Source organism: Mesocricetus auratus, unplaced genomic scaffold (genome assembly GCF_017639785.1).
Source record: "Mesocricetus auratus isolate SY011 unplaced genomic scaffold, BCM_Maur_2.0 Super-Scaffold_6723, whole genome shotgun sequence".
Taxonomy (NCBI): domain Eukaryota; kingdom Metazoa; phylum Chordata; class Mammalia; order Rodentia; family Cricetidae; genus Mesocricetus; species Mesocricetus auratus.
The window spans coordinates 188,180-332,358 of NW_024429183.1; the positions used below are offsets into that span (position 1 = coordinate 188,180).

Here is a 144,179-nt window from a genome sequence, read left to right on the forward strand (position 1 = left end):
TCTTCAACACATTTTTCTAAACAAATCCTTGCTCTGGTGAGTAAGTTTATTGGTACCAAATGAATCCATCTAACAATCAATCTCTGTCTTTTTGTCTCGCACAGTCACACAAATACACATTTTAATTGCAATGTTATCCATGCATTAAAATGCACGTGCATTCTTAGCCAATAATTAAAATGTACACCCATGTACCATGAAGGTGAAAAGATAGAAACTTGCTCCCACTCCAGTATCACTCCTGAGCAGTAGTCCTAACCCACCCCAACTCTCCATTACAGGTTACTGCAGCATCACCCACCCCAGCAGTGGTCCTAACCCACTCCACCTCTCCATTAGAAGTCACTAGTGTTCCAACTTCTGTGATAATAATTTCTGACTTTTGTTTATACTTTTATTATCGATACTATTTTCCTTATTTTTTTGTTTTTGTTTCTCTGTATAGTCCTGGCTGTCCTAAGACTCTGTAGACCATGCTAGCCTTGAACTCAGAGATCTGCTCGTCTCTGCCTTTCAAGGACTAAGGGTGTGCACCTCTACCACCTAGCTATTTTTTTAATTTGTCCATAAGATGCAGCCAGATTGCAAGTGACTTTTATTCATCCCATTTCATTTCTGTACTAAATTAAACTTTCTTCTTCATCTTCTTTGTCTTCCTCTTGTTTTTTGTTTCTAGTTTTGGTCAGTCTTATCAGTCAATATGCTGAGAAGATTCCAGTGTGTGGTCTAGTGTGTGCGGAAGACTGAGACTTCTGAGTCATTGGGTGAGCCTGTCTTGAACATTACCTCAGCGTTTAGACAGCTCCCAAAGTCGTCATGCCAGTTTAAATCTCATACCATACACATGCTGGTTCTTGCCAGTCTGCTGCTTTGCCAGTTCTTGGGATGCTGAGACCTTAAATTATTCTGTTAATCATCATGGTAGCTAGTTTTAGTTCATGTGACAAACTCTTGAGAGAAACTATCCCTTTTCTTCTCCCTTTCCTTCTTCCTCCTTGGAGATGATATCTTGCTGTGTACCCCTGGCTGTCCTATAGCTACATATATAGACTAGGATGGCTTTGAAGTCACAAAGGTCTGCATGCCCCTGCTTTGTTGCACCCTTCTCTCATGGGGGTCTCCTGACCAGCTTGTGACTAGGAGCTTCTAGCAAAATACCTCTAGTCCCCTCCTTCCAGTAAGGCCGGCATGCAAGTTCCTGTTTTCTATCTATCCTTATTGTCCAACTGCTAATTCCTGTTATTGACCCACCCTTTGCCGGAGGGCCCTGGGAACATAGGCTTCTGACCTTGATAGTTTTCCACCATGCCTGACCAGTATTGTGCCTACACCTTTAATCCCAGCACTCAGGAGGCAGAGGCAGGCAGTTCTCTGTGAGTCTACAGAGCGAGTTTCAGGATAGCCACTAAAACAATACAGAGAAACTTTGTCTCAAAAAACAAAACAAAACAAAAAAGGCTCCACTCTTATAAAAATAAACGCCATTCTCCTTGTAAGAATGAGCCCGTCTTTGTGTTCATTTCAATCCTTAGCCCTTTGCTCCTTAACCGCCAACAGATCACTACACTGCTTCTTAAGTGCTACATCAAAGGCTTGTGCCACTATGTCAACTCTCTTTTGTCAGTTTTTAACATTAGGTGTCTTTTTTTCTCAGAAATTCTAAACATTCTGAATATTAGTTACCTGTCAGTTCTATACTTGAAAAACACCCACTCCATACTTAGCATATATTTTCATTGCTTTTATTTTTTAGTGAAACTCAATTGCAATGTAGTTGAATTTTTGTGCATTTTCCTTTATGAGATTTTGGGGACTTTAATGTACAAGAAACCATTCCTTTCACAAAAGCGATGAAGGGGGTGACCTCTATTATCATATAAAAAGCAATCATTCTGACCTTCCTATTTTTACTTGTAACTGACTAGATTTCATTTCTGTGATTGAGGTGAAATTACAGAGGCTCAGTTTCACTTGACTCCCTCTGGGCATCCAGTAACTCCCACGATCTGACTGAGAAGCTTCTCTTTCCCGCCAACCTTCATGTGTTATACAATAAGATCCATATATAGAAGCAAATATTGATGAGATCTCTGCCCTAAGCCACTCACTATCAACTGTTGGCTCTGCTGATACCTTACTATCATTACACCAGAGCTTTGGGAAGTACCCATCCTAAAATTCTCTCAGACTGGCTTACCTAACCATAGCCTTTACATTTTGCATACAAGTGTTAAACTTAGAGTTTGTCTTTTTGCACAAATTTTAGGAACCAATCTTTGTGGTCCACAAGTGCATCCATTAGATTTGTTCTTGAGATTTCACTGAACACGTGTTTTGAGGTTGCTTGGAGCCCATAAACTAGTTTTTGAGAAAATTTATTTTTGCATTATTGAGTCTTTTGATCCATGAATAGTGGCAATTCATTTTAGTTTCTTTATGGTCCTTAATTAAGTTTTTCAGTTTTCATATGCCTTTAGTAGAAATTATGTGTAGATAATTAACTTTGATGCCGTTGTAGGACACATTTTTAAAGTTTTATTTTCTAGCTCTTTCCTGATTTTCAGAAACACAAGTGAATTTCATCCATTGATTGTCTGTTGTTATCTTGCTAAATTCTCCTAACTCTTACATTTTATCTGGATATCAATTTATCTACAAACAAAGCCACAAGAATTCCAGAAAGCAACCTTCCACAGGATGCCTTTCTTATTGTGTTGGTCTGCCTGGGATTACAAGTATGACTTGAAGTGGGAGAACTCATGCTGCACACTTGATCTTTTAGTGAATCCCAGGAGAAATCTGCAATGATTGCCAGCTGCTCGGAAGCTTTTGGGAGGTTAGAAACAATCTTCCTTGCATTCAACAATTGTTTGAGAGTTTTCCATTGTAAATGGTAGCAAAAATTGATGAATCCCATCTTCTGAATCTTTCCAAAGTTTCAACTATGCCACAACTTATATCCTTTGTCAATAGATTTTTCTAATTGATTTGTCCGTGTCTGAGTTGCATTTTTCATCCCAATCCTCAGAAATGACAGAGTATCCTATTTACATAGTACTTGATTTGATTTGCTTGTGGTTTTTCCTTCCTGTATTATCCTTGTCTAGTTTCTATAAGAAAGTTATGCAGACTGTGTGGCATAAGCCTTATTATTCTTATTCCTGTTATCTGGGATAGTTGGTGCAAGATAGATTCTTGTAACCATTGGCCTGTGCCTGTGCTTCCTTTCTGGGTCAGGTCTAAGTTCTTTTTACTCTTCAGTTACATCCCCCACTTAGCAGGTCACATGTGATCTCTGTAAAGTATGTTCAGGCTTTGGAGGTGACTGCCTCCTTCTGCTATGCCCAGGAGAGTAACCTTTTCTGTATGGTCAGTGGAAGTGAGCCAGGGTCTTCTTTGCAAAAGTTATTGTTGCTGGTCGTGTTCAGAATTCAGAGTGGACTTGGGGTTAACTGTGCAGTTTGCTACACCATTGACTTCTGGGACTGGTTTTGGGTTTTATCTGTGTATCTTCTTTGGTAGTTTAATGAGGTTTAGTTGAAGAGGTTACATCAGGCATGTCTACCCTAAAATTCTTTAGGTTTTTTGTTCAATATTTTATTACTTATATTTTCATTCAGATAGGAAAATCCAAAGAATTTTGGAAGCAACATCTATCCATATACTTAACATCTAGATTCTTTCAAAGTGTTAATACTAAATTTGAATTTTAATTACTCATTCCAATATATTTCAGTTTAGTTCAAGTAAACTGTTATGAATATCCTTATGGCCTATAAGCACTGTGTGTGTTTTAAAATAGTATATGATAAGAATAGCCAGAGAAATAAAAACAGGAATGTGTGTGTGTTTGTGTGTGTGTGTTTATAGTTTGCTATAGTTAGTTGAATAGTTTTTTTTCAAATCATTCCATTTTGTAGACAAAATTGTTCATATGAAGTAAGAAGAAAGTGAACTGAGTGTTAACTAGCATGTATTGAATTCTATAAAATAGTATTTATTGTTAGAATTCAAAGGACCACCTTTTATAGACTCTACATACTCCATTGTGTATGTCTATATGATGTGTGAGTGTGGTGGTGCTACCACACACCTGTGGAAATAAAAGGGCAAATTTTGAGAGTCACTTCTCTCTTTCTAGCATCTTGTTTCTGCTGCACCAAGTAGCCGAGGCTTGTTGGCTGGCAAACTTCTGGGCAATTCTTCAATCTCAGGTTCCCATCTAGTCACTGCAGCACTTGGATTCCAGAAGTCCCTAGAACAGCAGGATGTCTGTGTGAGTTCCAGCATTGAGCGCAGATTGCCAGACTTGTACAGCAAGTGCTCTTACCTGCTGGGTCATCTTGCTGACCCTGTGCCAGGGATCAAGCCCAGGCCCACACACAACCTACGGAGAATCTGTACAACTGAGCAGAGCACCTGGTAGATAGGTGTTAAAAAAATAACATAACCTGTAATCTCATTCTGGATGACAGAAAGTACAAGACCCCAGTCTGTCTTTCACGGCATCATTTTCAGTGTTTTTATGACCCAGGAGGAAGTCATGATAGCTGAAACAGTAATTCCAAGTGCATCTGCTTCTTGGGGAGCACGATTTCAAAGTCTTTAAAGGAGTGCTTACATCCCAGTCTCAATAAGCACGTGTTTCATGCTTATTGTTAGTCGTGTCCTTCCACTGTACTTCTCCCTTGTAATATAGCATCTGAGACATCCCACTGGAACCTCAGAGCAGTCTGACTCTTACATGATTCCCTGCATATGATTATTTTTTAAAATTGTATTTCTCTGGCACACATTACAAAGAAGTTTTCCTGCAGATTCAAACCAAAAGCTTGAACAGAGCCAAAGTTCATTTCAACTTCAATCTCTAGCCTCCTGGGCTTGCCAGGGGTTGGCAGTCCAAAGGGAAAGTACTGCCTGAGTGTATTACAGCCGCCGATGTGTCCCCTGCTCAGGTGCAGAAACCCAAGTTTAATCAGGAGAGATGACTAGGAGAACAGACCTAGAGAGGAATTGTGGAAGGCAGCAGGGTTCAGGGGACCTAAGTTTTGGCAAGATGTACGAAGGAATAAACGTCTTTTGAATAAAATAGTTTGAGAAAGAACAAGGTTGTTCGTGAGTCCAAATGCTTGCCAGAGCTTGTAGATGCTTTTCAGCTAGAAATGTTTTCAAGACATGACTGTTCCTACTGGAGAAGCTTAAGACCTGAAGGTCAGCTCTATTTGGCTATTATGAAACTTCACAATACATAAAAACACTAAAGCAAAGTCAATGGTTTACTTCACACACACACACACACACACACACACACACATTTGCTGCTAGAGAGGCACCTTTTAAATCTAGGTTGTTAAGTATAGAGAGATTATACGTTAGATCCTTATGCAAGCCAAATTTCAGAACAAGGAAGACACAGAAGGTGGTATTGTTGTCTAGTTACATTTATTTTCTTCATCTCACAAACCGGCTTTCCTGGGTCAGTTCTGGTTTAGTCTTTCTGGCTTTGGGTGCTTTTGCTTCTCAGCCCTCTGTGGTACTGCCCAGAGCACTAACAACAGTCTCCCAAGGGCCCAGAATGTAGTGAGTCTTCCTCAGAATGCGGAGGATGAGGTATGCACATTTTATCTGAGTATCAGGGAGCACATAGGCTGCTCTGGATGGTTTTAAGTAGATGGTTCAGAGAGGACCCAGGTGGAGCTTCCAGCTATTCCCCTCTGCAGGGAGAGATAGGAACAATTCATTCACCTCCAAGGCCCATTTCTTCATCTGTAAAATGGGACCAATAGTAATGTCTATACTGTAAAGCTATTTTCAGAATTATACGGTACATCTGGAGAAAGAAGAAAGTCAATGCTGAGCTCAGTGGCCACCACAGTCATATGGGGATGACAGTCGTATAACTATGCCAATGCTGGTTTTTCTTGTCTGTGTTCATGAAACATCCTAATTAAGGTACTCTCATAACTGTGAAAAGATGGAGGAGGAAGAGGAAGACAAGCATAGGGAAGTGATCTGATAACTGAGACAGAGAGAGAACAGGACACCCCTGGAATTGTTCCCATAAGTACTGAGTCATGGCCATCAGAAATTGCTCTGTTAGTCCAGGAGGAAGTACTCTTGGGAGACCTCCGGAGAAGACTTTTCATTATGTAACACCATTCCTTAACAAATATGGCCACCTCTGCTCTAGAAGCACATGCCATAGATCCACAGAGAGAATCCAGCAGAGAAACACATACTGAGCCTGAAAATACCACAGGGACTTCACTGACTCGTGGCTACAAATGTATGTCTATTGAAATTCTTAAGATGATAGACAACAGCAAAAAGCAACACAACTGAAAATGCTTTTAATAGCCCACTATCTGTATGGCACTTAGTTATAATTTAGTTTCAGGCAAATTATCAATAAAGCTACAAAATGTGGTCTACACTGGGAAGTTTTGTTGCTTTGCATGCATGTTGATAATTACATACTTAACATGAGGCTTGAATGCCTCTTGATCACAAAATCACCAAAGATTGGAGCATAAGTTTCATTGAAACATAGCAAGCAAAACCAAAACAAAACGTAGCAAGCAAGCAAGTAAACAAACACAAGCATAAAACAAAACAAAAAGCACCCCCAAAACCTCCTCACTTCTCCATCCTTCCTGCCTCTCCAATACCTCTTCATTCGTCCTGGTGGCACTGGGAGCAGTATCACACTGTACACCATTTTGTCCAATTGGCTTTACTAGCCAATGTCCATTGCTATGAGTCATTGGTCTTGTTCAAGGACTCTGGGCTCTGGTACACCATCAGCAATACATCCTCACCAAAATTCCTCTGGGATAGCCCCCCAGCTGCCCCAAGTCATGGAGATCTTGAGGGTGTCGATCCACGGGACCAGTCCTTTCATGAGCTCTCCAGGTCTTAGATGGGGTAGATGGGTCAACCCAAGGCCCAGCTGTGGGCCTGGCTGGTAGCTGAGCTGGGGCCACCCTCCTCAGACGAGGAGGTAGAGCCAGCTCCTCTAAGCCAATGCCATCAGGGTCAGTTCTCCTTGCCTGTGCTAAGGGGTGGGGTCATCTCTCATGAGTGCTGGGTTAGGCTCTCCTGTGAGAATCAGAGCCAGCTGTCTAGCAGCAGTGTCCAAGGAGAGGCAGGGCCAGCTTTCCCACAGTCAGTGTAGGGTGGGCCACCTCCACATGGTTCCAATGACTCCCAGAGGTGACACAGGCCACAGACATCAATACAGACCCCAACTGCAACTGGGCCAGAGACCCAGACATGGCCCTCAACAGCAGCCTGGGCCTGGATGACACTAAGGCCCTGGGTGGCAGCACAGGCCACCTAGACAAGCATGGCTCCAGCAGCAACACAGACCTCAGATACCAACAAGGCCACAGATTGCAGCCCGGCCCCCAGGCTTCTGTGTGGCTTTTGATGGCAACGTGGGCGATGCGTGTTAACACTAACCCTGGCTGCTGTAGGTCCATGGACCCAGACATGACCCTTGGCAGCAGCCTGGGCCCGGTCATCACCATGGCCAGCAGGCCTCCCGCATTAACCCACTATTAACCCACTTCTCACTGCATTTCATTTCTTCCGTTCTGCCTCTTTCCACAGCAAATGAACCACTCTGCTTCTCTTTCTGCCCCATTTCTCCACTGCTTATTTGCTCATCATAATGGTAGCCAGTGAGCCCATGGATGTCTTCCTGCCAGCCCAGGCCTTGGGGATCCAGGCTGGCATGCAGGTGGCTGTTCCGTGTGTGTGTGCATATGTGTGTGTGTGTGTGTGTGTGTGTGTGAGAGAGAGAGACAGAGACAGAGACAGAGACAGAGACAGAGTATGCAAGTGAGTCCCTGTGGAGATTAGTGATTGATATTTGGTGTCCCTGTATCACCCTGCACCTAAGATCTCTCACTGAACCTGGAGCTCGCTGGTTTGACAAGATGGCTAGACAACAAGCCCTGAGGTCCCTGTTGTCTCCATTTCCCCAGCACTGGGATACTGGGATCACCACCACACCCATCTTCTACATGGGTTTTGGGGGTTGAAGTCAGGGCCTCAGGCTTGTATGGCATCTCCTGGCTCTAAGCATTGATTTCTTGAAACTGTCAGTGTTCCAGTTTATTGTAGATGTTTTACCAGGAGACATTTACATACACTAACTCATTCCTAACTACACTGTAAAGCACAAAGTCATCATCTTTAAAGAGTTCTGGAACTTTCCCCTTAAAGCATTCTTTGTGTGAATGACGCCCTGCATGGCAGGCACATCAGGCTGGGTTCATAACAAAAGTTCTAAGAGACTGGCCTGATGGAGGAGACCATTGATCCCAGGTATCAAAGAGCCTAAGAAAAAGAGTACACATTTAAAGTGCCCTGAGCGGCAGAGTGAATTCAAGTTTAGCCCCTAGTGCGTAGTCTGCCTCTAACTATAATAGACAAATAAAGCAAAGTTAGCAGATGCGGTTGCTTGAGAAAGGTGACTCAGTGGTTAAGAGCACTTGCTGCGGTGTCTGAGAACCAGGGTTTGAATGTCAGCATCCACACTGGGTGGCTCACAAAAGTCTATCACTTCAGCTTCTGACTCCCACGGACACCTACACTCACACAGAAACACATAAATAAAAGCAGGAAATCCTAAGAAAAATAAAGTAAGAGGGCTGGCAGGGTGATGTAGCTGAGGGGTTAAGCTTTGGGCTAACATATAAAAGGCCCTGCATTTAACCCTCAATACCACAAAAGGCCACCAATAACAGCAACCCGTTTAGGTAGGCTGAAATGTACCTAGCTCACAGGTTAGCCTGAGAAGGTAATATGTATGATGTCCTTTGTTCATCCACAACATCAAATAAACAAGGTGAACCAAGAGACCAATGGTACTTTTTTCAAACAAGACTATTTAAAAATCCAAAAACGTTATTATTTACTATTCAGTATAATTTCACCCCAAATTTTAACATACCCCCAAAACAGCCCTCACTCCCTTCCTGCCAGTGTAAGCCTGGTATCAGCTTAACAGATGGCCTGACCAATCACCCAAAAATGTGTACGGGAGCCAGGGTTTTGGGGATTACATCTGAGCCCTTTCTTTCTTTCTCTCACATTTGATCTTTAGCTCAGCCCTCTCCAGCAATCTGACGTCCACTTCTGCTCCCGCAGCTATACGAACCTACAGTTCTTGCTGCTGCAGAACAATTTTAAAGCACGGTTATTTTGTACGGTAGCAAAGGCCGCCCTCCTCCCACGCCTTCCAGGTGTCCTGTGCTTGTCTGCCTTTCCAAATGGTGCTGTTTTGCTCTTGCACTCATCCTACTCCACTGAAACTTACCTCCTTCCTGTGCTCTCCCCAACTTGCCTTCTGTTCCTTCCCCAGAGCCAATCAGGCCTCCGGTGAACCCAGGACCTCACCTATACGGCACATCTACCTAGAAGTGGTTCACAAAAGCTCTCGTCCCATTCTTTTCGTTCAGGCCTCTCTCCAAGTTACCTATTCAAAAAATTTCTCTCACAGTCTACCAAAATAGCTCCCAGTATTTCTCTAACCCAGTGGTTCTGAGCTCTCGTGGATATTTGACACACCCTAAAAGCTTAAAGTTACAGATCCCAAACTTTATTCCACCTCCAGGAACACAGAATCTTCCCAGGTGGCACCTAGCACACAGTATGTTCCAGGCAGTTGCAATGTTGAATACCGAATAAATACATGATGAGATTGGGGCTGAGCCCCGTGGCCTCTGAGCTTCATTCACATCTCTTCACAGCAAATTACAATATTCTCAACTGTATTTCTTCTTTCCAAACAAAAAGTTTATGATCTCCAAGAAACACAGGACAGTCCTTGCCAAGAAAGAAAACGTGGAAACTTTATTTTGGAATTTTTAAAGTACGATTGCAAAAAATAAAATACTATGTGCTGTCAGAATGTATGGTGTGTGGTGATTTTTCTCCTTTTAGATAAGTTTCTATATTAGGGAACTGCAGTCAGCATCAAAAGAGAAGGGAGTTCAGAGTCCAACGGGTTAGTGCTCCTCTGTCAATGGGTTAGTGCTCCTCTGTTCGTGCCATGCACAAGAAGGAAGCTGAAGCCACTGCTATCATTCAACCTGCAATAGTTCATCGAGAAACCTGTCCTAGGACTGGCAAGATGGCTCAGCAGGCCACAGCGTTTTCCCCCAAGCCTAATACCCAAGTTCAAGCTCTGGAACCGGTGTGGAGGAAGGAGAGAACCGACTGCCCTGAAAGTCCTCTGATCTCCACATAGCCTCTGTAGTGTGCATGAACACATATCCATATAAAACTAAATAAATAAATACATGATGTGAGTTTAAAACATTTAAGGACACTTAACCTGTCACTTTAAGGATACCTAACCTTTGTTCTCAAAGCCAGGAATAAACCACCTCCTAAAAAACAAAAACTGTAATTCACATTTTGTTACATGCTAAAATTGTAAGACAAAGAGTATTTTCATGTTGAATTTAACTTTAAAAACTGAAGTCTCAACCTGCAGAAGCTCAAGCAGCTCAAATCCCAAGGGGGAGGAGGAGGAGCACAAGAAGCCCCGCCTCTAGCTGAGGAGCTATTGGCAATAGATGCCTCCTGGGAGATGGAGAACCTACTTTCTTCAGTGATGCTCCTCCTGAGACGTTCCCCATGCTCAGCAGATGGTCCCACATTCATGCACACATAGGCAGCTCAATTGCTGTGGGTTAAAAAAAGAACAAAACAGCAAAAAACATAAAACAAAAACCATGAAGGGAAAAGTGGAGGGTAAGGCAGAAATTGAAGCGGAGGGATGGGGTCCACTTAATTTAAATACATTACATGCACACGTGAAATTCTCAAACAATAAAAAAATGGAGATCTTAGAGCTGACATAACATAACTAGACCGACCAGGTCAGAATATTCATTGTTGGTTAGTTAACACGTCTGTGTTATAAAGCCTTCTTACCAGCACCCAGGATGAGAGAGAACCTCTCCTTGTTAGAGGCTAAAAGAATATAGAATTATCTAGTCCATATCCAAGAAGGCAGATGGAATCTGTCAGTTATTTCTGAAGAGTTTTAAATTTAAAATTACTACTCGGGTCAAGATCCAGCAGTTATTTATTTTTGTTTTAATGTCGACCTCATTTCATACCAAGAGTTTGTCTTATTATGAATATTTCCCTTGCTATGGTTCCATAATGTATATGGGTATGACTGCAAAGCATTTTCAACAAGAACAGAAAATAACGGATAATGTTTTCCATCTGTGAGATGGTCTGTCCCCAAAAGAACCGTTGGCTCTGCAGACTCAGGCAGCAACTCCTCGTGCACACGGCAGAAATGTGAATGTCTAAGGAGTTCATCTGGACGCTTTGCTTATACATCTCTGTAAAAGCTACCATATGCGTCCACACTGCCCATTATCACAATTAGTGCCTGCATGTTGTCACTTCCAAAGTTTCACTCTGGAAAGTTTTTTCAAAGCCTGCAATTATTTTAATTTATTTATAGAAAACGTACTGTCATTGGGGAAATTGAAACTACTGCCTCAGCTAATGGCATCCTTCTAAATACCTAATTTCTAAGATTAAGCTAGGAGTTCTGGCGTGTCCATCTTTAATTACCTTTAATGGAGCTGCTGTGAAGTGTTTTGTTTTCTAGACAAGTTCCCTTATCCAAACCAAGGAAGGTGTCTAACGACCACAAAGGCAGACCATACACTGCAGAAGAAAGGTGTGGCCGGGGACATAGGGCACTGTAGACTGCCTGTGAGCTGAGAGTTGCTCCTACTGTGTGGTGGCTCCCTTTGTCCCCACCCTTCTTTGTCCTTTCCCCCCCAAAATGCTAGAAGAACAGGACAAAACAGAGAAGCCGTGAAACTTCCTCTAGAAGTTTGTTCGACCAGCTGGACACGAAGGTGTATATCAGAAGGGTTCCCACAGCTAGAGCCACTATTCTGCATGCTAAAAATACTGACATGATCTGCAGTTTAGAAAACAAGGAGTCATGTTTGGAATTTACAGTGTACCATCACTGTCCTGAGATGGGTTTTCAACTCTCCCAGTCAGTGTGTGCAGGTTTGTCTACCAAAGATTCTGGTGACGTGAGATAGGAACACAGCTTCTGGTTAGACAACCCGAGCTCTGTCTAGCACACAAAGTCAGTTCTTTTAATTTTTTAAAAATATCTTGGATGTGTGCAAGTTTGTGTGGTGTGTACACACAGAGGCAGACGACAATGGCAGGTGTCCTGCTTCCTCACTCTCAGCCTTGTTCTCTTGAGCCGGGGCTCCCCACTGTACCTGGAGCTGCCTTCGTAGCCAGCAAGCTCCAGCAGTCTTCCCGTCTCCTACTCAGAGACAGCTCCAGTACCACAGGCTTTTCACTGAGTGATGGGATTAGAATTTATGCCCTCAGGTGTGGTGGTTTGAATAAGAATGCCCCCCAGGCTAATAATATATTTGACTGCCTAGTAACCAGGGAGTGGAACTCTTTGATACAGTTCGAAGGATTAGAATGTGTGGCCTTGTTGGAGGAAATGTGTCACTGGGGGTGGGCTTTGAGGTTTCAGCCCCCCCCTCTGTCTGTCTCTCTGCCTGTGGATCAACTACTTTTTCAGCACCATGTCTGTTATGTCTGCTGCCATATTTCCTGCCATGACGATAATGACCTAAACCTGGTCATGGTGGCTTTCCTTAGTTTCTTTTCCTGATGCTATGATTAAATACTCTGACAAAACCAATTTGAGAGAAGAATTTTTTTTCTGTGCACAGTCAGAAGAAAATGAATGCATGCATGCAGAGGTCAGCTTGCTTCCCACTTTCTACAGTTCAGGGTGCCCTGCCCAGGGAATGGTACCTCCCTTAATTGAGATGGGTCTTCTTGCGTTAATTCACATACTCGAAACAATCAGGCACAGACACACCCAGAGTCCCATCCTCCAAGTGATTCCAGAGACAATCAGAACTAACTGTCCATGTGCTAGCAAGCACTCTCATCCACTGAGCCATCTCTCCAGGCCTTGCTCTTCACCCCGTTCCCTCTGCCTTGCTAAAAACTATTGGATTACATTTCTAAAGCTAGCCACTGATATCTATTCCGTTATTTGGCCACTTCCTGAAGCTGACTACCAAGGTCCAGCTATTAAGATATTGAAGCAATCAAAAGTCCTCTTTGACTCACTTAATTAACATGCTCAGTTAAAATTAGATACCTCATCTAACACAAGGTTTCCCCTTTTACCTTCATAAACTGCCATTTGCCTATGGGCCACGTCCGTCTCTGCTCTATCCAGAGGCAGTGCTTTGTCCCTACCACACTGGGACAAACACTTCTGCCCTCTTTTCCTTGTCCTCTTCCCCTGCTCCCTCCTCCTCTATCTCCTGTGTTTGTCTCTTATTCTCTGCCCTCTGCATATAAATCTCCTTTGTGCTGAGAACTTGTCCTGGTGTGTCTTGAACCGACTCTGAGGTTTCTTATAGGCTACATATGTGTATTTGTAAATATATGAATTAATTAGCATGAGATCATAAAGGAGCTTCAATAAGCTTACATTTAACCAATCATGGTGTCTCTCCTACTTTACACAGCAAGTAAGATCACTGGCTGCTCTTCCAAAGGACATGGTCTTAGTATCTAACTCTAGTCCTCTTTCGTCCTATGTGACAGACTGGCTTTCGAACGTGCTACACAGATATACATTCAGGCAAAACACCTATGCACACAAATATACTTAATTATATCTAATTTTTATGTAACATTGTGGGCGTGCCACACACATGCACAGTATGTGCTCAGAGGCCAAAGGACAAGCTGTGAGAGTCAGTTCTCACTGCAGATCTCATCAACCTATGAAATAATCATGTTATGTCATCAGTGAGTAACCAGAAAGCCTGCACCTAAGATTCAGTACATTCCAGGGGACTGAATAACATCCATACGACACCCAGTAACTGTTGAGTTGCTTTTGTAAGTATCTTTAACCTGGAGTGATTGGCAGAGAAAAGAAAGGAACTCACGACTGTCCATACTTAACCCAAAATGGGCAGTAATCTCTGATGCACATTTAATATCTGTTGTGCGACAATATGAAATACAATGGATTTTTGAAATGTGGTTGGTGTCTTCAATGGGGACTTCCATTATAAAAAATGAAAACAAATTCTCTACCACTTGACTGCAGCCCTAGTCTGATGATTTTTGCATTTTATTTATTTACATATGCATTTACATAAATTATATACATATATACATTTCTCTATTGGGGGCAAAAGCATACCAGGATTTGCAGAGGTCAGAGGTCAATCTGCTCTTTTCCACCATGTTGATTCTGAGGATCAAACTCAGGTTGCCAAGCTTAGCAACAATTTTGAGAACCCACTGAGCCATCTTACCAGCCCCATGACTTTTGCATTCTTAATCACCTCTCTACAAATTGCATTTTCCTCGATCAGATATCATAGAAGGAGTGTATACTCACAGTGTACAAACACCACTTCCCTCTTCTTTAGGTTCTTTTTTCAGCTCTGATCCCATAAATTGAGACACCGCCTTACTACTACCTTGCATTGTGTTGTCCACTATAACAGAACCAGATACTGTTTTCTTTAAAATCTCTCTCAACAAATTCAACTTCCAGCACATTCAGCAACAGAAGATAAGACTATGAGTTTTTAGGTGAGTCTATATCTTGCCAACATTATTATTGAAAACAGAAACTCTTGTGGAGATTGCTGACTTTTATGAAACTACATATAATTATAATATATAATGTATAATGTATAATATTTATATCTTATATATCCAAAACCTATAGAACAGAATCAACCCAGTGCTTGTGTGAAAACTTACAATTTTAAACTTAGAAGACAAGAAAATCATCACCTGGGTTGTAATTTTAAGAAAATATGAAAAAAGTTACAGAAAGGAAGTAAAGACAAAGGTAGAAATTAAAGAACAGAAAGATCAAAAATCAAAAAAATGTTTAGACTGAAATGAAGTCTTACAGTCACAAACTGGTTCTCCCTTAAGAAGCAGCACATAGAACAACCTTTGGAAGTCTGGTCAAGGAAAAGGAACAGGAACAGATCATCACTAGTAACTTAAAGTCATGAAATGCAAACATTTACAGAAAATATTAGAACAAATTTTAATATTAAAATAGAACTATTAACTGAGAATTATGGCATGTTCCTTAAATCTCAATACTCAGGAGGCAGAGGCAGGAGAATTTCTGTGAATTCGAGGCCAGCCTATTCTAGATAGTGAGATCTAGGACACCCAGGGCTACATAGTGAAATCTTGTCTCAAACAAAACAAAACCACATTTAGTTTAAAACTAAAACAACAAACAAGTAAAGAATTAAAATACAGTTATCAATTTAAGAATAAGTGATATAAAAAACTGTCAGGGAAATTTTTAATTACCAAATTGAATAATTTTTCAAACAAACCTGATATATTCTAAATACTATTAACGAACATGGTTCTTGAAATTTCTACTCCTTGAAAGCATGAAACCCAAATAATTTCCAGAAAAGATTCTGTAGTCCTCTAAGTAACAGATTTTTCTTATTTTATATAAAAAAAATCCTGCAGGGGCCAGGAATGGGGCAAGCATTTTAGTGGGACTTGTATATTGTTATTGGAATTAAACAGTAAACAAAACTATAGGCCAGTCTCCTCTGCAAACACAGAATACAAAGTCTCCATAAACTATCAGTCAAATCCACACCATGCATGTGCCAGAGAATCCATGCAGGGTTCTCTAGCACATTTCAAAATTAGAAAGCACAGTGATACTAGGTACAGAGATCTCAAGGAGAATCCACAAGCCTCACAGACAGTCTGAAAACATTTAATTCATTTATGCTTAGATGAGTGGAAAATCTGGGACTAGGGATGCGGCTCATTGGTGGAGTGTTTGCCTAGCAAACACAAAGCCGGAGTTAGAGTGCTAGCACTACTAAAATGCGTGTGGTCGTGTACACCTGTAATCCCAGCACTTGGAGCAAGAGGCAGGCAGATCTACTCAGCCACATAAAGAATTAAGGGCAAACCCGGGACACATGAGACCCTGATGTGTGCTGTGCATTGGGTAGGTGGGGCAGAAATATTTTGTAGCAATGTTCCTTAAAAAAAATAAAGGAATAAAATCATGAATGAAAGTCTAATGGTAAAAAAACAGCTTGAGACAACAGTAATTAAGAATCATGATGTCCTTCTTGAGTTTCATTCATGATTAATAATTTCACATTTAAAATAATTTCACCAGCCGAAGAATGCCATGTACTTGGAATTATTTTTTCCATTTCTAGATGAGGAAACTGTGATACAGAGAAGTTAATTAATTTGCCCCCAAATCACACAAATATTAAGAGGTAGAGCAGAGATCTGAACCCAGATATTTTTGTTTCAAAGTCCACAAGGATATCCAAGATGGCACCGTGGTTCCTGCCCTGTGGGAGTCAGACTTCGTCCTGGGAGTAGGACTCCAGGTTCCTCTGTGAGGCTTCCTCAGACACGCCATCCTCTCCAGTCTCATTGGCTGTTATGTCATACTGCCTCTGTGTGGCCCTGTCTCAGAAGAGCAAGCCTGGCTTCTTCCTTTCTTTTCCTTTCCCACCTTGAAGGCGCTTTCTTTTCTGCCCTGTGTAACAACCAGAATTCTAATTCTATAGAAGAAACCCGTGTCTTCTCTGCCCTGAGCCCCGGTTTCTCTCCTGCTCCGGGGACCATCTCTTTGGCATCACGGCCCTATAGGAAATGAGAAATTCGCTTTATTGGAGAAAAGGAATGTAACAAAAGTCCAGAACAAAGCCACCTCGCCTAAGTTTTACTCCCAGCACTGAGAGCCTCCATCGTGTCAGTAAGAACAACAAACCCCAAATACTTCTGTCCCAATGTGCAGTACAGTTATGTCCTGCGTTCAACGGGTCAACATGGAGCAGGACTACAGAAGGTCATGAATTTGGGGAGCCGTGAGTCAATGAGCCTGCACCTGCACTCACAGGCATGCCAGTCACGTGAACCCCCTCCAGTCATCATCATGTCTGCCATGTCTTTTTTCCATAATATTTTCATCGATTATTTGGGAATTTCACATCATGAACCCTGAGCATACTCACTTCCCAGTCTTCCCAGTTCTTACCACCCCCGCAAAAAAGAAGACGAAAAGGAAAAGAAAAAAAAAGAAGTTCAATTTGTGTTGCCCATACACACACTGAAGCATGGCCATCTCCTTAAAGAAAACTAAATCCTTCCCCACCCACACCCCGCCAGAAGCCATCAATGGTGGAGAGTTACGTTACAGCATCTTTATCATAATCGTGGATAGTTCTCTTCAATGGCTTTCTGTCTAGGCTGCTATTTTGAGGATGGGATGGGAGACCCCGACTGCCATAGGAGCTCAGACCCAGACATGGCCCTCAGAAGCAGCATTGGGCATCAACATGGCCTCAGGTGGCAGCACAGGCCTCTCACATCAATATGGCCCAATGTCTCCATATCTTAATTACATCAATTAAGAAAGTAGGGCAGACAGGCAGGAGCACTTGAATATAGGAACAGGCAAATGCATGGATAAAAATATTGGGTCTTTGTTGTCTCCCCATTTTGAATTACATCGGAGTATTCTTTTCCTCATTCTTGTTAGTGTTTATTAATTATACAAACTAATTATACAAACAAAACTAATGGATTTTGTTATGACCGTTAAACATTCATATAATATACTTTGATCATCTGCAATCCTTTTCATATTCTGCTCTTTTTTCTCACTTCACTCTTTCTCCTTCCTTTACCCACAAGCTCTTCCTTCTACTTTCATGCATTACCTCTATTGTTTTCTTTTTTCTTTAATCATTATTGTTACATTGTATATAGTTATATAAATACTGCCTACTGGGTCCATTTAATGTTGCTCGTGGTAGAGGTGTTTAGGACCGATCACTTGGGATTGGATAACCTTGGAAAGACTGACTCTCCCTCCCTCAGCAGTCATTAATTGCTGAGAGGTCTTCATCTAGAGGTGAGTCTTGTGAGCTTTCCTCCATAAATATTGGCATGTCAACTGGTGGTGTCAATGTTCAGATCTTGTTTAGGCAGCCATACTGTTGAAATGTCTTGAGTGCAGCTTCCCGTGTCCTGTGTAGCAGACACACCTTGGAGCAGACTCTTTACTGCTTTTCCCCCCCACTCCCCACCCCTCCACCCCTCATCCCCCCACCCCCACCCCCACTTTCTGCAATGCTCCCTGAGCCTTAGGTGGAGGGGTTGCATTGTAGATGTATCAGTTGGGGTTGAGCATTGCCAGGTCAGTTGTCCTCTGCATTTTGACCAGTTGTAGTTGGTTGTAACAGTTTCTATCTACTGCAATAAGAAGCTTCTGTGGTATCTCTCATCCTATTATAATAAATTGAGTCATTATAGGCTTGAGGAGAGAGCCGACACTAGTGAGATCTCCAGAGATCTACAAAGATAACACCAACTGGCAAACTAAACAATAGTGGAGAGACTACACTAATAGCCCCTCCTTGATGATAGGGTTGATGACTATCCTATATGCCATCCTAGAACCTTCATCCAGGGACTGATGGAAGCAGAGACAGATACCCACAGCTAAACACTAAACTGAACTCCTGGAACCTAGTGACAGAGATGGAGGAGTGATGAGCAAAGGGGTCAAGACCATGGTGATGAAACCCACAAAGACAGCTGACCGGATAATGGGGAGCTCTTGAATCCCAGACTGATGGTTGAGAGGCCAACAGGGGACTGATCCAGACTCTATGAATGTAGTGCCAGGGAAGAGGCCACAGAAATCACTGGGGCCTTGGGTAGTATATCAGTGTTTATCATGATTTATGAATGAGCTTATGGAGCTCATTCCAAATAGAGGGATGCTCTCTCAGCCTGGACACATGGGGAAGGGCCTAGGTCCTGCCCTGGATGAAATGACAGACTTTAGAGATTCCCCCCCCAAGGAGGGTCTCACCCTCCCTGGGGAATGATGTGGGGATTGGGTGGGGGGCTGGGGAGCTGGTGGAGGGACAAGGGAGGAGGGGTGGGAGAGGGAGCTGGGACTGACATGTGAAACATTCATGTCTCTAATTTAAATAAAAACATATATTGAGAAAAAAAGACAAGGGTAAGTATTTGGAATGCAGTTGGAGATTATACTGGTTTAGGGAAGTGGCTGTACTTGATTCTCCTGTGGATTCCATGGACTCAGCAGCAATGGATAGTTAGCTGTACTTAACAGTGCTAGGCAAGATTTCCCTCCTACTAAGCTTGGGATGCTCAGATGAATAGAGTCCCTGCTTCTGAGTAGCTCATGGTCAAATGTTAGGAACTGACCCTTTCTGAAAAGTGGCTTTTTTTTCTGGTTCAAAAGCCAGAAGAATTGGCTAAAGCTGAAAGAAAAGTCCCCAAAAGAGGCTTAATTGGAAATCACTTCTGTTTTGTTACAATTGCATTTAACTCAGTAGGATCTCAGCCATGACACTGGCATGAGAGAGAGATTCTCACAGGTCCAAATTAATAAGGGAAGCATGGAGCATTTAGCCTCATTTGATTTGTAAGAAAGACAAACTCTGATTTAAAATGTCACAAGGATTGCAATTAATAGGGAAAAAAATATTCACACCCAAGATCCACTCTGCATTAGTAACATAGTTATCTTTTCAAAAGTATCTATGTGTGTTCCTGTTTCTGTGTAGATGTATATACACTATGTATTTCTATGTAAATGCGCGTGTTCTTGGGGATGCCTGAGAGGACCAAAAGGTATCATTGGATCACCTAAAGCTGGGTTATAGGTGATTGTGAGCCACCTAGGGTGGGTGCTGGGAACTGCACTCTGGTCCTCTTCAAGAGTAGCAAGCTGCTGAGCCACCTCTCCAGCCTTGTGTGTCTAGATTGCTAAAATGAAAAGGTCTAGGTCACATCATCTAGAACAGCAGTTCTCAACCTGTGGGACTCGATCCCTTTGGGGTTGCCCATCAACAACACACATATTTGCATTATGATTCATAACAGTTGCAAAATTACTGCTATGAAATAGCAACAAAAATAATTTTATGGTTGGGGGTTACCACAACTTGAGAAACTGTATTAAAGGGAAACAGTATTAAAAAGCTTGGGGATCACTGGTCTAGAATCAAAAGACCACCTAAAGCCAGATCAACAAGCGCACGTTTTTTTTCTTCAACCACTGATTTGTGAGTAGTGTACATTATTTTGAGGAGGAACTGACATTGCGACAATTAACCCAAGTGCCAGTGCCAGGCATCCTGGTGGATTTGCTGTTCTGTGATTCAGACCCTCAGCCCTGACTCGCCCCCCGAGAACTAGCAGTAGCAATTAAGATCCCGTTTGCTGCCCTAGGCTTGCTTTGAGTTCATTGTTTAACAGATGAGATAGTTCAGGTTTTAACTTTCAGCAGTCCATTTGATTGAACTTGGGACCAATAAATGTGAGAGGCCAAATAAAGCCATGTGAACTACTTATGATTTGAAAATGCAACCTGAAACTGAGATCAGTAAACAATAATTTGAAAGGTAGCAGCTATTTGATTTTTTTTAAATTCTCGGTATTTACAGTTTTGGAAAGTGAGTAAGGTATAACCCTGATGCCCTTTATTGTCTGGGCCGTTGGCTGAATTAGCTTTAGAACCTGGTACACCCGGGAGCAGCAGTGGCTTTCCTGATCCATTTCAAGCGGAGTCTTCATAAACTGTCCCCTAGATTAAACGTCTCACAACTTTTCATGCAACATCCCAAATTATAAATTCTTTATGATGATTCCAAAGTAAGACTGCACTGGATAGATTTATAAGAGAAAAGTATGTATTTCTAGTCCTGTGTGCTTAGATAGGTTAGCTCATGAGAATGAGATTTTCTGATAATGCTTTTAGTATAATGAGTGACTTATTCTTGGAATCTTATACTAATGTCAGCCCTGACTTTTTGATGCAAATCCCAATGGAGTTCCCAGGTCAGCCGCTCCTTGGGACCAGGAAGGATAAACTGGGGAGTAGCAGCCAGGACTGAAACCTGAATGGAGCCACAATCAGCTTGCTGGTTTAATCCACATTAAAGGTAGAACACTGCTGCCACCTTGAGGCGAATTAGCAACCTCTGTCTGGATAAGTATCTTTAAGCTCCCTAAGATGCTTAGTCTCGCTGTTCTGACAATGTGGAAATTTCATGAACATCCTATATCTACCCACATTAAAACACAATTATTGCCAAACTACTGATGCTGTGTGGCTGCCAATCACGGGAAAAGTGATAAGGGGTATGTGTAGTTCTGAGAACTGGTTATCAACTAAGTGGTGGCAGAAGAAATGTAACGAGGACCAGACAAGCTGATGGTAGCACTCCATCCTACTCTGGGAGCGAACCATGCCTCTGCCCAGGTATCCTTGCTGTGCCTGCTGCCCCTGTTCCCTGAGCAGCCGCCTCAATTACCAGATTTTGTTACAGAGCTGTGTCCAGGTTTCCCTTATCTTACTTGCTCATAGCCCCAAAGCCTTAAAGGAGTGATGCTTCTCACCCAGATGTGAATTCAAAGAGCAGCTGTAGACCTCACCAAAAGCCTGTGACTGAGAAGCTCATAAGCCCTAGTAGGGAAGCTACTGCTGTTGTCTTGCTACACGGATGATGTACCTGTCAAAATTTCCTTCTAAAAGTGTGTGATTATTCTCACAGGTCAGTGCTGCTCCCAGCTTTGGTCAGAGAAGCTCCATCTGCAGTGGGCCCTGTCTACTGTAAATACCCACAACACATAAAAATGCCAAGAGTGAGTGACTGTTGAGGAGCGCTCTGCCCTAAATAGTACTTCTGTTTCAACCCCCTTCGTGGCTCACGGAGCCTCATGGAGGAGGTGACAGGAAGAACATAGCAGGTAGAGGAAGGAGTGGAAGGTTACCCATTGCACTCTAGAACTCTCCATGGCTGCTGTAATTACCCACCCTAGACATCTGTGGGGCTGAGCCCATTAACATTTTTTTTTGGTTTTTCAAGACAGGGTTTCTCTGTATTGTTTTGGAGGCTGTCCTGGAACTCGCTCTGTAGACCAGGCTGGCCTCGAACTCACAGAGATCCACCTGCGTGTGCCACCACTCCCAGTTTAGATTTGTTTGTTTGTTTTGTGCTTTGAGAGAGGGTTTCTCTGTTCTGTTTTTGAGGCTGTTCTGAGATTACTTTTTAAAGACTTTCTCTGAGTCAATATTGTAAGACAATTCACAACTTCAGAATATCCTGGAATCTACTGCACCAATTGCCCAGAGTTCTGAAAGGTTTTCTAGATGACATTGTTTGTCTTGTCAACATGTCACCATCTAGAGTCATTAGGGGAGAGGCAACCTCAGCTGAGAAAAATGCCTCCATCAGATTGGCCTGTAGGCAAACCTGTGGGGCATTATCTTGGAATGATTGATATGGGGGGGGTAGGAGGAAGTTGGTCACACGTCCTGCTTTCTGTGCTCGATATTTATTACTTGTAACTATGGGTATGTGCATATGCATATGAGTGAAGGTGCTTACATTAGCCCTAGACACTGGATCCCACTGGAGCTGGAACTGTTAACCATGAGTTATTTATTTATTTCTGGCCCCAACACTTCATTCGCCTTAGACTCAGAAGTGTTGTCTTCTTGGGCTAAGTGTAAAGGTTAAATGGCTAGCATTAAAAGGGTGCTGATGACTCATCTCATGGGCATTTCTCAGGTTTCTGCATAGTGGCAGACCTGTAAAGAAAACACCCAAGAATCGGGCAATGATGACACATGCCTTTAATCCCAGCACTCGGGAGACAGACACAAGCAGATCTCTGGAAGTTCGAGGCCAGCCTAGTCTACAAGAGCTAGTTCCAGGACAGGCTCCAAAGCTACAGAGAAACCTTGTCTTGAAAAGAAATATATATATATATACATATATATATATATATATATAGAGAGAGAGAGAGAGAGAGAGAGAGAGAGAGAGAGAGAGAAGAAGAGAAAAGAAAAGACCCAAGATAGTGTGTTAGAAGGCAATAACTATCTTCATGGAGTACATAAGAATTATCATAGAGCCAACAAAACAGTGCAGGCCCCTCTCTCCCGAAAAAAAGTATGTGAGCTGCAAAATCAGTATCGTGTACCATACCAATTGGTGGAAGAGCAGGACATCACCAGTATAGTATATGAGCAAACGGGGAAGAAGGGAAACTTATTCTTGTAATCATAACAAGATTATAGCCTAGAGATCGCCTGATAACCCACAAATTATCCTGTCTTTTCCAAAATCAGTTGGGGTCAGCCTGAACATGGTTAACAAAGTGGATTTTGGATGACGAGTTATATACTGAGTTACTTCAACAGAATTTATCATATCCAAGGGCTCACTGTAGACATTTTTTAAGGAAGGAGAAAATAATAAAAGCCAGCTGATTCCGGAGGATGCCTTCTATGAAGCAGCCCACGGCTGGTCATTGTGTGGTAACAAGTCTTCCCTCAACAGACACTCAAGCCCTCCAGGCCTCTGGTGTGTGGGGTGGGGCTGGAAGATATTTTCATTTGACATCATTACACTTGTTTTATAGAAAATTTTTTCTCAAAGAAAACAGGAAAAAAGAAAAGAATTCTGCTTTGTGACAACAAAATCCACCCAAAGGCATATTTTTCTCTTTGTCCCCTGCTGAGGAATTGTTATACCAGACACTTCACGTCACTGGCAGACTGGCTTTGGGGTTATGCAAAACGCAGTATCTAGCAACAGAGAACTGTAGTAAAGAGAATGGGATTATCCTTTCAGGCAAAGCAGGTGATTAAGTTTGGAGCTGGAATGCCAGATGTCCAGAAGCATCCCAAACAGACTCAGAGAGTACAGTTCATTCCTCCCCAGTAACGTTAGTCTAACAGAGCGCAGATTGCATATGGTGTCAAGGGAAGCCAGTGAGACTGTCCAATCATTTAGTGAACCCCGCCTTCTAGGACATGAGGAGGAATATCAACAAAGCCTCATCTTTAAAAGATCCAGAAATGAGTGAGATGAAATAATGACCAAATCTTCCTCCTCCACAGCCAGGACTGGAAGCCAGGTGTTAAACTGCTACGGAAACCATAAAAGAAATGTTAATAGGAAAAACACACAGCCAGTCAATAAAAACCTAAAGCCAGAGAAATGTTGAGCCAAAAATCAATTGTTCTGATGAAGTCAGTGAGAGGTTTTGTTGTTGTTGTTGTTGTTTAAATCATTTATTAAAGAATCAGACTTTTGGAATCAAATTGGATGAGCTGAGGAGGCTCTTGGTAGGCATGAATAGTTTTCAAATAACTGTTCCCAGTAGAGGTAACAACCAGCGGTCACACCCACCACACAACATTGCAGTACCAACCTGGGGTCCCCCCAGATTTATCGGCACCATAAGATTTCACTTTGCACCATTTTCCTTCCCACCACTTTTCTCTTTCTCCTCAACAGAATCTAGTGGGTTGTTTCTTCACATGGTGATCCTTCCATCGGTGTTTTATTTCTCCGAATCAGATAACTGACAGCATCATGCAAACACACGCCCACGCCAGCAAACACAGTCCTTTCTTTCCTCACTTCTGTCTTCTGCTGATACTGGCTGTGTCCCCAAAGCTTATTTGATGTTTGTTATTCAGACACCAGGCTCTGAAAGGCCCTCCTTGGACAGCACATCTGCATCTTTCATCAGCACCGAAGGAAATGACGTGTGAGCCATCTCCCGTGGTGCAACTCAAAAAGTCAAGGAAGGGACAGGCTGTTATGAATTTTTCAGATTGCAGACCCAGAAATACAGCTAGCTAATTTCCTCCTTTATCAATGCCATTTGAAATGATGGTCACAATATCTCTGAAACAGAATTATGACAACTTAAATAAGAAGCAATGGTTTATTTCACAATCTGGTGGGGGCATAGTTAAAGGGAAACACACTATCAATGCGCTTGCCAGAATTTTCCCGAATAATAACATTAATAAAAGCTAACATAGTACATAATTTTTTTCCTGGTAAGTAGCAAGCATCATCTATAATTTCAGTACTCTTTTAAAATAATCTGTGCAAGTTTTCTGCCCAGTGGATGACTTGTTTCATCCACATATGAATGTTTATTATATTTCTTTCTTTATTTAGTGTGTTGCATAGTGAATGCTGTGGCACATATGAGGGAAGTCAGAAGACAACTTACAGGAGTCATTCTCTCCATCCTCTGTGTGGGTCTCACAAAATCCAACCCAGCTTATCAGGCTTTGTCCATATCAGGTTCTGTGGCAGGTGCCTACTGATGATCCATCTCACAGGCCCCACATATAAGGATTTTCAAATCACAGTCCAACACCTCCGTCCTATTTTCCTGGTGTAATGTGATAATAGCATTATAGTTCTGGTGAGCTTGAGGGATGTTCAAAGGCACCTTGAGTATCCTCAGAAAAAGCTCCGTTATTTCCTCATCCAAATTCTACTCCCAGTGAAGTCATTCTCATGATGGTGTCTGAGAATAAAGCCTTTTATGCAGCTCATTTCCTGGGCAGAGCCCCAACCTTCACATGTGTTTTTCTCACTCCATTCTTGTTGCTATTGACTAGAAGAAAAGACTAAAATTTGAAAGGTACCAGTCAACAATAGCTATTTTCTCTCATTTGACTTTGTCATCCTCAACAAGCCAAAGAAAAGAATCTTCAAGTCTTGATGATTAGCAACGAAGACGAGCATGTATGTCAGACCACAGCTCATGGAAACATCTTCTGTCCTGCAGGCACTTTAACACACTTATCCTGGGGTTCCTATAACATAAGCAGTTGTGTCTATCTTTGATATAGAGTCAGATGGTGTGGTGGTCACATTTGATGACTTGACAGAGTCTAAAATCAACCAGGAAGAAAGTCTCAATGAGGGGCTGTCTAGAGCAGGTTAGCCTGTGGGAGATTGTCTTGACTACATTAATTAATGTGGAAAGACTTACCAGTGTGGGTGGCACCACTCCCTAAACAGGTGATTCTGACCCGTATCCACGTAGAGAGGGGGCTGAGCACAAGGAAGCACCCATGCGTGCATATCTCTCTCTGCTCTTCTTGTGGATGGCACCAGCTTCTTCAAGCTCCTGCCCTGACTTCCCCCAGTGATAGACTGTTACTTGGAATTTTAAGCCAGATAAATGCTCTCCCCTAAGTTTCTTTTTATGAGTATATTTTTATCATAGCAACAGAAATTGAAGTAGGTTCAGTGTGGAGTATGTTTGTACTACACATAGGAAAGGGTTAACTTGGAAGAACTGTATCTCCACTTCAGATACTGAGGCAGCTTATGGTTTGGATCTAAACTCCACAACTATGGCATTTAATGAAAGATATTTTTGAATTATCAGTTTCTTTATCGAAGGCCAAATATTATATTTCCATGACAAGTTCTCAAATATTTATTGAGTGGGTAAATCCTTGAATGAATTTCAGACAAAGTTGTATAGCATAAATATAAAGACCACAAGTATATCTACAATAGGAAAAACAATGGTTCCTCCAAAATACTTACATCTTCATTCCTGGAACCTGCAATGTATGTTACATGGTCTTGGAAAATTAAAGTTGCAGGTTAAATTGGGCTAATAAACAGCTGACCTCCTATAAGCAAATACCCTGGAGTACGGATCAATTCACCTATAAACTTGACACAACCTAGCATCACATGAGGTTGGCTGTAGGCACGTCTTTAGAGGATTGTCTCAATTGTTGGTGAAGATGAGAAGGAACACCCTGACTATGGGTGGCATCATTACATGGGCTGATAAGAGCCCTGACCTCTGTGAGAGTGAATAAAACTTGCAGAGCATGAGCAGCAAACAGGAAGAATCTGTGAGTTTAATCTCTCTTGCCTTTAGCTGTGGATGCTGTGGTGGTTGTTTGAACAGGAATGTTCCCCATAGGCTCATGGATTTGAATGCTTGGCCATTAAGAACAGAACTACTTGATAGGGATTAGGCAGTGTGGCCTTAGGAGTAGGTGTGGCCTTGTCGGAGGAAGTGTGTCACTGGAGGTGGGCTTTGATCTTTCAAAAGCCCAATCCAGTTCCAGATTCTATCTCTTCTTTCAGACTGTGCATCCAGATGTGTAACACTCGGCTCCTTCTCCAGCACCATGTCTTCTTGTACACTCCCATGATCCCTGCTATGCTGATAATGGATTAAACGTCTGAAACTGAAAGCCAACCCCTAATTAAATGTTTTCCTTTGTAAGAGTTGCTGTGGTCATGGTGTCTCTTCACAGCAACAGAACACTGACTGAAACAAAAGGGGATGTTTTGAATTTCTGCCTTGGCTTCCCTGAAATAATGCAATAATAACCAGGAATGTTGAATCAGGTAAACTTTTTTCTCTCTTATGTTGCTTTTTGTGAAGTTATTTGTCATGGCAAAATAACTGAAGCCAGAACGATTATCCCCATATAATAACAAAATGTCTTAAAATAGAAAAGGGAGAAAAGAGATGTAGAATCAAGACATGGACCCAGGAAAGACTCTGGCTTTAAGAACAAAGAAATGGGCCAAAGACTAGGAGTGCAGCTAGCCTCTAGAAACTGCTTTGAGCTCTGACAGGGTGTTGGGTACAGCACTAATAAGATGGTGTCCTAGTCAGGGTTTCTGTGCTCTGATAAAACACTATGGCTGCACACAACTTGGAGAGCAAAGGATTTATTTCACTTGCATGCCCCCATCATAGTCTTCATGGAAGGAAGTTAGAGTGGGAACCTGGAGACAGGATCTGAAACAGAAGCCATGGAGGAGTGCTGCTAATTGGCTTGTTCCTCATAGCTTGCTGAAAGTGCTTTCTTATAGCACCCAGGACCACTAGCCCAGGGATGACACCATCCACAGTGAGCTGGGCCCTCCTGTATATCTCATCAACCAGGTAAATGCACCACAGACTTACCCATAGGTCAATCTAGTGGGGATATTGTCTTACCTCTTCCCAAATAACTCTAGCTTATGTTAAGTTGACATAAAAACCAGCCTAAGTAGTATATAAAAGTGACAATACCTAGAATTTCATCTTTAGGAGAAGAGTGTGGAAAATGATACCTAATCCAGGCTAGCTGAGCTAGGGTGTGACTCAGTGGTGAGTGCTGGTTTATGGTTGCACCCTTCCCCCATGGGGGTCTGCTGACCAGCTTGTGACTAGGAGCTTCTAGCAAACTACCTCTTGTCCCCTCCTCCAAGTATAGCCTGAATGCAAGTTCCTGTTTTCCACCCACCCTTATTGTCTAAATTCAAGTGCCTGTTAACCACCCATCCTTTGCCGGATGGCCCTGAGAATGTGAGCTGCTGACCTTGGTAGTTTTCCACCATGCCTGCTACTGGTATTTAATGCCCCACTTTGTCTTCATTTAAATCCTCAGGCCTTCGCCCTGGTCATTGAGAAGTGTTGTAGCCCCAAAGCACTGTAACCGAACTCTTCTCTACAATCTGCAGTGCAGCAGGATTGATCCACAGCTGGAGAAAACAAACAAAATCCAAGCTATTAGGTGAACTGCAAATTGACATCAGATTTCACTCAATTACTACAGAAAAGGGAAGGAGATGACGACGAATACCAAGACGCAGATGCAGATAGAGAACCCATGTAACAGGACCAGGGGAAAGAGCGGTGCTTGCATGGTTTCCACGGCCTTGTAAGGAAGGCCCTCTGTAAAATTTCTTTGACTTTACAATCTCTGCATCATAGCAGGGAGAAGGGACAGTGACAGAGACATCAGGGGTCCTGCATAGATCCTTCCTTTAAAGGAGGTAGGACTGGCTACCACTTAAATCAACCTAGAAACCCAAGTCACTCAGCATGAAGCTGCTACCATAACCACTAGCCATTCGGGAAAGTTCTAAAGTACCTATTAAGGAACACATTGAGAAATTAACGGTCCATTTTTGCTTGTTTGCAACTTATTTCAGGGCTAACCACTTGGTATTGGATAATCATCTAGAGGAATCACCCCTTGGGAAGACCAAGTCTCCACCACTCAGCTGTCTTTCATCGCCAGTAGTTCTTTGTCTAAGATGTAGCCAGGTAGATTTCTCCCTCCTACATTTGCCCTTATTTGAGTCTTGTCTAGGCACCCACGTTGTTGAGGTATCATTTGTAGGAGATACAATTTCATAGCAATTTTCCTCGTCCTTTGATGAGGAGCTGTTTTATGGACATAACAGTTGGGCCTGGACACCCCATGACAAGTTCTCTGCATTTCTACTAGCTGTAGTTTTCCCTAAGGGTCTCTATCTATTGCAAGGAGAAGCCTCTTTGATGAGGAGTGAGAACCATGCTTCTCTAAGGATAAGTATTGAGAATGCAATTAGGAATTATGCTGGTTTAGGAAAGTGGCTTAGTAGCCTCCCCTCTAAGATCCATGATGTCTTAGCCACTCCCTCTATGTAGTTGACTGGGTTTCCAAGACCAGGCATGACTTCCCTCCTGATGAGTGAGCCTACCTTAGTTACATTTTTTATTGATATGCTAAGACACATGACCAAGACAAATTAAAAGGAAAGTTTATGGGGCTTATAGCTTCAGAGAATGAGTCAATGACCTTCATAGGTGGGAACATAGCAGCCGGTAGGCAGGCAGGGTGCTGGAGCAGCAGATGAGAGCTTACATGCTGAGACAACAACCTGAGGCAGAGAGAGCTAACTGGGAATAATATGGGCTTTTGAAACCTCAAAGCTCACCCCTAGTGACACACCTCCTCCACCAAGACCACACCTCCTAATCCTTCCCAAATAGTTCCACCAACTGGAAACCAAGCACAGCACCATTCTCATTCAAACTACCACAGAGCTGTAAATCCAATTAGATACCTATTGGTTACCACCAAAATATAAATGCCACTGTTGCATCCTTAGGAATATCTTGTCATACTGGTCATTGTTGTGGTTCATGGTCATCGTAGCTGAGTAAAACTATTGGTTGCTTCCCTCCCTTGGAATCTTGCTTAGTACCTTCCAGTGCTCTGGAAGTCAGAGGAAACAAAGGGTATAGCAATAGACTATATTGTGTTGAGATTCTCTTGAACTTCCCTAAACAATAATTCAAAAGGGCTTTTTTGTGCCTGGTACTGGAGTTTTGTTAGCTCTTGAAGAAAGCTTTGTTAGCCCAAGTAGCATAACTTCATTAATATGTATGCATATAAATACGTATATATGTCATATATAACATACATGTTTACATGTAATTATATTTATGATCATTTATGTGAATATGTACTTAATGCAATGTAAATAAAAGTAATGTGATTATGACTTTTTCAAATATCCTTAGTGTTGTTTTACACACCTTCTCCCTTTCCTACCTCTTTTTTTATCTCAACTGAAGCACCCCATCTCCCCTATTTCTCTCTTCATATTTCCCTTATCCTGCTTTTCCACTTTCCAGTACTCTCCCCCCTCCATGATACCTATTTACTTTCCTTGTTCTGCAGTTACTCCGGCAATGAACGTGTTCTCCTACACTCACACCCATGACAGCATTTATTGGAATTTGGTTCTGTTTTTTGGTGGTTTTTTTTCTTACCCATTCTGATAGGAGTAAGATGCAATCTCTAAGTAATTAATTTACATTTCCCTGATGGATAAGGATGTTGGACATTTTTTAAAGTTTCTCAGACATTGGTATTTCGTCTTTTGACAAAGGGTTAGCAGCTAGAATATTTAAAAATTCAATACCAAACATCAAGAAAACAAACCACCCAACTATAGAGTCTTTTCTGCAGCTTTCCTGTAGAGGAAATGTTAGATTAAAAAAGTAAAGGACACAGCTTGAGGAGGTGAGGAAGAGGTGAATATGGGAGGGTGAGATGGTCAGAACACATTTGCAGATTTCTCAGAGAACTAATGAAAAGACATTTAAGAAATGAAGGCATTAAATATTCTTGAGAACTAGAGATAAACAGTTTTCTTAAGGAGAAAAAAGTCATTGGTTCCTTTCTCCAGTTCTCTCCAGAAGTGGACTCGTCTCAATAGGAGTGTCATCATTTAAACTACTATATGAGTACTAAGTAAGTCAGCCCTGGGCTGTGATCATCAGAGCAGCTTCCGAGGGAAGGCCCACAGTGCCTCTTGGTACATTTTTTGATGTTTTTGTTTGTGAACCTTAGCTTTAATGACTGAGCTGCACCTCCCATTTCTCTTTTCTTTATTTCCCTTTGTTATATACACGTGTGAGTGCACATGTCTGGTGCGAGTGAGTGAGTGTGTGTGTGTGTGTGTGTGTGTGTGTGCATTGCACTTGTGGAAATCAGAGGACAACTTGCAGGAGTTGGTTCCCTCCTTCTATCAAATGGGCCTTGGGGATTAAACTCAGACCCCCCAGGCTTGGCAGAAGACACACTTATTCACGAATCCAGAGCATTTCTCTTACTCTTCTGAACACCTGGTGAAAGCCACCACCATTGTGAGGATGTGTCACCTTGTAACCCTGAAGGACAAGAGCAACATGTAAAGTTGTGTCACAGCAACACAACCCCGGCTCATCCCCACCCTCACTATTCTCTTCAAGACCCAGGAAGCTACTCACCCAGAATCTGGGGACAGAGCAAGACCAAAGCTGGGTTGCTTGAAAATGTCCCCTACAGTTCAACCCCTGCCTTAGGCACGCTAATACCCAAAACTTGCTTCTTTCTTCCCTCAATTCAACTGTTTCCCAGAAAATGCAACTCTAAGCCCGGATCTTCACTTACTGGCCTTCTCACTCAGTCTATAGGCTCAGCCAACTCCCACCCTTGTGTCTAGGAAGGGAATGTATAGTCAAAACCACATCATATCTGCCCACTCGTCTTTCTGCTGGTAAAGACCCTAGACATACATACATACACGCGTGTGCACATACGCACGCGCGCACGCGCGCGCACACACACACACACACACACACACACACACATACACACACACACATTCTGCCTTTGGGAGTCCAAGCATTTTATCAGCTTGTAACAGGAATTTCCTCTGAGCTGTGCTCTGCTCTGCCTTTGTGAGCATCCCCAATTTGATCAAAACATCTGCATGAATGACAAGAACCCACACACATATAAAGCCATGAGTCTGCTCCCCAGACCCTTTGACAAATTACAGATGTGCCTGACATTGCAACTGTCTTGTCAAATTCATCACAAATAAACTCAAGATGCCTCTCATTAGTTCAGTAACACTTGCCTGAGAGCAGCCCTTCCTCGCTTGAGAGGCTGCCTGTTCTGCAAACTGCACACAGGGCTCCTCACACTCACATAATTAGGCCCTCAGCCGGTGGCACTCTGCTGGAGCAGTTCCTCTTCTCTGCCCAAGCGAAGCTAATGCTGCTGAAAGATGGATGGAAGTCTTTACAGGCAGATGTCAGATGAAGCCTGAGAAGCCCAGAACAGCACACTTGGTAGGCTCTGCCACAGGGCTGCAGAACGGTCACACCTGTCACAGACGGTGATGTGTTTAAAGTACAGATCAGGCAAGTATGCCAGGAACCTTGGTAAGAATCAGAAAATGTTTTCAAACTAAGGAAAACACCAATATCCTCCTGTTGTGTGCCTAGGATTCTGATTTCTGCCATACACTCATTCTTTTTATGTATCAAGTGAGAGTTAAGCACCTGTCACAGGGCTGAGTAAGACATTCACATCCATGTGGTTCCCAGAAGACACCCATGAGTTCCCCATAATCAGCAGACACAGAATTAATCAACATTATCAAGTTATTCAGTGACAGGAAGCACAGCAGAGGTCAGGGGAGGGTTGATACTGAGTGTAAGAAAGTTCTGGAACACTGAGAAACCATGGTGACGATCTGGAGAGCTGTGATCTCAACAGTGAGAGCAGGGAGGGAAAACAGGAAGGTGCCACAAAGAACGCTACCCATCTCCTGAGGCTTGCCTCTGTTCCCCGAGTCAGCATCAGGAGATGATGCAGCCACCCGTGTGCCAGCTTTGCCGGTTCCTAAACCTTTAAAAATACTAAAATGGTATTTTTGGAATTGTAAATACGTTCTCTGAGCCTAGCCCTTTTCATTCTGCAGTTCAGGGCTGTGGCCAAGTTTCCTGAAGGAAGCTCCCGTGCCTCCCACCAGCCACGTACATGTCCCATTTTAACGTGGACAGTAGTTTTTCAGTCCATCCCCAGGAGCATGGTGGACTCTCCAACTGCTTCAAGGGTGGACCAAGTCACGCAAGTATGGGTCAATGAGCACAGCGCATCCTCCTGGCCCAGGAGCTGGGCTCACGGGTGTGCATCTGAGTGGTGGCCTCCTCCCAGGACGCTGTAAGTGGTCTCCACAGGGACTAGAGCCTCCTCGGTCACTTGCTGGCCTCCAAGAAAGAGCTTTGAAGTCTTGGAAGATCTAATGAGCAGCTTTAATGCAAAGCCAAGGCGGTGGGAGGAGCAGAGGACAGACACAAGGAAAAATCATCAAGCTCCAACGACATCAAGGCCAGAGCCGGATGCCAGGATACCTGTGGACCTTTGCAGTTGAGTGAAAAAAAAAAAGCCATCTTTAGCCCAAGTCCTTTTAGCAGATGTTCTAAAGCTTGTAAATTAATGCAGAAAGTCAAATTTTAAAAAAGCCTAGCAGACATGCTTAATCAGAAACCATCTCCTGGATTCTAGGCCCCACCCCAACCTCAGCAGGGTCTTGAGGCTCATGGCCTAGACATGCATACACAGGATTTGAAGGTCTCAGGTCGCTTTAAAACCGACAGCACAGTTGTGATTAGAGAATGGTCAGCCAAATTTTATTTTGTAGATGCTCTCAGAAATCCAAAGTCCGTTAATGGAATAATGAAAACAAAACAAAACAAAACAAAAAAAAACGGAGTATTTAGAAACAATCTGCGGCGGTCATTGATCTTGGCATTGAACTTAAAAACTCCTGAAAAACTAGAGGATAACTCAATGGCACTCTGGGAACGGCCATCAGCTGACTCCTCGTTTTTTGCAATAATAAAATTAACACACTGGTTTGTAATTCGGGAAGAAGCCTCAAACATTGCCTGTCTCTGACTTCGAGTGTGACACTGTGTACTTTGTGGACAAAATTGCTATAATCTACACATCTACATTCCAGGGGCGACTGTCACCAAACCACCCAACAGTTACAATCTTGTGAAAGTTGAAAAAACAAAACAACAAAAAAAACGGTGTGAAATGTTTAAAATGGAAAGTTGGCGCCCTCTTGTGGTCATGCAGGATCATTACTAACAACCTCACCTGGTTCCTGTAATCAAGTTAAGTGCAGCTCCTTCAGGACCTCAGAAATTTTATCTGTTCACTGGTGAGTCACCCGTCGCACCTTTGTTGTTGTTGTTGTTTGTTTTTTGTTTTTGTTTTTTGAGGCAGGGTTTCTCTGTATTGCTTTGGAGGCTGTCCTGGAACTCGGTCTGTAGACCAGGCTGGCCTCGAACTAACAGAGATCCACCTGCTTCTGCCTCCCAAGTGCTGGGATTAAAGGCATGTGCCACCAACACCCGGCTGGTCTCACTTTTTAATGACCCAAATAACTGAGCAAGCATGGAAAGTTACCTGCCACTTGTTTACTTTACAATTCTACCTTTAGTCAAGACATTTCAGTTCTAGCTCTGAAATATACATATTTCTTTGAAGTCATTGTCCTTGCTAAATTATTTGGGGAAGCGTCAAGCTTTATCTTTAAGCAACTATGCTTTTGAGAATTACAGATTACAGTTACCCAGGCTTTTTAAATCTATGAGGTTAGTCAGACATAGAAAATTGATCTTCAAACACTTCAAAGACCTGCAGAATATGGCATTTAAATGTTTTAGTATTAGTACTCCATTGACTTGAGACACGATTGCTCCTGACAGCACCATGTTATTCCTGAGAGTATGTTGGGCACTTCGGATACCTCTCCTTGGCTACTGGCCTCTTGGGCAAAGAACTGCCCTTGCCTCCACCTCTGACCTTACAGAGACAAGATTTAGACTTTCCAGATTAGGACTGATGTCAGAGTAATCTCTGTCAAGCCTTTACCCTGATATTGGATGTGTATACTGGACATGTGGTATATAACTACTGCTCAATGTTGCTCTTGCTGGTAGTAGGTTTTAATTTGTGTATGTTTACCTTTCCTTTTCCTGGATTATATTTGACATTTGTTATCACTGGATATAGTTTTTACATCAGGCTTAAAACCTTCTTCTTTAGACTAAAAGGGGAAATGTAATGGCCTTGCAGTGAACTTGTAATGGTGACCACACTCCCTTGGGCGTGGCCTCAGGCATATGGAATCTGAAAGAGAGAAGTTTGAGGCATGGTTTTCCTTTGCCTGGTCTTTCTGGCGGGTCAGCTGATTCAGTAGGAAGGGCAGAGAAACACTCCCACGGTTCTTTGTATTTTTCTGTGCAAGCGTTCCCCAATAAACACCCATTTATCATTTATCTTGGGTCTAGTGAAATCGTTGTACCTATGCGTTCAGCTGCTGTCACACAAGTTTCTTCGATGCCCATCTTCCTCTCAGACGTAATTGGTGCTGCCAGGAGTAGACATTTCTCATTGTCAAGAAAAACCCTAAACCATTTTAAATGCCATTTTCTGAAGGTCTTTGAAAGGTTTGAAGACTGTTTATCTATCTCAAATATATTTCTGTATATCTAGAAAACCTAACTTACCTAACTATAAATTCTATTATCAATAACTATCTATAGTCTGTATTCAATTATGCATTACGTTTTAAAAGATCAGTATAAGCACAATACTTAATCAAGAGGAGAAATATACACATCACAAAATTGACCTTGAATTTGTATCAATAAATGAAAAACAATACCCATACCATAATTCCCCTTTTTACCATTAAAAGGAGATTGGTTGTGATCACTAACCAATTATAAACAATCCCATTTAAATGAAAACAAAGATTTATAAACAAGATGGGAATTAGGACGTCGCTCATTCCAAACTGCTTCATGCTGGAAGGGGGCGCTGTTTATACCATGGGGGTCATGACAAAACTCAGAAACCTGTATAAGTTCATATTTTTGGGGTCTGTAAGACTGCATCATCTTAGCTGTTTCAATTGTTGGAACATCTGATCCACTGCTTCCGGGGGTCTTGGTTCGTCAAACCACAGAAGCCTGGAAGGAATCCTCAGCTTTTTATTTTCTGTAGAAACATAAGTAAAATCTCCTTTCCCAAGTAACATATCATTATACTTAAATTTTGAAGTCAAGGCATTTTTAAAAGATAGAAGTTGGATTAATTTAGCATCATTTATAATCAAGTGTACTTTAGTAGCTGTTCCTTCCTGAGCAATGAAAAAACTGAAAAACACAATAGCATACAGTATCCAGACTCTCTGTGTATTTTCCATCTTTACGTAGCTTATTTATTTATCTATTATTACTTTATTTATTTTACTTTTATTTATTTTTCTCTGGGACAGGGTTTCTCTTTGGAAATCTGCCTGCCTCTGCCTCTGGAGTAAATCCTATTGGTGTGCGCCACCACAACACCGGCTTTTGTATTTATATACCATTTTGCCGTTTCATTTTCTCTCTCAATCTCATGTATATTTTTAAACACACTGTAAACCTTTAGAGGTTTTGTTCATCCAAGTCTGACTTTACTGTAAATCTTTACGTTTTTCTGGCCACGTGTCTTATCTGTAAAACCGCGGCAGTTTAAACTGCCTTCTCCAAGATGGCGGGCGTAAGCGTGATTCCAGCTTAAAGCCTCAGTCCATGCTGACATCCAGCAAAAGCTGCCACTTCCAGCTGTACGTACACACTTTTCAATCGTTAGCAGAGTCTCTTAAAACAACCTTGCTGGTTTTTTTTTCTTTTTATGCCAAGTCAGAAAGACTCCAGTAAGCGAGCCACGTGAATCTCGGCTTGTAGCTAGCAAAACAAAGCACACCTGAGAAAAATGCTGCTACCAAAAATCTGTGCTTCTCTCCGTTCTTCTGTTTCTAAAATTCCTTTAAAGCTTTTGTTATTTTGCGTGGAAATTCATGATCCCACTCCTGATCACCATTCTGTTAAGGCCAGCTTTTCCTTGCTAGCCACTTTGGTTTATCCCCTGCCAGCCGCCTGGGCTCTGCCGCATTGCAGTCCCCAAATAAACACACAGGAGGCTATATTAATTATGAAGCTGTTGGCCTTGCTTGTTTCTTACTGGCTAGCTCTGACTTAAGTAATTACCCCATAATTGTTAATCTAAGTATTTCTCTTACCGGAGAATGGTTTTGGGCTTCCTACCCCCATGGCATTACATCTTGACTCTCTTTGTTTCTCCTTCCCAGAATCCTCCTGGACTCCTAGCCCCACCTATCTAGATTCCTATTGGCCAGCAGTAATTTATTGACATATACACAGGACTTCCCCAACATGTGTGTGTTAGTTATGTGTGTATGTGAGTGAGGTCGTACATGTTTTCACATAAGTACGGAAATCAGAGAAACACTTGTCTTCCATCATGGGTTCTAGAGATGGAACTGGGGTCCTTAGTCTTGATGCAGCTGAGCTCTTTGTCCTCTCCCTGCCTAAGAGATGTTTTATTTATAGAGGATGTTTTAGCCCTTTGCCTTACTGGATAGTTTATAAAAACAGAATGTATTTCTTACATTTCTGGAGGCTGGGAGTTCGAGACCAAAATATTTCCAGTAAGTTCCATTATTTGGGGGGCTGGTTGTATGGTAGAAGAAGAAAGGGCAACTCCCACCACTAAAAGGTACCTTCAGCCATCAGTAAGGGAGGAGATTTTCTGCCTAGTCAGCCCCCAAAGCCCCACCTTTTAAGGCCATCCAATTGGTCATTATGTTTCATCACTTGAATTTTTAAGGGGAAACCTCCAGTTGATACTGTAGGCAAAGACTCAGGTTATGCCAGTCGTTTGTCAGATATGAAGGGACCGGAAGTTCTGCTGGCCCCTGACTCAGCACTGTCCACTCACAAGCATGTTCCACCACTGCAGGAGCCAAACTCTACCCTCCTCCCAGTTTATGATAAAAGGGAAATTGGGGTCTCCCTTTGGGATTCTTAGTCTCATAACACAAGAATTTAAGGACAGATTCAAATGAAAGCACAAAGACAATTTTGTTAGAATTTAGAAAACCAACTGCTGGACAGGCAAGCTGGGAATGTCAGCTGCTGCCTGGAGAGGGAGAATGGAGGAGAGACAAGAAGGAGGCATGCCACTAAGCTGGCATGGAGGTCAGACAAGCAGCCACACAGCCGTGGGGAGGGATAGAGAAAGACTAAGGAAGCCATGAAGGAGAGCAAGCACAAACTGTAAAGGAGAGCATGCTTAGGAAAGAGACAGGAAGAAGGAAAGGGAAAGCTGAGCTTTGCTGAATGACTCAGAAGAAGGGGCAGACCCTACATGGCTGCAGCCCATGCACTTCGGCACTAGGGAGACATGGCAAAGTAAGGTGCAATATCTCATTAAAAGACCAACTGTTTCACCTCTGTCTTCAGTAGGGTGTCGAGGGAGCCCACCTTCCCAGGGATGGTCCCTTAACCAGCGAAGCATGTCCCCGCTCAGGCCAGGGATTCTATTCCCATGACTGGAAACATTTTCCATTCTAACATGTAGGCATGAATTTCCCACTGTGCCTGTGGTGTTAATCACCCTACAACAAAGAACATTAACAAAGTTACAGACAACTTCCATATAAAACACTGGAGCTTATTCTGCTCTCTGAAGTATCTGGCTCCAGACACTAGCTTGGTTGTATGTGCCTCTGATGTACAACCTGTACCATTTATTACACCTGTCAATGCAAGGGACACACGCTTGAGGATCTCCTCAAATTACCCAGCTAATGTGGATCACAGAGAGGCACATCCTCTTTGATGGTGAGTTGCATTTGGGGGTGGGGAGTGGAGTTTCAAGACAGGGTTTCTCTGTGTAGTTTTGGAGCCTGTCCTGGAAGACACAGAGATCCTCTGCCTCTGGAGTGCTGGGATGAAAGGCATGTACCACCACTACCCGGCTAAGATGCATTTCCTGGAAGCAACAAATAGATGCATACTGTCTTTTAACCCAATCTACTTGTTTCTTTTGACTAAAGAATCCAGACCATTAATATTCAGAGTTACTATTGGAAAGTATTTATTGATTCTTGGCATTTTGTTGCTTTTGTAGGGTTTGGTGTTTTTTTCCTGTTTGTTTTCATTTGTTTAATACAATTCAAGTATGGCATATAGCTTATTATTTCCTCTACTATTGTGGGTATAAAAGATTCCTTTTAATAGCATATGTTGAGAAGGTCTAAGGATCATTAGCTTAACCTATTTCTATCATAGAACATTTTCTTTTCTCCTTCAATTATGACAAATAGTTTTGTTGGGTATAATATTCAGGGTTGGTATTTGTTATCTTTCAGGGCTTGAGAAATATGTTGAGAAATTCGCTGTTATCTTGAGAGCTCTGCCTTTGTGTCTGACTTTTCTCTCTCTTGCACTTTCAATGTACTTTCTTTGTTCTGTATAATACTTTTGTATGTTGAATGTTCTAAATGCCTCCTGAACATGGATGGGATCTTCTATAAGTTTTGGGAATTTTCTGCTGTGACATTACTGAATATGTTAACATGGAATTGTCTTTTTCTTTGCCTATGGTTCATAGATTTATCTTTTCAGTGTCCAGTAGATCCTGGATGATGTTTTAAATTGTATTAATTTATCTTTGTCATTATCTGAGTACTCTGGCTTTTCTACCTTGTCTTCAAGACCTGATATTCTGTTCTTCCCTTAATACTGGCTTTTTGGTGAGTCTTTTCATGAAGTTTTTGTTTAGCACAGAAATTCTCATTTCCAATATTTCAGAAGGGTTTTTTCATTATTTCTACCTCAGTGAAATTCACTTACATATCCTGTACTGGCTTCCTTGTTTCATTCAACTGTTTGTACACTCTTGGAATTCATTCAGAATTTTCTTTGAGCATATTTACTGTCATTCTTTTGAGTTTCTCTGAGCTATCTTATAATTCATATTTGATGAAGTTCACTTCTGTGGATTAATACTTTTTAGAGAGGCATTATCTTGTTTTTTTGGTGTTTCTTTTCTTGAGCAATGGGACTCTGTACATCTGGATTTAGGTTGGATTTTTTTCCAGAACACCCATTTTATTTCATTCCATGGATGTGCTTGCAATGCTCGAGAAAGATTGGGTGGTTGTCAGACTGAAGTGTCATTTTTTTTCTCTGTTGTTTGGGACACCAGATTGAATTCCAAGTGCTCCTGCAGAAAACATTGTGTATAAACATAATCATGGTTGGGACACTATAAAAATGTGGTTAACAGTTTAAAAATCCCTCAAATGCCAGTCACCTAAGAAGCAAAGGAACAGTGATGTTCTGTGGGCACTTGTGTATTTACTGTGGGTGTAAGTGGAAAGAAAACTCAGTAAGCCAGTGGTATGTTTTGTGTTGATAGAGAAAAAAATAAAGGAAGAAAAAAATCAATACAAAGGGATAAGAAGAAGGAATTGTGGTGATGGTATGAGTCAGTCTGGGATAAATGCAGACTGAAAAGAGAGAGGTAAAGAAATGCAGTCAGACAACCTCAAACCCTCAGGAGCAAGACACAGAGAATGTGCTTGACTGGTTATCTGAGGCCTAACGTCCTAACGTGGTTCATGGGAGTCCCTCTTTCACACCTGCCAAGTACTCTGCGAGGGACTTGAAATGTTCAAACCTGTTCTGTTTCATCAAGTCTCTCTTTGTGTTGCTGCTGAACCACTTCTCCAAATACCTGTTTTACAATTTTCCCAAGCTCATTCCTTGGAAATTCTAGATGATGGTGTTTGCATGTTGTCATCTGTCTTTGCCTAACTCTTGACTCCTCCACCCAAACTGAGATTGTGTCTTTAAAAACTAAATTGTAACATGTAGTCTTTCCGCCAGCTGCCTGGGCCCTGCTGCAGTTTCAGCCCCCAAATAACACACACGACACTATATTAATTATGAAGCTGTTGGCTATTTGCTTGGTTTCTTATTAGCTAGCTATGACTTAATTATTAACCCATAATGGCTAATCTGAGTATTTCCATGTGGTCTTCTCTTACCGGAGGAAGGATCCGAGCATGTTACTTCTCCAGCGTCCCGCATCGTGACTGACTGTGCCTCTTCTTCCCCAAATCCTCCTTGACACCTAGTCCCATCTATCTTGCTGCTAGTTTACTGTTATCATGATAGTTGGTTGAGAATAAAGAATCTTCTGTATCAAGTATAGACAGAACATTTTTTTGACCTTTCAAGATAGGGTTTCTCTCTGTAGCCTTAACTATCCTGTAACTTAAATCTGTAGACCAGACTGGTCTTGAACTCACAGAACTCCACTTGTCTCTGTCTCCCAAGTGCTAAGATTAAAGGCATGTACCGCCATCACCTGGATTTTGTTTTTGTTTAACAGAAAATTTTAAAAACTGGTTTCAGTTAAGAACAAAGGTTTAAATTTACTAATTGGAAAACATGTTTGAACAAAATGATCATAAGAAACATTATTGCCTCTAAAATTTAATTATTGTGTGGGTGTTTCCCTACCCTATGTGTATGTATGTCTGTGTGTTACATGTGTGCAGTGCACAACGAGGCCAGAAGAGGGTGTCTGATCCCCTGGGACTGGAGTTACAAATGGTTGAGAGCTGCCATGTGGGTGCTTGAAATCCAACCTGGGTCCTCTGGAAGAGCAGCCAGTGCTCTTAACTTCTCAGCCAACTCTCCATCCCAGAAAAACTATTCTCTAGGTCATGTTTAAATGGAAGCACTCACCAATTAGATAGTGTGTAATTCTTTCTTTATTAATAGAAAACTTCTTAAAAGTATGCCAAGCCGTTGTAAGGGAAGATTTGTTCATTCAAGTTACACTTGCATGTTCTCTTGTCAGTATTTTACCAGAGGAAAAGTGATGGAGTGGTTTGAACAGGAATGGCCCACATGGACTCATGGGTTTCAAACCTTGGCGTATAGGTAGCACTATGAGGAGGTGTGGCCTTGGGGGTGGGCTTTAAGCTCTCATATATGCTCAAGCTCTGCCCAGTTTGTCTCATAGTTGTTTCTGCTGTCTGCAGATCCAGATGTAGACCTCTCAGCTCCTTCTCTGGCACCATGTCTGCCTGCACTCCACCATACTCCCCACCATGATGATAATGGACTAAATCTCTGAATCTGTAAGCCAGCCCCAATGTCTTCCTTACAAGAATTGCCATGGTCGTGGTGTCTCTTCATGGCAATAGAAACCCTAAGACAGCACACTTTATTTTTACTGGTTATTATAGGACATAAATATTAACTGATGAACAGGCCTGGCCACTGTCCTCCTCATCCAGAATGCTACATGTCTGACTCCTCTTCATCCTTCAGTTGACAAACTCACACTCAGAAAGGTCTTCTCTGACTACAGAATTCTTTTCCCATCCAAAACCCCATCCCACCCCCAAATTGTCCAATTTATGTCAGAGGTGCTGCTGTGCTTATAATGAAGACAGTACTGGCACCTTATAAAACAATGCAGTCTTATAAAGATTTCTCTGCTTGGAGCTTCGAAGGGCATCTCACATTTGTATCATACTCAATTCAGTCCCTGTTGGAGCATTTCTTTCTTTTTGTAGGTGTGTTTTTTCTTTTTGCATGGAGTAGTCCAGGCTCAGAACTTTGAAGCATTCAAATCCTGGTCCTCTTCCACCCCCCCCCCGACAGAAAATGTGAAATTATGCTAACAAAGTCATGAGAATTGTCAGGTAGCTAGGATTTCATCACTTATGTCATTAAACAGTAATTAAACTAGTTCCCTAGGTGTTTCTGATTTATGTATGAAAACAGAATCCGTTCCTCTTCCAGCTATTTGTATGTAAAACCATTTATGGAAGGTTACATTGTAAAGTCTGTGATTTTGTCAGGACAAGCTGGGAAAGAATGTTGAGGCCTCATCTAACATGGGCCTGTACTACTGTTCTGGGTGTTATGACAAAAGGCTACCAAAACTACGAGTCAATGTACACAGAAGACAGACAGACAAACTAATGAATAACCACAAAGAGTGAAAATCACCAGCTGCATTTTGTACTTTATTGGAATGTTGTATGAAATTTTTCCCTAGGCCAAAAATTGGTCAAACACTAGACAAATATTTCAAATAAATAAGGCATATTTATATATTCTATGGCTGATTAAGCTTGTTTGACATGGTCATCACTGGAACCATTTTTAGCTTCCTAGAATGGATGTTTATGATGAATGACACAAACAACTATCATACCATTGCATGGAGAACTCCCAATTGTTCCCAGGGGAAACGGGGTCTATGGACAGGCTCCTAGGGCTTTCCGGGAGAGAGCAGTGAGTCACTTCTTTGGACTAGGTACTATTTAAAGAATCTTAGTATCACTGCTACCTAAGCCATTGTTCATTCTTGTGAAGGCAAGATAGACATACGTGAACTTCATTGTGAAACTTCAATTATTTGCTTAAAGTATTTAAAAAGTATTTAGTAGAAAAGTATGCATCCATTATAAATATAGTTAGTATTTAAAGTATCTATACTATTAAGTACTTAATAGAAAGTATGCAGCAATAAAATACTTTATATAAGCAAAAATGTGATCAATAAACAGCAATTGAAATATTTTTTAAGAAAATGGCAAAAAAGCTAGTTGTTTCAGTATTGCACATTTACTTAATTCAGAAAAAGCATCCATCTCAAATTCTTTTAAAGACAAGTATCTATATGAGGCTATGTGTCTTTCTGTCAAGCATTCAGTTATGGCTTGGGGTAGTGGACTTAGAATGGTTACAATGCACAACCAGCTTGACGCCTCTGAGAAACTGAGCCTGGACACTTCAGTGTGCCTTGGTTACAGCTGAGTCAGGACACTTCAGTGTGCCTGTGTGTACAGCTCAGCTAGGACACTGCAGCTATGCCTGTGGTTAGAGGTAGCATTAATTTCTAAAACCTAATGTAAGAGTGGATTAAAAAGAAATGTGTATCATTTAAAAAAGACATTAAATCAAATTAAGACAGGTACATCTTGGCCATTTTCAGTAAATTTCAAACCTTGTATTCTTTTGTAACTAATGCCTATTATGGTCACACCCAACCAAGCTCAAGTCAATTAAATAGGTTAGGTATTTCGATTAATTAAAAGTAAGAATCATACCAGAAATCTGAAACCCAGAGGAAAAATACTAAGCCCCCTCAGGAATGTCCCCAGCCTCACCCCAGGTGTGTGAATTTGCAGTTGGTGTCATCAGGGCATTTCTCTTGGCAGGAAAATTCCGCAAACTCCTGAACATTTGCAAACGTTTCTGGGAGAGAGCCTATGGGCTCTGTTGGAGCGGTGCAGTGTGCACCGTGCTTCACAGAGCCCTTGAGGTGTGCATTGCCTTCCACTTCGCTTTGAGCACAGCTGTGTGGTTGCCAAGGGCAGAAACTGATAATCGCGTTTTCCCCTAAAGGAGCAGATTTTAGTTGCCGTAAGAAGCGATGAGTTTCACTGAGTAAGTTCTCAACACTGGAAACCCAGCAGAACATACTTAATGTAAATAACTGTCGGTTTAAAAGCATTCTGAAGGGGCCTATGTGTGTGTGAGGGGGTTCTACAATGAAAGGGGAGTGGAGCACATCAGGAGTAACCCCGTGGAAGGTTCTGCAGAGACGGCCCTTCAGAGAGGCGCTGGAAACCCTGTACCTACAGTGCTGAGAGGAAGAGATGGTTGAGGGCTCAGTCCTAAACAAAACATCTATGCCAATCCCTCCAGGGCTTGGGGAACCCTGCAAAACAGAAAGCAGGAAAAAAGGCTCCGAAATGCTCACTTCTGGACAGGATAACCCGCTGCAGTCATGGACCATCAACCTCCATAGATGCCTACACTGTGTTTGCATAGAAGGAGACGAGTAACAGCCAGGAACAGTTACCCTAGAGGCTCGGGGCTCCACTCCTCACTGCTGAACTCTTTGCTCTAGATAGAGTTAGGGAAATGAGGACTCGTTGCCTTCAATTGTGTGCCCATTCGTGACACCATCAGGCTCCAATGAATCCCAATCCAGTGGTCACGTAGATGACTCTGGTTCAACTAAATGGGTCACAAAACAAAGCCATACGTTATAAATTCGGGGACAGAGGCAAGTAGGGAAGGAAGGAGATTGATAGGGGTGAGAAGGAGATATGGTGGAGGGATAGAGCAGCCAGAATGTATTATACGTGTATGAGGTTGGCCGAGAACTAACTTAATAATAAAAAAGAAAATACTTGTACTTAGAAGGTAACTATGTAAGGTGAAGGTGTGTCAATTTGCTTATAGTCGGAGTTCCACTAGGTATAAATTTATTAATACATCAAGCTGATAGAACTAAACTGGAAAACAGGGCAAGAATATTAGTATCTATTGAGCTAATATGCAGATGTTTTTAAAACTCCCCAAGGAAAATAATCAGTTTTCTTCGCCTGTTTACTCACTGCAAGTGTTTGGGCCTCAGGAATAATTCGGAACAGCAAAATGAAGTTGAGCTCCAAATCAGTGACCGGCTCTGGCTGCTTTCTCTGTCGGCTACACACTCCCGCCCATACTGAACAAGGAATTCCCTAACCACGCTGGATTTCTGCTTGCCTTCAGCTCTGTGTTGGTCCTTCCCTGTATTTCCACAATGCAGTCTCAGGGAGAGACTCTAAATGGCAGCCACTCTGCAGGCGCCCTCTAGTGGTAACAATGAAAACCACAGGAACGTTAAATTACCCATGCCAGGATGTGCCCAGCAGCACTTGAAGGCTTGAGTTAAGGTTATATAATTTTCCAAACACAGCTAAACTTTTGATGTTTATAGTTACGGAAACTCCGAAAAATTAACCTAAAATAATAAAACTTATAATAATACAAACTGTTACCTAGAGATTTCCATAAACAATTAAAGATCAAACTGATTAAATCAACTCTGTGAGAATAGTAAAGTAGGAAATGCCATATGTAATGAAAAATGGAAAAATAAAAACAGTCCTGGACTAACATTTTAAAGGCGGCTCATTTATCAACACATTTCCCAGAATTACACTGTCTCAATAGCTTTCATAGTCTACAAATCTCACGAACGGGGTTCACTGCGCACTGGGCTTTCGTGACAAGGCACGGGCTTGGCTTGCTGTGGCTCCTTCCCGCTTACATACGCAGTTCCAATGACATGCCATCTATGTGCTCTAACTCTCCGCGGTAGAGCGACTTCAGTGTCTCCAGTTCCCTTTTAATCGTGCGTTCTTGGGCGATTGCTTCAGAGATGGCAGATTCAATATCTTTTATTTCAGACTCCATCCGAGTTAGGACTGCCGCGCTTGGATTCGCTTGAACACGCACCAAGTTTTCTTTCGCTGCTGCTTCTCCCTAAAATGAAAACGGTATGGTGTGTTATTTAAAATCCGAATCCAATGACCTATTCTGCGTTGGATACTCTAGTTTTGCATCAGTAACACACAGAACAAATTAAGTGCTGCGGGAATGAATGTGTGAAGTCAGTAACAACTTACAGGGCTTATATTTAGGGGCTGGAGAGATGGCTCAGTGGTTAAGAGCACTTTCTGCTGTTCTAGAGGACCAAGTTTGGTTTCCAGATCCTGGTTGACCCGCTCACAACCCCCTGTAACTCTGATTCCAGAGGATACAGCGCCCTCTTCTGGCCTCAGTCAGTACCACATTCAGTCATACCCACATTCAGTCACACACATAATATTTGAAAGTAAATTAACAATAACATATAAACAATTTAGATCCTTGCTGTGGTTTGGAAGCAGGTCCTGGCATATTCTAGGCAAGCTCTCTACCATTCCACATACTCAGCTTTGATTTACACTTGTGTTAGTATTTGTATAATATGATAATACAAAAAATAATGAGTTAGAGATTTTTAATGGTGAACACAGTATGACAATCAAAGAACTTCTGGAAGTATCCCCATCCCTGATTTCAAGCTCTACTACAGACCTATAGTAATTAAAATCACATGGTACTGGCATAAAAACAGACAGGTAGATCAATGGAATGGAATCCAAGACCCAGAGACATAAATCCACATACCCATGGACACCTAACTTCAACAAGGAAGCCAAAATTATACCATGGAAGAAAGAAATCATGCTCAACAAATGGTGCCAATATAACTGGATGTTGACATGTAGAAGAATGTAAATAGATCCACATCTACCACCCTGAATAAAACTCAAGTCCAAGTGGATCAAGACCTCAACATAAATCCAGATACACTGAACCTAATGGAAGAGAAAGTGGATGAGCCATCTCTTTAACCTCAATTCTGTAAATCATAAAAACAAAATTATTAGCCCAATGCCTAGTGAGCAGTTACACAATGGATAAGAAGCCAAAGCTCTTAATAAATAAATGCAAAATTTTGCTACTCGATGAAACCCCAGGTGGAAAAGGTCTAACTGATTCACGCTATTGAGATTTTAAAACATCTGAATTTACAGGAAAGGATAAAATCATAGAAATTTCATGGAAAGGTTTTGAACCAAATTAGAAGAGCAAAAACTACAGCTTATGATTTTGACACTTTTCAATAATACAGAGAAAATGCTTCTGCAATCAGCAGGATGCAGAATTTGTTGAATTCTAAACCACGGATTTTTTAAGCACAAGAATAAAAACTTATTTCTCAATGGCAAAAATGTGTTGGTTGTAATGGTTCCCATTTTGATTAATAAAGATCTACTTGAGCCTAGTTAAAAAATGAAGAGAAAGTGGAAATTAATCTTGAACACATTGGTACAAGAGACAACTTCCTGAACAGAACACCAATAAACAGGCACTAAGATTAATAATTACTAAATGGAACCTCATGGAATTGAAAAGTTTCTGTAAGGCAAAGAACACCATCAATAGGACAAAACAGCACCCACAGACTGGGAATAGATCTTTCTCAACCCCACATCTGACAGAGGGCTGATTTCCAAAATATATAGAGAACTCAAAGAAACTAGATATCAACAACCAAATAATCCAATTAAAAATAGGGCACAGATCTCAACAGAGAATTCTCAACAGAAGAATCTCAACACTTAAGGAGATGTCCAACATCCTTAGCCATCAAGGAAATGCAAATCAAAAGGACTCTGAGATTCCATCTTACACCTGTCAAAATGGTTAAGATAAAAAATGCAAGTGACAGCCTATGCTGGAAAGGATGTGGAGTAAGGGGAACACTCCTCCACTGCTAATGGGAGTGCAAACTTGTAGAGCCACTTCAGAAGTCAGTGTGGCAGTTTCTCAGAAAGCTGAGAATCAATCTACCTCAAGACACAGCTATACTGGTCTTGGGCATATACCCAAAGGATGCTCAATCATACCACAAGGACACTTGCTCACCATAGCATTATTTATAATAGCCAGAACCTGGAAACAATCTAGATGTCTCTCAATCAAGGAATGGATAAAGAAAATGTGGTACACTTACACAATGGAGTATTATTCAACTGTAAGAAACAAGGACACCAGGAAATTTGCAGGCAAATGAGTGGAACTAGAAAAAAAAATCATCCTGAGTGAGGTAACCCAGACCCAGAAAGACAAACATGGTATGCACTCACTCATAAGTGGATATTAGCTGTAAAGTAAAGGATACCCATGCTACAATCCACAGCCCAACATATGTGGAGGCTTCAGAGCTCAGGAGACAAGCTGTTATCACCCACACACTATATTCTGCTAACGTGTCACACCCTTCCCATCTCACAGACAGAAATGGGAGACACACGGGGGCACTGCCCACATAAGACTTCAGTGAGCAATCAGCCCTCAGTGTCTGACGTTTCTCCAGGGTTCTTTGCTGAGTCCTCGGGATGCTTCTCCTTCTTCTTACCTAGTCTCTCTTGGGCTGTGGATTGTTTCAAAGAACAGTACTCTAGTAACCACGCCCCAGGGACCATAGCCCCACCCCGACCTGATAATACAGGAAAGACCTTGTGCTTCAATTTATCGTGAACTCATGGCACCTGAACAGTGGCAGGTGCTGAGGTTTCCAATGGGAGACATAAGCCACTTCAGACAGAGCAGAGCATACTAGCTCTGGACAGGCCATCCTTTCCTGGCCATCCCGCAGAGAAAGGCAAATAGAGAATGACAAAGGGATTTCAAGAGACTTTCAACATTCAATTAGGAAACCACCTATGAATGCTGCCCTGGGACCCTACCCTACCCTACCCTGTGAGGACACAAAGCTGCAGAGCTAACCCAGGTGTTACAGTGGGGGTGGGGGGCTGTTCTAGCTGCCACCCCGCATGACCTCCTAGCCCAGGTGTTCCACTACTGGAGTTCTGGCTGCCTCCCCAGGCAAAGGGGCATCCTGGGATAACAGCAACATCTCCTGCAACCAGAGATCGCCCCAGGGGGTTCCAACCTCAACTGAGAGGTGCAGAGACAGACAGCTCTCCAGAGTTTCCCAAACCACAGATTCAGAAAGGAAATGTCTGAAGGCACTAAATTGAATAATTTGAAAGGAAAAAAGAAGATTGATCTGAAAAGGACTCAGTAAGATTGCCGCTTCCATCACAGAGGTTAGTTAGTGTTCCTTGGAGAAGAACTGGGAAACAGTGAGACAGCGCCGAATAAACATTATCAAAGGAAGCGCGGAAGTCCAGGAAATCTCTCTATGACTACACGGAAGGTTTTGCACAGCACCCTTCCTCTGTACATTCTTACAGTGAGGCCAGTGTGTCTCCAGAATTTCCCGTCAAATTAGGGAATATGGAAGATGAGGATTGTTTAATTATGCATGCACTAAGAGCTATTAATTATGCATGCACTTTGTGCCAATAAAGCTGTTAGCAAAAAGTCTGACTTCCTACTTGGAAATCTTAGCAGTGTCATGGTGCACTGCTCTATCCAGAAACCAGTTTTAAGATAAGAAAATCAATCCTGTGTACATGAACCAATACAATGTGAAATCAAATATTTTTATTAACAGGAAAACACACAAGCCAGGAGATCAGAAGTATGGCAGGCTTCCAAAAAGAGAGAGCTTACTTTTTCTTTCTCTTCCTTTTATTCTTGCCTGTGCCCCTTCAATCTTGTGCCTTTCCAGTAAAAAGGGAAAGAAGACATGTGTTTCCCTGATATGTATGTAATACTATGACTCAGTGTTCATTGGTTGGTAGAAGTTTTCAGACATTTGTTTTTCCTAAGATTAAGTGATTTGACCCCACTGCTGGTCACAGATCACCTCAAGGCTTAGCCTGGCAACTGGAATGCTCATTTTAGTTTGACTGATTTTTGAAACTTCATGAAAACAGTGCCTTCTGTGGTCACACCCATGTCCTTCCTCTGGGGGCATATTCACGATCTTCTTCATTCTGCAAGAAGGCAGAGTTTTTTAATGAGTAAATACATAGCAATTGCTTAAATAAATATTATTTATTTATGTATGTATGTAGAGAATGTCTGTAAATCACTATCCTGTCTCAAAGCAACTTTTTTTTAAACCGTTTACATTACATCATAATCTTAGGTAATTGATGTTTTAATTAGGTTACTATTGCTGTGATGAAACACTGTGCTCAAAAACAACTTGGAGAGAAAGGATTTATTTTGCATGTATATCTTGAATCACAGTCCATCAAGGGAAGCCAGGAAGCCAAGACAGGAATTCAAACAGAGCAGGAACCTGGAGGCAGGAGCTGATGCAGAGGCCACAGAAAAATAATATTACTTACTGGAAGTATTTCACTTGGGGTGGGCTTTGGGGTTTCAAAAGTTCATGCCAGGCCCAATTCTCTCTCTTTCCCTCCCTCCCACCTTCTCTCTCTCTCTCTCTCTCTCTCTCTCTCTCTCTCTCTCTTTCTCTCTCCCCCCTCTCTCCATCCCTCCCTCCCTCTCCCTCTCTTCCTCCCTCTCTCTCTCCCCCTCCCTCTCTCTCTCCTCCCTCCTCTCTCTCTCTCTCTCTCTCTCTCTCTCTCTCTCTCTCTCTCTCTCTCTCTCTCTCTTTCTGCCCCCACTCCCACTCCTGCAGATCTAGGCGCAGCTATCAGCTAATACTCCACTATCACCACTCATGCCACCATGCTGCCTGCTATAATGACAATGGACTACACCTCTGAAACAGTAAATAAATCCTTAATTAATTGTTTTCCTTCATAAGGGTTGTCCTAGTCATGGTGCTGCTTCACAGCCACAGAACAGCAACTAAGATAGAATGAACACAGAGATTTCAAGGAAGACATACAAATGGCTGAGAAGTATAATTTACATGATAAGTATCCTTAGCTATCAGGGAAATGAACATCAAAATTACTGTGACAATTTATCTTCCCCATGTCAGGAAGGCTAAGTTTTTGTTACTGGGTTCTTTCTAAAGGTTGGAAAGGAAAACAATAAATGCTGGCATGAATGCAGGGAAGAAAATAGTTATTCACTGCTGGTGGAAGTGCAAGCTTGTACAGCCACTCTGGGAATCAACGTGGATATTCTTCAAAATGCTAGAAACAATACAGAGTTTAGTCCCAAAAGACCAGGTCCTAGTACAGAGATACATGCTCATCCATGTTCATTTCTGCTCTATGCACAATAGCTAGAACATGGAAAAGGCCTAGATGCCCATTAACTCATGAGTTGATAATGAAAATGGGACACCTATACACAGGGGGACTTTATTCAACTGTAAAGAAGAGTGAATGTTTCAGGAAAATGGATAGAATTGGAAATAATCATTCTGAGTGAGGTGACCCAGACCCAGAAAGATCAATGCTGCATGTTCTTTCTTATACATGGGTGCTGCCTTTGACTTTGTAGATATGTATGTTTTAGTTGGGAGTACCCACAGAAGGCAGGACAATGGAAAGGTTAAATGGAGTTGGGGATGTGAAGGCAGGGTAGAGGAGGGAATGCTGGGAGGGATAACTAAGCTATAGACCTTTTAAAATGATGAATGAAAATCAACTACCATAGAAACTTCATAAAATATATGTATATAGAAGGAGTTACACTATAATAGGGAACAATGCCTCTCCCAGATACCACAGACTACTGATCAAATGAAATCCGTTGGTTAACTCTTTTTGAAATGTTGATGAGTGTGGTACTGTAGACTCCCCCCAAACACTGAAGATTATTGCCATTGTTCTTAGTTACCCTTCAGAACCTGATAGTAAGACCCACTGCTGAAGACACCACCTACTTGTTTCACATTTCATGAAGAAATCAAGTTGGAACCAATTCACCTGGGTGATTCTTACCTACTGGCTCTCTCTCTCACACATAGTGCATGCTACAAGAGTGATCAATAGTCTCACCCAGTTGTGAATTCTGGGGTCTAGCATGAAACGCCCACCAGTGCAGCAGCAGCATGAATGTTATGGGAGAAAGCAAGCTCTTCCTGATTGTATTTTAAATCCTACACCACTAGGCCAAACTCATGCCTACAACTGTTATTGTTCACAAATCTTTGGCTGGCTAGGTCATAGACTCTAGAGGAAAACTTACATGCTAAATGGACATAGTGACCCAATTTCCTCTACATTCTTATCTTCATACCCATAGGTTAATGTATCTCTCAACGCTCCTCAGAGAAACTTCTCTTTGCAGTAGGTGATGAATAATACAGTGACCCACACTGGCCAAGAGGCAGAGAATAAGAGATTGAGTGCTCACCTCTAACTGGGACATCTATACCACATTCCCTCCTTTCCAAGTCCCAGGGACCATTGCAGAAGAGAAAGATGAAACATTGCAAGAGCAATAGGTAGTGGGCATCTGCATGCAGAAAAACTATTTTCTGGACACAGCAGGACTACTGCACACATGAACTCAAAGCAGCAATGACTACATGCACAAGACCTGCACACGATCAAGTCAGTCAAAATCCCAGCAAGAATGGGAGAAGAGGCTGCCCGAGTTTCTACTGCTATGAAACACCATGACCAAAAGCAAGATGGAGAGGAAAGGGGTTATTCAGCTTATACTTCTCCATCATAATCCATCACTGAAGGAAGCCAGAACAGGAACAGGGCAGGAACCTGGAGCCAAGGAACTGATGCTCAGGTCATGGAGGGGTGCTGCTTACTGGCTTGCTCCCCGTGGATTGCTCCACCTGCTTTCCTAAAGATCCCAAGACCAACAGCACAGGATGGCACCACACACAGTGGGCTGGGCCCTCTAACATCAATCACTAATTAAGAAAATGACCTACAGGCTTATCTACAAACTTGTGTCACACTAACATAAAACTCTCCAGCACAGGGACTCACAAACCTCTACCCTTAGAAGAAGAGCTATTGGCAATTAATGGCTAGTGGGTGAGGGAGAATCAGTTTTCTTTAGGGAAGCTGTCCTTGCAAGAAGAATCGTACTCCAGTAGATGATCCTATACCCATCCCTATACAAGCATCACTAAGAGACTTGGCATGTCTAAAAAACATAAAAGGCACATAAAATTTGGAGGAAAAATTGGTGGACGAGGCACAGGGAGAAACTGGAAGGGAGGAATTTAGAGGTGGATTTGATCAAAACATAATATGTATACATATGATATCTTAAACAATAAAATATTTTAATAATAAAAGTCTTTTGTGTGATATAATTGTAGTATATGTTCCTTCTTTTTGGACTAATTACCAATAATGAAAATTCATATGAAACAAAGTTGATACTCTTTTATTTTGAATCAAGTTACTATTAGCATAAAATAAGGAAATGGATGATAAAATCCACAGAAATAAAAATTCAAGGTAGATGAAGAAGAGTGCAGTTGGCATTATTCTTACTGTTTTTAAAATCATTAAATGTAATACTTTGACACTCAAAGGGTTGAGGTTGTACTGCAAGTGTATGAAACCCACATTGCAGTACTGTACCTTCAGTGTGAATTTGTATGTAGGTTCCACGACATTATAGTTAAGTCAAATAATGGTTGGAGAGATTTGAAACAGTAAACCCTTACTCGGTTAGCTCGTTTTGTAACACTTCAGTCCTCCTTACTTCTTGTCGCAAAGCACAGAGCAGAGAGTGCACTGAGTCCATCAGTCTTTCCCTCTCTTTTTTCTTATCTTCAGACTTTGGAAAGAAATTAGCAGAACATTATTTCTTTAAATAAGAAGACTTGTATATCTTTCTTAAACACTTCAGGACTCCTGTAGCCCTGCTCGTGCCCATTTCTGACAGCACTGTTAGGGTAGAGTTTAAGAAAGCCAATCTGTATCCATCTGTGTGCAAGTATTAACACAAGTGGTGAGCTGTATCTACTGATAATGAGAGCTTGGGGTAAGGTGTGTGTGTGTGTGTGTGTTGTTGTTGTTGTTGTTGTTGTTGTTGTTAACTCTTATTCTTCTCTCATGCATTACATCCTAACTGAAGTTTCTGCTCCCTCCATTCCTCCCAGCCCCTCCCCTGCCTCCCCTTGCCCAGATCAACTCCTTCTCTGAATTTTTTTAATTATAAATTTTCTCTTTTCCCTATGCACATTTTTGTGATCTTGTCTTACGAAGTGGAAGCCAACTAAATAACTCAGTAGTTCACCCAGATTAAGCACTGAGTGATGCCAGGAAATTAAAACACAAAGGAAGAATGGTTATGCAACTCACCCAGCTCCTAGGATTTTCCAAGAATTCACAGATAACTTCTTGGCTTTGGGAGGGGTGGGGCACATGTCCTTGTGACTCCGTGCTGCTGCTTGTTAGATATGCCACTTGAGGGCACTGGGGGCAAGGCTCTACAAGGGCCACCATTGGAGAGGTGTTCCACTGCATCTCCTCCTCAAGATTTGCACTGGACCCCTCTGGACACTTGCATGTCCTGCACAGATTGAAAAATGTAAACACTGGATATGTCTCAGGTTCCCCCAAGTGACTGCAGGGTTCTTACATAGATTGCTTCTTAGAGAATGATGACAGCAGAGTAAAATAGTACATTTACACTGAAACAGTGACAGGACACTGACTGCATATCGGCTGAGGATTGTTCTCAAGAAACACAGCTGACCACAGAAGCATTTTGCTGTAATCTTAGCTCTTAGGAAGTAGATACAGGAGGATTGTGAGTTCCAGATCAGCCTCATCTGTAGAGTGAGACCTTGTCTCAAAGGACAGCAAGAAAGCAAGCAAGCAAACAAACAAACAAACAAAAAATATGTCTATTTCTAGGGAAATTTTGAACCAACTAGTAAATCAAACAGTACAGGATGGAGAAAAACCCCCATTAATGATATGCAGCTTACAGTTAAAACTGTGGCCCGTGGAAAGATCTACTTTGATTTTTTTAAATGCACTGGGAAGATTTATATCCCTAAAGGGTAATGCAAGATAATGGCATACTTATTAATTACAATAATTTCGTTGCATGTGAACACATTCAAATTTCATGCTGCACTATTAAAATACGTATGATTAATAAAAGGTAAGAATATTTGAGCTGGGTGTGCTGGTACAGCTTAATCCTAGCACTTGGGAGGGATCTCTGTGAGTTCTAAGCCAGTCTGGTCTACAAAGAGAGTTCTAGGACTATCAGGGCAATTACACAGAGAAACCTTGTCTCAAAAGAGAGGGCAGGGGAGGAAGAAGGAAGGGAGGGAGGGAGGAAGGAGAGAAGTGAAAAGAAAAATTAAATTAAATTAAAAAGGACAGTAAAAGAAAAGATAAAGAATACTTATTGTGATGGCTGCCCCAGGACTTCAACTTGATTGCATTTGGAATCAACTAAAATTCAAGCTTATAGGCACTCCTGTAAGGGGTTTTCTTGATCAAATCATTTAAAGCAGAAAGATGTACCCTAAATGTGGGTGGAACCATCTGGTAGCAGCCCAAACAAAAAGACATGAAAAATGGAAACTTAGCTTTTGGCCTGCTTGCCCTCACTCTGTCTGGTAAATTCATCTAATCTGTTACTGCAGCTCTCCTTCATCAATATCAGGACCAACTTCTTCAGGCTTCCAACACAGACCGAAGACCACAGTTCTCCAGGAACCCTCAAGTTCCAGACTGGGACTGCTGAGACGTCCAGCCTTATGGACTGAGCAGACACCAAATGCTCAGATTCCCCAATACCAGACTGCCATTGTTGAACTACTCAGACTACATCCTGAAAGCCAATCTAATAAATCCCGGTGTGTGTGTGTGTGTGCATGCACGCACATGTGTGTGCATATATAGTCACTCTATCAGCTCTATTCATTTAGAGAACCCTGACAAACACACCTGCAATTAGTGAAAACAGTTTAGTGATTAAAAGAAAAAATTCTGAAGACTTCCAGGTAAGATGGCAGACTAGAAGCTACATTGTGACAAATGTCTGATTATAATTTTGGAAAACAAAGTGAAAGGGAATATCCTATCATCCCATCAGAGTTGCTTCTCCAGCCTGGCAACTGACTTCATCAACACCCCTAACAAACCCATAGTACCACTGGGCCCACGAACTTTCCCTCCCACTGGACTGGATTTGCTGCCACAATTATGACCAATGAGTCCAGATTCCTACCAGGAAATCTAAAAAGTAGGGATTCCATAGGAGATCTGTGAGAAACTGTGTCAGGGCCACCAAGAGTACCCCAAAGGGGAAAGGCAAAGCAGTGGGGGTTAAGCATGAGCTCTAAAGATTTATTTATCACATATACAGTGTTCTGCCTACGTGCCAGAAGAAGGCACCAGATTGAATTATAGATGGTTGTGAGCCACCGTGTGGTTGCTGGCAATGGAACTCAGGACCTGTGGAAGAGCAGTCAGCGCTCTTAACCTCTGTGGGTACCATACAGCCCCTTGGCCTGTGGATGCACAGTTGGTGGCTGAGTGGAGTTTCCCTCAGCTATCCACAGCCCACAGCCCACAGGACAACCAAGAAAAGACACACAGGTAGAACTGGGAGGCCATAAAGGACAGGACTGAGAAAAGTCAACATGGGGCAAAGCCCCATCCTGGACCAGAGAGATGGAGCAGCGGATCCACCAAGGAGAGGAAGTCAGCCTTCAGGCCAGGGGTCTCCTTCACGTCTCCATCCAACTCTCCTCCCTCACCACAGCTCTTGGTGACCCAATCCTCTAAACTCTACCCAGCCCTTCTCCCTCACCTATAGCTGTTTCTCACCAGTATAACACAGTAAGGTGCTGTAACAAGCACTGTCCTCTACTGTTCATGTGTGCATGTACTTGTGTGTGTGTCTTCTTTTTCATTTTTTAATTCCTTTCTCTTTCCCCTTTAAATGATTTGATCAAGAAAACCCCTTATAGGAATGCCTAAAATCTTGAGTTTTAGTTGATTCCAAATGCAGTAGCAAGTATTCTTCTTACTATGACATCTCCCAAAGCCCAGAGGCTGGCCTGGCTTATAACATGTCCTTATTATATTATTGTTTACCTTATTACTGTATTGTTAAAGAGAGAGGGTGCACATCTTTACCCTCTCAGAACAGTCTACTGTTAACTATCTGTTCAGCCCACTTTCCTCTGTGGTGCAATTACTCCTACTTCTCTTTATGTAATCCTCTGATCTACATCCCATTTAGCCTGATGTAAGACCTACCACTGATGGCTCACTTTTTCTTTCCTCTTCCTTTCCACCAATTCTAACATATTAACATACACAGTGCTATGAGTTCCCCCATTCCCTAAACCAATCAAGACTTAACACACATCTGTTTCTGTAGTCTCCTGCAGAGTCGGTCAACTCTTGGAGACTGACTGTTGCTGCAGGTGGTACTCAACTACATGGATGGGCGAGGGATTGAGTCTGGTGCCTGCAACACCAGTCTAGCAGACAAATACAACTGTACTATGACCTAGACTCTCCTGAACACTGCAAAAAAGTCCACTGAAAGAGGAGGGACAACCTGAATTAAAATAATAATAAAGAAGAAATATTTACTAGCAATCTACCCCAAATGGGAATATCCCAGGGCAAACACACAAATAACATTAAAAACCAGGATCACTCATCTCCTAAAAATTACCACACTTGGGCCACTAAAGCAGTTCAAAGATTAAGAACTCTTTCTGCTCTTCCAGGGGACCCAGGGTTCAGTTCGCAGCACCATGTGACTGTTTACAGAAATATGCAATTCCTGTTCCAGGGGATCCGATGCTCTCTTCTGGCATCCATGAATACCATGCATGTATGTGAGGCACATACATACATTCAGAAAAACCCTTATGCACATAAAAATTAAAATACAATTTCATAACAATGACTCCTCAATAAAAATGACTTACTTGAAATTCCAGAATCAGGATACAAAAGAATGATACAAATATGGTTAAAAACAACTCAAAGAGTACTTGCTGTGAAACAATCTTTTCATACACTATGAATATGTATCACTCTCACTAGTTAATAAAGAGCTGACAGGCCAATAGCTAGGCGGGATTTTCTGGGCAGAGGAATGCTGGGAAGAACAGATTCGGAAAGTTGTTAACTAGATGCAGAGGAAGCAGGTCATGTGCAAAATGAGGTAACAAGCCTTGAACCATGTAGTAGAACTTAGATAAGAAATACGGGTTAATTTAAGTTGTAAGAGCTAGCTAGTAACAAGCTTAAGCTATCGGCTGAGCGTTTATAATTAATGTAAGTATCTGTGTAGTAATTTAGGAGCAGGCTGGTGAGACAGAAAAATCCTGCCTACAGGGGCCCATATATTTTCTAAGAGAACATAAACAGTAGAGTGATATGAAGATACAGTAATAAATACATCAATATATATCAATACTAAGAAAACCCAAACTGAAATGTTGATGGAAAGGAAAAACACAATAGGTCAAAGAAGAAGTTTGCCAATAGTGGAAGATAAATTATCAGGATATGAAGACAAATTTGATAATTCAGATCAGGTCATGATATGTTTGTATGAACTCAATATGCAAGAACTTTAGGATTTCAGGAAAGGCAAAACTTATGACATATAGCATAGCCATGTAAGAAGGAAAAGAGTTTTATGCACAGAGTATAGGAAATGGCTCTAAGAAACTTATAGAAGAAAATTTCTCGAATCTAAGAAAAGTTCGTTCAGGTACAAGAGGCACACAGAACACAAAAGAACCTGAAAAGGAACTCCATGCATCATATTATAGTTAAAACATTAAATGTACAGAACAAAGAAAATATGTTGAAAACTGCAAGAGAAAAGAGCTAAGTCACACACAAAAGCAGTGCCACCAAAGTAACTGCTGAGTTGCCAATCCAAACCATGAGAGCAAGAAAGACTTGAACTGATACCTTTCAAACCTGAAAGATCCTAAATGTTGGTCTAATATACCCGATAACACTATTGTGACTGAAGGTGAAAGGGAAATTTCCCATGATAAAATCAGGCTAAAGGAGCTCATGACCACAAGCCAACCCTACAGAGGATACAGGAAGGAATACTTCTGTGTGAAAGGAAAGATAAGCACATTCAACAGACTATAGAAGGAAAACAAAAATGATGAGACAAATTAAACAAGAGGGTGGAGAAAGTCTACAAAACTGTAAAATCAATAAAATTACAGGAAGCAATACACGTCTGTGCTGGCTTGTGTGTGTGTCTCATGTCAACTTCATACAACATAGAGTCATCTGAAAGGAGAGAACTTAATTAGTGATTGGTGGGGGAGGGCCCAGGTTGTTGTGGGCGGTGCTACCAATGGCCTGGAGGTCCTGGGCTCTATAAGAAAGCAGGCTAAACAAACCAGGTGAAGCAAGCCAGTAAGCAGCACCTCTTCATGGCCTCTGCATCAGCTCCTGCCTCCAGGGTCCTGCCCTGTTTGAGTTCCTGTCCTGACTTCCTTCAATGGTGAACAGTGCTGTGGAAGTCAAATAAAGGACTTTTGGCCATGGTATTTCATTACAGCAATAGAAATCCTAACTAAGAAAACACCTTTCAATAATAATTCTGACTATCGATGTCCTCAGTTCACCTGTTCAAAGAGGCAAACTAGATGAATGGACAGAAAGCAGAACCCTCATTTTGACGCCTCTGAGAAAAATACCTTACAATCAAAGATTTCCACTATCACAGGGTTTTGTATCCCAAACAAATGAAGCCAGGATACCGGTGCTGCTGTCCTAGTGTTGGACAAAACAGACTGCAAACCAAATCTTGTCAGGAGAGGTAAAGGGAGGTAAAGAGATAATGTTACTTCTTTCTGGTCAAGAAAATCATCCAGCAGGCAGAAATTACAATTATAAATACATACACACCAGAAACAGGAAGATACAATTTTGTAAAGCAAACATTACTACATTTAACCCCAACACAGTAACAGTGGTGACTTCAATATTCACCATTCACCATTGGGCATATCATCCATACAAAAAGTGAATGGAAAAACAGGAATTAAATGTTATCATAGACAAAATGGCCTTGGGAGGCATTTATAGCACTTTCCACCCAAACACCAAAAGATAGACATTTTTCTCACAGCTCATGGAACTTCCTCTAAAATAATAATATTAGGACATAAAATAACTCTCAACAAATACAGGAAAACTGAAACAGTGTTTCACTTTCTACCTGATCATGATGACATAAGCTATAAATCAATAGCATGGAAACTACAGGGAAAACTACAGAAAATACACAAAATCATGTAGCAACACACTACTGAATTATGAGTGGGTCTTTAAAGAAAAAAATTTAAATCCTAGAATTAAATGAAAACACAGCACACCCTAACCTGTGGGATAAAAAGAAGGCAGTCTTAAGAAGGGCACATATAGCTCTAAGTGTATACATTTCAGAATCAGGAGACAAACATTAAGGAACTGGAAAAAGAAAACACCAATCCCCAGAACAGTAGACTGATGGAAATAACTAAGATTAGGACAGACATTAATGAGTAGAAATTAACCAAAAACAATAATCAATGTAACAAAGACCTGGTTCTGTGAAAAGATAAACAAAGTTAATAAAGTTTTAACCAAGTTAACCAAAAGACTCAAAGAAGGCTCAAACTAATGTAATTAGGAGCGAAAAGGGAGAGATGGCAAGAGACACAGGAAATTCAGAGGATCATGAGAATATAGTTAAAATTTATATTCCACTAAATTGGAAAAATCTGAATGAATTGAATGAATTTCTAGATGTATTTGATATACCACAGTTAAACGAAGATAAAGCAAATAATTTAAACAGATACAAGACTACCAATGAGATAGAAACAGTAATTAAAAATCTCCCATCTGGACCTGGGCCAGTGGAAGACACACATGTCTCCCTGCTTCCCCCACACTTCTTGATCACCATCGTACCAAGCACTGTCTGTGGTTCCTAGGACTGGGCACAGAAGAAACACAACAGCTCCTCACCACGCCTTGTGTCTGGGGTGGGCAGAACTCAACTGAGTGCCACCTGTGACCCAACCAAGAGCCCTGGTGCCAGGTGGTTGGGCACCATTATGGTGCTGGAATACAGTGTGGGGAAATGGAAGAGAGAAGGGCAGAAGGGTTCATGGGCTGGGGAGAGAGGTAGACCTGAAGAGGTGAGGGTGATTAGGAACTGGCCGATCTGAATGGCCTGCTGGCCACCTGAGTTCAGGGTGACATCTGGGCTTGGGTTATTGCCTAGGACCAGGTCTGAGGCCCTGAAGCAGCCAAGGGGGCCTATGTTGATGTCCATGGCTCCTGTTGTCACTGAGGGTAGCGTGAAGGCCTGTGGTCTGGGCCACCACGTGGGGCTATTTGGTATCTGAGAACCATGTTGCCACAAGGACCATGTCAATCTGGGTGACCTATTCTGCTGCATGGGCCATAATAACATCTTGGCCCAGGCTGCTGTCAAGGACCATGTCTGGGTACGAGTTCCTACCACAGCCAGGGTCTTGGTTTATGTTCCTGCCTGTGAGGCCACTTGGGGACTCATGGATGCCCAGGGACTAGGCTGCAACCTGTGATCATGTTGGTTTCTGTGCTGCCACCCCTGGGCATCCAAGTTGATTTGAGTGGCCAGTGCTGTCACCTAGGGTCATGGTATCCTCCAGACCAGGGCTGCTGCCAAGAGCCATATCTGGGTCCATGGCCCTGACTGTGTTGATGTCCATAGCTCCTGAGACCATCAAAGAGTATGCCAACGCTGGAGTTCTAGGCTACCACCTGTGACCATGAGGGTGTCCAAGGGCCATGGTATCCACAAGACCAGGGCTGCTGGCAAGAGCCATATCTGGGTTCATAGCTCTACAACAGCCAGGCTCTGAGTTGATGTCTGTGTCTGCTGTTACTACCAAGAGCCATGCAGATGACTGGAGTCTGGTCACCCTGGGTGACAGGTGCTGCCACATGGGGCCATGGAGTTGTCCAGGCCCAGGCTTCTGCCAGTGCCATGTCTGGGTCTGTGACCTGAAGTGGCCAGGGTCCGGGGTAATGTCCATGGCTCCTGTTACCACCAAAGGTTCTGCAGATGCCCTGGGTCTAGTCAGCTACCTGAGACTATGTTGGTGTCCGATGGCCATGCTGCCACCAGGGCCATATTCATTCAGGTGGCCTGTGTTGTCACTGGGACCATGGTGATGTCTGGGCCAAAGTTTCTGCCTAGGGCTAGCCTGGGTCCATGGTCCTTCTGTAGCTGAGGTCTGTGGTGATGTCCATGGCCTGTGTTAGCACAGTGACTCATTGGAACCATGCTGAGGCAGGCCCACCCTTCACTGGCCCTGGGATAGCTGGTCCTGCCCCTCCCTGGATACTGCAGCAGGAGAGCCGGCCTAGCTCCTCAGGAAAGAGCTGTCCCCCACCCCCTGAAAGATGGCCACACCCATTATCACAGGCATGCCCTTCACCTGGGCAGCACTCTAGAGCTCACACTGTGGTTAGGGATGCAGGTAAGAAGACTCTGAGGGTCTGTGAGCAGGAGAGCTGATCCTGCCACTCCATCTGCCATGTGGTGGCATGGGTGAGAGAGAAAGATGTCCTCTCCCCCCACACCCATTGTCACCTGCAGCAGGTGAGAGAACTGGCCCTGGGGTTACACAGTAGGGAGCTAGCCCTGACCCTCACTGGCTGTAGCACACGGGAAAGCACTCTGTACAGCCTTGGCAGCACACTACAGCTGACCCTGTTGTCAGGGATGCAAGTGAGCCAGCCCTGAGGGCGTGAGAGCAGGAGAGTTGCCCCCCTCACACACACCTAGTATTCCCCCTATAGCAATCACAAGAGAGGGACCTGCACCTTGCCTAGGCAAAACAGTAAAGCTGGCCCTGGAGGTGTGAGTGTGGGTTACCTGGATCTGAGGACCTGAAAGGAGAACTAGCCTGACTCCTTGCTTCAGGCTGCATTGGGTGAGCTAACTGAAGCCATGCTGGAGAGCTCCCCTCCATGAGGTCCAGAACTAGGGCTATGAGTTAGCCCACTCCAACGTCACCTCATCTATGAACTGTTGCAGCAGGTGAAGGGAACAAACCTACAGATCCAACACATCAGGATCTCCACAACACAGGACAGCAGCAGGAGTCCCAGTGACAGCCCACTATTGTTGGCAGTGTAGCATAGGCCAGAGGGAAGCCTTGAGCCAGACGAATAACTCGTGGCAATACACATTTGCAAGTAAAGATGAATGGACTAAACGGTAAACTGTGTGACTCAGTGGACCACCACACTACAACTTCCATGACAAAATTCTCTCTCTCTCTCTCTCTCTCTCTCTCTCTCTCTCTCTCTCTCTCTCTCTCTCTCTCCCTCTCTCTCTCTCTCTAATTTGTCTTGTGTGGTTTTTTGGCTTTTCCTTTAAATTTGGTTTTGTTTTGGCAGGGAAGGTTGTCAAGGGAAGAGAGTTGGCCGAGAAGATGGGGAGATGAGTGGGATCAGAATATATGATATGAAATCCACAAAGAATCAATACAAGTAAAATAATATTTACACTGAAGATACCATCTATCTGAATATTCCCACCCAAAAAAACCAACCTCCCGAGTAGGGCAGGAGAGATGACTCTGTGGTTAAGAGCACTCGCTCTGACAGAGGACTCTGGTTCAGTTCCCAGAGTGCACATGGTAACTTGCAACTATAACTGTAGTTCCAGGGCATACCCCTCCTGTCCTCAGTGCCAGGTATACATGGCTTGTGTATAAAAACATGCTGGAAAAACACTCATACACAGAGAGATGAAAAGAAAAATAAATTTTCAAATTTATCTCCTCACCAAAAGCCCCAGGCCAGATGGATTCAGCACAGAATTCTACAGACCTTAAAAGAATACACACCAATACTCTTTTTATCTTAATGCATAAAATAAAAAAGGAAGAAACACTTCCAAATCTTATGAAGCCAGACACCCAAACCAGATAAAACCTGACAAAGGAGGAGAATGACAGGCCAGTCTCACCATGATCAAGTAGGTTTCACTTCAGGGCACTCCAGGGATGCAGAGATGGTTCAACATATGTAAATCAATAAATGCAATTTACCACATAAATATATCCAAGGACAGAAACTACATGATCATCTTTTTAGGTGCATTAAAGGCCTTTCACAAAATCTAGCATCCCTTTATGATAAACCCTGGAGAGACTATGGATGGAGAAAATACATGCCAAAAAATAAAAGCAAAGGATGGCAAACCAATAGTCACGATCACAGGGTATAGAAAAAATCTTGAAGCACTCCCACAGAACATGACAAGGCTGTGGGTGCCTGCTTTTGCCTCTCCTGCTCAACAGTGCTTGGAATCTTAGCTAGAGCAACAGGACAAGAGAAGGAAATAAGAGGGACACACATAGGAAACGGAGCTGTCAAAGTATCACTGTTTGCAGATGCCATGGTTCTACATGGCAGACTCCAAAGACTCCACCAGGAGACTCCTAGAAACTAATGAACACTTTTAGCAATGTGACAGGTTAGGGAATTAACTTGTATTTTTTCTACATACTGAAGGCAGACTTAGAAAGAAATCAGGGAAACTACCCATTCACATTAGCACTGAGAAATCAAGTTGGCACCAGGAAGCTTCCTCCCACTGACTAGCTTTCCTAGGACCAGAAGGTTGATTGGGAAGAAAACTCATCATCTGTCTCTACCTAACTGTGAATCCTGCAAGCTATGCTAATGATCAATATGGCAATATGTGCCCATGGAAACAATAGTGGCACAAATTATAGGGGTAACCACCCACCTTCTGAATCAGGTCTACTTCACAAGAGAACACGCAGGTGTGGTGCCATGAATCTGCTCAAAACCAATGGTTGGAGAGCTCATAGGTCCCAAGAAGTAAAATCCCTACTGTTATTTTGTCAAGTGGACACAGTATCAAACTGCCCTGTAAACGAATATAGATTAGTGCAACTCTCAGACCTCACTGAAAGAAGTTCCTATGTTCAGAAGACAGTGGTTAGTGCAGAAACTCACAACTGGCCAAAGTGTGGAGAACAAGTCAATGGAGTGCTAAACCACAAATGTGACACTGTGTCAACCTCACCCCACAAGACTCAGAGACCATCGCAGAACAGATGAGAGGGACAATAAGAGCTGGAGGTCAGGGAGGAGTAAGGCAAACAGTATTGCTGCTCTCCTGAATGCACAGCTGCCTGAACATGACTAAGGCAGTCAATAATACCCCCAGCATGCATGGGGGAGGGTTCTCAGGCCTCCCCACCAGAGGAACTATTGACAGATATGGCTTCTGAGGGGAGAATTGGTTTTCTTTAAGGCTGTCATCCCTGGAAAGTGGACCAATCCTCCAACGGATGGCCCCAATTCCATGAGGATATGAGCAGCAAAAATTGGACTCAGTAGGTTACAATTTTGAGAAAAAGGGAAAAAAGGATAAGAATTTGTGAGGGGATGAAGGTAGGCATACACCCATATGAAGAAATCAAGCTTTTGCCACGGAGGGGGAATTCAGAGTCTACGAGAGGCCAAGATGCAGATAGAATATGAAACTGAAGCATTCGGGCAGTTAGGTCGAACCTTACCAAGGTCGCGAGGTGGGGCGGGATTTTCTGTCAGCCAGACACTCCTGCCCACATAGAACAAGAAACTAGTCTAACCAGCTCCAGCTTCTGCTTCCCGTCTGCTAGGGGATGGTCTTTTCCTGTATCCCAACAAAGCTTTCCAGGAAAGAAAAATGCTCTGTGGCTCTTTCTAGTGGTGACACTGAATCACAGGAAGGTTAAACTATCAATGCCAGACGCAGTGCCCAGGGCAGTAATGTCAGTAGCACTTGACAACTTGGGTTTAGGTTATAATTCTCCAAAAGTAGTCACGCTTTCGATATTTCTATTTACGAAAACACTGATAATTGAGTTATAACGATAACTGCGATAACTAGAGAGTTTCATAAACACCTAAAAATCAATAGATTAAATTAACTAAATGAGAATACTTAAGGTGGAAAATAGATGCCCAATGAAGAATGGAGGAGTTAGAAGAGTCCTGGATCAACATTTCAAAATAAGTTCATTTGTCAATATGTCCTCCCAGAATTATAATATCCACTTAGCTTTCGCAATCCACAGACACAGGAACCTGCTTCATTAAGATTCATGCTTTAGTGACAAGGCCTTGAGACTGGCTTGTTCTCAGCACATCTCTCTCCCACTCACCTACTTGGAAAAAGTGAGAGTAAGGCTCTATTACTTCTCAGTTCTCTCAGATACAGTTCCTTGTGTTTTTCCACTTCCATCTTACAGGAATTGTCCTGTGTTCTCATTTTAGAGAGCTCAGAATCGGGCTTCATCAGCTCCGTCTGACTCCGCCGTGTACCAGCATCCTCCCTCCTCCTCTTCCCTGGATCGCCTCTGGGTGCTGCCTCCACCTGAAACCAATTACAACAGTTCACACATCAGAATGCCAGGAACTACTGTGAACTTGGAGACTTTTCAGTTCATACTCATGACTCAGCAGCTGTAAGCATGCTAGACATGGAATATACATTTTGAGGAGACACTCCAGGGAAAATAAGGTGACCAGAAAAAGGGAGTAAGAGGACACAGGGAGGGCAGTGGGATCTGGGAAAAGAGCAACAACAGATGATGACATATGTACATGAAAATGTCATAGTTTCTCTTCATGCTAGCAAAAAAATGAGCTCACCAAATAAAAACCGTACTGGAGCTTAAAATATTTTTCTTCAGTGTCACCTGTATTAAATATGACTAATACGTATCTGTGATGCATACTCTGCATGTGTGTGTGTGTGTGTGTGTGTGTGTGTGTGTGTGTGTGTGTGGAGTGCTATGCTTTGAAAGCTGACCTCGGCTCAAGCTAGACACGCTGAGTTGCAACCTCAGCTATAAATCACCTTGTGTTAGTTCCTATATAATTTCATAATTCCAAAAATAATAAAACCAACTCAGAAATTTTAATCACAGACACTGCAACCTGAAGAGGAGCTAACAGGTTTCTGGGGTTTCACCCTAGGAACCCTATAAGAACAACAAAAACAGTAAACACAAATGTCCCTCCACTAATGTGTCTGTTATGGGTCTGCATATCTCTAGCTATTGTAACTTATAAAATCATTAGTGAGGGTGTATTAGTGAAGGGAGGAAGGGATTATTTTAGCTTGAAGCCTGAAGTTTCAGTGTTGGGTCTATAAAAGGCTCGGATGTGAAGTCCAGTGTAACTTCCTGAGCCTGGCTAGAGTTTGGCGACCTGTCTCTGACCTGGAGCATCCACATGGGGTGACTCAGCCAGACCTGATGTAAGCTAGCTGTCTTCCTAGCTACCTGCCAGCTTGGTAGACTATTACAGGCCCCTACTCCTCATCCTCTCTCAGTCCTATATAAGTTCATACCTGTTAAAATAAACTGAGCTTCTGCTTCAACAGTCTCCCAGTTCAGTGCGTACCACACCACTCCCACCCTCCAGTCACAGCCCATCACTGAGGGAAGTCAGGGCCAGCCCCAGGGAAAGAGAACGGCTGGACTGCCCCCCACCTGCTAGAGGATTGGCAGTTCAGTCCATCATGTCATGGAAGTCACAGTGGAAGGATTCTGAGGTGGCTGCTCACATTATATCCACAGTCAGGAAGCCCAGAGCTGTGAATGGTACCCAGATCTCTCTCCTTTGTTTATAATCTAGGATCCCAGCCCTGGGAAGAGTGCTGTCCCCTTTAGGGCAGGTCTCCCCACTTCAATTAACCTAACCAACATAATGGCTCACAGCATGGATAGAGGTTCGTCTCTTAGGTGGTAAAGGATTTGCTCAAGTTGGGAATCAAGGTTAACCGTGACAGAGAGCAATTTCTTCACTGGTGCAATGTGGTGTTCACAATGCAATAGGAGTCAGCTTCCAGGAAGGAAAACACCAACGCCAAGATGCCAAGAGCATCTGCTTGGTGCATAGGTAATACACCTTTCATTTTATAGCAATCATATTTCTATCCTAGTGATACTGTGAGAACCACAGTTACATTTTAAGTTTTAATTACTATGCTCTAATAGATCCATGGAACAAAAATACCTCTGACCTACAAGCTCCTTGTCCAGTGACAGATGGTTCCTGAAATGCTGGAGGCTATGGTTTATGGGAGATAACAAGACACTTGTTTTCACTCCCCTAAACAAGTTTGTTTGACCCATCTGTACTGGGTATGCTTGATCACATGGGAGGTTCACTGGCAGGAAATATATCACAATATGTACTTGCCCCTGATTGGATGTAGGCTAGAAGTACATCCGGATGTATCCGGATTGGACCTGACAGAAAATACTTAAGCTGCTGCAAACTGTGACATAGTGTCATTTTTTATGGGAAACCTGGCCAGTATTTAAATAAAGCTTGCTTCAAATTTGGCTTTAAATATTGGTAGTGGTCTTAATCTTGACTGGTGGGATTAACAATACAACCACCTTTCAGGAACATAGACTGTTTCATGGTTGAGAAGCTCAGACACTGACAAATTTCAGTGCTAGGAGTCCTAGGTTACTCTGTGAGGTCCAAGTCAACCAAGAATCCATGTCTATGTTTTTTTATTTTACTGACATACTTTTCTTTTTAAAACTCCAAAAGAGGAGGGAGGACAGTTCTCTGGCACAAATAAGACTTAGTATTTATTCTTGACAAGGAGTAGAAATTGTAAATCATTTATTTCCCAAAGCTGTCACAGTTAGCTTCAGTTGTCACCCCTAGGCATAGAGACCCAGGCTGCTTAAGAAATGTAGCTGAGCAAACCATTGTGAGCAAGTCAGCAAACAGCATTCCTCCATGGTCCCTGCTTCAACCCCTGCCTTCAGGCTCCTGACTTAAGTTCTGGCCCTGACTTTCCTCAGTGATGGACTGTGACTGGGGAGTTCTACAGTGAAATAAATGCTCTTCTCCCCAGGTTGGCTTTGGAACATGTCTTAGTTAGGATTCCTATTGCTGTGATGAAACACCATGACCAAAAAGGGAGTTGGGGAGGAAAGGGTTAATTTGCCTTACACTCACAGATTGGAGGAAGTCAGAAGAGGAACCCAAGCCAGACTGGAACCTGCAGCTGGAGCTGATGCAGAGGTCATGGAGGGGTGCTGCTTACTGCTTTCTTATAGAACCCAGGACCACCAGCGCAGGGATGGCACCACCCGCAGTTGACTGGGCCCTCCCCACAGATCACTGATTGAGAAAACGCCTCACAACAGGACCTCATGGGAGCATTTCCTCAACTAAGGCTCCTTCCTCTGATGACTTTAGAGTGTGTCAAGTTGACACACGAAACCAGCCTGTACAGTCCTTGGTTTATCAGCAACAGAAAGCAAAAAGGTAAGAGTCTGACAATGAGAGAAATGCAGGATTCCTCATGTAGCCACTGCTAGATGTAAGAGTTATTAAAAACTTTTATCAGAGACTCAGACATATTCACAACAGTGTCCGAAGCAACACTGCTGATGACAACCAAAATGTGGAAATGAAGGGATGTGCCCGTCAGTGGTTCGGTATATGAAACAGGACCACCACTATTTCTTATTAATCATTACACCAAATCATTTAAGTTCAGCCTATTTCTGTAAAGCCAGAGGACTTACAACTCTACTAATAATAGTAGAAACATAACTGATACAAATGTTTTTATCAATATGCCTTTTCATACCAGATAACATACTCCTATGGAGTACCACCTGAGAAAGAACAACTCTCTTCTGAATTAGTGGCCTTAATGAGAAACCAATGAAACTGACTCACCACACTGATTCCTGCACTCAACCGTTTCCCCCCAGAGTGCTTCCATTTCCTTTGCTTGCTTTTCAGTTGTGACAATTAAGATGGAATTTTCAAGTTCAATCCTAAATATTTTAAAGGAATTATTCTCACAGGTGAAATTTAAATGCCACATGATTTCTAAATAATTGTCTTAAAAGTAATTTTGCAAGTTCTTTGAAAAACAGGATATTTGGGAGATGAATCATTTTCCTAGCTGTGCTGTGAAGTTTGGAGATTGTGTGAATAACTGCTTTCTCCCTTTCTTGTCATGGATGAAACCAAGGCGGTATGCAGGCAAACGTACATTCACCTCAGCCTTCCACACATGCACCTCTGCCTAAGTGAATGTGGGGCTCACACTACTCTGCCCATCTGCCTCATAAACACTCCAGCTGTCTTTGCGACCTGCATGCATTTATACCTCTGAATCTTACGGCACAGCATCTCAGCAGCTTTTAGCATCCCCAGTGCTTTTTGCAACTAGAACAAAGAGAAGGTGAAAGTTACAATTAGACTAGGGCAATTTTGTCCATCTTCTGTTTGTCTGAGTGCAGGCAGACCCTTCCTCTGCATGCTGTACTGTAGTTGAAGAGCTAGCAGACCTACTTCGGCAGGATCTGGTGACCCGGAAAGTCTAATATCACACTGTCTGTTTTTTTCCAGAAGTATCTATGACCCCAGCACTAGTTTTGAACTATATTTTATCAGATATTCAAGGTGAAACAATTGGTAAAATAGAGTAAATTCCATGTGGTAGTAGTAATGTAATTTTTTACCTCTGAACAGCTCCTCACTGACCTACATTTGAGAAGCTGTATCTGTGATGATAAAAATTAACATGGATGCCTCCCTCAGATGTCATCACTGTTCTATGGCTGTGAAGAAATGCCACGACCACGGCAACTCTTTGAAAAGAAAGCATTTAACTGAGGGCTTGCTCACAGTCTCAGACATTTAGCCCATTATCACAGCAGTGAACACGACAACAGGCATGGCAGACTGGGCCTAACATAGGCTTTTGGAACCTCAAAGCCCACTCCCAACTCACACTTCCTCCCACAAGAGGACACACCCTAACCCTTCTCAAACAGTGCACTGCATTCAAATATATGAACCCATGGGGCCATTCTCATTTAAACCACTACAACGTCTCATGGGATTATTTTCAGGGATGGTGTCTACACCGATGCCAGAATGTCTGGGTCTTCATCTCAACTCGACAGTTATGAGGTGAGGGATCCTGAGCAAGTTAATGTTTTGTCTTGGTTTCTTCATCTGTGCTGTGGAGATATTGAAAAAAACCACCACATTGGATTGGTGCCATATTGTCAAGGAAGGTACAGATGGCATGTTATAAGATACATATAACATCTGTCACTGGCATTAGCATCAAGATTAAATTTCATATTCCAAGGTGTGAGAGGAGAGTTCTTCTTGATGAGCCCTTTCTCGCTTTAGTAAGAGTGGCATCGTGTGGTGAATGAGACTCCTAATGCATCCTTAGTACTTCTTGAAATTTGACCTATTATACCAGTGTTGTGCAGCAGTTTTCCTGGATGACAACTTTCTGGAGGAGAGTGGAGATCACAAGACTCCAGAAGCTCATGAAAATTACTAGGCTCAAGATGACCACAAACTCACAGGACCCATGGGGCCCCCCAGGAGGTCAAACAATACTTGGGAGAAAAGACTCTTCCACAGAGCTGCCTGTACGCTGTGCAGGGAATGTCTGAGCTGTCACTATCCTGGGGTAGGCTTTTCAGTGATGCAGCTGCTCATGTCCCCCATGCTTCTCGAGGGATCCCCAAAACTCACTGTTGATTACAGTCCATCTTGGGCAGCATTGTTCGTCTGGTATGTCATTGTTGTTGCATCTAATGTGAATAGACACCGAGTCACATCTCCACAGAAAAAGCCACACAACAGCTGGACAATAGTACTCCTGCCCACTGAGAACAGCTGGTGCCTCCTAGGATCTTAGGGCTACTCCGTAGGCTGTGACAGTGCAGTGCAGTGCAAATGGCATCTGCTAGAATAAGGGACATGGATGTGACATGACCCAGGGGTGGGCTAAAGCCACTGATGGACTCTATTGTGGAATCAAGGGCCCTCAGTCTGTTCCAACCACTGACACGCAAGGCTGCTTTGTCACACCCCATGGGTGTTAAGCTGTTGTAGAATGGTATATAAAAGAAGCTGCTTCACGACTTTTCCACAAGTTATGTGCTAAGCATCTACAACCTCCAGTTCTGGCTACATAAGGAAAGAATGTAGGTATAATGTTTCTATCTTGAGGCAAACAGGAGCATTTAATTAAACATTGTCCCCTATTCATTAAGTGCATTTGATTTTAAATTAACTTTCTCAGAATATATTAAAAACAAAAGCTCCACTGTCCTCAGGAAAATTAGTGGTATGATATATATTTGCTTAAGCAAATATGTTCTTAATTTAAGAAAAAGTACCATATGTCATCTAATATTCCTCCCAAGTTAATTTATGTATAGGCGATATTTTCTCTCGTGCAAAAATAATTAAATCAATGCAAAGTTGAAGGATAAACTGTTCTGAACAGACAAGTTCTAGATGGACTTTGGACAATCAGTCTAGTCGGAGAAGGCTTTGTGGAACAGAAAATGGTGAGCTGCTCCTAAATAAATGAGGCCAGAGAGTAAACATGAAAAAGCCAGAAAGAACAGCACGAGGAAAGGCAGATAGATGGCACCATGAATTCATCTACCTGGGAGGGCAAAGTCCTGTGTTCAAGAAGATAAACAGATTAAGAAATGTAATAAAGTGGGTGGTGACCTCAGGGCACGATCCCACCCAGTTCAATTTCCAATTGGTGAAAAGAAGTTAAAGCAAAGCTTAGAGTTGGGTGTAGTGGTGCACACCTTTAATCCCAGCACTCTGAAGGCTGAGGCTAGCAGATCTCTGAATTCGGGTCCAGTCTGGTCTACAGAACAATTTGAGGTACAGCCCAATTTAGGCAGTGAAGGAAAACAGAAAGCTGGTGAGAATGTAATGGAAGGAGGGGGCCACGTTCCAGCTCAGCAAGCAGCAGAACTTGGCAGCTTCAGCCTTATGGCTCCGGAGTTAATGATAAAAGAAATCAGTTATGGAGTTTGCCTCTGAATCTAAGAAAAGCCAAAAGCCACTGAGGCCAGGCATGTGTCAAGGGTATCCCTGAATGGAGGTCTAGAGAGGCCATTGCATGAAGCTATGAAGTTGAAGCCTGGATTGCCTTGGAGACCCCAAATATTAGAGATGCTAGAGCCATGGGATACCTGCCAAGGAAAGTTGCTAACAGGGATGAGAACCAGCCCAAGAGAAAGAAGTGTGTTACTGTAAATAAGCTGAAAGGAGTTGGAGGTCTGAAGAGCATTTTGATATCAGACCGGAGAGGAAGAATTTGGAGTTTTCCCAGCTAATTTTCAATCTTGTTATGGTCCAGTATTTCCTTACTATGCTCCCTGCTCTAGTTTAGAATTGTAAAGCATATCCTGTGCCTGTATATGTCGGAAGTGTGTGACATGTTTTTTATTTTGATTTTACAAGGGATTACAGTTAAGAGATTGCATGAATCTCAGGAGAGACTTTGAACCTTACCCTTTTAAGTAAATTTGAGACTGTTATAAACTATGGGGACTTTGATGTTGAACTGAATGCATTTTTGCATTATGATATGACTACAAGTCTTTGGAGGCAGGAGGTGGAATGTGGTGGTTTGAAAGAAAATGGCCTCCAAATGGAGTGGCACTACTAGGATGTGTGGTCTTGGCAGAGCAGGTATGATCTTATTGGAGGAAGTGTGTCACTGTGGAGTTGGTCTCTGATTTCTCATATATGCTGAAGATACTGGCCAGTGTCTCAGACCACTTCCTGTTGCTTGCAAGATGTAGGACTCTCAGCTCCTTTTCTATCACCTTCTCTGCCTGCCTGCTGCCATGTCCCACCATGATGATAACGGATTAAACTTCTGAAATTGTAAGCCACCCCAATTAAAATTGTTCCTTTATCAGAATTGCCATGATCATGGTGTCTCTTGACAGCAATAGAAACCCTACGACAATTACTCAGATTCTAATTTCTTGAGTGACAGCTTAATTTATCAAGGAATAAAAGAAGTTCTTTCATGTAGGCAGAGGAATTAACATTACATTACGAAACATTTAACTAACATCATTATACTTTCTAAGCTAAGTAAGCCTGTATTTTAGCATAAAAATGCCTAAACTGACATTTATCCTAGGCATTGCTGAAGGCCAGGGTGTAATGATTTCACTAAACCCACGATAAATGATACATGGGTGTTTATTGGGGGACACTTTCACAGATAATAATAAAGAACAGGGGGAGCATTTCTCTGTCCTTCCAATCAGATCCCTTGACCCAAGAGAAAGAGCCCACGAGAGAGACCACGTCTCACACTTTCCTCTTTCCACTTCTGTTAGCCTGAAGCCAAGCCAAAAGGGATGTGGTCACCTTTGCAGGTTCACAGGCAAGATGCCGCTACAGGTTGCCCTTGGCTTACCTTGCACACCATCATCCAGATAATATACGATGAGAATCCACTATAAGCCAAGATTTACAACAAACAAAAATCAAATCTTTTCATCATTTACTTTTAGGATGAGATGACATTTCAAGTCTAAATAAAAGTCACGTGCCACAGAATGTTCTTGTCCCCCATGTACCACATGTACACAGTGGTCCCACCAGACTGCTGGACATAGTGCTGTGGTAGAGTACAGGGATTGTGCAAGCACAGAGTTTGTGTGAGCACAGGACTGTAGTGTTTCTCAAGTGAAAGTTCAAAGACCACATTTCTCAGGTTGTGTCCCTGTCCATAGGCAAAACACAACTATATGTGTCAAATGGAGGGAGTGTTACAGGTTATATTGGTGAAATAAAGTCAAAGTATGAGATTTTACCAAAGATTAATTCACCTCATTCAAAGTTTTTTCCTCAATTTCTGCCCAAGAATACATTTCAGGATGTGTCACATCAAGTTTCTCAAGGTATTGCTGTCTTTCTTTAGTTCTTGAGTTTTCAATGTTGCCATAAGACAACTGTACATTTATCATAGTCTTCTCTCCGTGTGAGGCAAATCTGCAATTAAAGATGCTGTTATTGAAATGACCTGACTATCAGTTACTATCCAGTAGAGTTTTGTTCATTTCTCACTCAGAACTTTTCCAAAGACTTACACTTAGAAAGTAAAGATGTAAGCATTTTGTCATTGGTCAATTTCTCTTCTTACTAATTCTATTTAATTTGGTTTCCCAACAAAGTGGCAACTTGAAAGTTCTTTTCTACACATCTCCTCAATCAGTCCAGGTAATTTAAAATTAAATAATTTTGAAGAAGTTAGTTAGCTGAGTGTGGTGGCAAATTGTTGCGTTTGGTTATTAGAAAAATCTAATTGGTGTCTTGCAGCCATTAAGCTGTGATTTAGAACAACACCCTTTATGTCATGGTTGACAAAGTGTTGTATTTCCCTAAAAGTTCCACACCTAATAGAGCATTTTCCCCCTAAGAAGTTGAGTCTACAATGACAAGATGCCCCTACATTTGTGCAGTAGAACTGGCATTACGTACTTTAAGCTGCAAGAATCTTTTCTCCATGTCAATCTTTTCTGCTGTGACTGTGGCCATGTGTTTCTTCTTGATGACAGCTCCTCTTGAAGGCCACTAAGTTTATAGTTCATACTTATATTTTTTTCTGTAAATAGATCACAATAATGGTCTTTGAGTTCTATTACTCTTTCAATTGAGTCAGCTAAAACCTGAATTTCCAAAAGCCTTGCAGAATCTACATTAAGAAAAAAACATATCTTTAAAAATACATGCACGGAGGAAACTCAATACACCTGCTTGCCATGTCCAGGCCACACCTGCAGGATTTTACTCTTTGCTGTGGGCATCTTTTCAAATGATTATGTCCAAAGCAACTATTTGCATGGGGAACCATTTCTTTCCTTTCCTTTACTAAAAATTAGTATATAATCATACTCCAATGTGGGCAGAATCCTCCCAAGTTTTTGAGGTTCACATGTTACACTCTTCCTGAAAAGATTCAGACATTATACTGGCCTGCTCCTGTTACCTGGCAGAATGCACTCAGGCAGTTCTCTGGTCAGCCAAGGGTTCCATGATTACTAGTCTGCACACATGTGTAAAGGACCCCTTTATGAGACAGACCCCACCCTCTTACACTCTCCTCCTCTCTTTGCTCTCCCTCTTCCTCTTCCTCTGTTATGCTCTTCATCTCTGTCACTTTCTCTCCCCTATCTCTGCTCCCAGTTGGCCAACACCTAACCACCCCATCACCCTTCCACTTCCCCTTTTCTCTCTTCTCTTCCTCTTACCCTCTTCATTTCTCTCTTCTTGCCGCTCACCCCTTTCTCTCTCTTCTCCCTCCTTCGCTCTCACCCCCACCTTGAATAAACCCTATGGCTAATGTATCTTGTATTTCATGTTCCATCTCGTAACCATAAATTTAAACAAAAGAACAACACTTCCATGAAGGCCACAGAGCTTCCCATCCTGGCAGGAGCCAAGCACCCCAGATCCCAGGTCTTCTCTTCCACCAATGAGACCAGGGTACCAGCTCGTCCGGCTGGACCAGGTAAAACAGGCCTTGAATCTGGGCCTATATTCCAGTGCCTGGGGATTCCCTGGGAACTGCCACAGAGCTTCCCATCGCAGCAGGAGCCAAGCACCCCAGATTCCAGGTCTTCTCTTCCAACAATAAGACCAGGAAACTAGCAGATCCAGGTACCAGGGGACCAGGTGGGAGGCTAAGCACCCCAGATTCCTGGTCTTCTTCTCCACCCATGGGACCAGAACTAGGATGAGGAATAGAAGAACTACCAGAGTATTGGACTTGCTAGCACCGACCAAAAGGGAACTCTGGTCCCCTAACCACCAGACCAGTAAGGGGCTCTTTCTGCACCCACTAGGAGAAGAGATGGGAAAGAGACAACACAAAAACACACTCAGCAACGAAAAAAATGACACCACCAGATTCTAGAGACTCCATACCAGCAAGACTCCAACATTTCAATGCAAATGAAGCAGAAGAGAATGACCTTAAATACAACTTCATGAAAATGATAGAGGCCCTAAAAGAGGATATAGGAAAATCCCTCAAAGAAATGGACGAAAAAACAAACCAAAATATGGAAGAAATGGAAGAAAAAACTAACCAAAAAGAACTCAGGAAATGGAAGAAAAAACAAACCAAAGAAGGCAGAAAATGGAAGAAAAAGCAAACCAAAAAAATGCAAGAAAAGGAAGAAAAAGCAAACTAAAAAATACAAGGAATGGAAGAAAGAAAAGAACAAACCAAAAAATTCATAAAATGCAACAAATTGATAAAAAGATGAACCGAAAATTGAAAGAAAAAATTCAAAGAGTGTAAGGGTTGAAAACTGAAATAGAGACAATAAGAAAACACAATCTGAAGAAAGGCTGGAAATAGAAAAGCTGGGCAAATGGTCAGATACAAGCATTACCAACAGAACACAAGAGATGGAAGAGAGACTCTCGGGTGTTGAACATACACTAGGAAAAATGGATTCATCAACCAAAGAAAATCTTAAATCCAACAAATCCTTAACACAAAACATCCAGGAAATATGGGACACCATGAAAAGCCTAAATCTAAGAATAATAGGTATAGAAGAAGGTGAAGAAAACCACCTCAAAGGGGCAGAAAACATATTCAACAAAATAATAGAAGAAAACTTTCCCAACCTAAAGAAAGACATGCCAATGAAGGTACAAGAAGCTTACAGAACACAAAATAAAGTGGATCACAAAAAAAGTCCCCTTGCCACATAATAATAGAGACCCCAAATATGCAGAATAAAGAAAGAATATTAAGAGCAGCTAAGGAAAAAGGCCAAGTAACATATAAAGGCAAACCTATCAGAATTACACCTGACTTCTCCATGGAAACTCTGAAAGTCAGAAAGTCCTGGATAGATATTCTACCAACACAAAGAGACCATGGACGCCATCCCAGACTACTATATCCGGCAAAGCTCTCAATCACTATAGATGGAGAAAACAAGATATTTCATGACAAAACTAGATTCAAGCAATATGTATCCACTAACCCAGCCCAACAGAAAGTTCTGGAAGGAAAACTCCAACCCAAGAAAGTTAACTACAATCAGAAAAACATAGGCATTAGATAATCCCACTTTACCAACACCCAAAAGAACAAAGGGGTGGAATTCCACACATAATTCCACCAACAACAACCATTCCAAATCAAAGAAGAATGAGCAATCAATGGTCATTAATATCCCTCAACATTAATGGCCTTAACTCACCCATAAAAAGACACAGGCTAACAGAACTGATTCAAAGACAGAAGCCATCCTTCTGCTGCATACAAGAAACACATCTCACCCTCAAAAATAGACATTACCTGAGAGCTAAAGGTTGGGAAAAGATTTTCCAATCAAATGGACCCAAGAAACAAGCAGGGGTAGCAATCCTAATATCTAACAAATTAGACTTTAAAATAAAATCAATCAAAAGAGATAAAGGAGGTCATTACATACTCATCACAGGCGAAATCCACCAAGATGAAATTTCTATTCTGAACATCTATGCCCCAAATACAAGACATCCACATTTGTAAAACAAACATTACTAAAACTTAAATCACATATAAAGCCCCACACACTTATAGTGGGAGATTTCAACACCCCACTCTCACCACTAGACAGGAATACCAGACAGAAACTCAATAAAGAAGCAAAGGATCTAATAGAAGTAATGACCCAACTGGAATTAACAGACATCTATACAACATTTCACCCACATAAAAAAGAATATACCTTCTTCTCACCACCACATGGAACCTTCTCAAAAATCGACCACATACTTGGCAACATATCAAACCTCAGCAGCTACAAAAAAAGTGGAATAGCTAATAGCTCCAGGCATCTTATCAGACCACCATGTGTTAAAATTAGAATTCAACAACAACACAAATTGCAGAAAACCTACAAACTCATGGAAATTGAATAATGCACAACTGCACCATTCCTGTGTCAAAGAAGAAATAAAAAAAGAAACTAAAGACTTCCTAGAATTCAATGAGAATGAAGACACAACATTCCCAATCCTATGGGACACTTTGAAAGTATTGCTACGGGGGAAGTTCATAGCACTAAGTGCCCACATGAAGAAACTGGAGAATAGTTATACTAGAGAATTAACAGCACAGCTTAAAGCTCTGGAACACAAAGAAGCAAACTCCCCCAGGAGGAGTAGATGCCAGGAAATAATCAAATTGAGGGCTGAAATCAATGAAGTAGAAACTAGGAAAACAATACAAAGAATCAATGCAACAAAGAGTTGGTTATTTGAGAAAATCAACAGGTAGAGAAACCTTTGTCCAAACTTGCCAAACAGCAGAGTGTGAACATGTAAACTAGCAAAATCAGAAATGAAAAGGGAGACATAACAACGGACTCTGAGGAAATTCAGAGAATCATCAGGTCATACTTTGAAAACCTGTACTCCACAAAATTCAAAAATTTAAAGGAAATGGACGACTTCCTGGATAGCTATCACTTGCCAAAATTAAATCAAGAGCAGATAAGCATTTAAATAGACCTATAACCCCTATGGAAATAGAAGCAGTCATCAAAAGTCTCCCAACCAAAAAAAAAAAAAAAAAGCCCAGGTCCAGATGGCCTCAGTGCAGAATTCTACCAGACATTCAAAGAACAGCTTATACCAATTCACCTTCAGCAAGTGGCAGGCTACAAGATCAACTCAAGAAAATCAGTAGCCCTACAATATACAGATGATAAAAGGGCTGAAAAGGAAATTAGAGAAACATTACCCTTTACAATTGCCACAAACAACATAAAATACCTTGGGGTAACGCTAACCAAACAAGTGAAAGACCTGTATCACAAGAACTTTGAATCTTTAAAGAAAGAAATTAAAGAAGCCCTCAGAAAATGGAAAGATCTCCCATGCTCTTGGATAGGTTGGATCAATGTAGTAAAAATGGCAAACCTGCCAAAAGCAATCTACAGACTCAATGCAATCCCCATCAAAATCCCAGCACAATTCTTCACAGACCTTGAAAGAACAATAATAAATTTTGTATGGCAAAATAAAAGACCCAGGATAGCCAAAACAATCCTGTTCAACAAAGCAACGTCTGGAGGCATCACCATCCCTGACTTCAAGCTCTATTATAGAGCTATAGTCCTGAAAACAGCTTGGTACTGGCACAAAAATAGACAGGTAGACCAATGGAATTGAACTGAAAACCCTGATATTAACCCACACACGTATGAACATCTGATCTTTGACAAAGAATCTAAAAATATACAATGGAATAAAGAAAGCACCTTCAACAAATGGTGCTGGCATAACTGGATGTTGGCATGTAGAAGAATGGGGATCTATCCATGTCTATCGCATGCAAAAAAACTTAAGTCTAAATGGATCAAAGACCTCAACATAAATCCAGCCACACTGAACCTCTTAGAAGAGAAAGTGGGTGGTACCCTTGAACGAATTGGTACAGGAGACAGCTTCCTGAACATAACACCAGTAGTACAGACAGTGAGATCAACAATTAATAAATGGACCTCGTGAAACAGAAGCTTTTGTAAGGCAAAGGACACAGTCAGCAAGACAAAAAGGCAGCCCACAGAATGGGAAAAAATATTCACTAACCCCACATCTGACAGAGGGCTGATCTCCAAAATTTGCAAAGAACTCAAGAAGCAAGTCTCCAAAACACCAAAGGATCCAATTAAAAAGTGGGCTGCAGAACTAAATAGCACTGAGCTGAATTCAAGAAATCCAGTGACAGAGAGGGAGGACTGATGACCAAAGGCATTAAGACTGGGGTGGTTTAACCCCAAGAAACAGCTGACCTGACAAGGGTTAGCTCTTGAATCCCAGACTGATGCCTGGGAATCTAGCATGGGACTGATCAAGACACCCTGAATGTGGGTGTCAGTGAAGAGGCCTAGGCAATCTATTGAGTCTTGGGTAGTAGATCAGTATTTATCCTGGGTATACAAATGGACTTTGGACGCCCATCCAACAATGAGAGATGCACTCTCACCCTGAACTCCTGGGGGAGGATCTAGGCCCTGCCCTGGATGAAATGACAGACTATGGACACCCCCATGGAGGGCCTCACCCTCCCTAGGGAAATGAGGGGATATTGGGTGGGGTTGGTGGGAGGGCACAGGAGGAGGGGAGGGAAAGGGAGAGGGACCTGGAATTAACATGTGAAGCAACCTTGTTTTTAATTTATATATATAAAAGAACAACACTTCCTTACTAGGAGTCATCAGAACATTGAGGAAACACTTAAATATCCATGTCCACATCATACGGGGTGAATGAGACTCTTATGGGGAAACCTGGATTTGTAATAGTTCAGAACTCTCCCCCAGGTCACTGTAAGGGGCTGTCTAATCAAAAAGCAGATAAGCATTCCCCATCTTGTCTGTCAACCACACAACTTAGTCTTCTTATCATCCAGGGAAATGGCCAGAAGGAGAAATAAGACACCTTTTCTTCTAAGAACTCTAATTTCCCTGACCTGGGGGCAGAACAGGGACTAGGAATTTCAAGATGTAACTTGACTCCACTGTATTAAAATCTGGAGCAAAACTGTAGAGTTGAGGCAGAGTTTGAGCTCTTACCTACGGACTTGTTTCTGGCCAAATAAAACGACAATACACTACTGTGCACTGTCCCTCCCTCCGATCACCACAGTTACACTGTGCTGCTTCCTCGGGGATCTACTAGAAATCATCACTACTGATACGAATGCACATCAGGTGTCTTGGAAATAAGTTTGTGTCATCTGTGCTTTGTCCTTCTGTGTTTGCACGGTGTGGAGGGCTCATGGCCACCACTGAGGTTTTCATTCTACGTGGCACAGTGGGCCGCAGTGGTGCCTTGCCTGTGCTCCATGTTTTGATGAGCAACCTTTTCAGCAAGGATTGTTGCACATTCCTTCTTCGGGATTGGGAGGGCTGTGGCCCTGGGTTAATTCCTAACACAGATGAGTAAACAGAGCCCACCATTTCCCTTATTGATATAAAAGAATTTTCTGTAAAATAAAGACATATTTTTCAACTGAGAAAACTGTATTTTTTTTATCAACGTGTTTTCTGCTATACAGGAAGGATTGATCTTCATTTCAACAAATTGGACTTCATAAGGATTGCATTTAGCCTGGTGGTAGAGTTCAGGGCAGAATATGTTCTTAGCAGGCGCAAGGTCCTGGGTTCAAACTCCATCACCTAAATTTCAATGATAATAAGGACAACCAAAATTATCTAGATATTCTTTTGAGGCAGCCCAGTCACAAAAACTTTAACCTACAATTTTTCCTGACTACAAAATATGTTGGGCTAAAGATGGCCCAGAAATTGTGGTAGTGGCCAACCAATGACTGGTCCAGCTTAAGACCCATACCATGAGACAGAGCTCACCCCTGATACTGCCTGGAGGAATAGGACCTAGAGGAAGATACCAAGCATAGAACCAAAAAAGAATCAATGAAATGTTTTCTATTCACATTCTGCCATACTCAAAGATTGATGCCTAGCTCAATTATCATCAAAGAGGCTTCATCTAGCAACTGATGGGGCAGATCAGAGACCCACAGACAAACATTAGGTGGGGTTGAGTTAATCCTGTGAAAGAAGGGGAGGAAGGATTGCAGGAGCCAGAGGGACCAAGAACACCACAAGAAAACCCACAGCATCAACTAACCTGGACTCATAGGGGCTCACAGAGACTGGACCAACAACAAGGAGCACGCACAGGACTGACCTAGGCCCTCTGCACATGCTGCAGCTGTGTAGCTTGGTCTTGTTGTGGGACTTCTAACAGTGGGAGCAGGGGCTGTCTCTGACTCTGTTACCTGCTTTTGGGATCCCACTCCTCATACTGGGTCACTTCATCCAGCCCTAAATGAAGAGGGAGAGATGCTTAGTTTCCTTGCAGCTTGATGTACCATGGCCGGCTGATCTCCTCCTCTGCCCTTTTCTGAAGAAAAACAGAGAAGGAATGGATGAGGAGGGGTGGAACAGGGAGGAGAGGCAGAAAAGAAAACTGCAGACAGGGTTTAAAAACAAAAATATATACCAAAAAATTAGTAAATAACTGTTACTTCTGCACAATAATTTTAAGAGCTTTATTTGCTTACTTTATCTGCCAGAATAGATTTTTAGGTTTCAATTCCCAACATTCTTTCAGTTTTTATTGTTTTGATTTGTTCCATTTCACCCTGACAGATTATCTGAACAAAATAAATAATATTATCACAGGGTAAAAAAAGTCCAACAGTTCTTTTGAGGCTATTCTCAGGAAAGTATTTGAAAATAAAAACTGTATGATTAAAAATTTCATTTTCCTGGGCCTGGAGTGATGGCTCAGCACCAGCTTAATGCTCTTTCAGGGGATGTGAATTCATCCTCAGAGCTCACACAGGAGCTTACAGCCATTTGGAGCTCCAGCTCCATGGGACCTCACACCCTCCACAGGCGCCTGCATCTGCATACATGTCACACACACACACACACACACACACACACACACACACACACACACACACACACACAGAGAGAGAGAGAGAGAGAGAGAGAGAGAGAGAGAGAGAGAGAGAGAGACCAAAAATAAATCATTTCTGAAAGAATTTGGTTTTTCTTCTAGGACATTTCTCACTTTCATATTATCAAAAATTCCATCCAGAACTGATTTCATGATGTAGAAAAATATAAAGGTAACTTTTCTAGGAGCAATTTGAAAGGCATTTCCTTCTTGAATAATCATTTTTTCCCACTGAATAGGATATATCCTCAGGCTTGAGTTATAAAATCTTATGTGTATTTGGGTTCTCTAGTCTGTCTCACATATTTGTCTGACTGTGAGTAAGCAATTAACCTGTGGTCATGAATGGCATAATCTAATTCCCTTAGGGGCAAGTGCATGCTCATTACAAGTGTTTTCTCCCTGATATTTCACTAAAGAACTAAAAAGGGGCTTCTGTCAAATCTGCTTTCATTTATGTAAAATCAGTCAGCATAGTAAAAGCTTGAGTTAAGAAAACAGTGAGCCTCCTTATTCAAAACTGTGGAGCCAAGGCTAAGAGAAGATGACCAGGAGCAGATGGCACATGTCAAACAGTCTAAGCACAACTTTGGTTCCGTCTCCCCTCCAGGCTTGGGGACAGTGTCTGCTGGTGGTATAAATTTGCAGTGCTCTCCAGTGAAAATTCAACAACACATGAATGGAGAGCAACAGAAAATAGTACTGCAACCATAGGAATCTCCAGTTTCCTGAGGTTTTGAGAGCGATTTGTCAGCAGAGTCTGTCAGAAGTTGAGAAAAGAATTGAAAAGACAAGGTGTTTGGAACTTGGTGAGTGGGAGCCATGAGTTCTCTTATCTATTGGATGTTACAATTTAAGGAGGCTCCAGGTCTTATGAACAAATCACATGATGAAGAGGGTTGATGGGTCAAGTACTGTGGTACTGAGTAAACCCACAGAAGTAGGCAAGCTAATGGGTGAAGAGGCATGTGAAAAATACAGAAGCAGACTGAACAGCAAAAAGGCATCCCTGCATAATATACTGTGAAATAATGAGAGAAAAAACACACCACCATCTGCCACTTCACTCCCCTCCACTATGTCCTAAAAGTGCCCCAGTAAAGAACACAGGGACAGGGTCAGTGAGAGGACTCCGTGAGTAAGGTGTTCCCACACAAGCTCATGGAAGTCTACAAGATAGGAGAGAACGGAGTCCTTTAGGCTGTCCTCTGACTTCCATGCAGGCACTATGGGGCAGAGACACACACAAAGAAATAAATTAAAATGTAATTTTGAATTATTTTTAAATTACGTGTCTGTGTATGTGCACTTGCTAGTGCTGGTCCCCTCAAAGCCAGAAAAGCCATAGCATCTGCAGCCAGCATTATACATGCAGCTATGTACCACCCCCACCCGGATGCTGAGAGCAAGCTGAGGGCTTCTGAAGGAGGAGGGAGAGCTCCTAACCACGGAGAACTCTCTTGATCCCCTGTAATCGCTTTTACATAGTGACAAACATGTTCTCAAAGGGGAATTAAAAGAAAGCAGAACAGTTGAAGCTCTGGTGATGTGTCGCTCACCACAGTATTTGGATGGGTTCCCCGCCCATCTGTGGGAGGTCCCCGATGCGCATAAAGGTAGAATCAGCAATCTCTGGGTTTAGGGCCACCATGGAAGGCAGCCATTCTACCTCATAGCACAAACACCCCTCATTCACAGGTCTCCTGACCTGTCCTTCCTATCATTCATAGGAATTCTCTGGCCTGTAAGTTGGCCCTGCACTCTGGTGACATATCACATGCTGGCAGCCTTAGAGCTTTCTGAAGACTGTATGCTTTGAGAGTCTGGACCCATCTGAATAGTAAGGATGCTGCTGCCCTGGTTCCCAGCAAGGTCATTGTGGGAAGTCAAGGAGCCCACAGATTACCTACCCTGACTCCTCAGCCTCAGATCTACCTGAAACGGGAGCATTTGGGCCACACAGCCCCTCCCCTTTCCCTACCCAATCTAAGCCTTAGAGGAAGCCCCAAGAGCAGACCATTGTAGTTTAGGATAAGTACCAGACACCATGCAACCACGTCCCACAGGATTGCTCCCCTGTGCGGGGTCTGAAAGCCACAACACCAACAGACCCAAGGGTTTGCCGATATACCTCCCCTCACGTGGTCAGGACCGTTATCCGACAGTGCTTGTCATACACGTGAAACTTCCCACCAATCATATGAGCCCACGGGGACGCCTGGAACCGCTTACAGCGCCAGGTCCTTGTGGCAGGTCAACACAGATCATGTACTTTGTTCAAAGCAGACTCACATCACAGAAGGAAGCAAACTTTGGACAACACTGGACTTTACCTAGAGGGGACCTCAGGACACCGCAGTCCCAGAAAAATCTCTCCTGGTGCCCCTCAGCTTACTGTAGCTGGTGCCCTTCCACCCCGCAGGTGCAGAAGCTGGGGGAGCCTTGCTGACTAGAGCTGCAGTAACAAAGCTGTTGTCTGAAGCTTTGGAAAGACTGGGCTCAGCCTCCGCGGACACTGGCGAAAGCACCGTGCCTGCTTCCGGACGTCCCATCTCCTCAGCCTGAATACATGCTCTCTTGACTTTTATTTTCTTCTATTCAGTTTGGACCATGATGAAAGTTATTTTCATAAGTGTCCATTTGCCCGGGGACACGGTTTCCTCACTGCATGAAAATGCTGCTTTGAGAGACCGACTGCCAGTATCAGAGCCTGAAGGTGGTCCAGCAAGGACTCCTCATCCCTGCCTCCCTACTCCCCTCCTTTAGCTCATGATAGTCTCTGAAGCAGTCTCCAGTCCAAACTCCTACATCCCATATCTCTGGACCCCTGAGACCAGTGTCCTCATTCCCTCCCTCTACAGCCCACTCTGATGTCACTCTAGGTCTCCATCACTCTCATCTCTGCTCCTAAGATGCACACCCTGACAGATCCAGCCTACAACCTCCCAAGTGGCAACTGTGGAAGTCAGCTCACTGAACATTTGAGTGAGAAGATGTCCATGTGCAGCTTGCCACTCCCCAAACCCAATAGGAACCACAGGGGCCGTAGAGTGATGACAACACCCTGAAGAACCAGCTGTGGGAAGGAGAAGGCCACCTGGTATAACTCCGTGTCAGAGCCAGGGAGCACCATCTGCCAGTCATTCAAGGACTGCATGTCTTGCTCTTCTCCCTTAACACTTCCAGACAGGGCGATCCTTACTTATAAGACAGATCTTCAGAGTACCACATTCGTCTTCTGCATCCCCATCCTGCCATTCCTATCAGTTGGGGAGATTAAGAACAAAGGGGGTGGGGCTCACCTCAGTGACACTGCTGAAGACCTTGTAGCTGAAGAAGTGGAGAATGGCATTCTGATCTGGACTCCCAGTTGAATAGGGTGGATAGTCAAGTCTGGAGAGACAGCTCAGCAGTGAAGACCACTGGTTGCTCTGTGGGAGGACCAGGGTTTAATTTCCAGCAGGCACATGCCAGCTCACAAGCATCTATACCTCCAGTTCCAGGGGTGCTGATGCCATTTCTGGCCTCTGTGGGCCTGAGACTCTCACATAATACACACACATGCATGTAGACAAAGCACTCGTACACATGAATGAAAATAAGTGACTTTGCCTTTGAGAGAAATAAGTAGTCTATATTGTCCTGGGAGTTTAAATGCTGCAAAAGCCACAGAAATAAGAACATTGTCTTATCAATAAGAGCATAATATATGATGTATCATAACATAATGGGCAAACAAATATATTACCAAAAGTTAAACTTATTAGTTAAGTAGACCAAAGGTGAATAGCTTACCTATGTAACAGATACATAATTTGTAAAGATACTTGGAAAACATCTTCAACAGTTAAAAGTATAAATTGAAACAACAAAGCATTATCACCATTTGGACAACTATATGGAACTTGAGCAAGATGTCTATGACAAGATTAATGGCAAGAGGAACTCTGAACTGTGTGTGTTATTAAGCATGCGGACATGGACAGGAAAAAGAACACAAAAGCTGGATGTGAGCTGGTCTGCTAGGATTTAGTTTCAGCTTCATATTCTGGTTCTCCTCTGCTCTATCTTGGTATTAGCTAAGCTGCTGGGGAGAGGAAGGTACAAAAAGGGCAGTCAGAGAACCTGTTCCCTGATTCCACACTCCACAATCCTGCACCCATTTCAACCAGAGATTAACTCTTATTCTTTTTTTTTTTTTTTTTGGTTTTTACGAGACAGGGTTTCTCTGTATTGTTTTGGAGGCTGTCGGTCCAGCCCGGCCTCAAACTCACAGAGATCTGCCTGCCTCTGCCTCCCGAGTGCTGGGATTAAAGGTGTGCACCACCACTGCCCGGCTAACTCTTATTCTTAAAGAACCAGGAACATACATTAAAGACCAATGTATGAACAGAATTAAGTCAAATATCAATTAAACGTATTAACATGATGGGTGATAATGTTGGTGATTTTGATGCTGATACTACACATAGCATTGTTAACCATAATCATGGTAGCATGAGTTGACTCAGTTACAGCCAGGATCCCACCAGACTGAGATGTCAATCCCTACCACTTTTTGGTTGTGATGAGTATAATCTGTACATTGATGCAGCCTATACCATTATCAAACTGTGGTTGATTGAATATGAATGTCCCCAGAGTCTCAGGTTTTGAATACCAAGGCTCAGGTGGTGATGCTATTTGAGCCTTGCTGGAGGCAGATGTCACTGGGGTGGGCTTAAGGTTACAAAACCTCCATCATTTGAAGTTTGCTCTCTCTGCTTCCTACTTGCTGTTTAAGATGAGATTCCTCAACTTCCTGTTCTTGCTGCCATGCCTCAGGTACACCAAGATGCACTAGTCTCTGTCTGGAAACCAAACCCAGGTAAACTTTTCCTTCTATAAGTTGCCATGGTCCTGGTGTTTTATTACAGCAATAGAAAAGAATCAAATATAACGACCTCTGCTTAGTGTGAAAATCATTTACATATAAACTCCACTCAGGTTCTTTTCTAACTATCTTCCTGGTACAATATACCTCTGTGTAGTGTGCTAAGTCCATTGTAAGCACAACCACTTGACTCATAATGTGCATTTACCATTTCAAGTTATTAAATGAAAATATAAAACTTTAAATTTCACAGAGTTCAGGGACTTCAGGGTTTGTAGCTTGAGAATGTACCACAGATAATTCCTAAAAGTAGGAAGTGACAGAGTGACAGACACATGTCTGAAAACTAATTTTCTTCCTGTAGTGCTGGGCATCGATGACAGTGTCTCTCTCACACATGCTAGGCAAGGGCTGCAACACTGGCCTCTTTCTGATATTAAGCAGGCAGCCCTGTGCCAGGCAGCTGCTGAAGAGCAGCAAGGGTGCTACCTAGTGTTTTTCAGAGCTAAGTCTCCGAGGTTCCTTCCCTTTCCAGCTGTTAAATGGGATCTTTGCTCTGTTCTGCAGGAAGAAGCAGGTCTATGACCTGCTTTGATCCTGAGTGTTTGGGAAGAAGAAACCACAGCGTTCAGGTTTGACTACAGTAAGTCTACATTGAATGGTAGACTGATGCAAGTAAGTGAGATGGTGAGTATTCACTGTAGATAGACGTGAATTTGGGAAACACTAGGAGATTGGTGAGGTACAACTGAGTGTGTGTCCTGTGGTGACTCTTCTGAGGAGGATTCACTGTTGAGGTAACACCCATAGTGGATGTGCACTGCACTATCCCATTGGTCTGAGTTCTGGACAGAATCACAGAAGACAGCCAGCCAAGCACCTGATTCTCTTCTGCTTCCTTACTCAACATGGAATGAACTGCTCAATTGCACCTTGCATCATGGCTAAGGGACAACTCGGTTTTCCCCACTGTGCTGCTGGCAAGTGCTTAATCACAGCAATGATGATGCCAACTTTAACAATAATGGCAACTGAAGAGATAACTGAGGCTCTCAGCCCATGAGCAGAGTAATACAGTCTCTGTATTATACTTTAGGTAGTACAAAGTTTATACTGGAAACGTCTGGTTTTCACTGTGTATGTATAAAATATAATCTTTTGTATTATTTCATTGTTATCAATTTGTGATGTTTTCATTTTTAGCTCTTTCACTGATAAAGATAAAATATTCAGTTTTTATTCATTATTCAATATTATGACTCAGCAGTCCCTTATTAGCTCTACTGAGATCTCATGGAGGCCCAGTCTTTCCCACATAATTAATAATCTGTGACCTGTAAGAGCAGTTTCCCTTTCTGTTTGTGTATGGACACACACATCTTCACTATCTTAAATTTCCTGTACAATCGTGTTGCATCCAGTTCACTGCCCCTGCTGTGGAGGACTGGCACACTCTCACTTCCTGTTTCACCAGGAAGATTGATACCAAACCACTCAGGATGAGGGGCTTCTGAAAAACTACATACCTCCATCCTATCTTGCCCTACACAGACCTTACTGAAGGTCAACCCCCAAGCTGTGATATGGACTCTCTGATGTCTGGACACTTATGTTAGCTAGCTGAGACTTGCAGGATTTCCCCCCCTATGGAAAATGCCATGGTGATTGATGGGTGGGATCCCTTCATTCCTAGGAAGCTATAGTGAGCAGATATGTGACCTCTAGAAGTTCTGGACACCCTGATTGCCTCACTGGAAAGACAAGTCCCTTAGATGCCCAAGGTGACATGTATAGGACATCAATAGATCGTAGTCACCAATGGAATTGTTTTGAGAGATCCAGAGAAGCATGGTAAGTTCTGTTGGCTTGTTTGTGGGCCATATCCATAAACACTGGAGGAAATATAACTAAAACCTTGACATTGTAACTCACAGACTGTCCGCAACATTGAGGAAAAGTGAGGCGATACTTCAAGAAAATCAGCATGGTTTAAGCATCATCAGTAGCATGAAACACTCCTGAGAACTCCAGACACTCACTCTTCAAATAGTGCACCAAATATTGGCAATGGCGGGTATGTGTCCAGCTTGCACTCATGAGAATCAGGCATCTCATGACATCGCAATTAGTCCTCATCAGACCCTAAAATGGTACTGCTACCTAGTGTAAGGAGAATGAAACTAACGCAGAAACCTGTTTGAAGGACATCTGGGCAGCCTGATCTCTAAGCACAAGACCCTAGCTGCTAGGAACACAGCAATGACAGCTAGCCTAGTTCTCTGTAATTCTATCACCACTCTCAGGCATTCTCCTGGTCTCTGTGAAATCAGGGGATTCTGCCTGCCTTCTCTCCAGTATGGCCTCCATGTATCTGCTTGGGGACATTGCTAACCCCTGTATAAGCATGTACAAGCACGCTGAGTGGACATCATAACCATAATTAAGACAATGAAAATCAGTCACTAATAATTTACTAAAACCAATACTTTCACACAACGTAGAAAAGAGCCAGAAGAGTAAAGAGGCTATTTCTCGGGGGAGGGGAAGCTGGTTGTGATGGTGGGAACGGAGCATGGTTGAAATCAGGATGTGACTCTGTGGAGGAATACAGAACTGGTGCTGTCTGCAGAATGGATATAGATGGGAAAGGAGGAGAAAGGGTGGCAGGCCATTCCCCAGGGAGGTAGACCCATTGATGGAAGGTGATAAGTGAAAGTGGCACTGTGTCGGCTGACACGGTGAGACACACAGGATCCACAGCAGCTCACAGGTGTGCTGGCTGGACACCTCTGGTTCCAACAGCAGAGATGTCACGGAATCTTCTGGTGGTGTTTGTGCTCTCTGGCTCTGGTGCACAAGTTGGTTCTGGCGCCAGAGTAGCTGGCATCGCTGCTGGTTAACACACTTCAAGATCTGGATCTGTGAATGCATGTCTCTTCGGATTGATGGATGCAGGCAGATATGTTGCTGATGTGGGCATCTCTAGAAGGGGAAATGGCGGTGGAGATACAGGAGGAGAGAACATGCCCAGGATGAGACCTCCTTCTCAGCCTTTCCAAACAAAGAGGAACCCCTGTCTGCCTGGAATCCCAGACCCTGTCCTCCAAAAGGATGTATGCTCAGGCTATGGTCCAGTGACAGTTACTGCAAAGAGGAGCCTTTCAAGCCTCCCCCAGCACACCAGGTACTGAACATACCTCACAGGGTGTCAAGCACCTACCTGAGGTTTCTTCATCCTTGGCCTCTGGTTCAGTTGCCTCTTCTACCTCCAACAGCAGGTCCAGCACCTTCTGGGTGGAGGCAAACCTTTGGTAGATACACAGGAAGGCTGGGACAAAAAGGGGTCCCCACCCTGCAGGGAAGGCACCAGGTAGTTCACCAGTCTTGTCACCATGACTGCGCTGATGTGGGACTCTCTACAGAGCTCCTCCTGGACCTTTGGGCCAGACTCCTTCTCAACCTGAGGAGAGGTCACAGTGGATGGTTTAAACAGGCACAGGCAGGACTGCAACGTTCTGATTGGTTATTATCATTCCAACTTTTCCTGAACCATTACACTGTCAAACACCCAGAGCAAATCTTGGTGAAATTCTGAGATTTCAGAGTGGTTACCTGGTCTTTGCAGTCCTGGGCCTGGCTGCCCTGGGTAAGATTTGTTTCCTTCCTGCCAAATGGCCAGAAGCATTGGAGGCAAGAGTGAACTTGGTGTTTCCAGACACCACGGCCTTCACTCTTGTCTTTCTTGGGCTCTGATCCTGGAGTAGCCTTAAAACAGCGAGAGAACATTCTGATCTCTCTAGGGTCTCAAGGAGACTCTGCTGGCCTGATCCTCACAGTTGGCTGTGTGGATTCCAGGGTTCTGAACTGTTGGGTCAAGGAAGTGAGGTCACTTCCTGGGAACTACTTACCTGAGTCTTCACCTCACACAGAGCTTTCCCAAAAGACCCCTGCTCTCCTCCCACTCCCCAGGTGCAGTACTAGACTCAGTTACACTGGTGCTTCCCATTCAGTACTCCCAGGGATGTCTGGGTACAGAAGCACCTCAGCTTTGCAGTCTTAGTCCCTACTGTTGAACTGTACCTGTTACCCTAATCCTGAACTCAACCCCAATAATTGCCCTTGGCCGCCATAACCCCTATTGTGTGTGTGTGTGTGTGTGTGTGTGTTGGGAATTCACATGGAATTATAGAGTAGGGCAGTTTTATAGTTACTACTTACCTAACCCTTGTGTGGTTTGTCAAAATAAAATGTAGTTGTGTTAACTCTTCCTTTACTCCTCTATACAATGTTTTCATGGTTTCTGCTACAGTCTCCTTCAGTTCTGTGTACCTAGGGATCACTGATGTCACCTCCTTTATTCTGAAAGTTTGCCTACAAGAGAAGCAGTACAGGGAGATACACTGCAGGGATCCAGACAGGAGGCCTGTAGCTTTCAATAGCTCTTCACCACTGCCCAGCTCTTCAATGCCTGCAGAGCCTCACTACTGCCCCCATGTGGAATTAAAAATACACAGCAGACAAGAATACCAGGGAAAGGCTACATTTAACTATTTCAATAGGAGAAGAGATAGCTATGAAACAATCGACCGACAGGTGGTGGTGGTGGTAAAAGGCCTTTAAGCACGGGAAGGCAGAAGCAGGTGGATCTCTGTGAGTTCGAGGCAGACTGGTTTACAGAGCAAGTTCCAGAACAGCTAGGTCTGTTACACTGAGAAACCCTGTGGAGAGAGAGAAGAGAGAGAGAGAGAGAGAGACAGAGACAGAGACAGAGACAGAGACAGAGAGACAGAGAGAGACAGAGAGAGACAGAGACAGAGACACAGACAGAGACAGAGACAGAGAGAGACAGAGACAGAGACACAGACAGAGACAGAGACAGAGACAGACAGAGACAGAGAGACAGAAAGAAAGGGATCAATTGGTAACCTATGTCTGGTGCATTCCATAGTAACCTTTTTCAGGAAGGCTGGGACAAAGAAGGAGTCCCCACCCTGCAGGGAAGGCACCAGGTGCCTTTATCAGGGACTTGTGTCTGCAGTGGGTCAGAGGCAGCTGGCTGTTCAGGGGCCGCTGCTTCACTCTGCATCCTTGCATTGTGAGTTTTGGGCCAACTTGGTCTACACAGAGAGTTCATGACAGCAAAGCTACACAGTGAGACACTTTTAGAAAAAAAATGAAAAAAGAAATTTACCTTAACTCCATGCAAGATATTTTTAAAGTGTGTTGCCTTTGTTTTTACAAAACACTTTAAATTCATGAGGTGAGTTTATGAGAAGTACCTACAGTTTCATGCTGGTTGTATTGTATAGCATGTGAGTCTACCCTGCTACATCTTGTAGGAATTTTAAGCCCTATTTGAGAAAACTGGTGAGGATGTGTATGTGTGTGTGTGTGTGTGTGTGTGTGTGTGTGTGTATACACACTCACATGTCCACAGAGTGAGCACATGGCCACAAGATCATAATATGCTGCCAAGAGAAGAGCGAAAATTGAAACTATGGATGAATGTGCATCAGTGGTGTAAAGATAAATGCTTACATGTGGATATACAGAAAGGGAAATGTGTTTGTTTTTTGGTTTTCCGAGACAGAGTTTCTCTGTGTTGCTTTGGAGGTCATCCTGTAACTCACTCTGTAGACCAGGCTGGCCTGGAAGTCACAGAGATCCACCTGCCACTGCCTCCTAGTGCTGGGATTACAGGCGTGCGCCATCGACGCCCGGCTGAAAGGGAAATGTGAATTAGTCACTGTGTAGAAAGTTCAGACTGAATTTACAGCTCTAAAGAGGAGAGAGAAACAGCATAAATTCAAATGACACAGCACACTACAGGAATAGGTACAATTGATATGTGTCAATTAGACATAAAAATGAACTTTAAATGAAAATTTAAAATTTCTTAAAATATCTGATAGCTACAAAACATTCCTTTTTGTTTTTACAGAGCATTCTTGAGAAAATGAAATAGTCTGAAGACATGGAGAGTTTAGTTCAAGAGTTCACAGATTTATTAAGAGGTCAATTCTCCCCAGAATCACTCCTAGCAAGATACTTGGAGGTGTGTGTGTGTGTGTGTGTGTGTGTTCCAAATTTCTCAGGGAAATTTACCATTTGAGGTCAGTGATAGACCACTTAACTGACATCAGCCAGTGCTAGGACATGAGATTCATAGATTTTGTCTAATTCATACATAACTGAATATGTTCAGGAATTGTCAAATAGGAGTTTATCAGTTAAGAGCACTGGCTGCTCTTCCAGAGGACCAGGGTTCAATTCCCAGCACCCACATGGCAGCTCACAACTGTCTGTAACTCCAATTCCAGAGTATCTGACACCCACCACAGATATACATGCAGGAAAAACACTGATGCACAAAGTGAGTTCCAGAACAACGGAAGTTACACAGAAAAGCCCTGTCTCAAAAAAGATTCTCTTCTCATGGGCCCAGGTTCATTTCCAATGCCCATTTGGTGGTTCACAATCATCTATTTCTGTGGTTGGGGAATTCGATGCACTCTTCTGACTTATGTGGACAAAAGACACACACATGGTACACATACATAAATCCATGGAAAATATACATTTAAAATCAAATAAGTAAATCTTAAAAAACAAAAACAAAACCTCTCTTCCAAAGTGATCACAGGTTGTGTCTACATTGAGAGTTAAAACTAGCTGGGTGGTCCCCATGGAGGGCCTCACCCTCCCTGGGGGAATGAGGGGATAACGGGGGGGGGGAGGTTAGGGGGAGGGCATGGGAGGAGGGGAGGGAAAGGGAGAGGGACCTGGAACTGACTTGTGAAGCAACCTTGTTTCTTATCTAAATTTAAACTGGAAAATAAAATAAAATAAAATAAAAAACTAGCTGGGTGGTGGTGGCGCACGCCTTTAATCCCAGCACATGGGAGGCAGAGGCAGGCGGATCTCTGTGAGTTCGAGGCCAAACTGGTCTACAGAGTGAGTTCCAGTACAGGCTCCAAAACAATACAGATTAACCCTGTCTCAAGAAACCAAATAAATAAATAAATAAATAATAAATAAGAGAGAGTTAAAACCCACTAGAAAAATGAAACCAGTTCCTCATTTCCCACCTTGCACAAAACTCAGCTCCAAATGTTCAAAGACCTCAATGCTAGTCATGAAATTCTGAAAGATACGAGTCACACTTCAAGATACAGGCATAGAGAATCATTGTTCAGGCTGAGCTGGTCATGTTTGGAAATACACATGTATGTACATGTACATGTGTACATGTAGTAATGATTAAAAGAAAGAGGCTAGGAATTTAAAGGAGAGCCAGGAGGGGTATGTGTGAGCCTTTGAGTAATGGAAGGGAGGGGGAAATTATATAACTATATTACAATCCCAAAAATAAAAGGAAAATAGAAATTTTTATATTAATCTAAAAAAATGGAAGAACTAAAAAAAAAAAGAATACAGGCATAGAGAGGGCTTTCTGAATAGGACTCTTGTCACTCAGGAAATAAGCCAAAAATTAACACATGGGACCTTGTAAATAAAAAAGGTTTTGAGCAGCGAAAGAAACTGTTAACCAAGTGAGATAGTAGCCTATAGAATGAGAGAAACCCTTGGCCAGCTACAGGTCTGACAGAAAGCTAGTGTCTAGAATATACAAGAAACTCAAAAAGCTAACATCAAGAAAACAAAGAACTTCATTCAAAATGGTCTGAGTTGTGGGATGGAGAGATGGTTCTTCCATAGGACTGGAATTTTGTTTCTCAACATCCTTGTCAATCAGTTGACAATTGCCTGTAACTTCAACTCCTGGGCAATCTGTTGCTTTCTTCCAGGAACCAGCATATACCACACATGGCATAAATTCACACACACACACACACACACACACACGCGCGCGCTAAAAGTAAAATATGTAAATGGTCTATGGAACTGAAGATTTCTCAAAAGAAGAAACACTATATGCTAAGAACTGCTTTTAACTTTTTCAGTGTCTTTAGCCATTAGGCAATGTAAACAAACACTAGCTAGAGATGTCACCTTACCCATATCAGAATGGCCAATATCAAGAAAATCAATGCCAGCAAGTGCTAATAAGGATGTGAGGGAAAGACAAACCTCCACTATTGGTGTGTATAAACTGGTAGAGCCAATGTTCAGTCTTGAGTTCTTCAAAAGGCTAACAACATAACTGCATTGACTATTTATACCATTTTGGACATATCCCCCAAAGACTTTAGATCCTACTATAGAGACATTTGTACACATATGTTCATTTCTTCTCTATTTGCAACAGGTGGGAAATGGAATCAGCTGAGATTTCACCTAGAACTAAAACTTCAGAAGGAAGATGTGAAAAAACAATTAAAACCCATTAACAAGCAACATAAGCAGGTAATATACTTCTTCTGCTAACATTTATTATGTAGTAGTATTATTATTAAGCAGTATTATGCTCGGCTTTGCTTGCAATGCCGAAATGATGCATCGAAGCCGTGGCCAGGGCACCTGATACTGAGTCAGAGTGCCCGTTACTAGCTGGGTTTTCTTGTGAGTGTGTGTGGGTGTGTGTCTGTGAGTGTGCGTCTGTGAGTGTGTGTGTGGGGGGGTAATTTTGGCTTTCTCCATTTGTACACCAGGCTGTCCTCCACCTCACAGAGATCCACCTGCTTCTGCCTCCCAAGTGCCAGGATTAAAGGCATGTGCCACCACACCTGGCTTGGTTTGTGTTTTCTTTTTCAGTTTCTGAGATTGCTTTTTCAGTTTCTGTGATAAAATGGCATTGGAATTGTACTAGGGATTTGCACTGAATCTATAGATTCCTTAGGGTAGCATAGATGGTCTATGTTAATTGTAATTCACAGACAAATGATAACAGATATTTTTCATAAGTACTATAACAAGTACTGGAAAGGAGGTTCAGCAAAAGGGATTGCTGTACACACATGCAAATTACTATAAAAGAAAACAGTATAAAAACCACAAAGAATTAAAACTCTGACCGCTGTATGATCCAGCAATGCTACTTGTGGATATAAATAAACGGGAGCGAGATCATGGTAAAAGGGGCATCTGTGCTCTGCTTCCACTGCTGCATACTTAACAACAGTCAACCTACTGAGTCAAACTGTCCAGAAATGGATGAATGGGTAATGAAAACGCTGTACACATACACAATGGAATACCATTCAGTACCACAGAAAGGAAATCCTGTCATCTGTGGCTGTATAGATGAACCTGGACGGCATTTGCTAAGTGAAGTCACACAAAGATGAGAAGGGAATGTGTGGCATTTCCGGCATAAGTAATTTTAAAAAAATGAACACAAGGAAGCAGAGGAGAGGGGCATGCCGACCGAAAGCGAGGCAGTATGTCTGCTGTCCGTGAGGATGTCTGCTGTCCCTCAGGGTGTCTGCTGTCTGTCTGGGTGTCTGCTGTCCCTCAGGGTGTCTGCTGTCTGTCTGGGTGTCTGCTGTCTGTCTGGGTGGCTGCTGTCCTTCAATGTGTCTGCTGTCCACGAGGGTGTGGCAAAAATGGTGGAGAGTCGGTCATAATACAAATTTCATTCAGTCAGATGGATGTGAAGAGTCCAAGAGGATAAAGAACGATTGCACACCAAAGTAACCATAATTAGTCACAGTGGACTGTATTTTGGAAATCACTGAGAATATTTCAAGTGATATTCCAGGAAAACAAAGATGAACATGTCTGCAATCCAAGTTAATTAGCTCAAGTGAGCTATATCAGAATGTGACACATGACAGAATATTATGGGGTGTGGAGTACATATGTACAATCTTGGTTTATTAATGTAAAAGTAAATCACATTGAGCCATACAAATACACAATAACTTTTAGTAGAATTAATTTTCTATGTTGGTACACACCAGTGTAACAGAACAATGACACTGGTAAACTTAAGAGTTTAGAGTCGCTTCATTTTGTAAGCTCTTTGGGATAAAATGAAATTATATGCCCTGAAAACAAACTCCACACTCAATAATATATATGCACTGGCACACATTCAAAGATTTATAATATTCTAAAAAGGCTAATGTGCTAATGTTTCCTAATGGGTCTCAAACTACTTTAGAAAGTAAAATTATAATATTTAATTCAGAAGCCAAATAAAATTTGAGAATATTGTTTTTGCATATTCCCAGCAGCCGGCCATTTTGAGTTCCATCATCCATATACCAACTCACATTTAAAATTCCATTAGTTCTTTTCTACAAAGGGAATTGTTTTTTTTACAAGTTTAACAAATATGATAAGCCACACAGAATTTTTCTGAAACAGTTAAAAATGTATTTGCTTATCAGCTCACTTTTTTCCTATAAAAAAAGTTATCCACTGATGGAAAAAAAGAGGATCTCATCCTCTCTTTCTTCCCTGGATGGGTACAATCTCACCACAAATGCTCTCTGCATCATGCCCAGGAAGTGTCCTTCCCTCACGAAACTCAAGCTTGATCCCTTTTGTTTGGCCTCTGTAACTAGATGGTTAGGCTCTGCACCTTACTGACCCTGATTTAGGAACAGCATGTCTTTCAGGCATGGTAGGTAACTCCTATAACAGAAGCTTCCCAAAGAGAAGCTGCTACAACAGGTAACAGTCAACCATTGCCTATTGTATGGTAACATCTGGCCCTCCTGTCTGTCATATAACATAGTAGCTTCTATTAGCTATGATTTCAGAGTTGTTACTGCAACTAATAGTGTGTTGATGCCTTAAAGTGACTAGAATCAGTCTAAGGGACAAGTGCTACAAGAATCTTGTTATCCAATAGGAAACAGCCAGCACATCTGCAACCTGTCTTATGAAGATGTTTTGAGTAGAAGAAGCAGGCTGCAGATGACACATCTTAAATGATGGTGCTTTTGGACTGTTGATAACTGCTGAAAATAATAAGCTCACAATAAGGAAATGAGCTCAGAGAAGAACTGTGTTTATGGAAAGAAAAAATAGGTCAGAAACTCAGTGAGTTGGCACACCTTTTGATGAAGTCATTAAATTAAGCTGGCCTTCCAACCCATTTAGTTGATTGTCTCAGGATAAGATATCAAGTGATGAACTCAAGATATCCTTAGTTAGAGAACTACCTAAATCAACATATCTAGAGAGAAGATGGATATACAGATCAGGAGTGGGATGCTGGCACTTCCTGTAAGGAACTGTTAGTCGGCACTCCTGGCTGACTGCAGTCAGAAGCAAAGAGGAAAGCAGGTATGTTCTGAAGAAGTTCTTTGCACAAAATCGCCATCACCCTGTTTAACGCTGTTACTGAGATTTAGAAACACACCATTAATATATTCAGCAATAAAGCCAAACCAAGTATTTATTAATACAGGTCATAATATGGGTGGGTACTGAAAATATGTGTTAAGTGAAAGATGCAAGCCATAAATGCCTACATACGGTAGGACTTTGATTAAATGCAGTATCTAGAGATGTAATTTCAGAGACAGGTAGAAGAAACCGTTACCTGGAGGTTGGGTGGGTCCTGGCGTAGGATGACAATGAGCAAGATGACTAAGGGATTTGGACTTGGTTTGATGTTTACATTGTAAACTATGGTGACAGATGTGAAGCTGTGAAATTGTGTGAATATACGAGTGCCATTCCTGTACACTTTAAACAGGTGAAATGCAAAAAGCATGAATTCCACTTCAGGAGGGCTCTTCCAAAGATAGTAATTTAAAATAACTTTATAGGCAGGAGATGGGTGAGAAAGCTTCTCAATGTCAGGAGATAATGTGTTCTCAATAGTTCCATACATCTACATGGTCAAGACTTTCTGACTAATAAAACAAAACGACACAAAAAAAACCAAAAAAAGAAAAACCCTGGCAATTTCAGACAAGTATTAAATAGCAAGTAAATACTGGAAAGACAGAAATATGCAAAACCAGGACAGACCTCAGGAATTTCTGTTCCAAGGTGGTGATATGGGACAAGTGTCTACCCTCCTCAAACACTGTATGTTTACATCCCAAAGCAAGGATGCCTGTCTCTCAAATCCCAGTGTGGAGGATGCACACATGTGCAAACTGCTGTGTGGTTTCATCCCTTGCATATGTGAAGTAAATCTGACCTCTCACTGTCTCATCTTGAGGGGAGCTGAGGTGGAGAGAAATGACAGAAATTGCTACAACTGTAAACTGTTTCAGAACCACACAGATCTCAAAGTCTGTGCAATGTGGATGTCTATCTGTCTGTGTGTATTTCTATGTTAACAACAACACTGGCATCTAGAGCTTAGCACTGTCTGTGAAAATCAGCCAGTAGGGAAGAAGCTTCCAGGTGTCAGCCGGTTTGGTTTCTCTGAGTCCCTGGAACTCATGCTTGTGGTGACTTCAGCAAGTGTCTTATCACCTAGTTCTGGAGTGTAGTGAAGAAGAAAGTTCCAGACAGCCGTAGCAGCTACAATAATTCTCCTTAAAATAGTTCCTAAGTTGTTTGAGAGAAAGCAAAATACTCATAGTCAATGGATGAGGAAGAACATGTGTGGAGACGTGTGACACTATGGAAGAGAATACAGTGTCTTGTGGGAAATTTAAGAACTCTGGCATGTACCCTGAGTGGGAGATCCCTGATGCTTTGGAGTACAGGTGTGACAGAATGCAACTTTTTTTAAAGGCTATTTTAGGTACTATTTTCAAAGTAAATATTTGAGGTTCCAAGTTCAGTGGGAAGGTTATTGTAGTAATTATTGCTACAGCAAGGGACTAGACAGTCAATGTCTTAGACTTTGAAAGCCATATACTCTTTTTTTTTTCCTTTTGTCAAAATTTTATTTTATGCTATGGGTATTTTGCCTGCTGTGCAGCACATGTGTGCAGTTCCTTTGGAGGCCATAAGAGGGCACTGGATCCCCTGGAACTGGAGTTACAGGTGGTTGTGAGCTGCCCCTGTGCTGGGAATCCCATGTAAACCTTGGGAAAGCAGTGCTCTTCTGCTCTCTTAGTCGATTATTTGGAGAGAGTGAAGGGAGATGGGGGAGGGAGGGAGGGAGGGAGGGAGGAAGAGACAGAGAGAGAACATGAAACTGGAAGAGGCATGTGACCAGAGGGTCCAGAAGGACTTGCTGAAGAGGAAGACATGTAGAGATAAATGTGATCTCCGGTTTCTTGAAATTCCTATTGAGTGTATTCAGAATTCTTCACACTCTGACACTCTTTGCTCCTTGCATCTTTATCTCTGCCTGTTTCTCCTGAATGCAGAATTGCTTCTTAGCATTTATCTTCTTTCTGCTTTGTTGATTCTGTCTTGCCCATTTTACCTACTTAATGTACTCACCGGTCTTCTATTCCAATAACTACATTTTTGCTTTCTATAGAATACCTCTGACTGCAATTGTAAAACTGGTATGTGTTTTTCAAACTGTACCTTAAAATTTTGATTTACAGTATTTTATATTTTTTTTTGGTTTTTCGAGGCAGGGTTTCTCTGTATTGTCTTGAAAGCTGTCCTGGAACTCGCATAGAACAAGGTAATTCACACCAAATATTAGTATTTTACCCCAACATTTGCAAAACTAAGAAACATTAGTTAATTAATAGTATAACACTATAATCAAAATTATAGTCTTTAGGTGGATTTCACAACTTTGACAAAATGCCCTTTTTTGTTTCATTGCTCTGTTATATTTCATATTATATTGACTTTAATACTATATATTAAATATACATAACAAGGGATTTATTACATATTTTCATACATAAATAAGATACTTTGATCATTTAACCCACATTGCCCTCAACCACTCCCCTCACATAGGTCCCTCCCTCTTCCCAAGTAGCCTCTTTCTACTTCACACACGTGTGTGCATGCATTTTGTGTGTGTGTGTGTGTGTGTGTGTGTGTGAAAGAGGACAAGATAGATAGAGAGGGGGAGAGAGAGGGAGAGAGAGAGAGAGAGAGGAATTTCCTGGGTTTGACCCATTTCGAACTTTCAGACTGGCTTTAATATAACTCCATCTTCCCTACTGCCTCCTCCCTCCTCTATTTCTCTCTCTCTCTCTCTCTCTCTCTCTCTCTCTCTCTCTCTCTCTCTCTCTCTCTGTCTGTCTGTCTCTCTCTCTGTGTATCTCATGATATAACAGTTTTATGTAAATGTTTTTCTGCAGCCTTGCACTATACAGTAAAAAAACACACTTTCACACTTTTCCCAAGGTAATAGTCAAAGCCCTGTGTGTGTATGTGTGTATGACAGAGAGAGAGAGAGAGAGAGAGAGAGAGAGAGAGAGAGAGAGAGAGACAGAGAGAAGATCCACAGCACAGTCAGATTCGTTTCTGATAATTTGCATTCCATTCTGGACCTCTTAAGTGGGATGGCTTTATTATATACATTAAATTTCACATTTTGTGGTATATAGGTGTAAACTGTGTTTACTTTTGCTTTACAGTACTAGGCACTGAATCTACAACCTGTAACTGATAGGCAGCGATCTATCACCAAACCACATCCCAAGAATGCAATACAGATTTGAACAAATGCACAGCCACCCACCGCCTACAGAGCTGTACAGAGAGCCTCCACGCCTCCTCAAACTTTATGTGTTACTAAGTAAAAAGCAGTCTCTGTCCTCCTCCTGACTAACGACCAATGTTTCCATCCATGCACCTTGGTCTGTTTCAGATGGAATTTAAACCATCTCTCTGTACACAATTACAGTGCAGTGCAAACCTGGCATGCGGTTCCATCTCAGCAATTGCACTGCACTGCAGACAGGGCACGCTGCAGTCCCAGCTCCTTGATTGCCTTGGTTGGTTTCTTCCACTTTCACTTGCCTCTGTGGCCCCGTGCTGCAGTGTGAGCATCTCATCGAAAGAATCGTCTGGGCTCTGTGGCCCTGTGCTGCAGTGTGAGCATCTCATCTAAAAAGTCCTGGGTAGTTCTCAACCCTACTCCCTCACCTGTCATTGGTCCCAAGGAAGCTATTTATCAGGCTCATTGGGTCAGCTCGGAAATGTGGGGTTTTAGTCCTATGGCATCAGGAAGACGTGAAGAAGCAGATGAACATCAGCCTCGGGGACCGGCTCTTATGGGCATTCATCATGGCTCTTCCCAAGTCCCCAGTGGGCCTGAGTACCACACTCCTGTGTGGTAGTCAGCCTAGTAAAGCACATATTATTGATTTTCTATCTCCATGTTTAAGTTCTCCTCATTCCTTCATGTACCTGTCACCTCTTCTACAGCTCAGCACACAGACATTCCAGTCATGAAACATTTCTTTTTCTCCTTCGCGTCTTTATCAGTGTTAACACCTAAGCAAAGCTTAGCTTTCTAAAAAACAAGCTTCAATCCCCTATTTTCATTTACTAGTATTCATCTCCGTGTCTTATTTAAGTAAATGTCCTGTGACTGTCTCTCCAGTCTGAACAAGGGAAAACATACAACTTACTATACAACTGTAATACGAAAAAATACAGTATGTATCGTACACATTAGGGTGCTGGTCATTTTCAAAAGCAAAACAACAAACAGGAAGAACAGCCATTGGCAAGGATGTGGAAAAACTGGGAAGTGCATTGCCAGCGGGGGTGTAAAGTAGCGCAACCACGGTGGAAAAGCAAAACAGGTCTTGGAAATGTTAGACCGAGAATTTTTATATGATAATCAAATCTACACTCACTATGTACCAAGAGAAGGGAAATCACAGCTCAGTCATAGCACGTTGCTCTAAACGGCCAGAAAGTGGAGGGATTTGTATGCTCACAGCCATAGCAACCTCTCTAAACAGCTGAAATTAACCCAAGCATCCACTGGAGGATGACAAGATAAGCAGAATGTGATCTATGAATGCATTAGACTATTCTCAGCTGTGAGTAGGCTGGGATCACACATGGACAAGCTCTGAAGACATTGAGCTTAGGGAAAAATAAAGTAGTGTGACTTCACAACATGGAAGTACCCAAAGTATCAAATCATAGAAACAGTGCAACACTGTTCCTGGGGTTATTAAGAGTAAGAAATGTTTGGTTTTAAAACAGAGATAGCTATGCCAGGTAGTGGTGGCACACACCTTTAATCCCAGCAAGGATGAGTTCCAGGACAGCCAGCACTACACACACAAACCCTACCTCAAAAAAACAGAGTTTTAATTTTGCCAAATAAACTAAGTTTTACATAAATAGTAGTGGTGGCTGTGAAACCATGGGTCATACTTAATGCTGCAGAACTGCATCCTTACAATTGGTTAAAACAGTAAATTTTCATAAAGTGTATTTAACAACAATAAAAATAGTTCTTTCGAAAGAAAAGCATTCAGTTATTTATTTTCCATGTGATAAAATCAATTTCAAGAGAAGTAACAAAAGTGTTTCTGTTTAGATAAGCGAAACAATACAGCTGTAAGATTAAAAATTATTCAGTCACTAATCTTAAAGACAAATCTTCCCTTCAGACCATACTATGATTATAGCAAAAGACTAACCAATTAAGAGGTTATTGTTAAACTATAACCATAACTACATGTCCATAATAACACCATAACAATCAAGAAAGAAAGATTATACAAACAACTCAGTGGGCTGGAGAGAGGGCTTGGCATCTAAGAGCATGTGATGTTCTTGACAAAGACCGGGATGATCCCAGAATCCACATAGAGGTTCACAACCATCTGGAATTGGAATTCTGCTTCCAGGGGACCTGACCCTCTCTGAGCTTCTCTGACCCTCTCTTCTGATCTCCATTGGTACCAGGTATGCACATGGAACACATATATTATTCAAGCAAAACATTCATACACACAGAGTAAAGCAAATAAATCCTTAAAATTTTTGTAAAAGAGTAAGGAAAATTTAAATAATTATATAAAAGTAATCCATTACAAGTTAAGGCTAAGATCAATAAAAAAAAACTTGGGTGATATCAAAAATTTAGTATCGGGATAAATTCATCCCCTGATAAATTTGGCCAGGGACTGGCTAAAACCAGTCCCTGCCGGCTAGAAAGAACTGCCTGGCAACTGGCTAATGCAAACATAGAAACACTGATGCACTTTACTCAGCCACAGGCTTTTCCCAAACAAGGCCATCTGCCCTAGAGGTACAAGGATTAGCTTTTAGTCCCGCCACTGCAGCCCTTTCTAGATAAGCACAGAATCCAGAATCATTCAGTTCACCCGGAAGCCACTGTAGCCTCGTGTTTGTAAAGGGAGACATGTCCTCCCATCCCCAGTAGGTTATGTTGATCTTGGGTAAACCTACCCAAGGTGATACTTTCTACAAACAATAGGATATGGGACGTGGAAAGTGGTTAGAATTGAAGCCACTACATGATCCTGCTCAACAAGTAGTTCATTATCACTAAATGCTGTGTTTGAGGACACAGAAAGCTACCTTTCCAGTCCCCATTATCTCCAGTAACAACCTCAGCATGCTGTAGGGGATGATGGAGACCACAGGGCTGTTTTGAAAGCACTGGGCTTTGAGCTTAGCTACAAGGTTGGATGATTTTTTTTATCCCTTGTTCACTTTTTCCCCTCCTATAAAGTGGGGCTGTAGAGTGCCTTTGATGCCAGCATCCAGGAGGCAAAGACTGGCTGATCTTCATACAGAGGCCAGCGAGGGCCGCACAATAAAATCCTATCTCAAATAAACAACCAAATAAGACACCAACTAAAGGGAGGAAACTCAAATGTTCAAGATGCCACTACTTCTATAACTAATACTACCAACTGTACCGCTTAATCAGTTACAGATATAGGGTAAATCTAGTATCTGCACTGTGCACAAACAGAAAACAAAATTAACAGACCAGTATGTATTCTGAATAAAGTTGCCACAAGGACTTTCCAGCTGGGATTTCCCTGCTATGTTTGGACATTTATAAAAACTTTAGGAAAACTGACATTATCTATCTCATGAACAATGTATGTCACACTGAAAATCTGATAAACACAAGATGACAAAAGCCACATAACTATCCCTAATAGCTTCACTGATCATCAAACAGCATGCGATTCTATGTTTATATAATTTACCTTAATCATTAGTTAGAAGCAAGAATACATTCTGAATCCAAGTTCCACTGTTCTATCCCATTATTGGCAACTTTTTAACATGTGATAATGTATCTTCTAAATCACTAAGCTACTTAACAATCACAATGATGGAAAATTGTTTCAAAGCATCATTCTTCTTAATTCTTTTATATATGTAACATCAGAATACAGAAAAATGTAACTAAATCGTATTCCCTAACATATAAGTAAGATATTTATGCACTGTATTTATGGTGCATTAGGGATGTTAAGTTAGCCATAGACCTTTAAATATGTAAGTGCACAAACATAATGGATTATATATTGTGAATATGTAAAAGATATTTCTTGGATAAAATACCATATAAATTTTCACTATGACAATATGTCATATTACCAAAAGAATATAGTATGAATAACAATTAATAAACAAGGGTCTTAGAATAGAAGTTATTTTATACTATCTAGCATAATGCTGAGAGAGTGCTGGCATTAACAGTGCTTCTAATTATAAAATCATATGAGCTACTTCGTGTTAGAATAATTATGTTTTACACATTTTTTTCTGAGAGGTATTTTGATAACAAAAAGCTGCCTTTTAAATCATGCTTTATAATAATACTAGTCAGATAATCAATCCAACACAGAAATTCACATTAAAATGTGCTTCATGTCACGCCAATTCTTCCTACGCTTCCTATCTGTGGCAAAGAGAAACCATTTAAAATGAAATATCACTCCCTAACTCATCATGATGAGAATCTGAACAAAAGAAAAGAGAAACAAAAATAAATCCAGTGATAAAACATTTTAAGTAACTATTACTCAGTTAATGAGCCAGTCAAGCAATTCAAAAATGAAAGATAAATTACTGTATTATGAAAATTTACTGCACTACACCATAAATCATTGTAACATTTCATTAGCCATTTCTGATAAGTAAATGATCATTTGACCCAAGGTCTCTCTCTAAAGGGAATGAACTTGTCAATCTTTACTGGCCAAGGAAGGGTTACCTTAAGCCTGTGTACCTGCAATGACTCAGGATATAATTCATTTTATGTAGGGATATGCCTAATGAAATGTCACCTTGAAGAAGTTTCCACTTTGAAATTCTGCAAAAAGTTGTTTCTGATAAAAGAGAACATCATTTATTTATATGACCTGACTCAGCAACCGAGCAAGTCTTAGGTTATCATCCACGCCTTACAGATTATAATGAATCTACTATAATTTACTATCATGCAGATGCAAATTAACAAATTCTTTTGCTTTTTTTTAAAGGTGTATGTATTATGTATAAAGTGTTGTGCCTCTATCTATGCCTGCAAGACAGAAGAGGGCACCGGCTCTCCCTATAGATGGTTGTAAGTCACCATGTGGTTTCTGGGAATTGAACTCTGAATCCCTGGAAGATCAGCCAGTCCTTTTTAACCTCTGAGCCATCTCTCCAGCCCAACAGATACTTCTTAGTGAAACAAAAAATCATACAAATTTCCTAGGTATGGTGCCTGACACTTAAAATCCCAGCACTCCAGGGGCTGAGACAGGAGGATTGTTATTAGTTCAATGCTAGCATGAACTACACAGCTCCAGTGCAGCTGGACTACACAATGAGAACTCATCTCAAAAACAAAAACAGCCAACTATTTATATAAATGCAAGAGGAGACTGGAATTTAATCCCATACACCAAGTTCTAAAAAATAAACAGATATTGAAGTCTAGGGATGTCAATAATCTACATACATGAAAACTCACACATGTGGTTAAGGCAGAGCTACAATGAGAACCTGATGTCTAGTTCTCTGTGTGCAGAACAGGAGGGCAGTGTTTACTTCTCACTCCCTTAGGTCTTTTCACAGAGTCATTAGGAAGAACAAAGACAAGGTGACCTCACTGGGAGATTGGGTCCTGTAGCACCTTAACCATGCCACAGGCTTAGTGAGCTTAAGGGGAAAAGAAAACTTACAGTGGAGGATGTGTTCAGGAAAAAGGAAGGGAATGAACCAGCGTGTCTTAAGAAATCAACATAAAGTGTGGAAAGAACGTGAGAATGTCTGAAGGTGCAAGGACAGCTGTTCTAACCCTCTGAAAAGGAAAAATGTGGCTTTTACCCAATGATAACTACTGCAGAGTGTCTGAATCTGTTCACATCTCTATGGAGATTTGGTTTAGGTAACGTCTTCCATTCATCACAAGCTAAAAATAAAGAAAACAGAAATAAAAGGAGGTCAGGAGAAATCATATAAAACAATCATTGAAACTAGAGACATAATACTTAAAAATCAGAAAACAAAAGGGATGACTAATCTCCCACTACCTACAATTTACCATCACTAATCAACTACAACAGACTCCAATTAAAGATAACTCTTGCATAAAATTCTCACCAATAATTTAAATAAGAATCAACAAATGAATGAATGAATTTAAGTATCATTCATGCTTAGAGACAATTTCACTGGCTTGGCTTTACTAAATATAACAAAATTCACTGTAGTGAAGCCCATGAATGTCACTGTAGGGCACACTTGTAAACTCCATCAAGTAATTCTTGAATGAATATAAAAGTAAATAGGGCACATAATAGTCACTGACAGAATGTCCAAAGTAGAACCATCATAATATAATATTTAAATTACTTTAATGATGTATTTCAAGAAAATAGTATTTCTTTGATGGCAGAAGGGATACTTCCAGAACACAAAAACCTAGATTCAAAAGCATTTAAAAATAATGAACTTCAGCTATATAAAGAATATGGAAAGAAAATGGCTAAAGAAAAATCATACCATATAACATATCTGAGAAGAAGAGCTAGCTAGAGGGACACAGAAGGAGTTGGAGGGAGAAGTAAAGGGGAATGAATGATGCAAATACAGTTTTCATATATACAATTCTCAAAAGGGGTTAAAAATAAGAAAATATGCCATCTTAATGGAACATTAAAATCAGCACACATAAGCACAGATTTTGTTCAGTGTCCAGGACCTGGGGACAGTCTTATGACACCTTTCAACTTCTTAAACACCCTGGATCTAAAGGCAGGAGTTGATGTTTATTTTAAGTGTTAATAAGTTTTACAAAGTGCAATTTTAGTAATCTTAGAAATCTACAAAGAACAGTAAATATATATAAAGTTAATTACAAAATTTACAACTATAATAAATTACATATTTTCTTACCTATATAACTGTGCCTATAGCACAAATACTAAATGAGTTTTAATTCAATATTCTTACTAACAATGATCAAAGAAATTATAAAAACCAAGTGAAGCTAAGATACTAAAAGCAATAAAATACACCCCAGTGAGTATTTGCTGAAGACTGTTCCAAGGTACACAAATAGCACTAACGAATACTCTTTAGTTTGTAAAGCTCTCAAGTGTTACCATAACTGCGTCCCAGTGCCACATCAGCCCCAAATAATACACGGAGACTCTATTGTAATGCTTTTGGCCAGTGACTAGGATTTCTTATAGGCTAGCTCTTTCTTAAGTATTAACCCATAACTACTAATATGTGTATTTCTACATGGTCTTATCTTACGGAGAACATCAGAATCATGTGTCCACTCCTCCCGGGATCACAAGGTGACTTCTTCCTTACTACACTTCCCAGAATCCTCCTTGTCCCCTAGTCCCGCCTATCTTACTTCCCTATTGACCAACAGTGTTTTATACACCAACCAATAAGAGGAAAAATATGTACAGAAGACATCCCCCATCACTCAAGGTGGCCACAAGCGCTATTGCTCTAAAATGAGAGAGAATAAAAATCTAACAGTTTTATTTAAGTACTTTTACACTGCCTCCTCCATGGAGATGGTGTCCACATTAGGACCAGCAGCATTCCTGAAAGTCAGTGCTCTGCAGATTACAATTTGTGTGTGGGGGATGGCCTACATGTGCGTGAATGTGTGTGTCCACATGGACACATCGATGTGTGTGCAGGCAGTTTGTTCTTTGTTGTTCAGCTGCACCCACTAGGTAAACGGGCTCCGAGCTTCCTGGCGTTGCCCTGTCTACACCTCCCATCTCACCTTAGTAGCACTGTGATTGTAGATGTTCCACTGTCTGGGGATTTGAACTCAGGTCCTCGGGCATACACAAGAAGCATCTACCTACTAAGACACCATCCTATACTTTAGATTACGTCTTTAGAATCTATAACAGAAACCTGTGAATGAAGACAGACTGCCAAATTTATGTGTCATGGCTAATTTAAGAAATGTGCATAATGTGTACTTACTAAGATAAAATGGGGTTTACTAAAAAATTGCCTTCTTATAAATGAAGAATTAGATCTATGGAAGCTAAGCAGCATGCTTAAGATTCATTTGACAACTTCTGTCTTTCCATTATTAGACCCATAAGTATTTGAAATAATATGTTAAAAGGATTCTTAGACATTATTCCTTTTTCTTGGAAGAGGGCGGTGACCTATATACATGGTACAAGCTCTGAATAAGAAAACTAACAGAAATGTTACAGTCAACTAATGAGAGTAGCTAGATGTCAATCATTCATGCAATTTAATAAGCATAATTTACATCACTAATTACTTATAAACTGTGCATTGAGGACAGTATTACAATGCACTGAAAACACATCAGATTGTTTTGATATATGCTAACAGGACCAGAATATCGAGAATAATAAATGCAATGGAGAGTTTATTAAGACAAGTGTATTCCAAAAGATATAAGACACACAAAACTTCAGATTTTCTGTATTGTTAAGATATATAAGGGCCCAGTGGCCAAGACCAATATGTCCTCTTAGTTAAATTTAAAAGAAAAGAAACAATCATCGCACCTACACAACACCAGATCCCTCTGAACTCTGAAGGCAACAGATTCAGGCCATATACCAGAAGACAGCAAGGGACGTGAGCTCTGACTAAACGACTGGGCAAGAAACCTGATTGGCTAAGGTCCAGTCAGCACTGACAGCCCAGCCGCATGCAGCTAGGTCATGTGACCCAGCAAGACTTCCCGCCACAGGTGACATCTCTGTTGCAAAGAGCAGCACGTGGGGTCTATTACAAGCTCGTGTGAGAAGCACAGTACATTCTGAACCCACGTGTCCACAGCTGTGCCATCCATCAATGGTGGACAGTTACAGAGCTTTATTCCTGCTACCCTGTACAGATAGCACAGGCCACAGATTAGCAAGTGGTCATACAACCAGAACTTTCTGTCATCAATAAGGAGGTAAAATGAGAATAATCAAGATCTCAGTGTGATGGGGGAAGTCCTGTGTATATGTCAATAAAGCACTGTTGGCAGAAAACAATGCAGGTAAGAATGTATTTGTTGGTTAACTTTTCTGCGTGAAAGTACACATTTGTAATTCTGTAAAAAAATCTGTTAATACTCCAAACCACGCTCACAATATTTAATACTCTTGGGACAGGAGAGATACTCAGAGGTTAAGAGCACCAGATGTTCTTCTAAAGAGTCCTGGTTCAATTCCCAGGATGCATATGGCAGCACACAACTGTAGCTCCCGTTCCAGGGCATCTGTTGCCCTCTTCTGGCTCCTGAAGTCACCAGGCACAGAAGGGGAACACAGACACGCATGCAAGCAAAACACTCATACACATAAAACAAGGAAGTAACATTGCTCTGAGTGCTGAGCTAAGAGTGTGTATGCAAAATAATGCAGAGGTTGTATGGATAAGGGTTGAAAAGGCAAGATATAAAGAAAATTTTATTTTTAGAAGAAAGGATTTATTTATTAGTTCTACAGACACTCTTGGAACAAATATCAGGGAGCCAAGAGGAAAGACAGAATCTGGGATTTGTCAGAGAGAATCAACTATGAAAGGGGGTTCGTTTTATATGACTTCCAAGAAAGCGTGCAAAATAAGTATATTTTCACTGTAGCTTCCTGTAAAATGTACTTAATGGACATTTATCTAAAGAGTCTTAGTTACAACCTAATGCCCTCCAGATTTGTCTTAAAGCCTCCTTTTTCCTGGGGAGGACCTCAGAATGGTTTCTTTTCACAGAGAAACAAAGAGTGAGTTTTACATCCCACAATCCATCTTTTCTGGAATAAGGAGATCACTTGACACTTACAAAATAGCAGGTTTTGTTTTAAGAGCTTTAATAACGAATGTTTTCTAAACAAGGTCTACTAAACTGTGCCCAAGATAAGATATCCTGGTTCTGCTGTAAACTTGGCCTGCCTAGCAGGAAAACCACTGTACCTTCCCTACCTTCTTTCTAGCCCCCCCCACCCATCCTTCTGCACAATAGATATGAAAACTCCTATTCTCTGCTTTTCTGTGGTTATGTGATTCAAACTGATAAAATCTGGAGTGTTTAAAATTATACTGAACTCCTCAAAGATATAATGTACACAGAACCTCATTACTGTGCTTGGTGTTATCAAAAACAAAACAAAACAAAACAAAACACCAACAACTAAATACTCTTAGTTTCTTAAGTGTATCTTTAAAGAGTTTTGTGAGTTGTTTTTTCTTTCTTTCTTTCTTTTTTTTTTTTGATGACTTGCTTAGTTTGTTGTTTCCTTATCCAAAAGACCCAGCATTGATGCCTTGACTTTAAGCTTCCATTGAAGTATTCAGCACTCTCGCCACAAGGGGTCCTCCCTAGCTATTCAAATCAAGAGGAGTGCCCCCATGGGCCTCTATATTTATATCTGTTTGCCGACAGAATACACAGATCACCTAAAATCAAATTTCCACAGTTAACTATCAGGCAGCAGACAAAACCAGAGCGATCTGGCTTCCTCTGTACGATTGCTGAAGCATGCTGAACACTAGACAGTTCCTGTAAACTACACAGCCTTGTGTTTTTTGCACCCTGGCACCCTTCCAAAAGGCAGCAATAATTCCTGTCTGTCACCTCACCTAGTCTTGTTCAGTATTTATGTTCCTTCCCTATTTGATTGTTTCTTTTCTTTTTTTAATTTTTAATACTTTTTATTATATATTTAAAATAGAAACAAACTTGCTTCCCATGTTAGTCCCAGCTCCCTCTCCCTCCACGCCCCCTCCCCCCTCCAGCTCCCCACCCAATCCCCACTCCATTCCCCAGGGAAGGTAATGCCCTTCATGGGGGATCTCTAGAGTCTGTCATTTCGTTCTGGGGAGGGCCCAGGCCCTCCCCAAAGTGTCCAAATTGAGAAAGCATCCCTCATTGTGGGATGGGTCCCAAAAGTCCATTTGTGTGCCATGGATAAATATTGATCTACTACCCAAAAACCCCATAGATTGCCTGAGGCTCCTCACTGACACCCACATTCAGGGGATCTGGGTCAGTCCCATGCTGGCCTCTCAGCCAGCCAGGCTGGGGTCCAAGACCTCCCCCCTTGTTCAGGTCAGCTGTTTCTCTGGGTTTCACCAGCCCAGTCTTGATCCCTTTGCTCATCACTCCTCCCTCTCCATCACTAGGTTCCAGGAGTTCATTTCAGTGTTTAGCTGTGGGTGTCTGCCTCTGCTTCCATCTGTCACTGGATGGAGGTTCTAGGATGGTATGTAAGATAGTCGTCAAAATCATTATTACGGAAGGGCATTTAAAGTAGTCTCTCCACTACTGCTTAGTTTGCCAATTGGTGTCATCCTTGTACATCTATGGAGTTCTCATTAGTGCCTAATCTCCCCTCAAACCTAGAATGACTCCCTCTATTATGGTATCTCTCATCCTGCTCTCGTCTATTCTTCCCCCAACTCGACTTTCCTGCTCCCCCATGTCCTCTTCTCCCTTCTTCTTGTCTCTCTCTCTCTTTTTCTTGGCTCCCTTTCCCCTCCCCCACACTGTTCTCCCAATCTGCTCAGGAGATCTTGTCTCATTCCACCTTCTCTCAGGTACCATGTATATCTCTCTTAGGGTCCTTCCTGCTTCCCTGCCTCTCTGGCAGTGGGATTGTAGACAGGCACTCCCATGATCCATGTCTAAAATCCATATATGAGTGACTACATACCATGTTTGTCTTTTTGTGACTGGGTTACCTCACTCAGGATGGTTTCTTCTAGTGTCATCCATTTGCCTGCAAATTTCAGGATTCCATTTTTTTCTGCTGAATAGTATTCCATTGTGTAAATGTACCACATTTTCTCTATCCACTCTTCAGTTGGGGGGCATCTAGGTTGCTTCCAGGTTCTGGCTATTACAAATAGTGCTGCTATAAACATAGTGGAACAGATGTCCTTGTTGTATGAATGTGCATCTTTTGGGTATATGCCTAAAAGTGGAATTTCTGGGTCTTGTGGTAGACTGATTCCCATTTTCCTGAGGAATCTCCATACTGATTTCTATAGTGGCTGTACAAGTTGTCACTCCCACCAGCAGTGGAGGACTGTCCCCCTTTGTCCACATCCTCTCCAACACAAACTGTAACTGGTGTTTTTTTTATTTTAGCCATTCTGACAGGAATAAGATGATATCTCAGAGTTGCTTTGATTTGCATTTCCCTAAGGGCTAATGATATTGAGTACTTTCTCAAGTGTCTCTCAGTCATTTTATACTCCTCTATTGAGAATTCTCTATTTAATTCAGTCCCCCACTTTTTCATTGGATCCTTTGGTGTTTTGGGGACTTACTTCTTGAGTTCTTTGTAAATTTTGGAGATCAGCCCTTGCCACATAATAATCAAGACCCCAAACATACAGAACAAAGAAAGAATACTTAGAGCATCTAAGGAAAAAGGTAAAATAACATATAAAGGCAAACCTATCAGAATAAAGAAAACTTTAACCTCTTCAATACTTATGTAATGGAAAAACAAATTTCCTACTGCTGCCAAATGTTTTCCACCTACCTTAAAATTGTTGGTGGTCAAATAATGTTTGTTTATATCTGAAGGCGTCAAAACTTCCTCAATATTCCAAATGTACCACTGTGTCGCCTTGGTTACCTCAATTCTACAGCTTCTCAGGACTTTGTTTTCTCTGCTAGTCACAGCAGGAGTCACTACCTGTCTCCCAAACTTGAAATGATTCAAGATATTTCAACATGAAACAGTATTCCCTATTGGTTTCAGTGGTCTTCACACAAGAAGTTATACTTATAAATTCCTTGATAATTGATCATAATCTCATTTCTAGAACAAGTCCTAGTTGGTTATAGTCTCTATTTTGAAACAGTGCTGGATTCTATTTTTGCCGAGGCTCTAAGTGAAATTGTCTGCCTCTGTATTCAGGACTGCTTCCTGCACCTGTATCCACAAGGGGTCTTTACAAACACCCCTCTAGGTGCAAATTTCCTTCATAGAATACTTTGTAATTTTCGTATTTAAAGCAACCTCTGGCAGGACCCAGTGGCTCACAACTGTGACATCAGCACTCGGGGCCTGTGACAAGATGATCACTGTGAGTCTGAGCTTGTGCCTCAGATAGCAGGCCAGCCTGTGCTACAAGAGTGTGCACGGGACAGCTTGAGCTATAAATGAGACCTTTCTCCAAGGAAGAAAACAACAACAACAAATTTAATACCCACAGGCAAAACAAAAAGGCCAATCTCTCAAAAGCTTGGAAAAGCTAGGAAAAACAGGAATTTGCTGTTCATATATCATTTGCTTCTCTTCTTGACTTTACACCTTGAGGTCACTATTTCCTGTTCAATTTGTGGGTCAGACACAGTAAAATACAAATACACCATGGACAGTGTAAATGAATCCTGATAGCACTACTGTTTAATGTCTTTGTTATGTGCACAAATGCATATACCTTCTTCCCAACTAAAAGATCCTTAAAATTTTTCCCATTACATTGGGGGAGGGGATGAGGGGGTAAATATGGCAGTGTAGTGGCACAATAAAAATCTCTGAATTAAGAATTTACTTCAGATTTTGGATACATCCTTTTGCAACTTGAGTGACTGGGTTTAATGTTGACTCATGTTCCCCCATAAGTGTGCACTGTAGCACACACTCTATAGACAGTGTAAGTCTACACATACAATGTGTATAAGCCATGCACTGCGGGAATTGTTAAGCAAACCTGGCTGTCCACTTTCACAAACTAAAAGGTAATGTGTTCTCTTATTTATTTTTCTTTTATAAAGGAGAAGATTGGAGGGGAGGAGGGAAGAGGGGAGGAAGCAGCAGGCAACTTCGTATTGAAGAAAAAGACAACACTTTAGGCAAAGGTTCACCACAGGAAGAGGTGTGAACCTTTTCAAAGACTTTCTTGACCTACTAAGTAAAAAACTGGCTCTTTCCAGTGACAGGTTCAACAAGGATGAGGGGGGCACTTTCCCCAAAGAGAAGCCACGAAAATACAGTAAAATTAGGTAACCCTGAAAAATAAAGCCTCCAGAAAATGAAAATAAATTTGAGCACAAAGAGCAAGCCAGTTGGAATTTTCAGAACTTTATTGGAATGTTTCAAAAAACAAATTATTTAATTTGCATATGATTTTGTCATGAAATTATGGATGACAGGGCTGTATCTATTCTACATGATTCATACAGCACTCCATAGGGTTGTACAAAATCACGTATGCTATGCAGCATCAGCTAGGTAAATGACATTTAACTCTGCTGTGTAATAAAAGCAACTAAGCTTATGCATCATTATTTTGTCAATACCAATTAAAATATTACTGCTCAAAATACAGAGCAGTTTTTCCAAAATACAGAGTGAAACCATCATGTTCCAAGAATTTGTTCTTGGAACCATCACTAATAAGTGGGTAGCACCATTTCCATTTTCTGCCCTGTGTAAGACACTGCTCCTCTGCCTGGTTCCAGAATCATCTAAACTTGTGTTTACATTTGAAGAAGACTGTAGGAATCAGGGTCTGGCAGTTCTGTTCCAGAGACATCCTAGATGCTGTACCTACATTACATTATTTAATCTCCTCTACAACAATTTCACCATGACAGCGATGGATTTTTCTCATGAAGCATAAGAGATAAACTTTTTCTTCTAAAATAATGAAAACAATGCTCATTGAAAATATTCTGTCTAACATTTTGTACACAATTTTCTACCTGTAGAAACACTCTTTAAAGGTGGGTGGAATCCAGCAGTCCCTCTGGGTTGAGGACTTTCTGGTTGGGACACTTGTACTCAGTGTCACTGCTTGTCTTAGGGGTGTTTAAACAGTTCATATAGTCTTCTGATGTGGGGTGTCCTTCTGTATATGTGTTTTTCTTATTGTTTGATCAATAAAACACTGGTTGGCCAGTAGCCATACAGGAAGTATAGGTGGGTCTACCAGATGAGGAGGATGCAGGGGAGAGGGCAGAGAGAGAGGTCACCAGAGAAAGATGTCATGTAGCTGTTGGGAAGATAGGATGCTGGACATTCTCTGGTAAGATAAGACAATGTAGAAATATATAGATCAGTAGTTGTGGGTTAACAATTAAGAGAGAGCTGGCCAGTAAGAAGCATGAGCCATTGACCAAACAGTTTATATTTAATGTAGGTCTCTGTGTGCTTATTTGTGGCTATGGCTGTGGGACCAGGCAGAACAGAAATGCCACCTGCAGTCTTCATTCTGACTGGTCTCTAGGAGTTTATCCATTCTTCCAGATCTCCAGTTTATTGGAATACAGGTTTTCAAATGTGCCTCTGTGATCTTCTGGGCATCATTGGTGTCTGTTTTACTATTTTTCTCTTCTGCTCTGATTTTTATTAATTTGGGTCTTCTCTCTTTGGTTAGTTTGGTTAAGGCTTTGTCAGTCTTAATCTCTTTGAGGGATCCATTCTATTTTTATTTATTCTTTATTGTTCACTTCTGTTTTCTTAAATTTCTTCCTTAATACTTATTATTTTTCTGTCTACTGACTTTGGTTTTGTTTTGTTCTTGTTTTTTTAAGACCTGACACCCCATCACTAAGTTTTTTTTTAATTTGAGATTTCCATGATTTTATTAAATGGTATTTATAACAATTTATCTCTGATAACTGTTTTTGTTTTTATACATAGGTTCTGGTATATTGAATTTTCATTTTGATTTGATTGTAGGGATTTTAAAATTCTTTCTGGAATGTGTTTTCTAGTCTCTATGAATTTGTATATTTTCCTAGTCTCCTGTTAGTTTCTATTTATCCCATTGTGGTCAAAGACAGTATAAGACATTGTTCCGATTTGTTGGTATTTGTTAAGACTTTCCTGTGTCCAAAAATGTGTTCCATTTTAGAGAAAGTTCCCAAGGGCTGCCGAGAAGGATGAGTAGATTGCATGTCTGGGTGTCATATAGATGTCTGTTAAGTCATTTAAGTCTGACAAGTTTTATTGGCTTTTTTTCTGCACCTGTCTGTTCAGTGTGGAGTGTTGATGTCACCTGCTATTGTCTCGAGGTCAGTCTATCTTTATGTCCAACAGCATTTGTCTTACGAATTCGGCATTGCTTCTTGATAAGTGATATTGTCTTGATGGTCTATTCCCTTAGTCTCTGTAATCACAGTTTCAGGGGCATTGTGAGATGTCAGCACTGCTCACACTGAAGTTTGTGTGATATCTCTGGACATCTTTTCTAGTGCTGGCTTAGTGGCCAGAGTTCTTTTTGCTTCTGTTTTTCACAGAACATAAAGTTTTCAGTCTTGCTCAGTTAGAAAGGGCCATGTTGCTGGGTTGGTAGTTACTGTCTTTAGGAGATTGAAATATGTTACTCTGCCCTCCTGGTTCATGTAGTCTCTTTTGAGAGGTCTATGTTATCCCAATTAGCTTTTGTGTGTGTGGCTTCATCTTTTTTCAGGTATCTTTCAGTGCCCACTATTGGCTCTGGATTGTTGGGACTGAGCCTGCATTTTATGTAGGAGCATCTTCTCTGGTCTTGACTGGTGTGCTGCACACCTCTCCTGTATCTAATGGCCATTTCTTCCCTATATTTGGGGAATTTTAAAAAGTGTATTGTCTGTGCTTTTAGTTTCTGCTTTTATGCCCATGATTTGGAAGTTTGGTCTTAGAGTGGTGTCCTATATGTCTTGCATGCTCTATTCAGGTGTGTTTTATGGTTTTATAAATGTTTGATGCTATCCACCTTACCTTTAAGCCCTAGTATTCTGGTACTTCACCTGATCTGTTTATTGACAAGGCTTTCTAAATTTTTTATTTGACTTATTGAACTTTTCATTCTGCAATTTCTGTTTGTTTTTCCAATATTTTTATCATTTTGTTGTAATCTTATATTGGTGTCATCATTTTATCCAGGTGTTAGTAGCTTCTTAACTCAGAAGTTTGTGTTCTCTTTGATTTTTTTCAACATACATATGTCTATTTATCTAAAATATTTAGAATTTATGTGCATGGGTGTTTTGTCTGAGTGCATGTTTGTGTATCACATGCTTGCCTAGTATTTGTGGAAGCCAGAGGACATTGGATCTCCTAGAACTGGAGTCACAGATAGTTGTGAGCTGTTATGTAGGTTCCTGTGAAGATGAACCATTGCTCTTAACTATGGGCTCTCTCTGTAGCCTCTTAATATGCTTATTTTCATAAAAAGCCTTTTATATCTAGAAGTCGAGGGGTGAAGGAATGAGAGTTGCTCTCAGGTGCTTTTAGAGAAATGGCCACAGAATAATTTCTCAGATATTTTTCTTTTCTTCATGAAGACATAAATTGTTCATCAGAAAAAGTTTCACCAGGAATAAAGTCTTTAAAATACCTTTGAATCATCAGTTTATTGTAGGATTTCTTTATACTATAATGTATCCAAATAATCACCCAAGGGAAAGTGTGTGTGTGTGTGTGTGTGTGTGTGTGTGTGTATAAAATTAGAATACAGTTAGTTAAAGGGCATTAAAATGAAATGTGATAGACATCTCTTTGGGATGTATGGGGGTATCCTGTATCTTCAGGTTAGAGCCATGTCATTTCTTGTTTCTTTTAAGTTTCAGGCATTCATAAACTTCCCTTTTGCTTAAAATATATATTCAGAGTGTTTCTTTATGGCTTTATAGACATCATGCACAGAGGCTTCAGAGCCTGGACCTGTAATTCTTGCACATTGGAGTTTGGGGAAAAACACTTTTATTGGATGAACTAAAACAAATAGGTAACAACTGAAATGAAGAGGAGTGAAAGGGAGGGCATGGAGTGGCAGGTCATACCTGCACTGCCAGCCCCTGCGAGGCTGAGGAGGAGACCAGCTTGAACTACAGACTGAGACCCTGTCTCTAAAAATGGGATACAGAACAAAGAACAAAGCCACATTGTGAAATTGTGTTAAATTACAAAAACCACTTGATTCATGTTTAATTGTCTTATGTCTGAATATATGAATGATGTTTGAGCAAATGGGTTATGTTTTACAGAATCAATTATCATCCCAACAATTGCTCTGGCCATGGAAAATGTACAGCTAGTGTTCCTGTTGCAAGTCAAGTGTATTGTGAATGCGATAAATACTGGAAAGGGGAAGCATGTGTTATTCTGTACTGCAAAGCCAACTGTGACAGTGCAGACCATGGCTACTGTGACCTGACAGGAGCAAAACTCTGTGTCTGCAATGATAGCTGGCAAGGTAAGCATGCCGGGTGCAGAATGGCATTGGGAAATTATATATTTGTTTGCTTTAGTTTGCAAATCCAAGTCTCATTTCTTTTTCTTTTTTGGAATGTTTCGATTAACAGTTATCATCTTAGTAATCTGCATTTCCACAAATACATGTAACAAGTCTTTCTCTGCTCTGGCAGCCAGCTCCCAAATAACGACATGGAGACTTATTAATTGTGGAAGTGTGCAAATTTTCAAGTGTTCATTAGTGATAACACTGTATTTTGCAGTAGTTTGTCATTTCCAAAGTTTTTGTCTTCAGAAACTGTTTGAGGCTTTTTTTACTTACAAGTTGAAACTAAAATATTTTCATTTTCTATAGTGATTGTTGTATAAGAACAGTAGATTAGTAAAGAAAGAGAAATAAAAGTATGGCTTACATACAGTGCTTTCCAAACCAAGTTTTAACTTTTGCATCATTTTAATGGTGTTGAAGACAAAAGAAGACTGTAGCTGTGTACCATTACCTATAAACATCTGTCGCTTTCTTGTTCTTTACTTCATTATTTATTTCCTCTTTGGAATGCTTTATTTTCTGAGGGTGATGTATACATTCAAAATAGTACTTCTTCTACTTTTTGTTGTCACTGTTACTACTGCTTTTATGTTTTATTCTCAGTAGTATGTCAGAAAATCACTCAGTAAATTTCTAGAATCTGCCGTGTCTCAGCATGTGGACAAAGGAGAATCCAATGCTGTTGTGTCTGCTGTGCTGAAACAGACGGTTACATGAGCAGTGTCCACAGTACCAGTGATTATCACTCTCTAGAGCAGCAGTTCTCAGCCTTCCTAATGCTACGACAGTGATAAAAGTGTTTCATTGTTACTGCAAAATTATAGTAAAATGAATGTAATTATACGACTGTTATGAGTCATAATGTAAATATCTGTATTTTCCTGTGGTCATTTGGGGGTTGTGACCCACAGGTTGAGAACCAGAGGTCCAGATGATGAACCTGATTTAATTTAGACCCGGATTCCATTCCCAGCATTTCCGTTGTCTCACTTGAGCTCTGTACTTCAATTTACTGTATTGCATGGCGAGACTTTTGCTCAACCAACACCATTTTCTCTTCTGAACTTGATCATCTCATTCTTTTCTTTATCATCACTTTGATCTTTTGTTTCCCAAATCACAGAGGAGTGTGTTTTAAGCATAGAAAGCACCATTAAAGCGCTCATCTCCTTTTCCTGCAGAAAGCACTTTGAGGAACCAGTGGCCGAAATGGGCATGAGTTTAGAAATGCTTGCTTAGTGTGGCACTGTGAAAATTAAACACTTTATTTTATACTTTTTGTCATGATAAATACTTGACAAAGGTGATGTGTACATGTGAAACTGATTGCCAAAAGGATAGATATTTCTGTGGACTCATCTAATTCTGTGACATAAAAAAGTATTTAATTTTTTGGGGAAAGCTTTATGTTCATATCAAAACTGAGGAGAAGGTACAGAAACTCTGCCCATGCACCAGAACAGCTCCCCTAATTAACATCTGCCAGACTGGTGCATCTGCTGCAACTGGTGAACTTACATCGACAAATTGTTGTTTCCCAAAATCACTGCGAACATTAGTGTTCTTGATGAAAGGTGGCATGACATCTACCCATCCTTACAGTGCCATGACATCCATCCTTACAGTGCCATGACATCCATCCTTACAGTGCCATGACATCCATCCTTACAGTGCCATGACATCCATCATTACAGTGCTGTGACATCCATCCTTACAGTGCCATGACATCCATCCTTACAGTGCCATGACATCCATCATTACAGTGTCATGACATCCATCCTTACAGTGCCATGACAGCCATCCTTACAGTGCCATGACATCCATCATTACAGTGTCATGACATCCATCCTTACAGTGCCATGACAGCCATCATTACAGTGTCATGACATCCATCCTTACAGTGCCATGACAGCCATCCTTACAATGCCATGACATCCATCCTTACAGTGCCATGACATCCATCCTTACAGTGCCATGACAGCCATCCTTACAGTGCCATGACAGCCATCCTTACAATGCCATGACATCCATCCTTACAGTGCCATGACATCCATCATTACAGTGTCATGACATCCATCCTTACAGTGCCATGACAGCCATCCTTACAATGCCATGACATCCATCCTTACAGTGCCATGACATCCACCCATCCTTACAGTGCCGTGACATCCACCCATCCTTACAGTGCCACACAGAATAGATTCTCTAACTGAAGTCTCCCGGACTCTGCCTTTCCACTGTTCTCTTTCTCAACTGTTGGCAGCCAGTGACATTTTTTCTGTCTACATAGTTTTTCCCTCTTTGGAATGTAGTGTACAATGTGTATATGGCATTACAGGGCTATCTTATGAGAAGTGAACTTTTATGTAATTTTGGAGTGTACAAAGTAAGATGGAGTGTACAAACTAATCCCTTGCTTAGTGTTGATACCATTTTGTCTCCAGTGACAAAGAGATTTAGGAGAGGGAGGGAATAGGTGCCAGCCCCAAGCAGCCAGAACACACATTTACCGATTAGGTTTGTTGTTTTAAATAGGTGTGGGTGGTGTTGACCTCGGTGATCTTCATAGTAACACAATTATAGTTTGGAGAGTGAAAAACAGATAGAGACACAAAGACACCCTGCTCAAAGACAGCGATGCAGACCTAGTTCAGCTTCTGTGGCTGTTGGCCTCCACTTGTGACAAATGCATCAGCAAAGTGCAGTGACAGGAAGGGAAGTGACAGGAAGTGCAGTGACACCAGGTGTGCTTGGGACAGAGACGATGCTGCATAAGTGCTCCCAGGTGTAAGGTGCCATGTAATGAGAAGAGGGTTGGAGACTAAGGACTCCTTCTGTGACCTGGGTTTCAGGGCTGTGGTTCCCCCTCATCTGCATCTTGTGATGAGGGGATCTAGATTGAGCAGTCGAGCAGGAGACGTGCTAACTAATGATGGCTTTCGTTTTAGGAAATTTATTGTAGATTAAAGTAGTTTTCATCTTATTGTACTTCATTTTCTTTGTGGTTACATGAGCCCACCTACTGAAGACAGTTTGGGTGTTAGTAATGGTGATTCTTATTTCCACTTTTGTTCAATGGTTTACGATTTACAAATGCTTTATATACTATTCTGTGAAATACTAAAAACATGTAATAGCATTTGTGAGTAGATTGCTAGTTCCACTTTGTAGACAGAAGTTTGATGATTGGCAAGGTAAACAAAATTGTTCAAGGTGATATCATTGCTGACAGAAATAGAATTTGAGGGTGTTGTTTTCCATTTTAATATTCTAGTGCCTTACCAAAGTAAATATAAAACTTCATGTTAATTTTTTCATAGATTCTGATACTCATTAGAACCTGTTAAGATCTGATCATATTTCCCTTGTTAATAATTTATTTGCAAAGTGTATTTCAGACGCTTTTTCATGAGCGAAGATTTTGGGACAAGTTCTTACTGTGTAGCTCAGGCTAAACTTGCTGGTTAGCACTTGAGATTTCAGTCTTCCTCCCTTAGCTTCTTGACTGATGGCTTTAGAGGTGTGACCCACCAAGTGGGGTCAGACTATCACAGACATCACATTTCTAAAATGACGAACATTATGTTCTTAAATTCTTCTAATCTGTGTAATCTTCTTCTGTAATCTGTGATCTTTGTTTAATCTGGTGTGTTGTGTGTGTGGTTATTTTTTAAAACAGGTCCAGATTGTTCTCTGAATGTTCCTTCTACTGAGTCATACTGGACTTTGCCAAATGTTAAACCCTTCAGCCCTCCTGTAAGTCAGGCTTCACATAAAGCAGTTTTACATGGGAAAATTATGTGGGTGATTGGAGGATATACCTTTAAATACATTTCTTTTCAAATGATTCTGAAGTAAGTGTGTATTTTTAGAGTTTTCTAGTAAACTTAAGTTTCATTGCCCAGATATATAAATAGATATTTTTGTGGTAGTACGTAATTGTTAAAATTGCACAGCCAAGAGTAATGGAGTTTAGAGTATGCCTTGAGTGACACTTTAGAAGACACTCTGACCATTTGGCTTGGAACATAGGGAATATGGGAAGAAGAGTAGAAACAAGGATTTAGTTAGAATGAAGTTATACAGGGGATGAGTTTTCTACAGAGAAGAACAAGAACTGAGCCACAGGGGCTGAAACACTAGAAGGTTGAGAGGGAGAAGAGAAACCAGCAAACAGCATGAGAAGGAATGTCCAGAGGGCAAGGGAAGCCACCCAGTGCAGTGTCTTTAGAGGGACACAAATACAAAAATTGAAGTGCCACCCACTTCTAATGATGGCCATCAACTAAGACAGATGGCAGGAAAGTGGCCAAGGATGTGCTTTGAAGATGTTGACCTTAAAAGCAAGAAATGGAAGAAAAAACAAACCAAAAAATGCAAGAAATTGAAGAAAGTGCAAAAGAAAAATTCATAAAATGCAACAAATGGATGAAAAGATAAACCGAAAATTGGAAGAAACAATGCAAACAGTGCAAGGGTTGAAAACTGAAATAGAGACAATATAAAAACACAATCTGAAGGAAGGCTAGAAATAGAAAAGCTGGGCAAATGGTCAGGTACTACCAATACAAGCTTTACCAACAGAATACAAGAGATGGAAGAGAGAATCTCAGGAGATGAAGATACACTAGGAGAAATGGATTCATCAACCAAAGAAAATCTTAAGTCCAACTGATCCTTAACACAAAACATCCAGGAAATATGGGACACCATGAAAGACCAACCCTAAGAATAATAGGTATAGAAGAAGTAGAAGAAAACCACCTCAAAGGGGCAGAAAACATATTCAACAAAATAATAGAAGAAAACTATCCCAACCTTAAGAAAGACATGCCAATGAAGGTACAAGAAGCTTACAGAACACCAAATAGAGTGGACCAAAAAAAAAAAGTCCCCTCGTCACATAATAATCAAGACCCCAAATATACAGAATAAAGAAAGAATATTAAGAACAGCTAAGGAAAAAGGTCAAGTAAAATATAAAGGCAAACCTAACAGAATTACACCTGACTTCTCCATGGAAACTCTGAAAGCCAGAAGGTCCTGGATAGATATTATACCAACACTAAGAGACCATGGATGCCAGCTCAGACTACTATACCCGGCAAAGCTCTCAATCACTATAGATGGAGAAAACAAGATATTCCATGACAAAACTAGATTCAAGCAATACGTATCCAATAACCCAGTCCTACAGAAAGTTTTGGAAGGAAATCCAACCCAAGGTAGTTAACTACAACCAGAAAAACATAGGCATTAGAGAATCCCTCTCTACCAACAGCCAAAAGAAAAAAGGGGGGGAGATTCCACACATAACTCCACCAACAACAACCATTCCAAATCGAAGATTGAGCAATCAATGGTCATTAATATCCCTCAACATTAATGGCCTTAACTCACCCATAAAATGACACAGGCTAGCAGAATGGATTCGAAGACAGAACCCATCCTTCTGCTGCATACAAGAAACACACCTCACCCTCAAAGGCAGACATTACCTCAGAGTTAAAGGTTGGGAGAAAATTTTCCAATCAAATGGACCCAAGAAACAAGCAGGGATAGCAATCCTAATATCTAATAAATTAGACTTTAAAATAAAATCAATCAAAAGAGATGAAGGAGGTCATTGCATACTCATCACAGGTGAAATCCACCAAGATGAAGTGTCTATCCTGAATATCTATGCCCCAAATACAAAGGCATTCACATTCGTAAAAGAAATATTACTAAAACTTAGATCACATATAAAGCCCCACACACTTATAGTAGTAGATTTCAATACACTCTCACCACTAGACAGGAATACCAGACAGAAACTCCACAAAGAAGCAAAGGGTCTAATAGAATGACTCAACTGGGATTAACAGACATCTATAGAACATTTCATCCACATAAAAAAAGAATATACCTTCTTACCACCACATGGAACCTTCTCAAAAATCGACCACATACTTGGCAACATATCAAACCTCAGAAGCTTCAAAAAATTGTAATAACTCCATGCATCTTATCAGACCACCATGCTTTAAAATTAGAATTCAACAACAACACAAATTGCAGAAAACCTACAAACTCATGGAAATTGAATAATGCACAACTGCACCATCCCTGGGTCAAAGAAGAAATAAAAAAAGAAATTAAAGACTTCCTAGAATTCAATGAGAATGAAGACACAACATACCCAAACCCTATGGGACACTTTGAAAGCAGTGCTACAGGGAAAGTTCATAGCACTAAATGCCCACATGAAGAAACTGGAGAATAGTTATACTACAGAATTAACAGCACAGCTGAAAGCTCTAGAACACAAAGAAGCAAACTCCCCCAGGAGGAGTAGATGCCAGGAAATAATCAAATTGAGGGCTGAAATCAATAAAGTAGAAACTAGGAAAACAATACAAAGAATCAATGCAAGGAAAAGTTGGTTCTTTGAGAAAATCAACAAAATAGACAAAACTTTGTCCAAACTTACCAAACAGCAGAGAGTGAATATGCAAATTAACAAAATCAGAAATGAAAAGGGGGACATAACAATGGACTCTGAGGAAATTCAGAGAATCATCAGGTCATACTTTGAAAACCTGTACTCCACAAAATCCGAAAATTTAAAGGAAATGGACGACTTCCTGGATAGCTATCACTTGCCAAAATTAAATCAAGAACAGATAAGCAATTTAAATAGGCCTATAACCTCTATGGAAATAGAAGCAGTCATCAAAAGTCTCCCAACGAAAAAAAGCCCAGGTCCAGATGGCCTCAGTGCAGAATTCTACCAGACATTCAAAGAACAGCTTATACCAATTCTTTGCAAAGTATTCTCTACAATAGAAGCAGAAGGGTATTAGCCAAACTCTTCCTATGAGGCTTCAATAACCTTGATCCACAAGCCACACAAAGACACAACTAAGAAAGAGAATTTCAGACCAATATCCCTCATGAACATTGATACAAAAATACTCAATAAAATACTGGCAAATCGGATCCAAAAACACATCAAAACAATCATTCACCACGATCAAGTAGGTTTCATCCCAGGGATACAGGGATGGTTCAACATAGGAAAATCCATCAATGCAATCCACCATGTAAACAAGCTGAAAAACAAAAATCACATGATCATCTCACTAGATGCTGAAAAAGGCTTTGATAAAATCCAACACCCCTTCATGATAAAGGTCTTGGAGAGATCTGGGTTAACAGGAACATACTTAAACATAATAAAAGCTGTATACAGTAAACCAACAGCCAACATCAAACTAAATGGACAGAAACTCAACGCAATTCCTCTAAAATCAGGAACAAGACAAGGCTGTCCACTCTCTCCATACCTTTTCAACATTGTACTTGAAGTTCTAGCCAGAGCCATACAACAACAAAAGGGAATCAAGGGGATACAAATTGGGAAGGAAGAGGTCAAACTTTCACTATTTGCAGACGATATGATAGTTTACATAAATGACCCAAAGAACTCTACCAGGGAACACTTACAGCTGATTAACACCTTCAGCAAAGTGGCAGGCTACAAGATCAACTCAAGAAAATCAGTAGCCCTACTATATACAGATGATAAAAGGGCTAAGAAAGAAATCAGAGAAACATCACCCTTTACAATTGCCACAAACAACATAAAATACCTTGGGGTTACGCTACCCAAACAAGTGAAAGACCTGTATCACAAGAACTTTGAATCTTTAAAGAAAGAAATTACAGAAGCCCTCAGAAAATGGAAAGATCTCCCATGCTCTTGGATAGGAAGGATCAATGTAGTAAAAATGGCAATCCTGCCAAAAGCAATCTACAGATTCAATGCAATCCCCATTAAAATCCCAGCACAATTCTTCACAGACCTTGAAAGAACAATAATCAATTTTGTATGGAAAAACAAAAGACCCAGGATAGCCAAAACAACCCTGTTCAACAAGGCAACGTCCGGAGGCATCACCATCCCTGACCTCAAGCTCTATTATAGAGCTATAGTCCTGAAAACAGCTTGGTATTGGCACAAAAAATAGACAGGTAGACCAATGGAATCGAATTGAAAACCTGGATATTAACCCACACACGTATGAACATCTGATCTTTGACAAAGAAGCTAAAAATATACAATGGAATAAAGAAAGCATCTTCAACAAATGGTGCTGGCATAACTGGAGGTTGGCATGTAGAAGACTGCGGATCGATCCATGTCTATCGCCATGCACACAACTTAAGTCCAAATGGATCAAAGACCTCAACATAAATCCAGCCACACTGAACCTCTTAGAAGAGAAAGTGGGTGGTACCCTTGAACAAATTGGTACAGGAGACAGCTTCCTGAACATAACACCAGTAGTACAGACAGTGAGATCAACAATTAATAAATGGGACCTCCTGAAACTGAGAAGCTTCTGTAAGGCAAAGGACACAGTCAGCAAGACAAAAGGGCAACACACAGAATGGGAAAAAATATTCACTAACCCCACATCTGACAGAGGGCTGATCTCCAAAATTTACAAAGAACCCAAGCAGCAAGTCTCCAAATCACCTAAGCATCCAATTAAAAAGTGGGCTGCAGAACTAAATAGAGAATTTTCAATAGATGAGTCAAAAATGGCTGAGAGGCACTTGAGAAAGTGCTCAACACCCTTAGCCATCCAGGAAATGCAAATCAAGACAACTCTGAGATACCATCTCACTCCTGTCAGAATGGCTAAAATCAAAAACACCAATGACAATTTATGCTGGAGAAGATGTGGTAAAAGGGGAACACTCCTCCATTGCTGGTGGGAGTGCCAACTTGTTCAGCCACTTTGGAAATCAATGTGGAGATTCCTCAGAAAAATGGGAATAAACCTACCACAAGACCCAGCAACTCCACTCTTAGGCATATATCCAAAAGATGCCCATTCATATAACAAGGATGTCTGTTCCACTATGTTCATAGCAGCATTATTTGTAATAGCCAGAACTTGGAAGCAACCTAGATGCCCCTCATCCGAAGAGTGGATAGAGAAAGTGTGGTACATTTATACAATGGAGTACTATTCAGCAGAAAAAAAACAATGGAATCCTGAGATTTGCAGGCAAATGGATGACTCTAGAAGAAACCATCCTGAGTGAGGTAACCCAGTCACAAAAATAGAAACATGGCATGTATTCTCTCTTATATGGATTTTAGACATAGATCTGGGGAGTGCCAGCCTACAATCCCATGGCCGGAGAGTCTGGGAAACAGAACCTTTATTCAGTGGCTGATGGAAGAAGAGGCAGACTCCCATGGCTAAGCACTGAGCTGAACTCAAGAAAACCAGTAACAGAGAGGGAGGACTGATGACCAAAGGGATTAAGACTGGGCTGGTTTAACCCCCAGAAACAGCTAACCTGACAAGGGTTAACTCTTGAATCCGAGGCTGATGCCTGGGAATCCAGCATGGGGCTGATCAAGATCCCCTGAATGTGGGTGTCATTCTAGGTAATTTATTGAGCCTTGGGCAGTAGATCAGGATTTATCCCGGGTATACAAATGGACTTTGGACTCCCATCCAACAATGTGAGATGCACTCTTACCCTGAACTCTTGGGGGAGGGTCTAGGCCCTCCCCTGGATGAAATAACAGAGTATGGACATCCCCATGGAGGGCCTCACCCTCCCTGGGGAAATGAGGGGATATTGGGGACGGTTGGGGGGAGGGCACAGGAAGAGGGGAGGGAAACAGAGAGGGACCTAGAACTGACTTGTGAAGCAAATTTGTTTCTAATTTAAATTTAAATTTAAAAATAAATAATAAAAAAGAAAGTCTTTCTGGCAATGGGTCTTTGCATAATTAATGCAAATAAGCTCGACTGATTATATCAGTGTGAGCCACACCCACCCAATTTGTAAATCTGTTCGCATAGTTTTTACTTTCTGGTGCTAGCTTCTGTCCCCTCAGCAGAGCACGTGTGATGAGCACTCCAGCACAGCCTAGAAGCTGACAATCCCCAAGATGTGGGTCAAAACATGGCCATAAAAACCTATAGCTGGGGCTACAACCAAAAGAAGATAGAACAGACCATAAACATTTCCTAAGCATTAGCAAATAACATCATTCTTTAACCTTCCTGAAATAAAGACAATAATCCAACTAGATGGGCAAAAATATTATTTTATATAAATCTGAATTTGTAGGTTAGAAGTAAAGGAAAGCTAACGCTGTCTTGTAGTCAATGGTATGCTAATAATTTGTGACTGTCTTCCCAAACATTACATAATATTAACTCCATTTTCCCAGTAAGATAATAACCAAGGTATTGAATAATTTGTTTGGGGCTTAACAGTTAAGAGGATGTCATAATTTGCATGCTAATTAGTATTAATGCTGTATTTAGTTTTATTGTAGAATTTGTTTTTATTGAGTCTCTCCTCCATTTTTACACATCCTCCTACCACCCTATGTCCTTCCAGCCCCAGTACCTTCCTTTGGGGTTTCATGTCTCGTGGGTTCCTTTCCCCCCTCTCATGGTTCCTTTTTTAGTTTCAAGACTTATATATAACCAGACCCATGCTCATCCTTATGCACATATGCAGACATTAAAATCTAGGACCCGCATATGAGAAAGAATATGTGTTATTTTTCTTTCTGAGTCTAGATGAATTTTCACTTCTATCCATTGTCTTTCAGAACTCACGTTTTTTTTATCTGAATGGAATTCCATTGTACATGTATGCCATATTTTCATGATCCATTTATCATCAGCTGGTGGACATGTAGGTTGATTCCATTTTCTGACTATTGTGAGTAAAAAAGCAATGAACATACATGAGCATGCACCTTTGCAGTTAGACAGAGAATTCTCTGAGCACTCCCCCAGGAGGGATATAGCTGGTTCACGGTACTTCTCCATTTAATGTTTTGCAAAACTTACACACTGGTTTCTTTATGGTAGAATTTACACTCTGAATGGAACTTAAATGTGTCAACATCCTTGACAAATTACAGTCATCTTTGTCACCCCAGACTCTGAGAAAGGGCCAGACCCATGAAGGATTCTCATTCCTTTTTTTCTTTTATTTGTGTGTGAGTGTGTGTGCACGCGCGCGTGTTCGAGAGAGAGAGAGAGAGAGAGAGAGAGAGAGAGAGAGAGAGAGAGAGAGAGAGAGGGTGCGGGGAGGGAGAGAGGGAGGGAGAGAGAGATTGAGAGAGGCGGTTAATGAACAAGAAAATGCTGTAAACCACTGATGAACCAGGGATATCCTGAATGTTGGACCCCATCTTAGTGGCTACTATTTGTTTTGTTTTACAAACAGACATCTCCACCTCATCAAAACCTTCTCTAAGTGGGATAGTTGTGATTTCTCCTGAGATAATTTCAAAGATGTCTGGTCAGAGCAGCCACATGGCACTCGGTAATTTACAACTGCAATTCATATGCCTACTCACCCTGAAACTACTACCAGGGATGGGCATGAATCAGAACAAACAGCTGCATTGTACTGCAAACACAAATGACAGGAGAATATCATGGCTCTTACTGTCAATTTGAAAGCCAGTTCAGAGCCTGAGCCATCCAGCTGGATCGCGCCATTCAGAGTGAACATCATGGTATGTTCGTTCATATCAACCATACAGCCCACAACATCACCTGCTTGCCAAGAGCACCCATAGTGTTCATTGCCCTGGTGCCACCGCTGGGCCTATGGAGGGTGGAAGAGTTCCTTGTCACAGAGTCAGACAGGTGAACAGCAGTAGGGTAATCTCAATCAGAATTACTAGTCTAGAGCCAGTCTGGAGATAGAGGCATGTCGGGGACTCTGAACCCCTAATGTGAACACAAGGTAAGGGATTATGAACAAACCAGATGCTACTCCATGCTTTTGAGAGCTGATATGACCATGTGTACTATGCACTTTTAAAATTTACTTTTACAAACCATAAGGAATGCTTCCCATGTGTCCCTCCCTTTGGCCACCACACTATTCAAACAGTGGATCACCAGAAATGAGGGTACTCCAATCTTCTGGGTAGAGTTAAAGTTCTGGGGCAAGCAGAGGAAGAACTTCTGTCGGGGATAAAGATAAACAGTGTATCCTAGGATGCTGTGGGAGAGGTGTTCACCTGCCTGGAACTGCCTAATTATGTCTGTCATTTGCCTTCTATTGAAATCTCATTCTCAAGACGTGTTGAAGATGGACTGGGGTGGAGGAGAATGGTTGGAACTATTTGTACCTCTCTCAGTGTGAGACATTAAATCAATCTCTCTTTTCTGCTTTTCAGCATTAATTTGGTTTAATTGGCTTTCCAAGGACAGGTGGCTAAACTACCTTGTTTGGTTTAATTGGCTTTCCAAGGACAGGTGGCTGTGACCCTGACTCTACTAAAAAGTAGACATTCATGGGTAAGATATGGGAAAGGAGGAACCAGAAAGAGCAGAGAGAGAAAGCGTTAGTGTTGTTAGAGCAGAGGCAGCCTATGACTGGTTTCCACCATGGGGGAGCTAACAGGCTCTAAGTTACCATGAAGGAGTTGTCCATTCTCCCACACTTTCAACAGAGCTGGCCACACCAATGAATGTGTCTAGAGATGGGGAAAGGCACAGTTTGAGATCAAAACCAATGTGTACAAAGGGGGAAATTCATGTTTGAATACTCTGTGTCTACAATGTCCAGGAGAGATCACTATCTGCCACCTCTGGGTATTGTGCACTTAAAATATCATTCCTGTCACTGAGACTCAATTCACTTTTCTCAGTTTGAGGCATGTCACCATACTGAAGTAGGCTCTGAAGAACATGTGCTATCCTTTCTTGGAGATGGATGCAAATATTTAAATGTTTGTTATTTTATACGTGTATGTGTGATTTGTGTGTGTGTGTGTGTGTGTGTGTGGCACCTGAAACCCGCAGCCTGAGGAGTAACCTTATGAAGGCATAACCCACATTAATCTCAGAGAAGAAGACTCTCAATTGAAGAACTGGCCCACTGAGTAGAGGAGGCAGTCAAGGGAGGCTATCACTTCTGGTAAGGCTTGACCTGGGACCCAAGGAACAAACTGCAATGACCTCAGGTATATGACACAATGCATAGGAATCAGACCAGAGGAGCCATCTGAAACTACAGCTCTCTCTTCCCACTCATCTACTGGTAGCTGGCATGGAGTTAGCAGGTGCCAGATAAGCAGCAGCTTTCATCTATTCCTATTTAAAGATCTGGACAACATTTATAAAGAACAAAAGTCTAAGTTGACTCTTGAGAGGAAATGACCAAATGAAATTACAAAAGTAACTAAAGTTGAGTGTAATCACAGCACTTAGGAAATATAAAAAGAGCTTGAGGCTATCCTGGGCTACATGAGACCTTGTCTAAAGAAAATAAGCAGGCAGAACTTGGTGGTAAATGCTTTTATAACCCCAGCAGAGGGGAAGGCAGAGGCAGGTGGATCTCCCTGGATTCCAGGTCATCTAGAGTTACACAATGAGATCCTGTCATAAATAAAATAATAAAATAAATAACCTAGATAAGCTCTAGAGGTCAACAGTAAAAACACATAATTAGCAGGTACAACATGAAATAAAGCAAGATAAGAAACAATTTCTGTCATGCCAAGTGGCTTCATATTATGGGCGGGATTAATGCACTACTCCATAGCTGTTTCTCAAGGATGAGGAAGTAGTAATTACAGACACAGCGCTTAAGCACCTTCTGACTCAGTTTTCAATGGCTAATCCATGTTTCTGAATGCAACAGAGAAATGTCTTTAGTGGTGCACCCACTGGTGAGCCCAAGGCACTCTAAACAAGAGCACCTAACCTCAAGTTAACCTGGTTCACCTCAGTGGGTCACAAAACAAAATGAACAGACATGAATGAAAGGGAGCAGAGAGGGAGGGACAGCGGTGGGAGGGAGGAATAAAAGGGGTAGAGAGTGATCAATGTGTATTGTGTACATTCAGGAAGTTGTCTAAAGTTAAGTACAATTCTGAGGAAGAACATTAGATTTTGAAACCTAAAGCAGCTTCCCCTGTGAACTCATTAGTACCCTTATTGCAAGATTGAATACAAAACAGGGAAAGTCAAATAAAGTTCGGAATTCAATTATTGAGCACTCAGGAAGCTGATGCTGGAGGATTGTCACAAGTTCAAACCCAACTTGGTCTACAATCAGTTTCAGGCCAACTTAAGCTCCTATGAGATCCTGCCTCAAAATATACCTATGTATCCTGAGGAAACTACTTACTAACCCTTTCTTGAATCATGCTTGTAGCTACTCTAAACTGATCTAACTGCCAAACTAAGCAATAGTGGAGAGACTATTTTAAATTCCCCTCCCTGATAATGATTTTGATGACCATCTTATATACCATCCTAGAACCTCCATCCAGTGACAGACAAAAGCAGAGGCAGACATCCACAGCTAAACACTGAACTGAACTCATGGAACCCAGTGACAGAGACGGAGTAGTGATAAGCAAAAGGATCAAGACTGGGCTGGTGAAACCCAGAGAAACAGCTGACCTGAACAAGGGGGAGATCTTGGACCCCCAGACTGATGGCTGGGAGGCCAGCATGGGACTGACCCAGACCCCCTGAATGGGTGTCAGTAAGGAGGCAATCTATGGGGCTTTGGGTAATAGATCAGTATTTATCCCTGGCACATAAATGGACTTTGCATGCCCATCCCACGAGGGATGCTCTCTCAATCTAGACACTGGGGGAGGGCCTGGGCCCTCCCCAGAACAAAATGACAGACTCTAGAGATCCCCCATGGAGAGCCTTACCCTCCCTGGGGAATGGAGTGGGGATTGGTGGGGGGCTGGGAGGGCTGGTGGGGGAGAGCAAGCATGGAGCTGGGGAGGGAGAAGGAGCTGGGACTGACATGGGAAGCAAGCTTGTTTCTAATTTAAATATATAATAAAAAGTGTTTTAAAAAGAGACCTAGAACATGAACTGTGAAGTTCATGCTTAGGGCTTCTTTCTAGAAGTTTCCTATATTTTAGTTAAATAAAACCTAAAGGTCACTGATAAATTCAACTCACAGTTTTTCAAAGTATGAAATACTTCATTCTCTAATTAACTAAACTACTAAAATGCCCTGGAATCACTATATCCTCTTCTATTTCTGTGACATCAGAGTTCATAACTATGAAATTTAAGCTTGAGGGGGGCAAACATAAACTTGAACCTCAGTTTTAATCAAATATTAGAAACCAAGCTGGACATAAAGTTTATGACAGGGGCCATAGAGATGGCTCAGCAGTTAAGAGCATGTACCACTCTTGTGGAGACCTGGGTTCAGTTCGCAGCACCCAAGCCAGATGGCTCCCAGCCAACTGTAACTAAAGTTCCAGAGGATCTTTCTCAGTCTTCTGGGCTCCAGGGGCACTGCATTCAGCAGCACAAACCCACAAAGACACATGTGTGCACATAACTAAATAAATAAAGCTGTTTTTTTAAGTATGACAGACCATTTCTTCCAAAAACCTACTACAAATTTCTCCTCCTGGTTTGAGAGATACCATGAGTCTCTTCCACTAACACAAGGAAATGAAAATACCATAATTCCAGGGTCCAGGGAAAAAGCTCAACCTAACAAACAGAAAGCTCTTGATTTGACACCCAACACCAAAATGAAACAGGAGCTGGAAGGTGGTGGTGCACACCTTTAATCCCAGCACTTGAGACAGAGACAGGCAGATCTCAGTGTGTTCAAGGTCAACCTGATCTACAAAGTAACTTCCAAGACAGCCAGAACTGTTACACAGAGAAACACTGTCTAAAAAATACCGACAGGATAAAGCAAAGATCAATGGTAGTAGCTTCCTTATCCCTTGGTCCAGGTATATTTTTCCTGCCATTAGGCACTGTGCTAACTCTATTGCTCAGTGTAATGCACCCTGAACTTGAAAAAACGTGCTATGCACAGAAACCATCAAGCAGGCACTTGAACTTTTCTCCCTCATTTAACCAGTCTGAAGCTCTTTCTGCAAATATGTAAGCAGCTCACTATTCACTTTCTGTATTTCTTTAGTTTAATGTAGACAGCCGTAGTTTAACGAAACAACCATTTGGGATTCTGCTTCTTGATAAAAATATGTCTGATAAAATGAAAACCTGGACCTCCAGGGATTAAATGAGGAAATACACAGCAGTCTGAAATGCATTTGGTGTGTGCTGTAGCAACAAACACCTGAGCACAAACACCTGCAAGAACCGAGGAGTCGTGACCCCATCAAAGGCACAGAATGCCTTTCCAAGTAGAAAAGCCCCACAGAGTGCTTGGTGCACAGACACATGCTAGGTAGCTCTAACTTGGGCAAGTCTAACAGTTGATATTTATATTCAAATAATAAATAGAATACTTGACTTTAAAAAATGAACCCTGTAGCAGGTACCTTTCTCCTGTTCATGATCAAGGCTATTGGGACTTGAATCAAGTAAGTTGGTGTAATGAGAAACTTTTTCTTTGAGAGGAGCCTTCCCGCCAGCCTGGTTCTAGAGCCGCATCAGTCCCATATAGGAGGCTATATTAGTTATGAAGCTGTTGGCCTTGCTTGTTTCTTACTGGCTAGCTCTGCTTTAAGTAATTACCCCATAATTGTTAATCTAAGTATGTCTCTTACCGGAGAATAGTTCTGGGCTCCTCCCCCATGGCGTTACATCTTGAATCTCCTGTGTTTCTCCTTCCCAGAGTCCTCCTGGACTCCTAGTCCCACCTATCTTGTTTCCCTATAGGCCAGCAGTGCTTTATTGACAAATGCACAGGACTTCCCCCCAACAAGTTGGGAAATAGATCTGATCAAATACTGTTTCCTTGGACCCCCAGAGCTGGCACAGAACAGGTGCATGGTAACTGATTAGACAGTATCCAGGGTAAAGTCTTTGTTTTGTATTCTAATGTTCAATTTCTCACCAGCCCACGGGCTTAGGGACCACCAACCACTAGAGGGCAGTGAGAACCTAATTACATATGAAAATGACAAATTCCACCCAGCAGCAAGGATGGCAGTTTTAATTTCTAAAGACCTTACACATTATCTAGAATGTGCCAGGTGTATTTATATCATACTTTAAAAATAATTGGTATGGAACCAGTCACCCTTTCAACTTCCTGGCATTACATTTAATAAAGTAATTCAAACCTTGATAAAAATCTTGTAATGAATAAGAACACATTTCACTTTCAGATGTTTAACACTCCAAAGGTACCACAACTCAAATACTGACTGTGAGTTTCATTTAGAATATGTGAACATTCCCCTGAAAAGTGGGGAATAAATTACAGCTAAAACCAATTATACAGAGTTAGACTCAATGTTATCAACTTTTTCTGCTTTTAACTTGTTCAGATATAAGCCACAGTAAAAGGGAAAGTTACAAACTAGTGCTTCTTTTTTAAAAAATCCTTATTTATTGTTATTAATGTGAGGATAACCTGTGCCACCACACACATGTGGAAGTCAGGGACAGCTTTGTGGAGTCTGCTCTCTCTTGTCTTTACATGTGTCCTGGGATTGAACTCTGGTCTTTGGGCTAGCACAGCAAGGTTTTTTACCCATGAACTATCTCTCAGGCAACAAATGAATGCTTTTAATTGTAGCTAAGGACTCACAAGACTGATTTGGTCTCATACCTTAACTTCCCAAAGGTTTCTCAACTTGTCTCTCCACCTCCCAGTATCCTCCCCCTCCTGTCCTCTCTCTGTTACCATAGTTATATTTCTATGGTAAAGTGGGATAGCATAGCAAGCTCCTGCTTAACAACTTCCGGGGCTGGTACTCCCTGCTCAAATATTTCCACATTTCTTAACTAGGTTTTCAATATATTCCATGTTTTGCCTTAATTATTCTACCATCATCTATGGCTGCTCTCTCCTGACCTGTGCCCTATATTTAGCCCAAGGATAGAACCATTCTGCAGGTCTTTCCATACGTAACCAGGCCACATATACTCTGTTAGAAAATGTCTGGCTTTGATCTCCAATTGCTGACACTGTGATCCAATCAGTACCTAACTCAGAAAACAATGTCTTCCCTAAATGATATCTTATATGGGTGAATTAACTTTTTATACCTACTATGTTTAATGTGCAACTGAGTCTCTGCTGTGAGGGAAGCCTGTTATTAGGTTCAAGGATATAACCATACATGGGAAACATGATCTCACTTCTTATTGCAGCATAATACAACCCTTGCATCATTGCTCACTACTCATGTGACTTGTGTGTTTGTATGTATTCACATGTAGATGTGCACATGCTGGAGGATTCAAGAATGTGTACATGAATGTAGAGCTCTGATATTCCTGTTAGGTGTCTCCCTTTATAACTGTCTACTTTATTTTCCAACACAGGATGTCACACAGAACCTGGAGCTCTCTGAGTCAGTTAGACTAGGTGGACCCAAGCTTCTGGGATCCACCGTCTCCATCTCCAGGCACTGTGGTTATAGTCATATGCTGCATGCAGTTCTTGCCTGTTTTATGTGGTTTCTGGAGACCATACTCAGTTTCTCATGCTTGTGTGGCAAGTACATCATTGACTGAGCAGTCTTCCTAGCTTTCAATCAGCTGTCAATACTTCAATCTCCAAATTCTGAGATGAGACATTACCTGATTGTTCATCTTTTTTCAGTTCCTTGTGTGGATCTATCCATTTGCAAACTCATTAAGTTTCTTCTATTCTTTGTCCTTTTTTGTTTTGCTTTGGTTTTTTAATGTTTGTGTTTTTGTTGTTATTGTTTTTTTCGAGACAGGGTGTTTTTGTGTAGCCTTAGCTGTCCTGGAACTCACCCTGTATGTCAGTCTGGCCTCAAACTCGCTGAGATCCTCCTGCCTCTGCCTCCCAAGTGCTGGAATTAAAGACATGTGCTGCCGCCACTACCAGCTCCCTTTTTTTCTACATTTGTGTATATTTTGTGCGTGTGTGTGTGTGTCTGTGTGTGTGTGTGTGTGTGTGTGTGTGCCACGGCACCCATGCAGAGGTCATAGGACAACCTGCAGCAGTATGTTCTCTCCTTCTACCACATCCCAGGCATTGGACTCAAGTCATGAGTCTTGGAATTGAGAACACAATCTTTTACTTCTGAGCCATCTCACTGACCCCAGTTCCTTCTTTTCTTCATGACCTGTAGAGCATTCTGCATTTTATTGCCTTATGCTCTTCTTCCTAGCTGCTCTGTTAGCCAACTCCAAACCAGTTCCCTTCTGAGCTTGCTGGAAAACACACACACACACACACACACACACACACACACACAAAATCGCACGCACATTCACAGTCAGCACCTCTCTTAATACTGTCTCTACCTTTGATCAGACAATGAATGTTTCTCTAGAATTTTCTTATCAATTTGTACTCTTCATGCAACTCTTTGTTGCTGAATGCCATCACCAGAGTAAAGAATGCACAACATTCTCTGCCCTGTAGATCAATGGGACACTAGCAGCATTCATCCCTCCCAAAGTCCTGAGAAGTAGCCTAAGGTGATGGAAATTCCTGGAGCATGGGCTCAATTATAAAAGTCAATGTACACACAAGATGCTTAGTGATATTTTTAACAAGTCCATCCTCAGGCCCCTTTCTCTGACCCCAAGCAAAATACACTGAAAGCCAACAGCCCCTCAAGCACAGTGAGAAATCAGCTACCCTCAAGTCTATGGGACAGACAGAACAGGGTCAAAACTCCTCCAAAGGCCAATTCAGAGATAACTGTCAAGATTTTACCTCCTGGTCCTTCTTCTGATAAATCACACTTCCAGATTTTTCTGTATTCAACCCAACTTAAAAGATAGCTCAATGCAAATACACTTCTCCATGGGGAAAGTTGTTAAAGCCAGTAGGGGCAATTCTTTCACACTGCATCTGCTCAAGGTTGCACTAACTATGAGATAAACAACAGATGAACCAACAGTCTGACGGAGACACCGAGGAAGGAGTTACCCACAGCAGGTTGTATGGGGGAAAGAACTCTCATTTTCCTAAAAATCTATAGCCATGCTTATGTTTCTGGCTATGCATATAATTCAGGAAAGATCTGAGAACTTTCATCTGGCCTTATCTAGGAAAGACCTTGAGGCTGTTCTCAAGCAGCAAACAAATACGAAGGGGAAATTATAAATTCCTTGGTAGGATGCTAGAGGCATGTCCCAACAAGCAGCTGCAGCCTCTCCCCAGAGAGATACTTCAGGAAGTCTCAGGCAATCACTAGCTAGCCACTAAGTAAATGAACAGGTCATTAAGAGGCCACGTATGACAAACACAGACTCTACTATATTAGCTCAGAGAAATCTTAAGAAAACAGTAGCAATGTACATAAAAACTAAATTGAGAGTTGTCACAATATAGTATTTAAAATGTCAAGTTTCTAACAAAAGTTCTAAGGCATTCAAGACCACAAAGTATACTAGTATATACAGGGATAAAGGAAACAGGCAACAGAAAGGCTGGGTCCTAAAAAATACTCAAACTCATCAGTTCAAAAAAGTTTAACAAAGCAAAGAAAATATGTGAAAGAACTAAAAAATACAAGAGCTAGCAAGACAGCCGAACAGGCCAAGTATGGGGGACTGGAGCTCAGTAGCAGAGAACCTGACCAGTGACAGCAAAAACAAGAACCAAACAACCATTAAATTGAAGGCATAAGGTGCTGTTAGCAGTAACTACTATAGACATTAAAACAAGGATAAGGAGACATGTTATAACTCTATGCCAGGGTAGTTCAATTGTGTGGATGGCTTTCTCAGTACACGTAATAAAATTCTTCTCCCAAAGAACCATCTTCAGACTCAGAGGGTTTCAGTGAAAACATGATAAGGCCTATCACAAAAGAAAATGCAGAAACAAAACAGGATCTTTCAGCAGATAGGAGGACAAAAGAGGAGAAATTCCTACTATTTATTACAAAGCCAGCTTTACATTCTGTCAAAACACAAGACATTACAAGAGACAAGATGTGTATACCAAGATTCCTTACAAAAACAGATGCAAAGCTTCTAAACCAATTATCAGCAAGTAATTTTAGCTATACATAGGAAAAGGAGATAATATAACAGGACTAAATAGAGTTGTCCAAGAAATAAAAATTTGGTTTAATGTTCAAACATAAACACTGTACAGAATGTCAAAAGAATGAAAGAGAAAATAAGTATTCCTCTTTGTAAGTAGCAAAAACATATATTTTAACATTTAACAACCATCTCACAACGAACTAGGAGATGTGTTCAGTGTGATAAAATGTATATTACATACTAATCACAACTTCTTCTCCCTCCTCTCCTCCTGTTTCTTCCCACCACCTTCTTTTAAACTCCCCCAATCCACTATTCAGGGGAGAAAGACTTCTGATGGGAGTCAGCAAGGCATGGAACAACAAATTAAGGCAGTATCAAGCTCTTCCCCCTCTGCATGAAGGCGGAGAAAGGCATCCCACCACAGGGAATAGGTTCCAAAAATCCTGAACATTTGCAAGGGACAGATTCACTTCCCACTGATAAGGGCCCAACAAATAGACCAACCTACAATTGTCAACCACATGGAGGGCCGAATATGGTCCCATGCAAACTAATTAACTGTTAGTCTAGAGTCCATTCGCACGGGACAATTGTGTAGGTTTTTCATCATGGTCTTTAACCCCACTTGCTCATATAGTCCTTCTTCCCTCACTTCAGTTGGACTCCTGGAGCTCTGCTTGCCTGTGAATGTCTGCAAATGATATATATTATGAAAAAGAGGTTGTCTTAGCTACTGTGATTTCCTAATTATAATGACTGTTTAATACTACCAAGAGATATTCTACAGTCACCCCATGTCTTCCACAATACTCCCAAAGCCATAGAGACAGCTCATCCAAAACGTATTTGTGATACTAGGTCTGCATAAGAAGATGTTAGTCAACCTTAAGGAAAGGATGGAAGAGGAGTCCAAGGGTCCTAAGGGCTCCAGCCGGGACAGAAATGGCCTGCAGCTCAGAGCAGGGCTCTGACCTGCCCGAAGGCAAGGAGCTAAAGCTGGCTCCCTAGCAACAGGCCCAAGGTGGGGCGAGTCGGGGACCGAAGCCAGCCCCCCCGCCATGGCAGTCCCCGAGGCGTCCAGGCCAACACCCGTGCATTGCCCACTTGGGAAGCCACAGGCGCGTGCACACCGGACCCAGGCACCCGAGGCCAAGGGAAAGGGAGGGAGGAGCAGGATGACAGCGGGCCAGAAAACCAGGCGGGGGCACGCGCCGCTGGGGCCCGGTGAGGGAGCAACGGGAGTGGAGGGACAGGAGGTCCGGGGGAAAGGAAGGCTGGCAACTCCTGGCCCTGGGCCCCTGCTCCGGGCCGGGGCAGAGGGCTGAGGAGGGACTAGGTGGCAGGCGGGCGGGCGGGCGGGCGGACGCGCTTTTGCGCCTGGGTGGGGTTTGAGCCGGGCTCAGTGGCGGTGGGTGGTTGGCGGGGCTGGGCTGGGCTCGGTGGCAGGCGGGCGAGCACAGCAGCAGGCTCTTTGGGCGCCACGGCGAGCGCCCTCGTCTACGGCCATATCACCCTGAACGCGCCCGATCTCGTCTGATCTCGGAAGCTAAGCAGGGTCGGGCCTGGTTAGTACTTGGATGGGAGACCGCCTTGGAATACCGGGTGCTGTAGGCTTTTTGGCTGGTTTGGCTGGCCTTTTGGGACTTCTGGGCCTTCAAGGCCAGCAGGCCAGCCCGGGTCACCCCCATCCGCACCCCAGATACAGCCCTTCCACACCACACCACACCCCTCCCCGCCCCGACAGGGTTCGCGGGTCACCCACCGGCCAGAGCCCTCAGGCAGGCAGAAAACCCACGAGGAGGGGAAACACCCGAGTGGGGATCCCAGGACCACCGAAGCTAAGAATCCCATGCTACAGGCTTGTGTATCTGCCTGAGTGGGCACTGATCCCCTGCGTGCATGCTTGACGAGTGTGTTTCTCTGTTTCTCTCGCTGTCACTCGGTCTCGGTCTCGGTCTCTGTCTCTGTTTCGGTCTCGGTCTCAGTCTCGGTCTGGGTCTCGGTCTCTGCATAGCCCAAGATAATTCTGGCTCCAGACCTGCCCTGCCTCCGCCCCCACCGTCCATGCGCAGAGTGCCACGACACAAGTTCCAAGTTCCAAGTTCCGTGGAACCCATCGACCCGGGAGCATCTTCCACGCTGGCCAGCGTGCCCTTCCTTCTCCCTTCTTCCCCGGGTCAATGGATGCTTCCCACGGAACAATGGATGCGATGGAGGAATGGAGGCAGTGTGCAATGAAGG

The 144,179-nt window shown here is 41.8% G+C and overlaps 1 protein-coding gene and 1 non-coding gene across 2 annotated transcripts; one reads left to right on the forward strand and one right to left on the reverse strand.

The window, feature by feature from the left end:
* Window positions 1-43,026: 43,026 nt before the first annotated feature.
* LOC121135792 (ankyrin repeat domain-containing protein 26-like) lies at window positions 43,027-85,770 on the reverse strand. The gene is given in 13 exon segments (XM_040735047.1): window positions 43,027-46,137; window positions 46,140-46,335; window positions 50,183-50,312; window positions 53,894-54,006; window positions 54,534-54,744; window positions 66,437-66,648; window positions 69,996-70,028; window positions 70,030-70,096; window positions 70,435-70,493; window positions 74,963-75,125; window positions 75,615-75,738; window positions 82,957-83,081; window positions 85,685-85,770. Coding segments are annotated over 12 exon segments (1,428 nt in total). The 5' UTR covers window positions 82,982-83,081; window positions 85,685-85,770; the 3' UTR covers window positions 43,027-46,042.
* Window positions 85,771-143,433: 57,663 nt separating this feature from the next.
* On the forward strand, window positions 143,434-143,552 carry LOC121136657. The gene has a single exon (XR_005873703.1). It is a non-coding gene; the product is annotated as a 5S ribosomal RNA (ribosomal RNA).
* Window positions 143,553-144,179: the final 627 nt, after the last annotated feature.